This window comes from Artibeus jamaicensis, unplaced genomic scaffold (assembly GCF_021234435.1).
Source record: "Artibeus jamaicensis isolate MK-2021 breed Jamaican fruit bat unplaced genomic scaffold, CSHL_Jam_final scaffold_286, whole genome shotgun sequence".
In the NCBI taxonomy this organism is placed as follows: Eukaryota; Metazoa; Chordata; class Mammalia; order Chiroptera; family Phyllostomidae; genus Artibeus; species Artibeus jamaicensis.
Genome location: NW_026522034.1, coordinates 80,750 through 206,701, shown reverse-complemented (window position 1 = coordinate 206,701; position 125,952 = coordinate 80,750). Strand labels below are relative to the sequence as shown.

At 48.6% G+C, this 125,952-nt stretch overlaps 3 protein-coding genes across 3 annotated transcripts; 1 reads left to right on the top strand and 2 right to left on the bottom strand.

Annotated features, from left to right (window-relative positions):
- Positions 1-48,120: 48,120 nt before the first annotated feature.
- On the top strand, positions 48,121-58,169 carry LOC119042603 (mitochondrial-processing peptidase subunit beta-like). Its single transcript, XM_053656800.1, is given in 7 exon segments — positions 48,121-48,571; positions 55,659-55,965; positions 55,967-56,451; positions 56,454-56,513; positions 56,516-56,572; positions 56,575-57,033; positions 58,105-58,169. Coding segments are annotated over 7 exon segments (1,884 nt in total).
- A 6,880-nt stretch (positions 58,170-65,049) lies between these two features.
- On the bottom strand, positions 65,050-82,001 carry MGAT1 (alpha-1,3-mannosyl-glycoprotein 2-beta-N-acetylglucosaminyltransferase). Its single transcript, XM_037136345.2, has 3 exons — positions 81,898-82,001; positions 80,574-80,991; positions 65,050-66,605 (listed from the first exon to the last, which is right to left on the bottom strand). Exon 3 carries the CDS (start codon positions 66,487-66,489, stop codon positions 65,146-65,148), a length of 1,344 nt encoding a protein of 447 aa, XP_036992240.1. The 5' UTR covers positions 66,490-66,605; positions 80,574-80,991; positions 81,898-82,001; the 3' UTR covers positions 65,050-65,145.
- A 10,898-nt stretch (positions 82,002-92,899) lies between these two features.
- Positions 92,900-107,961, bottom strand: ZFP62 (ZFP62 zinc finger protein). The gene is made up of 2 exons (XM_037136344.2): positions 107,889-107,961; positions 92,900-96,754 (listed from the first exon to the last, which is right to left on the bottom strand). Coding segments are annotated over exons 1-2 (2,724 nt in total). The 5' UTR covers positions 107,890-107,961; the 3' UTR covers positions 92,900-94,031.
- Between the last annotated feature and the right edge of the window lie 17,991 nt (positions 107,962-125,952).

Genomic DNA, 125,952 nt, shown 5'->3' with positions numbered 1-125,952 from the left:
AAAATATTTTTAAAAAATTAAAGAAATTAAATAGTTACAAAAGAAAATACTCACTGACTGAAAAGGAAAATGAAGAACCAATAGAAGCTATATAGAAAATAAAAATACAAGGTAGCAGATGTAAATCCATCTATATAAATAATAACAGTATATTTAAATGGATTAAATAATCCCATCAAAATGTAGAGACTGTTGGATTGTGTAAAATCTGGATCTACTATATGATATCCATAGAAGACATATTTTAGATTAAAAAATACAAATAGATTGAAAGTAAAAAAATAGAAAAAATATAGCATGCAAACAGCAAGCAAAGTTGGAATGGCTATGCTAATATTAGACAAAATAGACTTTAAAACAAATGATGTTACCAGAGATAAAGAGGGACAATTTATAATGATATAAGGATCAATCCACCAGGAAGGTATAACAATTATAGACACATATGCACCTAACAACAGAACATTAAATACGTAAATAAAAACATACAGCAACAAAGGGAGAAATAGGCTGTTAACTGCAAAGTTGGAGACTTAATACCCTACTTTCAACAACAGATGATACAACTAGGTACAGGATCAGCAAGGAAGTAGAAGATGTAAACAATGCTATAAACCAACCACCCATAGAACCTACAGAACACTCCACCCAACAACAACAAAAACACACATTTTAACCAAGTGCACATGTAACATTCTCTAGAAGAGGCCATATATTGGATGGCAAAACAAACAAAACCTCTCTAACGTCAAGGATTGAAAGTATAGAAAGTATTTTCTCTGATCACAATAGAAATAAGTTAAAAATCAATCACAAAAATAAATTTGGAAAACTTACAAAAGTGAAATTAAACACATTCATAGATACCCAGTGGGTCAAAGAAGAAATCAAAGGAACATTAGAAAATACTTTGAGATGAATGAAGTGAAGGAACAACACACTAAAACTTATTGGGTCCAGAGACTTCTGGCCAAGATGGAGGTGTAGGTGGAAGCATTGTGCCTTCTTGCACAATCAAGTTTAAAGACAACAGAGTTTTAGTAATAAAAAATGCAGCCAAAACACAGAAAATTGAACTATACTGAAGTCTGACAACAACTAACCCTTTAGCCAGACTGGTAAGAGGGGTGGAGCCAGCAGCTGGCAGAGTGGGGTTGTGCAGGAAAACTCTGCCAGACCAACCCAGGCTCACGGGCAGCGGTTGGCAGATCTCAAGTGTGGGGTTGCGACGGGCAGACCCAGTGAAGGCATAAAGTGTCTGGCTGACCTCGGTCACACATTTGCGCACAGATAAACCGGGCAAAGGAATGAGCAGTGAGACAGACTGCGCAGGCCCCAGTGTCAGGAAGCAGCAGAGGGGACCGCCACTGCCCTTCTCTGACCCCGCCCCCACATACAGTGTCACAAACCAGGGACCTGGGTGGCCCCGCACTGGTGAACACCTAAGGCTCTGCTCCTCATACATAACAGGTGTGAACAGACCAAAACATGGCTCAAGAAGAACTCAAAGCTCCAGAGCCCATAACTCTAAGTGACCAAGAAAGAGCCAAACTTTCAGATGCACAGTTCAAAACACTGGTGATCAGGATGCTCACAGAACTGGTTGATTTTAGCCACAAATTAGAGAAACATATGAAAGCTAAACTAATTGAAATGAATGGTAATGCACAGGAAACCAACAGTAATGGAAAGGAAACTGGGACTCAAATCAAGGGAGTAGACCAGAAGGAAGGAAAAAATGACCAAACAGGAAACAATGAAGAAACAAGAATTCAAAAAAATGGGGAGAGGCTTAGGAACCTCCAGGACATCTTTAAATGCTCCAACATCCGAATTATAGGGGTACCAGAAGGGGAAGAGGAACAGCCACGAGTAGAAAACTTATTTGAACAAATAATAAAGGAGAACTTCCCCAATCTAGCAAAGGAAATAGACTTCCAGGAAATCCAGGAAGCTCAGAGAGTCCCAAAGAAGTTGGACCAAGAAGGAACACACCAAGGCACATCATCATTACATTAGCCAAGATTAAAATGAAGGAGAGAATCCTAGAAGCAGCAAGAGTTAAGGGAACAGTCACCTACAAAGGAGTCCCCATCAGACTGTCAGCTGATTTCTCAAAAGAGACCTTGCAGGCAAGAAGGGGCTGGAAAGAAGTATTCCAAGTCATGAAATCCAAAGACCTACGACCAAGATTGCTCTACCCAGCAAAGCTTTCATTTAGAATAGAAGGACAGATAAAGTGCTGTTCAGATAAGATCAAATTCAAAGAGTTCATCATCACCAAGCCCTTTTTATATGAAATGTTAAAGGGACTTATCTAAGAAAAGAAGATATAAAATAGTGAACAGTGAAAGGACAGCAAAGTCACAGTTATTAACAACCACACCTAAAACAAAAGCAAACCAACGGGACAGCTAGATCAGGAGCAGAACCATAGAAATGAAGATCTCATGGAGGGTTAGCAACAGGGGAGTGGGAGGAGAAGGGGGAAGAAGGTACAGAAAATAAGTAGCATAGACGGTAGGTAGAAAATAGATAGGGGGAGGGCAAGAATAGTATGGGAAATATAGAATCTAAAGAACTTGAGACACATGGACATAAACCAAAGGGAGGAAATGGTGGGGGAGGGTGTGCAGGGTGGAGGGGAATGAAGGGGGGAATAGAACAACTGTAATGGCATAATCAATATAATTAATTAAAAAATGTTTTCACCAACAGTGAAAAAAAACCTTATTGTATCCAGCTAAGGTCATGCTCAGAGGACTCCCCCAGGGTCCTACAATGTACATAAACTCATCCTGGGGAACCCATCCTGGGAATCAGCACCAGAAAGGCCCAATTTGCTTGTGGGTAGCAGGGGAAGTGACTGAAAGCTAGCTGAGAGAGGAACAAGCAGCATTGTTCCCTAGTAGACCCTCCCCAACATACAGCACCACGACGCAGCAATGTGGGTTGCCTTGCTCTGGTGAATATATAAGGCTCTGCCCCTTACAATGTAAAAGGCATTGAAAAAAAATATGACCCAAATAAAAGGACAGAACAAAACTCCAAAAATAGAACTAAGTGATCTATCAGATGCAGAGTTTGAAACACTGGTAATCAGGGTGCTCACAGAATTGGTTGAGTATGGTTGCAAAATAGAGAAAGAAGTGAAGACTATGGAAAGTGAAATAAAGAAAAATGTACAGGGAACCAACATTGAAGGGAAGAAAACCAGGACTCAAAGCCACAATTTGGATCAGAAGGAAGAAATAAACATTTAACCAGAACCAAATAAAGAAACAAGAATTTAAAAAAAAAATGAGGAGAGGCTTAGGAACCTCTGGGACAACTTTAAATGATCCAACATCTGAAACATAGGGGGGCCAGAAGGAGAAGAGGAAGAGCAAGAAATTGAAAACTTATTTGAAAAATAATGAAGGAGAACTTCCTTATTCTGGCAAAGGAAATAGACTTCCAGGAAGTCCAGGAACCCCAGAGAGTCTTGAAGAAATTGGACCCAAGGAGGAACACACCAAGATACATAATAATTACATTACCCAAGATTAAAGATAAGGAGAGAATCTTAAAAGGAGCAAGAGGAAAGGAGACAGTTACCTACAAAGAAATTCCCATAAGACTACCAGCTGACTTCTCAGAAGAAACTTTGCAGGAAAGAAGAATTCAAAGTCATGAAAGGCAAGGACCTCCAGCCAAGATTGCTCTATCCAGCAAAGCTATCACTTAGATGGAAAGGCAGATAACGTGCTTCCCACATAAGGTCAAGTTAAAGGAGTTCATCATCACGAAACTGTTATTATATGCAATGTTAAAGGGACTTATCTAAGAAAAAGAAGATGATCAAAAATATGAACAGTAAAATCACAACAAACACAACTATCAACAACTGAACCTAAAAAACAAAAACAAAAACAAACTAAGCAAACAACTAGAACAAGAACAGAATCAGAAATGGAGATCACATGGAGGGTTATCAGCAGAGAGGAGGACTGGGGACAATAAGGGAAAAGGTACAGGGAATAAGAAGCATAAATGGTAGGTACAAAATAGACAGAGAGAGGTTAAGAATAGTATGGGAAATGAAGAAGCCAAAGAAGTTAGATTATGACCCATGAACATGAACTAAGGTGGGGGAATGCTGGTGGGATGGGTGGTTGCAGGGCGGAGGGGAATAAATGAGAGAAAAATATGGGACAACTGTAATAGCATAACCAACAAAATATATTTAATAAGAACTATAAAGGAATGCTATGAACAACTGTATCCCATTAAATTAGATAACCGAGATGAAATGGATAAATTCCCAGAAAGACACAAACTACAAAAACTGATTCAAGTAGGAACAGATAATCTGAATAGACTTATAATAAGTAAAGATATAGAATTAGAAATAAGAAAACTACTCACGAAGAAAAAACCCAGGTCTAGATGGCTTCACTACTAAATTCACTTAAATATTTAAAGAAGAATTAATACTGATTGTTTACAAACTGTTCTGAAATAAAGGAGATGCGGAAGTATTCCTCAACTCATCCTAGGAGTTCATTTTTACCCTGATACCAAAACCAGACAAAATTATCCTAAGGAAAGAAACACTACACCCAATGTCTTTTATTAATATAGGTGCAGAAACCCTCCACAAAATACACATCTACCAACATATAAAAATAAGTATACATTATGAGCAAACTATAACCCTTGGTTTTATTTTGTTCATCACTTTATTTAGCTCATTAGATTCCACATATAAGTGAGACCATGTGGTACTTGCCTTTCTCTGACTGGCTTATTTTGTTTAACACAGTAATCTCCGGGTCTACCCTTACTGTTGCAATAACTAAGATTTCCTACTTTTTTACAGCCACATAATATTCCACTCATTGTGTATTGTGTAAATGTATCATAATTTTTTTTATCCACTCATCTACTTATGGATATTTGGGCTGTTTCCAGATCTTGGCTATTGTAAATAAAGCTGCTATGAACATTGAGGTTCATAGGTTCTTTTGAATTGGTGTTTTGGGTTTCTTAGGGTATATTCCCAACAATGGGATTGCTGGGTTATACAGAAGTTCCATTTTTCATTTTTTGAGGAAAATCCAAGCTGTTTTCCACAGTGGCTGCACCAGTCCGTGTTCTCACCAATACTGCATTGGGGTTCCATTATCTCCACATCCTCACCAGCACTTGTTTGTTGATTTATCAGTGATGGCCATTCTGATGGGTGTGAGGTGATACCTCATTGTACTTTTGATTTACATCTCTTTGATGATTTGTGATGTTGGGCATTTTTTTCATGCGTCTATGGGCCATGTGTATGCCTACTTTGGAGAAGTGTTTATTCCTGTTCTTTGCCCATTTTTTAACTTGATTGTCTTCTTGGTGTTGAGTTAAACATCTAAGTTCTTTACATATTTTGGAAATTAGCTTGCTTTCAGATGGCAAATATGTTCTCCCATACAATGGGTTCCCTTTTTGTTTTATTGATGGTTTCTTTTGCTGTGCTTTTTAGTTTGATGTTGTTCCATTGGTTTAATTTTTTCCTTTGTCTACCTTGTCCTAGGAGGTGGAGTGGCAAAAATATTGCTATGAGAAACATCTGAGATTTTACTGCCTATATTTTCTTCCAGAATTGTATGGTTTTGGAACCTACATTTTAGTCCGTCATCCATTTTGAGCTTATTCTTGTGTATGTGTAAGTTGGTAGTCTGGTTTCATTTTTCTGCAAGTACCAGTCCGGTTCTCCCAACACCATTTATTGAAAAGACTGTTTTTAGTCCATGTATGCTCTTGCCTCCTTTGTCAAATATTAATTGACCATAAAGGTGTGGGTTGATTTCTGGGCTCTGTGTTCTGTTCCATTGATCTATATGCCTGTCCTTGTGCCAGGCTGTTTTGATTACAATGACATTATAGTATAGTTTGATATCTGGTATATAATTCCTCCAACTTTGTTTTATCTCAAGAGTGCTGATATTATTCAGGGTGATTTTCGTTCCATATGAAATTTTGGAATATTTGTTCTATATCTGTGAAATATGTCATTGGTATTTTAATAGGAATTGCATTTAATCTACAGATTGCTTTAGGTAGAATGGACATTTTAGTGGTGTTAATTCTTCCAATCCATGAACATGGTATATGCCTCCACTTGTTGGTGTTTTCCTTTCTTTCTTTCTTCAGTGTCCTATAGATTTCCAAGTACAGATATTTTTCCTGTTTTTCTGGTTTCTTTTTCTGATCATTTAATAATGATGTATAAAACACATCACCAATTTCTGGATATTAATTTTGTATTATATTATTTTGCTGAGTTCATTTTTTAGATCTAGTAATTTTTTGTGGTATCTTTAGGGTTTTCTATGTACAATATTATATAATCTGTGAATAATGACAGTTTTACTTCCTCCTTTCCAATTTGGATGCCTTTTATTTCTTCTTCTTGTCTGATTGTTATGGTTAGGACTTCCAGTGTATGTCGAATAAAGCAGTAGAAACGGACATCCCTGTCTTTTTCCTGATCTTAAGGGGAACATTTCTTTTTCCCAACGAGTATGATGTTAGCTGTAGGTTTTTCATATGTGACCTTTATTATGTTGATATGATTCCTCTATGCCCAGATTTCTGAGAGTTTTCATCATAAATGGCACCACTGGATTTTACCAAATGCGTTGCTGCATCTATTGATACGATTGTGAGATTTTTATATTTTTATTTGTTTACCTAGTGTATCACATTCATTGATTTACAGATATTGTACGAACCTTGCATCCCTTGAATAAATCCCACTTAGTCATAAGGTATGATCTTTTTAATGTATTTCTGGATGTTTTTTGCTAATATTTTGCTGAGGATTTTAGCATCTAAGTTCATCAGGAATATTGGCCTATAATTTTCTTTCTTTGTAGTGTTATCTGGTTTTTGAATTAGGATAATGCTGGCCTCATAAAAAGAGATAGCAAGTCTTCCAGCCTCTTAAATTTTTTAGAGTATTTTGAGAAGAATAGGTGTTAGTTGTTCTCTGAATGTTTGGTAAAATTTGCCTGTGAAGCCATCTGATCCAGGACTGTTGTTTGCTGAGATTTTTAAAATTACTGCCTCAATTTCATTAGTTGTTATTGGTCTATCCAGGTTTTCTTATTCTCCTTTATTCAGTTTTTGAAGACTGTATGTTTCTAAAAATTTGTCCATTTCACCCAGGTTGTCCAATTTGTTGGCATATATTTGTTCAGAATATTTTCTTACAACCCTTGGTATTTCTGTGGTGTCAGTTGTTACTTCTCTTTCATTCCTGATTTCATTCATTTGAGTACTCTCTCTTTTTTTCTTGATGAATCTGGTTAAAGGATTATCAACCTTGTTTATGTTTCCAAAGTACTGGCTCTTGATCTCACTGGCTTTTTTTTTTTTTGGTCTCTATGTCATTTATTTCCACTCTGATCTTTATTACTTCCTTCCTTCTACTAACTCTGGGCCCTGTTTGTTGTTGGTTTTTCTAGTTCTTTTAGGTGAAGAGTTAGATCGTTTAATTGAGAATTTTCTTGCTTCTTGCGGCAGGACTGTAGTGGGTGGTCTTCCCCCTCAGGCCTGCTTCCTCTGTGTCCCATAGACTTCGGGTTGCTGTGTGTTCATTTTCATTTGTTTCCAGGCACTTTCTTATTTCTCCCTTGATCTCACTGTTAATCCATTCATTGTTTAATAAGTGTAATTTAGCTTCCCTGTGTCTGAATATTTTTCAGTTTTTTTATTGTGGTTCATTTCTAGTTTTAAACCATCGTCATCAGAGAAGATGCTTGATATAATTGCAGTCTCGAATTTATTAAGACTTGTTTTGTGTCCTAACATGTGGTCTCTCTTTGAGAATGTTTCATATGCACTTGAGAAGAATGTATATTCTGCTGCTTTGAGATGAAATGTTCTGTAAATATCAATTAAATCTGTATAATCTAGTGTACCGTTTGAGGTGGCTATTGCCTTGTTGATTTTTTTGTCTGTAATTCTATTCAGTGATGACAGTAGAGTGTTTAAGTCCTCTGCTATGACTATATTGCTATTGATCTCTTCCTTAAAGTTTTTACTATTTATTTATTTATTTATTTATAGACAGAGGGGAAAGGAGGGAGAAAGGCAGGTAGAGAAACTTCAGTGTGTGTTTGCCTCTTGTGTGCCCCCTATCGGCAACCTGACTTGCAATCCAGGCATGTGCCCTGACTGGGAATTGAACTGGTAACCCTCTGGTTCATAGGCTGGTGCTCAATCTACTAAGCCACACCAGCCAGGGCTCCACCAAGAGTTTTTAAACATATATTGAGGTGCTTCTATGTGGGGTGCATAGATATTTACCAGGGTTATATTCTCTTGTATCAATCCCTTTAGCATTATGTAGTAACCTTCTTTGTTTCACTATGGCCTTCATGTGAAGTCTATTTTGTCCAATGTAAGTATCGCTCCCTCAGCTTTTTTGCTGTTTATTTCCATTTGCCTGGAATATTTTTTTCATCTTTTCACTTTCTGCTTGTGTGAACCTTTAGCTCTTGGAGGCAGCTCATACACAGGTCATGTTTTCTTATCAATTCAGCTGCCCTATGTCTTTTGATTGGAGCATTTAACCTATTTACATTTAAGGTTATTATTGATATATTCTTATTTATTGCCATTTTTCTTTATATTATTGCTCTCTCTCTCTCTTTCTTCTTTTTAAAGCAGTCCCTTTAACATTTCTTGCAATGTTGGTTTGGTGCGGTAATGAACTCCTTTAATCTTTTTTTTGGGGGGGTAGGGGAAGCTTTTTATTTTGCCTTCAATTTTAAAAGACAGCCTTGTTGGATAGAGTAGTCTTGGTCTGAGGTCCTTGCTTTTCATTACTTTGAATACTTCATACCAATCTCTTCTGGCCTGAGGTGTGTCTGTTAAGAAATCAGCCGATGGCCTCACGGGAAATCCCTTGTCCATTACTGTCTGTCTCCTGCTTGTTGCCTTTAAGGTTCCCCCCTTTGGGTTCGTCTTGACTAGGACCCTCTGTGCTTTCTGAATTTGTGTGACTTTTTCTTCTACCAAGTTAGGGAAGTGTTTTGTCATTATTTCTTCAAACAGGTTGTCTATCCCTTCCTCATTTTCTTCTCTCTCTGGTACCTTTGTGATGTGCATGCGGTTATGCTTCACGTGGTCCCAAACTTCCCTTACACTGGCTTCATTCTCTTAAATTCTTTTTTCTTTTTGCTGCTTTGACTGGATGTACTTTTCTCCTCTGTATCCCAAATTGCTGATTTTATTGCCTGCTTTATCCAACCTACTTTTCATTCCTTCCAGTGTATTCTTGATGTCAGATATGGTTTTCTTCATTTCTGACTGGTTCTTATTTATAGCTTTATGTCCTTTTTTATGCTGTCGTAGTTCCCACTAACTTCCTTGTAGTTCTTACTAAGTTCCTTTAACATTCGTACAACTGTTAGTTTGAACTCTATATCTGATAAGTTGCTTGCCTCCATTTCATTCAGCTTTTTTTCTGGAGATTCATTCTTTCATTTGAGGCTTATTTTTTGTGTCCCCATTTTAGCTGCCTCTTTGTATTTGTTTCTGTGTATTAGATAGAACTGCTGTGACTTTAGTCTGCGTGGGTTAGCCTGTGGAACCTAGCGGTGCAGTCCAGTCACCTTGACCTCCTGAGCTGGATGCTCTAGGAATGTCCCTTGTGTGGTTACTGTGGGTCCTCATGCTGTAATTGGCTCTTGATTGCTGTTGGCCCATTCGTGCATAGGACCGACCCTTAGGCTGGCTGACTCTGAGGCTAAACCCCAACCGTGTCATGCAAGCCATTGTACAGGCATTGACCAAACCAAACCAAACAGAACAAAAGAAAACACATACAAACCACAATACCACCACCAACAACAAAAAGAATAAGAAAATAGAAAATGAGAAAAGAATAATAAAAGAAATATGAGAAGAAAAAAGAAGAGAATAAAAGAATATGAAAGAAATGAAGGAAAAACAGAAAGAATAGGAAAAGAAAACTGGGGGAAAAGAATAATAAAAGAAAAAATAGAAGACAAGGAAAGAGGAGAAATATAAAAGAAAACAGAGAAAAGTAGAAAAGAAAAGAAAAGAAAAGAAAAGAAAAGAAAAGAAAAGAAAAGAAAAGAAAAGAAAAGAAAAGAAAAGAAAAAGAACAAAGGGGAGCTTGCCTGAGCGGAGTTTAGTGCCGGCCCTGGTCTCCCTTTGGACATGCGCCTTGCGAGGCCTGTCGGGTCCTGCTCTGATGTTGTTTGAAGCTGGCCACTGGGTGTGTTGGCCCCGGCCCTTTGCGGGGGTTCAGTGGTGTAAGCCAATGTCACATGTTGTCCATGCCTGGCTATTGGCAACCTGTTTGATGCTACATACAACCCACGTTTTGTGGCTGCCTCTGCTGTGCCTGGCTGTCCATGGGAAGGCCAAAGCTGCATTCCAGGGCCTAAGGGCGGGTCAGCAAAAGTCCCCAGGCACTCCAGGATCTGCGGCTTCCTGCCCCACCTGCGGGCTGGCTGCTAGGCTTAGTCCCTGAAAAGGCTCAGCCTTGAAAGAGCCTCCGATGGAATCCGGGTGGGGGTGGGGGATGGGGGAGGATGGGTGGGGTTATTGGATCTCCTGTGACACAGAGATGACATTCAGACTTCAGGGAAGATGGTGGGTGAGTTCCCCTGCCTTAGATTTTACTGGAGTGAGTCAGTCCTGGACTTTTTTCTTGACCTTATCAGGGCTGGGCCCCTAGTAGTCAGGCAGGTGGGCCTCTGGAGCCCAGAGGCTGGGTGTGCTGGGAGCCAGGAGAGTGTTTCTACTGGATGTCCCGTGAGGGGGAGCACCAGTCAGGCTCACAGGAAAGGGGCCGGGGGAGAGAATGGCCCTGCCTGAAAGCCAAGTCTCTAGATTGCCGAGGCTTCTACGTTCAAAATGCAGGATCAGGTGAGCAGGATTACAGAGGGAGGTGTGAGTGGGATTCCAGAGGGAGTCACTGCTTTTCCCCAAGGCTAATGCCACTTGGAGGGTATTGCTTCTCCCGAGAGAAATGGCTGCTGCAGTACGGGAGGGTGACTCAGTACATGGATTCTGGTGGCTGATCCCCCTTCCCTCTCCCCAAAGTTATTCATCTCTGACTCTCTTCAGGCAACCCCAGTGCACACCACCCTCCCTCTGCCAAAGGCCAGGGTCCGTGACTGTGAGTAAGAATTTTGTGTATTGGTCCTTTAAAAGGGTGGCCTTGTCTCCAGAGGGCTCCACCATCCACAGCAGATGGAAACCCCACTGGCTAGGACAGCCGGTTGCTGTGTGGGCTCCTGTTTCCAGCTCTGGCACTGCAGGCCTGGAGCTTGGTCTGGGGTTCATGCTTCACACCTGTCAGGGGGCGCCTCCCACAGCTGAGATGGCCTCTGTAAGGTCTGTGTGGGCCTGCCACCCGCGGGAGCGACCCAGCCCCTTTCAAGTCTCTGCCCTCCCTCCTGGCCTCAAGATGGCCTCCTCCACCAGTCCTTGGTTAACAGTCTCTTCAGACTTTAGCTGGTAATTCAGGGTGAATTTTTCATGTTGCAGTTGTAATTTAATTTCCGGTGTGGTTTTGGGAGGAGTTGTGGGCAAGGTTCGTCTGCTCTGTTGCTCTCTCGATCTCTTCACCGGTTGATTGTTCTCACAAGGGTGCTCAGCCCATTCGCTTTGTGAAGAAATAGCTTCTTTGTCAACTGGAACTCAGTGAGCCACATGCTGGAAAATGAAGTTGGACGCTTTACACCACATAGAAAAGTTAACTCAAAATGTATCCAGATCTAAATGTAAGATCCAAAACTATAAAACTCTTAGAATAAAAACACAAGAGCAGCACTGGCTGGGTGGCTCCGTGGGTTGGAGTGTTGTCCTGTGCACCAAAGGGTTGCAGGTTTGGTCCCAGTCAGGGCGCCCGTGGGAGGCAACCCATCAACATTCGTCTCTCACATCAACGTTTCTCTATTTCTCTTCTTCTCTCTTGAAAATCAAAGAACAGATCCTCAGGTGAGGATTCAAAAAACCAAAAGAGTAAATCTTTGTAACCTTGGATTCGGCAGTGGATTCTTAGATATGACACCCAAAATACCAGCAACAGAAGAAAATCATGGACAAATTGGACTTCATCAAAATCGAGACATTTTGTGCATCAGAAGTTGCTGTCAAGAGAGTGGAAGGAGCACACGGAATGTGAGAAAATATTTGCAAATCATATATCTGATAAGGCACTAATACCTAGAGTGTCTTAAAAACTCAAACATAAAAAGACAAATAATGCAATTAAATATGAGTGAAAGATCTAAATAGACACTTCCCCAAAGAAAAGCTACAAATGGCTAATAAGAACATCAGTGTTGCCTGACTGGGTGGCTCAGTGGGTTGGAGCATTGTTCTGCTCACCAAAAGGTTTGGGTTCCATCCTAGGTCAGGGCCCATACCTAGGTAGCAGATTCAATCCCTGTTTGGGGTGCCTAGGGGAGGCAACCGATTGACATTCTTCTCTCACATCAGTGTTTACCTCTCTCTCTCCCTTCCTCTCTCTCTAAAATCAATAAACATATCATTGGGTCAGAGTTTTATAGAATCAGTGTCATCAGCCATCATGGTAAATGCAAATCAAAATCACAATCGTGCCCGCTAGGATGTCCATTATGAGAACAATAGGAAATAGCGAGAACTGGCGAGGAAATGGAAAAACTGGAATCAGCATGCGCTGCTGGCGGGAATGCTAGGTGGGGCAGCTTCTCTGGAAACCGCGTGACAGTCCCTCAAAAAGAAAAGCGATTCGCTTAGTCTGTGGTTAACCTTTCACTGTTTTACCCACCAATTCACTTCTCTCTCTCAAGATGGGAAAAAATGTGCATTCAAGTGTTCATGGCAACATTATTCGGAATAGTGCAAAGGTGGAAACAACCAAAATTGACACCAGCTGGCGGATGTATATAAGTAAAATATTCTGTATCCTTTCAATGGAATATTATTCTGCTGAGAAAGGAAATGACGCTCTGATCCATGCTACACATGACGCACTTTGAAACATGCTAAGTGAAAGAATTCAGTCACAAGACAAGTTTATTGTGTGACTCTGTGTACGTGAGACAGTCAGCAGAGGCTATGTACAGCAACAGAAAGTAAGTCAGCGGCTGCTCGGCGCTGGGGGCTGTGAGGGCCCAGGGCAGGAAGAGCTAAAGAGCGTGAGGTTTCTTTTCAAAGTGATGCAACGTTCTGGAATTGGCTGTGGCGTTGACTGAACAATTGTCTGAATCCAGAAGAACCATTAAATTGTACACTTTAAATAGGTGAATTGTGTGGCATATGAATCAGTGGCATAGCTTTGTACATGTTAAGTGGTTAAGAAATACATAAGAACTGCAATAAATATGGCATAAAGGTTGATTGATTGTGGGAAAGACTGCAGCTTCTGATTCATGGTTAAGTGGCAGAGTGAGGTGATATGAAACGGGATGGGACAGAAGATACCAAAAGTGGATGGGTGTGGCCCATCACACACAGCCCCGGACCACGAGGGAGCTGGCGGGTGTTGCGGGCTGTGTGTTGGTGCTTGTGGTACACGTCTCCGCAGCTAATCATCTGGAACTGGGTACAACTTTCTGTATGGACTGGTGTTTCTTGCAAATGAAATCATCATCAGCAAGTGCAAAATCCATGTTACGCTGAAATTTTCTCTAATATGTTAATCATGTTGGATAAAATCTAAATATTCAAAACAAGCATTATATAGCGTGCAACTGACCGTGTACTTATCCCTTATATTTACAATGTCTTCAGTAAACAGCATAGAGCTGACTTTTAAAAAACCAAACTGACCATCTTTGACTTAGTCCATTTACATGTAATATAATTAGGAAGATATTTGGGTGTCCAGCTACCCTATTGCTGTTTTCTCCTCTTTTTGTTGTTAATTTATTTCTTCTTTATTACTTTCCACGAGTCAGTCTTTTTTTTCTTCACAGATTTTATTTTGAGTGGTTTTAGTCTCACAGCAAAATTGAGCGGAAGATGCAGAGGCTTCTCATGGACCCCTGGCTGCCACCCGTGCACAGCTGCCTCCGTCCGTGGCATCGCCCCTCGGCAGACGCACGAGTGTTCTCGAAGTTGCACTGACGCGTCGTGGTCGCTCAGAAACCCTGGTTTACTCCAGGGTTCGCTCTCGGTGATGCAACTTCTATGAGTGCAGACAGATGTGCAGTGACATGTGCCCGTCGTCACAGTGTCATCCAGAGTGTCCACTGCCCCAAAAGTCCTCTGTGCCCCATTGCTTTATTCCTTCTTTCCTCCCTCGGACCCGTGGCAACCACGGGTGTTCCTACTGTCTCCTCAGTTTTGCCTTTTCCACGAGTTGGAAATCTCTGGGATTCTGCAGTGTTTCGTCTTTTCTTCTTGGCTTCTTTCCCTGAGTGATAGGCATTCAAGGTTCCTGCGTGTCTTTTCATAACTTGATGGCTCATTTCTTTTTAGTGCTGAAGCATCTTCCATTGTCTGGCTGGACCACGGTTTATTCACCCATCCCCGTAGTGAGAAACATCTTGGCTACTTCCAGTTTTTGGCAACTTCGAAGCGCGTTATAATGAAGAAAAGTTGTTATAGCCGCCTGTGTGTAGATGTTTGTGAAGACGCAAATTTTCAGCTCTTTGTCAGGTCCTGTGGTAAGTGTATGCTTACTCTACAAGAAACCCCTGTTTTCCAAAACAACCATATGGTTTTGCCTTCCCACCAGCAGCCAGTGAGACTACCTACTGCTCCTTTATTTGATGTCATCAGCATGACAGATCCTGGCCAATTAATTGGTGTGTAGTTGTAATTTATTGTTTCAATTTGCATTTTCCTGATAAAATATGATTAAGAGTATCTTTTCATATGTTTATTTACTATGTGCATATCTGTTTTTCTGTCAGTTGTCTGTTCAGGTCTTTTGCCCAGTTAGACATTGTTGCTTTCTTATCGTTGAGTTTTAAGTGTTCTTTGTGTGTTTTGGTCAACAGTCATTTATAATATGACTTTTGCAAATATGGCCTGTCAGTCTATGATTTGTCCTATTGATCTTTTGACATTGTTTTTCACAGAGCACAAGTTGTTATTTTGAATTAAGTCTAATTATTTATTTCATGGATTGTGTCTTTGGTGCTGTAGCTTAGAAGTCATTGCCATACTCAGGATCATCTAAGTTTTCTCCTATGTTACCTTATTTATAGTTTTGCATTTTATATTTAGATCTGTAATCCATCTGAGTTAAGTTTTGTGAGGGGTGTAAGGTGCGTGTCTGGGTTTGTTTTTATTTTTGCATGTGGAGGCCCAGTGATTCCAGCACCATTTGATGGAAAGGCTTCATTCCATCAAATTGTTCCATTGTGTGGCCTGAGCGCCTCTGTCAAAGATCAGTTGACTATATTTATGTGGATCTGTTTATGGGCTCTCTATACTGTTCCATTGATCATATTTATCTCCTATTTTGCCAGTACTACCCTGTCTTAATTACTGTTGCTTTACAGAAAGTATTTTTTTAAATCCTCACCTGAGGGTATGTTTATTGATTTTTCAGAGAGAGGAAGAGGGAGAGAGAGAGAGAAGAGAAACACTGATGTGAGAGAGAAACACTGATGTGAGAGAGAAACATCGATCAGTTGCCTCCTGTATGCACCCCAACCAGGGGTCAAACCCACAACCTACCTGTGTGCCTGACTGGGTATCAAACCTACAACTTTTTGGTGATGGGATAATGCTCCAACCAATTGAGCCACCCAACCAGGGCTAGAAAATCCTGAAGTCAGGTGTTGTCAGACCACTGACTTTGTTGTTCTCCTTCAATATTCAGTTGGGTGATTCTGGGTCTTTTGCCTTTCCACCTAAACTTTAGAATCAGTTTGACCATATCCACAAAATAACTTGCTGAAGACTTGATTTGGGTTGCATCGAATCTCTGGCTCAAGTTCAGTGTTTTTTATTATTACATTTTTCCTCTTCTATGAATGTGGTAGATTGTAAAATGGCAACTATCCCCCCCTGTTCACACACATTTATAACGTGACTGTGCAGATTATCCTATCAAGAATTGAAGTTGATTTCTTCTTCCCTTCATTATACGATGGCCTCATGTCTTCCTTCAGCCAAGAGAATTTTGTAAAAGTGACAGTGTGAAGACCTTGTCATTTGTGCTCTCAGAACCTGCTACCCCTGCAGGTACATGCCCAGAGCAGTCCACTGAAGGACAGGAAACAGAGGGATCAGCAAGTAGTGACCCTGTTTTGACTTTCAGATGAAATATTTTAAAGCACAGCATGGAGAAAATAGCCAGAAAACTAGACGGCTTTTGATTTGCAAGTGCCAGGAAGAGATTTTGGGTTGAACTTCTGAAAAGGCTAAGTGTGGAGGACTCAGACCACTGAGTTTATAAAATTTAGCCACACATTAGGGAAATAGCTATAGTGTAAGACCCATTTCCCCTGGAAACAACGTGTGTGTCACAGAAAGAACAGGGATCTGAGTAGAAGTGCAATGGAGCCAGGTCCTTAGGGGGACTTGGTATCTCCAGGATTGGGCCTTGGTTGAAGAAGAGGTTCTTAGTGCCTTGTTTGCTTGGGCGTTGCCCAGTAGTCACTTGGGCACTGCAGAGATGCTGGTGTCCACCCCTGTGCTGAGCTCCCAGGCCCATGGAGAATAGACAAGCAAGAGCCAAGGGAAATGCCAGAGTGACAAGCTCAAGGTAGTCTCTGAGGGCGGGCCCTGCACTGTGCACGTACCTGGAAGGATGAAGAGAGGTCTTGGAGCTGTTTCCAACAACATATGTGCAGCAAGTGTGGCCTGGATATAATGAGAATTTATAATGGTTAAAGTCACAGCTAATCAAGAAATATAACAATTATAAATATATATGAAGCCAACAATAAAACCCTCATGTAACAGAAGCAAAACTGGCCATGTCAAAGGGAGACAAACAATGCAACAATGATTGTTGGAACCTTCAGTGCTCCATTCCCAAGAATGGACAGGACAACTAGACAGAAAATCAGCAAGAATGTAGAAGATTTGAGTAAAACTACAATGTACACCTGACATCTATCAAACATTCTACCCAATAACAACAGAATGCACATTCTTCTCAAGTGTACAAGGAACAATCTCCACGATAGACACTATGTCATACCATAAAACAATTATCATGAGTTAAAAATATCAATTAAATGTATAGAATCAACAAAAAAGAAAATTTTGGAAATCTACAGTTGTGTGAAAGTTAAATAACAGTTTTAGATAACCAATAAGTAGGAGAAGATATTACAAAGAAAAGTAGAAATTAAGAAGTTGAGCTGCACTAAATAACTACACAACCAACTAAATTTATAGAATGCAGATAAAACATGTTTAGATGGAAATTTATAGCTTGAAACACGTACATTAGAAATGAAAATCTCAAATCTCTAACCTAAACTGTAATCCTAAGGGAAAAAGGAAACCAAATTCAATGTTAGCAGAAGGAAGAGAATGATAAGGATTACAGAGTGATTAAATTAAATAGGAAACAAAAAAAAGTTAGGAAACAAAAGTAGAGAAAAATTAATAAAACCAAAAGTTAGATATTTGAACCATTTTTTAAAAACTGACAAATATTTAGCTGAATTAACCAAGAAAATCAAGAACACACAAATTAATAAAATCAGAAATGAAAGGGGGGGATATCATTGCCAACTTTACAGAAATCAAAAGAATTTTAAGGGAGTACTATCAACAATTTTATGTCAACAAATTAGACTTCTAAGATGAAGTGGAAAATTTCTAGAAAGATACAAATTATCAAAACTGATTCCAAAAGAAATGAAAAATCTAAGTCTACCTTTAAGAAGTAAATATCAATAGTATTTTAAAATGTTGAGACTTCTGGTCAAAATGGAGGTGTAAGTAGACATACTGTGCCTCCTTGCAAAACCAAAAGAAGGACAACAACAACAAACTTAAAAATGAAAAACAACTAGAAATCACAGAAAATTAAACTGTATGGAAGTCTGACAACCAAGGAGTTAAAGAACAAGCATTCGTCCAAACCAGTAGGAGGGGTGGAGATGGGCAGCCGGAGTGGAGAGAACTCCCAGCAAGGTAGCAGCTGGAAGAGGACTGGGGCAGGCCAGGTGGCAGCTGGCAGAGCAGGCGGTCCCACATTTGCTTGTGGATAAACTGGGAGGAACAACTGGGGAGCGAGACAGACTGCACAACCCAGGGTTCCAGCACGGGGAAATAAAGCCTCAAAACCTCTAACTGAAAACACCTGTGAGGTTGCAGGGGCAGGAGAAATTCCCAGCCCCATAGGAGAGATCTTTGGAGAGACTGACAGGGTCCTAGAACATACTCAAACCCACCCACCAGAGAATCAGCACCAGAAGGGCCCAATTTGCTTGCGGGTAGTGGAGGTAGTGACTGAAAGCCCGCAGAGAGCTGAGCAAACAGCATTTTTCCCTCTTGGACCTCTCCCTCACTAACAGCACCACAACACAGCAACGTGGGTTGTCTCGCCCTGGTGAACACGTAAGGCTCCACCACTTACTATATAACAGGCACACTGAGACAAAAAAAAAAAAATGTGTGGCTCAAATGAAAGAACAGATCAAAGGTCCAGAAAAAATACAACTAAATGATGAAGAGACAGCCAACCTATCAGATGTACAGTTCAAAACACTGGTAATCAGGAAGCTCACAGAATTTGTTGAGTATTGATAGAGGAAAAAAATGAAGGCTATGCAAAGTGAAATAAAGGAAAATGTACAGGGAACCAAAAGTGACCGGAAAGAAACCTGGACTCAAATCAATGGTTTGTAGCAGAAGGAAGAAAGAATCATTCAACCAGAAGAGAATGAAGAAAAAATAATTTCAAAAAAATGAGGGGAGGCTGATGAACCTCCAGGACAACTTGAAATGTTCCAACGTCCAAATCATAGGGATGCCAGAAGGAGAAGAGGAAGACCAAGAAATTGAAAACTTATTTGAACAAATAATAAAGGAGAACTGCCCCAATCTGGTAAAGGAAATAGACTTCCAGGAAGTCCAGGAAGCTCAGAGAGTCCCAAAGAAGAAGGATCCAAGGAGGAACACAGAAAGGCACATCATAATTACATTACCCAAGGTTAAAGATAAGGAGAGAATCTTAAAAGCAGGAAAAGAAAAAGAGACAGTTACCTACAAAGGAGTTCCCATTAGACTATCAGTTGATTTCTCAAAAGAAACCTTACAGGCAAGAAGGGGCTGGAAAGAAGTATTTGAAGTCATGAAAGGCAAGGACCTACATCCAAGATGACTCTATCCAGCAAAATGTTCATTTAGAATGGAAAGGCAGATAAAGTGCTTCCCAGATAAGGTCAGCTTCAAGGAGTTCATCATTGTCAAGCCCTTATTATATGAAAGGTTAAAGGGACTTATCGAAGAAAAAGAAGATCAAAACTGTGAATAGTGAAGTGACAACAAACTCACAACTGTTAACGACCAAACCTAAAAATGAAAACAAAAACAAACTAAGCAAACAACCAGAACAGGGACAGAATCACAAAAATGGAGATCACATGGAGGGTTATCAGTGGGGAGGGGAAGGAGAGACAATGGTGGGGAAATTTCAGGGATTAAGAAGCATAATAGGTAGGTACAAAATAGATGGGGATGTTAAGAATAGTATAGGAAATAGAGAGGCTAAAGAACTTATTTGAATGACCCATGGACATGAGCTAAGGAGGGGAAATGCTGGAGGGAATGGGGACACTGGGTGGATGGGGGCAAAGGGGAGAAAAAAAGAATGGGACAACTGTAATAGCATAATCAATAAACTATGCTTTAAAAATGGACAAAAGGACCTAATTGACATTTCACCAGAGAAGAAATTGAAATGGCCAGTCACCTCATGAAAAGATGCTCAATGTCCTTAGTTATCAGGGAAATGCAAATTAAAACCACAGTGAAAGGCCACTTTTTACCCACCAACAGGGCTGCACACGGAGGCAGACAGTGAGCTGTGGCGGGACGGGGAGAAGTGGAGGTCCTCATCACTGCTCGCGGGGATGTAAAATGCAGCTACCACTTTGAGACAACAGTTTGTTATTTTTTTTGAAATGTTAAACGTAGATGTACTATATTTACCTTACAATCCCTTCCAAAAAATGTGTCCCTACAAAGACTCATACATGATTGTTCATGGCAGTATTGTTCACAATAGCAAAGTGTGGGCACAACTCCAATGTCCATCAACTGGTGAATGGTTAACACATGTGGCGTATCCTAATGATACAACAGTATTCAGCATAAAAGGTAATGAGAATCAAAGACTCCTGGCCGGAGTAGCTCAGCGGATTGAGCGGGGGTCCGTGAACCAAAGGGTTGCAGTTTGATTCGCGATCGGGGTACTGCCTGGGTTGCAGGCCAGGTCGCCCATACGTGGAACACAAGAGGCAACCACACAAGGATGTTTCTCTCCCTCTCTCCCTTTCTTCCCCTCTCTCTAAAAATAAAGAACTAAAATATTTTTTACAAAATTAAAGACCACATGAAGATGCAGGGAAAAGACAGCCATCTCCAAGCAAAGCAGAAAGACCTCAAGAAATCAGCCCTGCCAACATCTTGATCTCACACATCCGGCTTTCAGAATCATGAGAAAATAAATTTCTGTGGTTTAAGCCCCCAGTCAGTGGCCCTTTGTTATGGAAGCCCTTGCCAGACAGATTTTGACACTGGGAAGCGGGTCCCTGCTATAACAAAACCTAAGAGCGTGGAAGTGGCTTTGGAACTGAGTGACGGATAGAGGCTGGAAGAGTTTTGAGGTTCATGTTAGAAAAGCTTGGATTTCCTTGAAAAGACTAAACATGAACATCAAAGGTTATTCTTGTGAGAGCTCAGAAAGAAAAGGAAACTGTGGAGAAAGTTTCTATTGCAACACACGCACAGATACATTTAATCGTCATGAACAGAACGTCCGTAGAAAAAGGACGTTTAAAGGCGTGTCTGGGAAAGGTCTCAGAGAGCTGGGAGGGACATGTTATTTGGAACTGGAGGAAAGGCAGGCTTTGTTATAAAGCGACCAAGAACTTGACCAAACTGCGCTTCCATGTCTTGTGGAAAATAAAATTTATAAGTTGTTAACTTGGATAGTTAGCTGAGGATATCGCTAAGCAAACTGTTGAAGGCATGGTTCGGGATGTGGGTACAGGGAGACAATTAAAAAAAGAATTATTAAGTGATGAGGATGATCCCTCTCTGGATGGTATTCAGAAGCTGTTCAATCATCTGTCAGTCACTCATCACATAGGAGGACTTGCTCCGGGTGCACATTCTGTGTTTCCCAGGGGGGCGGGGGGGGGAGTGGGGGGCAGGGAGCTCAGCGCCCTCTCCGTGGCCACTCGGACTGGCCGCCCTGTTGCTTCTTTTCTGAAGGTTCAGTCTCCCTCTGTCATTTCTCTTCTGTTTGGACATTTTCCTTTAAGGGTAGGTCTGCTAGCAATATATCGTGTTAGTTTCTCTGCATTTGAAGATGTCATTATCCTTCATTCATTTCCAAAGCACAGTAGGTGGGATACGGGATACACAGTCTTCCCTTCCAGCAATTAAACAATGTTCTGCTGCTTCTGTTTCGGCCGCCATTGTGTTTGATGAGAAATCTTCTGTCATTCAAGTTGGCTTTCCTTTCTGTGCACTAACTTGCCTGTCCCTGACTATTTTAAAATATTTTTTCTTGTTTTCAGAAGTTTGATTACGCTGTGTCTTGATTTTTCGTTTTGTCTTGTTACTCTTCTGGGACCTGCTGAGCTTCTGGAATCTGTACATTTATGTCTTTTGCCCAATTTAGGATGCGTTCAACCATTATTTCTTCTGATCCCTGTCCAGAGCCACGCTCTGGCTTCTCCTCCTGGGACTGATGATGTAAATGCTGGAGCCTTCGTTATGGTCTCTTAGGTCCCCGAGGACTAAGCCAGTCCCCTTTGTCTTTTTTTTATTATTTTGGTCCAGTGCTCTCTGTTCAGGTTGCATAATTCCCTTGATTTGTTTTCAAGTTCATTTATCCCATTCTCTGTCATCTTTACTTATGATTGAGTTCATTTAGCAAGTTTTAAAATGCTAGTAACTCTATTTTTCAGCTGTATGACTTCCATCTGTTTCTTTTTTCCCATTTTCCTTTTTACAAATTATTTCATTGCTTAATCTTTTCATTTGTTTCAAGAAAATTTGTGAGTGATTACTGAAGCGTGGTCACAATGGCTGCTTTCGAAAGCTCGCCTGACAATTCCAGCGCCCTAGTCATCTCAGCATTGGTGTCTCTCCGTATGTTTCTCTGGTTGTTGGTATGAGAAATGATTTTCTGTTGTGCCCTCAAGGTTTTGGTTAATAGCTTAAGAGACAGTTGATCCTGGTTAAGTTTTATATTAAGCAGGCAGTTTTGCTGTGTAGGTTTAGCCTGTAAGTTCTGACCCATCTTCTATAAGCTCGAGTTGAGCTCTCTGAGCCTGGAGACGCCGTTCTGGTCTGCTCCCTCGGCTGGCACTCCCGGCTCCTGCTCCGTCCCTGCTGGTGCTGCCTGCGGGGCCGGAAAGTGTTCCCTAGGCTGGCTGGTGTCCCTGGACCACCTTCTGTCAAAGAGGGTCCAGTGCAAAGCCATTGCTTCTGCGTGTTCTTGTGTCACTGGCAAAGGCAAGAAGACCAAGGGCTTTTACTGTTTGGGGGTTGTTTATCTTTTTTTCTTTCTTTTTTTCTTCTTTGGATACGCCTACTGCTAGTTCCGGGTTCCAGGCTTCCCTGCCTCCAAGTCCTGAGTGTACAACGGGTTTTCTAAAAAACCACAGGGAATCCACCACATGCCACGCCTCCGGTCCTAGGGCCCCTAGTCAGCCTTCTTCCTTCTTCCCAGCCTCCAGAGTCCTTTACTTGTCTGTGTAATTACTGCCGGGGCATTGGAAAGAGAAGCAGGGAAGGGTCAGTCCGCCGCATCTTGTATGGGGCTAGTGTCTCTCACACGGCTTTTGAGGAGAGGAGTTGTCAACCTCCTCGCTCCACCACTCTGGAAGTCCCGTCCTAAAATCAGTTAAATTGTACATTTTCTAACAAAAGTTACATTCGTTCCGTACATACCCTCCTCCAAGAGTCCCAGCACAGCCCAAATACTCATTGACTATTCCCATCAAGTTTTCATTGTTATTTAGACATTTGTGTTTTTAGTAGGGGTAGAGGCGTTGATTATATTATGTAATTACACATTTCTGGGGTCACTCTTCATGAATTCCTAGTGTGTCCTCTGGGCCCACCTTTGTTCTTGCTGGAATTGTTTTCCGACAGTTCTTCTAGTAAGGTTCTGTGGAAGTGAGCTGTGTTAATGGTTCTGTATCTTTGATGACTCTTTGCAACTCTCGATGTTGAAGGATAATGTGTAAAGGTATAAAGTTTTGGGGTGAATACATAAATGCCCTTAGCACCTTGATGGTGGCGTGTGATCACCTGAAGACACGATGCATGTCGAATCTATTGGGCAGGTACACGCCTTCATGGATAAGTCCCCGAGTTCCGGCGTCACGGTCGGTCATTGAGACGTGGAGGCTCAGGTATCCCGGTCTGAGTCCCGGGTAAGTTACTGATCCTCTGTTTACTTAGAAATAAAGTGGGGATGGTCATAGGCCATGAGAGATACACAGCGCTCACCTAAGTCCTCAGTGCTTTGCATGTATGACCCTTTTCATTCCTCACTACGCCGTCATGAATATTTTTGTCTTTGACGGGTGATGGAGCCACGACCCAGAGCAATGGAATAACGTGGGGACGGCAGACCAGGACTCATCCCCATGAGCTGACCCCCAAGGCTGCGACTGTGCCCTGTTCTGGCAGTGTGATGTCACATGCCACGCAGTGTTGTTTGGTGCTGAAAAGTGTGATCCTCCCAAGTGCTAACTGTACTGTCTGCCTCATACTGAAGCATTTGTAAGTAGAGCACACTTATTGCAGCTTCCTCCCCTCTCTGCCTGGCACACGGTGGCCCACACAGCTCCTTAGAGGGCCCTCCGCTCCCCTGGGCCGTCATGAGACTAGTCAAGACGCTGGCTCACCCTGCTCCTCAACTCTTTCTTCCTCACGGTGCCACAGTGGGACCGGCACCCACACAGAGTCTGGGACCGTACACCTCCCTCCCCCCGGGACCCACCCTCTGCCTTACGCCACTGAGGCGTCAGTACTTGTGTCCAGAGCACCCTAGAACCCCCTCCCGTGGCACCACTGGCTTCGACCTCTGGTGCTCAAGTCAGACATGTGGGACCAGGTGCAGACAGATGCCGGTCAACTGCCCTTCACCCCCCTTCTGCCTCTGCTCCTCCCACCTGCTCCTGTCTTCCCATCACACTGTCCCACTTCCAGCCACTCATCTTTTCCACTTCAAGCTTTATCGAATCCAGTTTAATTTCCTGCTCTAGCATCGTGAGAACACAGGGCAGAGCTTCAGCAGCGCGGGAAAACGAGGGAGAACAGGAGGCCCGAGACCTGAGTCCGAGATGCGCATCCCGAAGAGGTGGAGGCCAGAAGTTCCACCCACAGAGGCTCAGTCTGTCCGGGCCTGAGGAGGCTGCGCTGCTCTCCAGTGGGGCAGGGGCAGGTCCGGGAAGGGGGACCCTGCGTCAGGTGGAGAGAAAGCCAGCTGAGCCTTAAGTCACCTCTCCGCAGCCTTCCCAGACCTGGAGAAAGACAGGGAGTCCTGTAGCCGCCTGCCTCGGGCTAGTCACTCCCCTGAGATCTCCACTGCGCCGCCTCTGGCTGGCGTCCCTAATGAACCCGGCCAGACCAGGTCAGGGGCTGCTTCTCTGAGCTAACCGCCTGCACGTTAAAAATCGGAGCCCAACTGTTTCATTAGGGGTGGGAGATCGGAGGAAGAAGGGGGAGCATCAGGCAAGAAAGTTAGGGGACAGCTGGGGCCAAAAGAAATCAAGGACGCAAGGAACCGAAGTTGGGTCTTCTGGCCCGTCCCCTACACCCCGAGCCCGGGCTCTGAGCCCGAGCAGGGGCTGGGGCTCGGGATCGCGTCCCTGCGCCGGCTCCCCAAGGGCCCAGGAGCACGGGGCGGCGCGAAAGCCGAGTGCCCCTTGGAGGCCCTTTCCCAGAAGGACTGCAGGAGGGAAGACGACCACCAGGGCAGAGAGGGGCGGGGTGGCGCGTCTGGACTCGTGACCCCATCGGCCCTGAGCCCGGTCAGGTCAGGTGGCCAGGTGTTCCAGGCACCACAAGAAAAACCACAGCGCAGGAGGGTGAAACTCCGTGTGTAGGAGCATTTCCACTGTCTGCGAAAGACATCCTTTGAAACTCGGTGTCAATCCGAAGGTCTGGAGAGGGAAGGAGGGGGCGCCTGGAAGCTGGCCGCGAGCACACAACCCCTAAAATCCCAGGAGTGGCCCATCCGGACTAGCTGGGTGCCCACTTGCAGCTTCCTGTCGAGTGTACTTCATAAATCGGCTTGCCATCTCCTTCCCCCTACCCGTGCTGTCTCTTGCCTGAATTCTTCTCTGGCCAGCAAGACAAGAGCCTAGGAGGGGGAGCCCCCTCACTCGGGTCTCCCCGGCAACAAAGGGGCGGAGGAGAGGGAGAGTCAAGGGCAGGAGGGAATGTGGGTCCGGGGCAGAGGTGGCGGTGCAGTTCCCACAGCCTCCAGGAGGGGCGCGCACTGGGTGTTCCTGAAGGTCAGGCTTAGCCCTGAAGGCAGAGAGGTGTGGGAAGCAGAGCAGTGGAAGCTCCTGGAGCGGCAGGTGGACCGAGGGGACTCTTGTCCAGTCCTGCATTGTCCAGAATGAAAGCACTTGCCTCGAGGGAGGCCCTGTGCTGGGTCTTGTGCTTGCATTTCCACTTTTCCCTGTGGAAGGCCAGATACCGCCAGTCATGTTGGTCGGTCCTGCGCCGTGGGGCAGAGGGGCCTAGGCCTGCTTCTAAGGTTTTGAAGGTGAAACTCTCTTGGTTATCTTCTAATGGGAATCTTTGCCGAGGGGTCCTGGTTTCTTTGCAGCTGAAGGCACCTGTAGTCTCTCCTCCAGCATCTCCAGCCCCACTGGACCTCGCTGAGCAAGACCAGCAGGCAGGGCCTGGCCAGCGTGCTGAGGCCCAAGGCTCTGCTGGGTCTGGGTGCAGGGAGGCGGTGAGGCCGGCGCTGTTCCTCCTGGGGGTCAAACGGGAGTCTGGTCAGCAGAGACCGTTGGGGACAGGTCAGAGGTGTGGCTCGCAGGGCACTTTGGGAAGAAGGACGGAGCTGCCTACCCAGGGCTCCCGGGCATGCGTGAGTCTCCTACTGCTGCTGGAACAGAGAGCCACCAGTTCAGTGGCTAAAACAACAACAACAACAGACATTTGTTCTCTCCGTGGTGAAGGTCAGACGTTTGGGGCCGGTTTTACTGAACTGCAGCCCATGTGTGGGCCAGGCTGGTGCCTTCCGGAGGCTCCAGGGGAGAACCCATTTCTCCGCCATCACCAGCTTCCCCTGGCACCTGGGTTCCTTCTCAGGCTCCATTCCTGCTTCCTGGCCACATCCCCTTAGTTCTGGAGGGTTCATCCTGCCTCCTGCTTACTAGGTCAGGCAGCCCACCCACATTATCCAGGGGGGTCTGTCCATCTCAAAATCCTTAACTGATCACATCTACAAAGTCCCCTGTTGCTTCTGAAGGTAACAGGTTCCCAGGTTCTGGGGTTTAAGGTAAGGACACATCTGCTGGCCCATCATTCAAGGCACTGGCGAGGACTCGCAGGCTCCTTCACCCCCGGACCCTGGAGACCACCTAGGAGCGCGTTGCTGGGAGGGGCGGGAGCTCCTGTGGAGGCCAGTGGCTGGACAAAGGAGCTCTGGAGGAAGAACCGTGGGTGAACCGCGCCGGGACCGCCTACCCTACGTTATCATTTATGCCGGGACATGGGAGACCCCGAACAGTGGCCGGGGCGCCTCTCTAAGCCGTGGTCCCCCAGCTTTCTCACTGGGATCTCTCTCTCTCTGTGAACCGCAGAAGCCCGTAGGGTCCGCCTTTGCCCCTGGGCGCTGGGCAGAGGTGCCTCACAGGGGCGCAGGGACCAACAGGCTGCCGTGGACAGACCCGGGGGCCAGCGCCGGGCTCACGAGCTCTCTTCTCCCTGGCGGAAGGGAGTTACCCGAGGCTCCAGCGCCCGAGCCTGCCCACCCGAGTTTTCCTACCGCCGGCCAGGGAGCGGGCAGGAAGCCCCTTCGCCGCGCTGCCCTCCTTTGCCATCCTCTCCCGTCCCACGAACTCTCCTCTTCTTCCTCTGCTCCCCTCCTAGACGTTCCCACCCGGACCATGTCGTGCCCTCCCTCCCCCGAGGCTCCGGCTTCTCTCCAAGGCCCCCACGCAGCCGCTCCACCAGGGGCCGAACCCGGGTGAAGCGGGTCCTAGTGGGCGGCCTGGTGGCGCCGCGGCTCAGGGTCTCCGGGTCACCGGGCGCAGCCACCCTCCACGCCCCACCGCCACGGGCGCCCCCCCAAGCTCTGCACGCGGCACCCAGGAATCGGGGCTCCCCCAGACCCCACCTCGGGTCTCGCGCGGGCCGGGTTCCCTGCATCCCGCGACCTGCCAGCTGGAAACGGCGCATCCCCTCCTGCACCTCCGACGCTTTCCCCGCGGCGCCGCCCGCACTGCCTGGGGGTCACCGAGGGCACAGCCTCCGCGTCACCCGTCTTCGTACCCACAGTGTCCGGAGAAGCCCGGTATGGGCACGAGGAAACGGGCGGGGAGCCGGAATCTCTGGGCTGCTGGCGGTGGTGCAGCCGCAAGGCCTGGAGCCCGGCTGCCTGGGCGTGAATGCCGGCTCCGCAGACGGCCGTTCCCGGGGCGTCCGGGGACCCCGTTATTGGGGGCATTCAAGAGGCCGGGGGTGGGGGCTGTGGGGACCCAGGCCTTGCCCAGAGGCAGTGCCGCCCGGGGGCTGGAGGGCGGGCGGGGTGGGCCAGGGATTTGGGGACCCGCCCTGGGGAGACGACGCTCCGGGCGAGGGGACCGGGGCTGCCCCCCCTAAGGCCCGCGGGAGCTCTCCGCAGTGGGCCGCGGGGCCCAGAACCGAAGCTCCCCCCAGATCTCCGCCGCCTCTGGCCTTCGCACTGGATTTAACCTCCCGGGGGCAAAACACTGCAACGCAAGGGCCTGGCTCAAGGATGGGCTTTAGTGTTTACTCCGCGGATTCCAAGCCCACTTGGAAACGTGTCTCCCTTGGAGACACGTTTATTGATATTAGAGCGAAAGAAACATCGATCAGTTGCCTCCTGTGTGCACTGGACCAGGGATTGAGCCAGCAACCTAGGTATGTGCTCTGACCGGGAGTCGAACTCATGACCTTTTTGGTGCATGGGCTGATGCTCCAGCCAATGGAGAGAACGGGCCAGGGCTTTTTATTATCCTTTTAATGTCAATGGGATCAACAGGGATGGCCCCTCTTTCATTTCTTTTTTTTTTATAATAAATTTTATTTAGTTACTTTTCAAGTACATTTTTTAATCTATTTCTCCCATCCCACCCCCCACCCTGTCTCCCCCCTCCCTCCAATTTCCCCTCCCCCAGTCCTCATCCCTGTGTCTTTCATACTTGTTCCTCAAAATCCCTCCCCCTTTTTCCCCTTAAATTCCCTTCCCTCTCCCCTCTGGTCGCTGCCCACTTGTTCTCTATTTCAGTGTCTTTGTTTTTTGGGTTTTTTTTTTTCTGCTTGCTTGTTTGTTTTATTCTTTAGCTTCCTGTCAAAGGTGAGATCATATGGTATTTTCATTTCTGGTATTAGTACTTACATCTCCTTTTCTCTTTCTTAGTTAGCCTGGCTAGAGTTTTACTAAGTTTATGAATCTTTCCAATGTATCAGTTTGGTTTTTGGTTTTGTCGATTTTCTCTTTATGTTTCCTGTTTTCAATTTTATTGGTTTCTGCTCTGATTTTCATTGTTTCTTTTTCTTCTGCTTAATCTAGCTTTTATTTACTCCTTTTCCTAGGTTCCTAAGGTGGAGGCTTAGATTATAAATTTTAGATTTTTTTCTTTTCTAATGTGTGCATTCGATACTGTAAGTTTCTCTCTAAGCACTGTTTTCACTTCACCCATGAATTTAACAAACGCGTTTTCATTTTCGTTTAGTTCAAAGTATTTGTGAATTTCTCTAGAGACTTTTCTGACTGGTGTGTGATTTAGGTGTGTGCTGTTTAATCTCTGAGTATTTTAGGGTTCTCTTGGCCCCCTCCCATGGCTTATTTCTAGTTTAATCCCACTGGTTGTCCGAGAGCACACTGTGTGCGACTTCTATTTCTCAGACGTTCCTGAGCTGGGTTTTACGGCCCAGAATGCGGTCAGTCTTGGTGAACGATCTGTGTGAGCTCGAGAGGATGTGTGTTCTGCTGCTGCCGGGCAAAGTGCTTCTCAAAGTCAGTCCGGTCCCGCTGACTGACGGCGCTTTCCGCTGAGCTGGGCCCTTACTGGTTCTCTGGATTCCAGCAGGCAGGTGTTGAAGTCGCCAGCTGTCACAGTGAATTCATTTCTTTCTTCTTGCAGTTCTATCCATTCATGCCTCCTGTCTTTTGAGACTCTCTTGTGAGACACGTATACATTAAAGACGTATGTTTTCTTGGTAAATTGACTCATTTACCATTACATAATGAACCTCCTGATTCCTGACAATTTTCCTTGCGCTGAAGTGGGCTTTGTCTGACATTAATATATCTATTTTGGCTTCCCTCGATTAGTGTTAGGCTTCTCTTTCTCCATCTTTACTTTTAACCTATCTGTGTCTTCATATTTAGAGTGCATTTCTTGTAGATACCACACAGTGGTCTTTTTTACTCACTCTGACAGTTTCTTTTAATTTCTGTATTTAGACCACTGACATTTATTTTTTTTAAATTTTTTTATTGATTATGCTGTTACAGTTGTTCTATTCCCCCTTCATTCCCCTCCACCCTGCCCCCCCATCCCCACCATTACCCCCCCTTTAGTTTATGACCATGTGTCTCAAGTCCTTTAGATTCTATATTTCCCATGCTATTCTTGCCCCCCCCCCATCTATTTTCTATCTACTGTCTATGCTACTTATTTTCTGTACCTTCTCCCCCCATCTCCTCCTCCCACTCCCCCTGTTGCTAACCCTCCTTGAGATCTTCATTTCTATGTTTCCACTCATGATCTAGCTGTCCTTTTAGTTTGCTTTCGTTTTAGGTGTGGTTGTTAATAACTGTGAGTTTGTTGTCCTTTCACTGTTCATGTTTCTTTAACTTCTTTTTCTTAGATAAGTCCCTTTAACATTTCATATAATAAGGGCTTGGTGATGATGAACTCCTTGAATTTGATCTTATCTGAGAAGCACCTTATCTGTCCTTCCATTCTAAATGAAAGTTTTGCTGGATAGAGCAATCTTGGTTGTAGGTCTTTGGATTTCATGACTTGGAATACCTCTTTCCAGCCCCTTCTTGCCTGTAAGGTCTCTTTTGAGAAATCAGCTGACAGTCTGATGGGGACTCCTTTGTAGGTGACTGTCCCCTTAGCTCTTGCTGCTTCTAGGATTCTCTCCTTCATTTTCATCTTGGCTAATGTAATGATGATGTGCCTTGGTGTGTTCCTCCTTCAGTCCAACTTCTTTGGGACTCTCTGAGCTTCCTGGATTTCCTGGAAGTCTATTTCCTTTGCCAGATTGGGGAAATTCTCCTTTATTATTTGTTCAAATAAGTTTTCCACTGGTGGCTGTGCCTTTCCCCCTTCTGGTACCCCTATAATTTGGATGTTGGAGCATTTAAAGATGTCCTGGAGGTTACTAAGACTCTCCTCATTTCTCTGAATTCTTGCTTCCTGAATCTTTTCTGTTTGGCCATTATTTGCTTTCTTCTGGTCCACTCCATTGATTTGAGTCCCAGTTTCCTTTTCATTGCTATTGGTGTCCTGTGCAATTCCATTCATTTCAATTAGTTTCGCCTTCATATATTTGTCTAATTTGTGGCTATAATCAACCAGTTCTGTGAGGATCCTGATGACCAGTGTTTTAAACTGTGCGTCTGAGAGTTTTGCTATTTCTTCATCGCTTAGATCTATGGGCTCTGGGGCTTTGAGATCTTCTTGAGCCATTTTTGGTCTGTTCTGGCCCTTTAAGTGTGAGAAGCGGTGCCTTGGACTCCCAGGTCGCTGGGTTGTGACGCTGTATGTGGGGGCGTGGTCAGAGCGGGGAAATGGCGACCCCCCTCTGCTGTTTCTCACAGCTGGGTGAGGATTAGCGTCTTAGGTGGTTCACCTGGGCCGGGCCACTCAGAGTCGCTGGGTTATGACACTGTATGTGGAGGTGGGGTCAGAGCAGGGAAATGGCGGCGCCCTCCACTGCCGCTTGCCGCCGGCCCCGGTCCAACCGCCCACTCCCTCGCCTGTCCACCCGCGCAGAAATGCGCGACCATAGTCAACACGCAGCACCGCTTCCCCGCTGTCTCCTTCGCCGTCGCTCTCCTGGTGGCTCGCTCGGTCGCTCACTAGGTCCAACCCTGTGCCTGGATTCCGCGCGTCTGGATTCTGCGCCTGAGTCCGTCTGAACGAGTCCTCCTGTGCAACCCCTCACCAGCCGCTGGTTTCGCCCCTTATCGGTCAGGCTGAAGAACTTGTTGTTAATGGACTTCCGAAAAGTTCAATTTTCCGTGTTCTTGCTGTGTTTACTGTTGCTAATATTTAGTTGTCTCTAAACTTGGTTGTGTGAGAAGGCATGGCACATCCACCTATGCCTCCATCTTGGCGGAAGTCTGACATTTATTTTTTAAAGATTTTATTTATTTATTTTTAGAGAGAGGGAAAAGGGAGGGAGAAAGAGAAAAACATCAGTGTGTGGTTGCCTCTCACGTGGTCCCCACTGGGAACCAGCCAGCAACCCAGGCATGTGCCCTGACTGGGAATTGAACTGACAACCCTTATGGTTTCCAGCCTGTACTCAATCCACTGAGCTACACCAGCCAGGGCTAGACCACTGACATTTAAATTACTTATTGATATAATTTGATTAATATCAACCATATTTGTTACTGTTTTCAATGTGTTGCCTTTGTTATTTATTTATTTTTAGAGAGAGGGGAAGGGAGGGAGAGAGGAGGGAAACATCAATGTGTGGGTCCCTCTTGCGCACCCCCTAATGGGGACCTGGCCCACAACCCAGGCGTGTGCCTTGACTGGGGATTGAACTGGTGACCCTTTGGTTCTTGGCACTTAGTCCACTGAGCCACACCAGCCAGGGATATTAATTGGTTCTTGCATGTTGCCTGACCAAGAATCAAACTTGCAACTTCGACGTGTGGGAGCAATACTCTAACCGAATGAACTACCCAGCCAGGGCTAGGCTTTGTTTTTAAATTTGAACCCAGTTAGCCATCAGGAGTTATTCTCGGTAAATACCTTCTTTCTCAGGGTCCACAGCTGAAAGCCAATGTGGCCAGTTTGGTTCACCTTTTTTTTTAGGGGGCGGGTTGCAATGGGTCTCAGCTGCCTGCTGTCAGGGTCAGGACTGTGGGGTGGGGGCAGGTGCCTGGGGAGGTAAGATACAGGCTGCTGGGTCCAGGCCTCTTTGTCAAAGCCCCCAGTGGCCGTCAGCTAACACCTGATTCACTAACTCAGGCATCTCTGGGTGGTGCCCAGGTGTGGAAAAATTCAAATAGTCCCTAAAGCAGAGAAAATAGTACAAGGTACCCTGATAAACCCATCTCCCAGATCTTACACTTATCCACTTACGGCCAATCTTGTTGCATCCAAACCCCAACTTCATCTGAGGAAACCCTCTGAGCAACATCATACCCTTGGAGCCAGGCCTACTGGTGAAGCGCCCGGCCTTCTACAGCCAGAGTCCAAAGCCCAGGCTGAGCCACCTTGAGCAAGAAACGTAATCTTACAGTGCCTGGTTTTTCCATCTGTGAAAAGAGGAGGATAAATGGGGCTGTCGTGAGGTCTAGACAAGGCCCAACTGCACACTCACTGAGCAGTCTAAGTCCCTGGTGAGCAGTAACTCTTGTTGTTCACAGTCGGCCTGAAGGTACTGGAGTTGCAAAGGGAACACTCGGCTCTCTGGCACATCAGGGAAGGCTGTGCTCCACGCCCAGTCCCAACTCCCTCCTGGAAGCTGTGGAGGGCTCTTTCCTTCTGTTGGGGGTCTTCTGACACCTTTGCCTTTCACCTCCCTACTGCACCTGCACTCCCACGGTGGGACTTGGAGATTTCCCACTGGAGTCTGGAAACTCAGATACAGTCCTGTGGTTCACATCCCGCCCCTCCCCAGACAAGCCTTCTCAGGCTGCTGCCCTCCTGGACAGACAGCTTGTTGGGTCGAGTGTCCCCACAGCCCACTCTCAGGCGTGTGCCATTTATCTGCTGTGGTCCTGCGGTGTCCACATGGCAGGTGGATTGCCTTTGGTAGTCCTTGACTTCCTGTGCCCTGAGATGCCCCATCCAGGGCATGGAGGCCAAGCTGACCCTCAGGAAACAGGCCGGTTCCCAGTGCCTTCACAGGAAATGATGCCCCAGCCCTCCTAGCACTCTGTCCTGGCAGCAGCAGCAGCCCTAGGTCACCAGCATGGTGGGCTCGCAGTCACTGCCACCTCGGTGACTTCTCCAGAGGACAAAATGGTTTATTAGCAAGTTAAAGAGAATTTCGCTGTACACCACAACACAGCTGGGGTCGGCGAGGGACGCCTTTTCCCCCTCCAAAGTGTTAATATAATTTCTAAAAAGGAGCTATATTTTTCAAGTTGCCTTGTACGTTTAGTGCCGACAAAAATAAACAGCTTCTCCTGGTCCCCAGTCTCAGCTTCTTTGTGCTACCGACCTGCACAGAACTCAACACAAGGTCTGGACCAGACCACCCACTGTCTCAAATCTTCCTTCCTTAAAACTCGGCAATGAAACCCTTTTCTAATTTTACTTTCTCTTTTTGGGAGGAGGAGCAAAGTTACTCAATCACTGGAAAATAATATATTGTGGTGAGATGGAGGCACAGGTCAAGGTGGCCCACCTCCCTCATCACCACGGCAGAGTCACAGCTAAAACCCAGAAGAGCCGTCACTCAGAAGCATTGGAAAATCCAGCTGCATGGAAGTCCGACAACTAAGGAATTTGAGAAACCACACTGGTCCAGACGAGTAGGGGGGACGGAGAGGCAAAGAAACGAGGTCGTGCATCCAGCTGGTCCCAAACCCACGTGTGTTGTACATGAAATGGAGGTTATGTCTGGGGAAGGAGGGGGTCCCACCCACACACCAGAGCAAACATCCCAGGATTCCAGTGCCAGGAAGACAGGCCCCCAAACTTCCAGCTGTAAAAGCCAGCGGGGGTTGGGTGGGTGGAAGGAACTGTGGGACTCTCGGGCCTCTCCTCCTAAGGGGGCATCGCACCTCACACGCACTCACTCAGACTCACTCCCCTTGGGTCCCGGCACCGGGGTAGCAGCTCGAAGGGCACCAGTGGCACACGGGGTGGGGGGAGCGAAGTGTCTGGCATCAGGGTGAGAGCTGGGGGACAGCTTCCTCCCAGACAGAACTGCAGACAGCGCCATCGTACCTTCTGCGAGCCCTCCCCTACACAGAGCCGCAGTGTGGCGGCTCCACACCTGAGTCTCCATCAACCTGCCTCACATGGTCAGCCCTCCCACCAGATTACCTCGGGGCTTGCCCCATCTGAATTACAGGCCCCCCCCAAGCAGCCCTCCCACCCTGGTTATGGTGGCTTTTCCGCATGCAGAGCTGGGCTAGGCCCAGGCTTCAGCCCTTCCTAGATCCGCTCAAACAAGCAACAGCTGGGCCCAGCCCCGTACGTCCCGCCGATCGGCCCCAGGCCCGGCACTAGCAGCAGCATCTGCAGATCACTTTACAGCTCAGCCAAGGGCCCCAGACAGAACACAGGTGGTGGCTGACCTTGGCCTGCACCACCCAGGAAAACCCGGAGCCTGCCCACCCAGTGAATAGTTACAGACCTGTTGGAGCACCACCCAACCACCTCCACAAACCTCAGAGGAAGGTGGTCGCTGGCAGGGGTCACAGCCGGTCCCACCAGCTGTCTGGAGTGAGTGAATCCCTCCCATGGACCTGGTCACAGCAATTGAGACTCATCTACAAGAGGAGGGTGTACTCAGCCCACACAAAGGGCGCACCTCAAGTACCCAGCCTGGGTGATAGGGGAGGCTGTGCCACTGGACCATACAGGACACCTACTACATTAGGTCATGCTTCCAAGACATGGAGTCAAAGGAGCTCTAACTAATACATAGAAACAAACATGGGGGCTACCAAAATGGGGAGACAAAGAAACATGGCCCAAATAAAAGGACAGATCAAAACTCCAGAGAAAGCTAAACAAAATGGAGATAAGCAATTTGTCAGATGCAGAATCCAAAACACTGGTTGTAAGGATGCTCAAGGAACGCAGTGGGGATCTCAGCAGCATAAAAAAGACCCATTCAGAAATGAAGGAGACACTAATTGAAATAAAGAACAATTCACGGGGAATCAAAAGCAGAGCAGATGAAGCCAAGAATCAGGTCAATGACTTGGAACATAAGGAGAAAAAGGACATACAAACAGTACAGCAAGAAGAAAAAAGAATCCAAAAAACAGGGATAGTGTGAGGAGCTTATGGGACAACTTCAGATGTTCCAACATGCACGTCACAGGGGTGCCAGAAGGAGAAGAGAAAGAGCAAGACATTGGAAACTCATTTGAAAAAATAATAAAAGAAAACTTTTCTAACCTTGTAAAGGGAATAGGCATACAAGTCCAGGAAGCACAGAGAATCCCAAACAAGTTGGACCCAAAGAGGAATACACCAAGACACATTATAGTTAAAACATCAAAGGTTAAAGATAAAGAGAGAATGTTAAAAGCAGCAAGAGAAAAGCAGATAATTGCCTACAGAGGAGTTCACATATGACACTGTCAGCTGATTTCTCAAAAGAAACTTTGCAGGCAAGGAATGACTGGCAAGAAGTATCCAAAGTGGTGAAAAAGCAGGAACCTACAACCTAGATGACTCTATCCAGCAAAGCTTTCCTTGAGAATCAAAAGGCAGATAAAGAGCTTCCCAGACAAGGTAAAGCCAAAGGAGTTCATCATCACCAAACCATTATTATATGACATGTTAAAGGGACTTATCTAAGAAAAAGAACATCGAAACTATGAACATTAAAGTGGCCATAAGTGCGTGACTACCAACAACTGAATCTAAAGCACAGATGAGGCAAACCAGCGGAACAGAAACAGAGTCACAGAGGGGGAGAAGCTGGAGGGTGGGCAGTGGGGAGGGGCGTGGGGGAGGGGGGAAGGGGCGCAGGTCTGCAGAAGTGCACACTGGGGGCTATAGAACAGGCAGGAGGATGTTACGAGCAAGCACAGAAAATGGAGAAGCCAAAGAACTTAAGTGCATGACCCATGGACAAGAACTAAGGTGGGGGCGGGGGCGGCGCGGTGTCCTGGACACAGGGGAAGGTGCTGGTTGGAGGGGGAAGAAGGGGGAAAATTGGGAAAACTGTGGTAGCATAACCAAAAGCAATTAAAAATATGGTAGAAACCATGTTAAACTACCCACGAACACAGCAGGAACAGTGTCTGAGCCCTGGTGACCCTCCCTCCCACCCGCCTGGTAGGACCCACTGCGCTGCTCTGCCGGCTGCTGCCCCGGCTCTTCATTCCCCGCAGGACGTTTTGAACCCGCTCCCAGGCTTTGTATCATCTGATTTGTACTCACACATCCTCAGTAGGTAAGTTTTTTTGGTTTTTTGTTTGAAGTAACTGTAATGCCACGATCGCATCCGACGTAATTAGTTGCTAACTCCTTAACATTTTCTGGTCTGTAGTCTGTATTCCCTGGCCCCCAGCTTTCTCAGAATGGTAATAGGGTGACGCTGACAGCTGCGGGAGAGGGGGCAGCGGTGCGGGGGCCCAGCTGGGGAGGGGGCGGGCGGAGGTGCGGGGCTTTGGCGCAGAGGAGGCGCCCAACCAGCGCTGCTGTTTCCAGAGCCCTGGCTTCCCAGGCGCGGAGCTTTCTGGAATCTTCTGTGCAGAATCAGTCTGTCTCCTTTGCTGCCAGGAGCACGCTACTGATGAAGACCCTGGGCCAGGAGGCTTCCCTGGGAGGGCTGGGGACCCTGTCTGGCTCCCCTGGGGTGCAGGACACAGGGCCTGGGCGGGGCCTGGGTGGACTGATTGGCGAAGCTCTGGCTCTAGCAGTCGTGCAGGGGGAAGAGGAAGCGTATGCGGGAGGCGGCGAACCCCGATTGGAAAGGGGGCTTGGGCCACTGTCAGGGGGCGGGGACTGCACGAACCTCTCTGAGCAGAGAGGGCCTGCGATTTCCCCTCCAGCTGATGCTTCCTTCCTCCCCTGTTCCCTTTCAGAGCAAAACTTCATGCCACAGTTGTCTGCGTGCGCCGCCCCCGGGTCCTGTGTTCGTCTTCAGGCTCCGCGACAGTCCGGCTTCTGCACCTTCCTGCCTGGCTCCCAGGACTGTCCTCGTCCAAGTCCCCAGGGCTTTCCCTGCTGCTGCCTCCAGTGCCGGTGGCTGGGGTCCCGCCGGCTCTCTCAGCAGCACCTGATGCCGCTGCCCAGCGTCCTCCTGAAGCGCGTTTTCTCTCGGTTTCCAGGACACCCACTCTCCTGGCTGCCCTCCCCTCTTAGGAGCTTCTTTTCCGGTTCCTGGCTCACTCTCTTCCAGAACTAAGGGTGGGACAGCAAGGCCTCAGCCCTAGAACCTCTTCTCGAACCTCTTCTCCCTCCACTCCCTCCCACGCTGCCCCCGCCCACTCTCAGGGCTTTGCAAGGCCTCAGGTTAGAACGCGTTTTGGATCTCCAGACACGCACACCCAGCAGCAGTGGTCTGTGGATGTGGCGCAGGTAACCAAACCTCCGTGGCCAGAACCAACCTTCTGATTCTGCCCCGGATTTGCTCTACACCCGGCACCCCCATCCCAGGAGACACCCAGTCCGCCCTCCCAGCCGCTCAGGACCAAGCGCACCCTCCAGCTTGGAGTCTCTGGCTCCCACATCGCAGGTCCCCTGAGGACGTCCAGAGTCCAGCCACGTTTCGCCACTGCCACTGTTTGCGCCTGGGCCCAGGCCACCACCGTCTCCCCTGCGGGTCACTGCAATCGCTGCAGTGTCCTTGTGCCTCATTCTTCAGGGTTCTGTCGTCAGGACAGCAGCCGCGTGGGTTGGATGGATACGACGAACCACACAGCAGCTCAGGCTGAGAGGACCAGCACTGTGTGTTTGCAAGGAAGTCTGTAAACAAAGAGCACTAAGCAGACACTCCAGGGGGTGGAATAGACTTACAGAAGGGTCCCCCAAAGGGGGACTCGGCTTTTAGCTTGGTCTGCGTCCGCACCTTCAGGATTCTTTCTGAGGCTATGATGTTATTTGTGTGACTAAAATAAGAAAACTTAATCAATACATTTCTTTAAAAGTGTCTTTTGGCTTTTGTACAGAAAACAGCACAGCCAGCCTGACTGCTCTGTTTCGGAAGGGCCTGCTCCCACGCACGGCCTTTGGCTGGGTCTGGGAACTTGGATTTGGGGAGGGTGCCCCCGCTCCCTGGTAAGAGTGGCTCACTGCCCCGAAGCCGTTTGTACGGATGCAGTGGTTTAGGCTGAAGTCTTGTCTTTCTGGGAGTCTGAAATTTTGGTGCACACTAGGCAATGGGCACCTTCCATTCTCCCCAGCCGCAACCCTGGCCACTGAGGTTCCAGTGAGCTTCCCCCCCATTGCTGGGGACGTTAAGCATGGCCCGTGTGACTCCTGGGAAAGGACTCTTCGGCAGCCTGAGCCTGGTGTCCCCAGGCTTCACCTCAGGTGCCCTTTCCGCTGCCAGCTTCACTCCACACCCTCTTGCTGTTGTAACAAATCGCAGCCAGGAGGCCTATCACCGCGTCCTAGGAGTCCCACTGAGCCGGGGAGCTGGGCTGGTCCGGGGACCTGACTCCACACTTTTCTGGAAGATTTATAACTTTATTCCTTTCTCTGACCCTTTCCCACAGCTATGCCTCAGTTTTACCTTCTGTAATATGACCTCATTGTTGCCAAATTAATGGCAGGTTTCATCTTCTCATTTGAAATGATCACAGCTCTGGACCCTCCCAGGCTTATTGTTCGCATAGGTTCTTGTTCTTGCTCTAATGTTTTCCTTGTCCTATTAGCCCGTTAACAGTGCGCACTGTTGGGCTTGGTGGAGAGATGACCCCGGGAGGTGTGGAGATGTCGAATTGCTACAATGTACCCCTGAAACTAACGCAAGCAACATAAGACTCTATACCAACTATCCTGACATTAAAAAAATAATAATAAATAATGTTACCTTGAAACTCTAAAAAAAGGTGTCCTTTTTTTGTAATCAAGGTTTTTCAAACACACAGAAAAGTAGGAAGGATAGTATGAACACATAACTTTAGAAGAAAAACTCTCAACACTTCTGGGATTCTTTCCATACCAAACAACTTTTTAATTCTCAGTCCACACTGACAGGGTGCCCTGTAATTGAACTAAATCCTTTCTCTTCCGGGAGGTAGTGTCGGTTCTCACAGGTTAAGGGCCCACAAGAATGTCCTGCTCATTTCAAGTGTCAACTGCAAGTTCACAGAAGTACAGGTAACATACATATACTTCTGACTGACAGGCTATAAATCTGACCTCCTCCTCAGGTTTGATAATTTGCTAGAATGGCTCACAGAATTTAGGGAAGCATTTACTTCCATTTAGGACTTATTATAAAAGGATACAAGTCAGGAACAACCCGATGGGGCAGAGGTGCCCAGGGTCAGGTGTGACCGGCAGGGGGACGGGGGTCTCCTCGCTCCCTGTGTCCTCTGCCAGCACCTTGTGTGGTTGTATCAGAGACCCAGGTGCGGCTGCTCACCATGAAATGCCGGTGCTCAGGAGGCAGGTGCTCCCGAGAAGGAAGGTGGTTTCCTCAAGTGCCAGCCACCTGAGAAGATGGGGACTCTCACCCCCAAACCCATTTCCACATCTCGGAGCAGGCAGAGTGTTTACAAGGAGGGAGAGGGGAAAGCAGGACAGAGATGGAAGGGACGGGGCTTGGAAATGCCTCTGCCTGCAGACCACCAGCACCGTCTACTCGATAAAGACCTTGAAACTGGGCAAGCGATGGTCCCGTGTGCGTCAGTCACCCCGGCTTGATGTCGAAGGTCAGCGAATTTCCCGGAGCTGAGACGACTGAAGGTGGGAGTCTGTATCTTTTGAAGTTAGTTCCTGGAATTCTTATACAAACACCAGCTACGTGTCAGCCAGAGTCGACACGTACAGAAACGATGTTAAAAGAATGGTGAGTGGGGTACAAGTCCCCACTGTTACTCATGCACCAAAGCAGAAGCTCATCAAATCCTGTTGTTCAAGAGCCTTTATAGAGATTAACCTCCAGCCCCACACTGCGCTGCTGCCGAGTGCCCTGGCTGAAGCCAGCTCATGAGCATAAACAGAGGTGGTCTCTAAAGGGACCCCGTGTGAAAAACAAAAGACCCTCCTGCTTCCCAGGCCACCCCCTGGGGTTTTAGGAGCTCTGCGTCTGAACCGAGACAAAGACCCAACACATTTCTTCTTTTACCACAGCTCTTGCCTCTGTCAATGTAAGAAATACCCACCCCTGTAGAGAACTGTTATGCGTTTGTTTGAGGCAAACTGATGACAGTTGCTGGGAAGGAAAATCTTCATGGATGGAGAAAATGCTCTGGAGAATGGCAGTTTTGCAGCTTATTTTATACATTAGAATGGAGGCAGGAGAAAGCAGGTGGGGAAATGTCTGGGGCTGGTTAAAATTAAACCGGGGAACACACCCTTCTTTGACACTGGGTACAGGTGGTTAATAATTGGCATTTGCAGTTGCTAGGACTCCGCAGCCCTGAGGGTCTGGAGGGAGACGGCTCTGACCTTTCTAAGGAATGTTATCTTAGATGCAGAAAGACAATAGGCGGGTTCACTGCAGGTGCAGACTGACCTTTGTCGAGGAAGCTGCAGGCCCATGACGTGACCACCGACCACGACCCGTTCTTGCTGGGAATTTTTACGTGCAGACTGTCCTCTGTGGCCACTTTGGTCTCTGAGTCTGTAAGACCGCCATGTGGGACGCCCCCCCCCCCCCCCCGCCGACCATCTCAGGGTTAGTGTGTGGCCCCTTTTCATCTAGACGCTGATTTAACAATTATTATTTTGCTTTATTTGTTTAATTTTCCTCGTTGCAGAGAACATCAGAATAATAAAAGCTATGCTGACATCACCTAACTTTTAAAATGTATCACCGCTGCTGATCAATACTGACCCCTTCTTTGTTCCCCTGTCTTTCCCTGGGATGTGCAAAAGCACACCGTGGGCATTGTGGTACCTCGCGGAGCATCTCCCAGACCCCTGTCAGGGTCCGCTATTCGCTGGGACAGCCCAGACGAGTGAAGTCTTACTCTCGGGGCTGCAGTGTCTGGCAGTGACAGGGCGCAGGTGCAAATCAGCCGAGGGCACGGGCTCAGGGACACCGGGCACAAGGTGGCCAGATGTCCTCTCCCAGTGAGTTTCTTTTTTTTTTTAAACAACTGGCATTTAACTTTTTTAAATAATCATTTTTTAAAGATTTTTATTTATTTATCTTTAGAAGGGAAGGGAAGGAGAGAGGGAGAGAAATACCAATGTATGGTTGTCTCTCATGCGCCCCCTGCTGGCAACTGGCCTGGAACCCAGGCACGCGCCCTGACTGGGAATTGAATCGCAATCCCTTGGTTTGCAGGCCTGCGCTCAATCCACTGAGCTACACCAGCCAGGGCTCCTAGTGGGTTTCTGTCCACCGTGCCTGTTTCTTTCCCTGCTGGGGGGTGGGGAGAGGGCATGCGGCACCACGCAGATGGCGATGCCAGCATGGAAGCCACTGAAGCCTTGAAGGCCAGAGCTTTGACCAGGGGGTCGGTCCTGCAGGGGGAGATGATAGCTGGTGGGCTGGATTTTGTTCTCTCCTTTGTGAAGAGTGATACAGCTTTAGGTTGGACAGGCTCTGAAGGTTTATCTTTTCAAGTCTTATTTTCACTCTTCATGAGGGTAGGTCGAGCATAATGTGGACTTGGGCCCAATTTAGTCTCCCTGCTAAGAAGGCCAGACCCTTCAGGTTTCTGTACTGAATGTCCATAGTTTTAAAAATTGTGGTAAAGTATACACGACATAAAATCTGCCGTTTTTACGGTTCACGGCGCACAGTCCAGCGGTGTTAGAGGCACGTCCGCGCCCTTGCGCAGCCCGCTGCACCCTCCTCTCCAGGGCTCTCTCGTCTCCCCGCTGAAAACCTGCCCCCCCTGAAACAGAACGCCCCCCCTGCACCCCCAGCCCCCGGGAACTGCTGTTCTACTTTCCGACTCCATGAACTTTACTCTTCTCGGTACCTCAGTATTTGTCTGTTCGTGTCTGGCTTACTTCACTTTGCATCACGTGTCCGTGTTTATTCCCTGGTGTAGCGTGTATCAGAATTTTATTTCTCTTTAAATTTAATAATCCATCGTACACGCCACCTTCTGTGTACCTGCTCGTCTGGGGGAGGACGTCCGGGTTGTTTCCACCCTCTGGCCACTGAGGTCCACGCTGCTGTAACCCTACGTGTGCAAGTGGCCGCGTTCCTGCTTTCACTTCTTCTGGGTGCACACCCCGAATTCGACTTGCTAGATTTTGGGGGGGACCACAGCACTGTTCTGCACAGTGAAGAGCCCGGATTTTTAAAGAGGTCTTTCCTGCCCCCGCGGTGGATCTGCAGCGCGAGCGCGGCTCAGCCTCCTTCCTCTGCGGCCACGGGCGACCTGGAGCAAAAATCCCTGGAGCCCTCTTTGTCTGCGTAGCTTTCTCCTCTTTAGTACCCTCTGCATAGACAAAAATTACATTTTGGAAAAAACAACTCGAAAAACTTTGATCAGAACTCCACCTCACTGAGGCGGTGCAGTCTTCCCCCACCACCCGCAGGGCGCAGTCCCAGCGTGAGACCCCCGTCGCCTTCGGAGAGGTCGCCCCCCCACCGCGCGGCCTGCGCCCTGGGGTGTCCGGAAAGCCTAATGCGGTCCGCAACGGCCCGGCTTTCACAGCAGGAGGGCCGCCCCGCGGCCACCGCCCGACCCCTTTCTAAACGCCTTTCTCCACCGCTGCAACTCGCTTTCCGTCACATAGTAAGCGCTTTATCCCACGGGGACTGCGAGCTCCGGTGGAAACTCGGCGACAGGCACTTCGGCGGACCCTCTTTGCGTAGCGACGCGTCCTCCTCGGGAGGCTGTGGCCCGTGAACAGGCGACCGGCAGCATTTACGGGACAAACAGTTGTGTCCACGACCTCGGTGGGGACGCGGCTGTGCGGGAGAGATGGCGGAGAAGACAACAGACATAATAAAAGTGCAGAAAACGGACCCTGGTTTATGGCTCCCAGGCCCTCACCCCGCAATTCAGGTCTAAGACTCCCGATGGGCACCGTGGCGCGTCCCCGCCGTCACTTCCCCAGGACGGACTGCGGATCCGCGGGCGCGGCGCGCGGTGCAGCGAGCGCGGGGCCCCGCCGACCCTCCGCGCTCCCCGAGGCCCCGCGCGGGGTCTGCCCACCAAGGCGCCCGCCGCAGCGCACGCTCCCCAGGGCCTGCTGCGGACGGAAGGACGTTGGAAAGCGTTTTGAACAGAAAGAGAACAGAACAGATGAAGGCACCGCGTAGAGTTTAAAAAGCACTTAGGCAGAAATATGTAGGCTTAAATGTCAACATTTCCTTGGAAACAAAGGTGAGAAAGGTGAGTAAAACATCCAAAATTAAGGATGAAATAGTGAGCACACTAGCCTAATAAAATACAAAGCAGAGTAGATGGGAGGAAAAAGGTCATTTTCTTTGGAAAGGTTATTAACATTGACAAGTAACTGTTTATTGAGAAAAAGTGGGAGAGAAGGGGAAACAGCTACTGTTGGAAATAAAAAGGGCAATCAAAACAAATACTAAGACATTAAAAAGGCAAAAATAACTTTCTGTCAAGATACTTGGAAATTTGGATGAAGTGCAAACATTCCAGGAAAATATAACTTATTAAATTTCTTTTAAAAAATCCAGTGTGCAAACTTCTTTTTTATTAAATCATTCTTTATTGTTATCCTATTACAGTTGTTCCCATTTGTCTCCCTTTGCCCACCTCCGCCCATCCCACCCCGACTCCCACAGTCAGTCCGCACCCCATTGTCCAGTCCATGGGTCATTCACACGTGTTCTTTGTCTAGTTCCTTCCCCTTCCTTCCACCCTTCCCCCACCTCCTCCCCTCCGGTTATGTAAAGAATACAATAACTGACATGAAGAATAATTTACAGCGAATTAACAGCAGAGTAGATGAAGCAGAGAATCACATCAGTGATTTGGCACATAAGAAAGAAAAAACATCCAAACAGCAAAAAGAAAAAAAGAATCTAAAACAGTGAGAATAGTATAAAGAGCCCCTGGGACAACTTCAAATGTATCAACGTTCATATCATGGGGGTGCTGAAAGGAGAATAGAGAAAGCAGGAAATTAAAAACCTGTTTGAAAAAAATAATGATGGAAAACGTCCCTAACTTGGTGAAGGGAATAGACATACAAGCCCGTGAAGCACAGAGAGTCCCAAAGAAGAGGAACCCAAAGAGGCCCAGTCTAAGACACGTCATGTTTAAAACGCCAGAGGTTAGTCCTCGCCAAATGGCCCAGTTGGTTGTGGCATCTTCCTGTGCACCACAAGGTTGTGAGTTCAATCCGCAGTCAGGGCACATAATAGGTTGCAGGTTTGATCCTCAGTCAAGGTGCGTATGGAAGGCAACCAATCAATGTTTTTCTTTCACATCAATATTTCTCTCTCTCTATCTCTCCTTCCATCCTTTCTCTCTCTCCCTCCCCTCCCTGTCTTCTCCTCAGTCTCTCTCTAAAATCAATAAAAATATCTTCAGGTGAGGATTCAAAAAAAAAATGCCAGAGGTTAAAGACAAAGAGAGCATCTTAAAAACAGGATGAGACAGACAGTTAGTTTCACACAAGGGAGCTCCCGTAAGACTGTCAGCTGATTTCTCAACAGAAACTTTCCAGGCCAGAAAGGAGTGGCAAGAAGTAATCAAAGTGACCAAAAGCAAGGACCCATAACCAAGACTACTTTACCCAGGCAAGTTATCACTTAGAATTAATGTAAGACAAAGGGCTTCTTAGAACAGAAAATGCTAGAGTTCATCTCCATCAAGCCAGTATTACAAGAAATGTTAAAGAGTGTTTTTTAAGAAGAAGAAGAAAAAAGATAAAAATATGAATAATGAAATGGCAGTAAATACAATGATCGACAATTACTTTAAATGCCAACTGTTTAAATGTTCCAGTCAAATGACATGTGGTGGCTGAGTGGGTAACCAAACCAAGCCTTCCATCTGCTGTCTACAGGAGATAGAGACACACACAGGAGGAAAGCAAAGCGATGGAAAAAGATATTTCACGGAACTGGACATGCAGAGATATGTGGGTGTAGCCATAATTCTACCAGACAAAGTGTAGTTTAAAATAAAGGCTATAACCAGAGACCAGGAAGCACCCAGCAATGCCATGTCCGGGTATTTATCCGAAGAAACCCAAAACACTAGACTGACAGACACGTGCATCCACAGGCTCACTGCCGCATTGCTTACCACAGCCAGCTCATGGGAGCACCTTCAGTGTCCGTCCATAGATGAGCGGGTAAAGAAGCGGGGCATCTGTATACAAAGGAATACGACTCAGCCACAAAACAAGGAAATCTGCAACGGCGTGGAGGGACCTAGAGGACGTCGCAGAATGGAAATGAATCAGATGGAGAGCAACAGATGCCATGTGATCTGACTTGTCCGTGGAACCTGAAAACAAAATAAATGACAAGCAGAATAGAAACAGACTCCTGGATATGGAGAACATTTTGACCATTGCCAGACGGGAGGTGGTTTGGGAGGTGGATGAAAGGTGAAGGGGTATAGAAGTACAAACCGGTCGTTACAGAATAGTCCCGGGAATGCAAATATAGCATAGGGAACATAGTCAATAGTATGGTAATAAATACGTGTCTCTGTGTTGTCCGATGAGTATGAGATATATTGGGATGATCAATTTGTAAGGCATATAATGTCTCACCACTGGGTTGGTTGTACACCTGAAACTAATATAATAATGTGCACCGACTGTAATTGAAAATAAAAATTATTTTTTAAAAAGGATTCTAATGTAGAAGGAGACAATATCATCTACATAAACTACAGTGTCCATGAACTTAAAAGATCTCTTAAATGCATAAATATTCTGCCCTGACCAGTGTGGCTCAGTGGGTTGGGCATCACCCTCAAGGCAAAGGGTCGTGGGTTCGATTTCCGGTCAGATGCCTGAGGGGCTGAGGGTTGGGTCCCCAGTCAGAGTGCCTATGAGAGGCAACCGATGATGTTTCTCATGCATCGATGTTTCCCTCTCTCCCCCTCCCTCCCTTCCCCCTCTCTAAAAATAAATAAAATCTTTCAAAAATAAATGCATACGTATTCTTAGCAATGACACAAGAATGTTCCCTCTGGGTCTTCCTAAAAGGGCCTTGAAGCCCTCACAGCAAACACAGCCTTGAGTTTACAATACTGTTTCTTGCACTGTATGCTGCTGGTCTGTGGCCGAAGCACAGCCCTGCTGGGTAAGAGCAGCTCAGCCAGGAGCAAGCGACGCTGGCGTGGATTCCAGCTCAGAGGGGAGGCAACAGGTGCGCAGGCGCAGAAGTGAGAAATGGTCTCCAGGTAACCCTCCACTAATTTGCTCTCTCACCGAAGGTGTACAGGTTGCCTGCACACTTAAAATCACACAGTTAGAAGGTATCTAGAGTCCTTCTGCTGCCAAATGAGGTCAGATTTGGAGTCGTATAGCCACCTCGAGGGGGACATATTCTCACACTTTCTTCAAGAAGCTGGGAAGCTCACGGACCACGACAGCACATGACAAACAGGAGAAGGGTGACGACAGGCCAGAGCCACGAGGACAAAGCGGTCCAGTTCTGTCAGGGCTCCCATGACGGCAGGATCTGACGTGATCAGCCGAAGTGACAAAAGCCTGAGAACGTTTTTACTCAAATATGACCAAAGTCTTCCCTGGGTCATGAAAAAGTATCAGAGGGGCGCCACGGGATGTTTAATCCTGAGCAATATAATTCCCTTTTGGAAATTCCAGGAGTGGCTAGTTGCACACAGTAGGTCTAGAAAACAATATGCTGAACCCTGGGCCGAGGGGGCAGGGCGGAGTCCGGGCCCCAAACTCCAGCAACGGTTCCTGGCACGTGGCAGTCCCTCCTTTGAGGCGTGTCGGGTGTGCTTGTTAGGTAATATTATTCGCCCTAGTTAAATATCGAGCAACTTCCACCCAAATGCTGTCGGCAATGGCGTCAAACTAGTCACCCTTTCACCCATACTTCAATGCCAAGGCCAACTGTCTCTCCGGGTTCCTTGGGAACTGCCTCATGGCCCTAAGCCACATCCCAACGGTAACTCGCACGTTTCTGTAGGACCTCGGAGGTCCCTGCCTGCTCTCCGGCAGCTGCCCTGCCCTTCCCGGAGCAGAGGGGCCGGCTTCTTCTAACAAGTGGCTCCAGGGAGAGGGGGTCTCAGAGGAGGGAGAAGAGATTTCCTGGGCAGAGCAAGCTGTGGTCACCGCGGAGACGCTACACCCCTCCCCGCAAAAGAAGAGTCCACGGCTGCCTTTGATGATTTCGGGGTCCCCACACCCCGACAGCGAAGCCATTTCTACATCCGGTACCCAGCCACCTGCTTTAATGTGAGGTTATGTTGTAACGTGGGGACCCTGCCCCTGATAAATAAGGAAGAGGCGGAGAAGCGCTTGGGAGGCACGAGAGCGGCAGCCACTGAACCAGTGTACGCCACGCACACCGACAACCAGGACGGTGACGCAGCTACTTCCAGCGCACAGGGGTTCGGGGACAGCCTGCAAAGGGGGGGCGCGTGGGACCGCCGGGCTGTTCTCCCCTCTTTCCAGCCGCGGAGGACTGGAGTCCCCGGGCCCCATCCCCCAGGACCTCGCGGTCTGGGAACATCCCCGGCGCCCCTCCCCCAAAACCCCAGAGCCTGCCTGGAATGCAAGAGGGGAGATGGGGCGCTCGGGCCAGTGGGTCCTGGGAGCTGCACTGCTGGCGATGAGCCCCCGCCCGTCCCTCGCGTGGAACCTGCCGAAGCCGCGGGAGGCCGCCCTGGGCCTTCTGGGCTCCCGCGCTCTGCGGCAGGGCCCCTCAGGGGCCGTTCCTGCTGTCACCGCCACTCCGCCCGCTTCGGTCCCACAGGGCCTCCGACCACTGCACGAAAGTGCGGGATGGGCCTTTGCAGACTGGCAGGCCTGTCCTGGAAGCCGCATGTCCGGGCAACGACCGTTCCTCGCCCCCCATCGTCACGGGAAGCCGCAGTGGCGTGGGCGACTGGAGCCAGGCGGTGCCCGACCTGCCAGGGACAGGGACGCGCCAGGGGGCAGCCGCGGGGGGGAGGAGGGCGGCGCGCCCGGAGAAGGGCTCCTGGACTCAGACTCGGACGGGCTCCCCAAGCCAGACGGTGACTGGAAACCAGCTGAGCCACGCGTGTTTCCCAAAGGACGGCGCCTTGGGTGGGAGGAGGGTCCCTGGGCCACCTCGACCTGAGCGGGCAGAAGGCAGCAGCGTGGTTTTTTTTCCTCTGGGAGTCTCAGACAGACAGGCTTTGAGGCAGAAACCTGCCGTGATTTCAAACTGTATTTCCTTTAAAATACAAGACTCCCTTTCCTTCCCACTGGGCTCTGTCTCCAGAGTTTCCGCCTATTGGCGACCAGTGGTGGGTCCCTGTTGGTTGCTTGGTTACAATCTCCCCCTGTAGCCAGACGGCAGGGAAAACCTCTGACCCTCCCGCCCCTTAATTATATTCGTACCTCAGGAATGCAATCAAACCATCCCTGCACCTTCTCTTACAATGCGTTTTCCATTGTTTTCATCTTTTCCTAAATATTTCCCTCTTTCCTCACGTACTTGCAAAAGAGATGTTCCCACATGTTTTTCCTTCTTTTCTTAATGGCTGAATGAAAAATATTCCATTATGTATTTTATATATAATACTATATATATGGCATTTTCTTTATCCATCTACTGCTGGACACTGAGGTTGTCTCCGTGTCTAAGAGATTATAAATTATGCTGCCGTGAACACGGGGGTTCAAATGTCTCTTCGACGCAGTGATTCTGTTTCCTCTGCATATACTCCCCAAGGTGGGACTGCTGGGTTATGCGAACCTTGAAGGTGTTATTTGGAGCGGAGTAAGTCACAGAAAGACAAATATCGTATGCTCTCACTCGTGTCTGGAGTCTCAATGTAGCCGAACAGCCAGGGGGGCCTACTGCTCGTCGCCCCTGGGCAGCACCCCCAGAGGCAGAGTCCAGTGGAAAGAAAAATGAATTTTTTTATTTAGCATATGCACAGCAGGTTTCTTGGTGGGCCCCTGCCCCTGCCAGAGGGGCACGTAGGTGGCGGGCGGGCAGCTGCTGTGGAGGCTTTTCCACAGCCCTGCTCACAGCGGAGGGGTGCAGGGCTTGCCGCCCAGCGGTGCCACCTCCTGGGACCTGCTGGTCCAAGCCTCCTCCCCACCCTTCTGACCAGCCTAGAGCCCCCAGAGCTCCTGGTCAGGCCCGGAGCACTTGGGGAGGGGTGCAGGGCTTGCTCCCCAGCTGAACCGGAGCCATACAAAATCATAGGAAAAAAGTGACCAGATCAATGGCTGCCACAGGTGGGCAGTGGGGGAATTGGATGAAGGTGGTCAAAAGGTACACATGTCCGCCTGTGAGGTAGAGAAGTCCTGAGAAGGGAAGGCACAACATGCAACCAGAGTTGACACTGCGGGCGGTGTGTTTGGAAGTTGCTAAGATCCTAAAAGTTCTCATCACGAGGAAAAAAGATTTCTTTCTTCTCTTTGTATCTATATGAGGTGATGGATGTTAACTAAACGTATTGCGGTAATTACTTTGCAGTGTACCTGAGTCATTATGTCGTACACCTTACACTTACATCGTGTGGTGTGTCAATTTTATCTCAAAGTCCAAGGACAAAGAGAACTGCCCTCCAGTGCACCCAGTTCTCAAGGGAAAGTAGAAGCAAAAACACAGGCCTGGGGTGTGAGAAAGGAAGCACCACATCCCTCACATCAGCCCCAGACAGAACTAGAAAGATGAGTGGTCTTTCTAGAACCTTCAAAAATTCTGTTTGTTGTGAGGACTCCGGCTCTCCTGGCTCAGACTGTAGCTAACGGTGAGACACACCTTGGCATTGAGATGCAGGAGTGTGGTTGAGGGAGGGGGTCGGCCACCTCCTTGCACGTATAAAAAAGGGTGGAGATTCAACAAACAGGAATGTGACTAGTGCTGAACATCACCTAGGGACCCTTCCTGCTGCTCAGTCTCCTTGTTAGATAGGACACGGGTCTCAAGGTCTGGGCAGTAGTTACTAAATGCTGTTCTTGCTAAATGTTAAAATGTAGCGCAGTATCTGGCAGATGCAGCTGTAAACAGGATGAGCTCGACAGGAACCCAACCAGATAAGGCAGTCAACTGCAAAGAAGAAATCAACATGTAATGAACCAAATAGAAGGACAGGGCGTTGAATGCGAGTTCCGTGTTTCCTGTGTTTCCTTCACTTGCTCGGAGTAAATCAAACCACCTAACGACAATTACGCCTCATTCTTTAACAGAACACCCCAAATGGTCACGCCCACCCAGCACATGCATGTGTACGCACACACTTGTCCTTGCCCCAACACACACACACACACACACACACACACACACACTCCCTCACCACCACTCCCTTCTGAGAAGGTAGGGGTCTTACTCTTTTGCCACTGGTTCTGAGACGGTTGTGTCTGACCCTTCCATTCCAAAGTTAAAAGAAACTCCTCCACCTGAACAGTCTCCTAAGCAAGCACCGAACCCAGTGAGGAATTTCCTGTGGAATTTTGATTGTAAGTGATACCAGTCAAACCAGTAAGTTTTTTGGAAGAAAAATAAGTGATAAAGTTCAAGAATGCTTTTGATTTTCAGTAACAGCCTTTCTTGGCATTCACTGAACTATCTCTAAGTTTTTGTCTCTTCTCTTTATTAAATAATGCACCCTTTAATTTTTTTCCTTGAAAGCCTATCCTAAACAATCTTTTCCGAGTCCCCCTCTCTTTCCAGCAGACGAGCCTCCATTCTAAGTCTTGCGTGCACAATTGCGACCCCACTTGGAGGCTTGGGAAACACGGCAAGGCTTCAAACGGCAGCCCTGGGCTCTGGCAGATGAAGGGGACAGGTGCCCCTGGGGTCACATTCTGCCCCAGGCAGGGAAGTCACCTCTGACTTCCTCTTGCAGACGGGCAACTGAGCGAAACCCCGAGTCACTCGGTGACTCCAGCAGGGCTGTGGGAGCCCAGATCTCGATGACCAGTCGGCCACTGCCACGAATGAGCAGGTCCGGGGACACCTGAGGGTGTAGGCTCTTGTGGAGCAGTCACGCGAGTCCCGTAAGACATGACCCGCAAAAACGAAGGCAACCCTGGCTGCTGTGGCTCGGCTGGTTGGAGCGTGATCCCGTAAACCGAAAGGTCGCAGGCTTGATTCCTGGTCAGCGCGCTTGCCTGGGTTGCAGGTACAGTCCCCAGTCTGGGCGCATATGAAGGGCAGCTCATGGATGTCTCTCTCTCACATCGATGTTTCTCCCTCTCTTTCTTCCTCTCTCTCTGGAATGAAAAGGAAAAAGTGACAGCCGGGTGCGTTCAGCTGTACGATGGCCCCTGATGTCTGCTTGACTGTGGGGTCTCCTCCTCCTAGCGCAACTGAAGGGCTACTTTCTTTGCACACTGAGGGAAAGAATAACACAACAACTGCAAAGTAATTTTATTATATGCCGTCCTGAGTTCAAATAATGCCCTTCTCTCTTTTAAGTCAATGTGCATGCTTGCATTGTTCGGACCTCAGCACACGAGGATTTCACCCGCCAGACATTCAGGAGAACAACCACGTGCTCCGTGAAGGTCATTGGTGAGGTCCCCGAGGAGCATGCTGAAGGCCTCCCCTGAACCTGGGCCTCCCGGATTCGAGTCTTCTATGGTCCCACGTAAACTTTTAAATCGTTTTACAGCCTCAGATGCTCACTGGTTAACAGGACAGCCTACGTTTCTCCTGCCCACTCAACTGCGGACGGATATTTGGCTATTATGAATAATGCTGTCATGAAACGCATGTGTATGAGGTCTGTGTGAACATGCTGCCATTCGTAATTTTCAAAGAAAAGCAAATAAAAATATTTCATGAAAATAAAGATGTTAACCACATGCTTCAAAAACCTGGAAACCATAGGCATTTTCTACAGATAATGTCACTCTTCTGCAGAGCTAAAGGAGGAAGGAGAAAACTGACATCGTGTGCAGAGACCGCACCGGCAGCCTCCGCGAGGACGTCTGGCCAATGGAGCAGTGCATTTTTACTGGTTTGTCTCAACCTGTGAACATCAGTAGAATACACGCCAGTCTTGCATTTCATCTTAAGTCCAAAAGATCTGGCCGCACTGGGTCCAGATCCCTCGCGTGTCTCCGGGACTGCAGCTCGCCGCCAGCCGGGCGCCATCTACGGTGCTGGCCTCTCCCTCACCTTTGCAAAGTCTTTCTCACACTCAGTCAGATTAAGTCCCCCCCCCCCAAGTTTCAGTGAATTTGTCTTTTTAATTCACTGGAGTCACAATGAAAATTTAAAATCCTTCTTCTACCCAGTGGCCCTTCAAAGAGTGAGGTCACAATCTCTCTTTTTTAAAACTCAACTTTATTGGGGGGGTCACTTACATATAATGCTCACATTTTTATCATATGGTTCTATGAATGTATGGTTCATAGAACTATGAAAGTTCTATGAACTTTTTTCCCTGAAAAAACCATGGAAAGCTTCCTGTCTTAACCCCTGGTTGGAAGGTGAAACAAGGAACTTCCTTGCAACAGGTGACTGAGCTGGGACACGCAGGGCGCAGCGCGAGAAGCTGTGAGTTCAGGCTGTGGCGCTTCCTGGGCTGGGAGCGGGGGCAGTGAGGGCCACCCGTCAGCACAGGGCTGCGAGGCTCCAATTATTTATAAAACATGGGCCCTCGGTAATTTATGTGTGGATCAGCTTGTTTGTTTATAATGTAACGAACCCTCCGATACACAAACTCGATCTTTCTCATAATTTCCATTTCCCTATTGTGCCCTGCCCGCCCCATCCTCTGCCTTCTCCTGTCCCCACGGCTCCCCAGTGGCAGTGGCTGCCACTCGGCATCTGTGCTTCCCTTCTTCCTCGTCACAGATAAGTAGGGTAGGTAAGGAGAGATGTGTGCTTAACTCACACGCTTAGTGCAGCTTGTATTTAGTCTTTACGACAATGGTATTATTCTTTGCACAGGTTTCTGGATCTTGAGTTTTCTACTCCTCATTGCTACCAGGACTCGGCAAGGCTGCCACCTGCAGAAGGGGGGGGGGGTTCCACCCCCCTTCATTGCTCTGAAACATCCCATGGTGAGGACACACCACATCGCATGTTCTGGCTCCCACCAGTGGGCACAGAGCACGTGACCAGTTTTTGCTGGATGAACTGTGTCTAGGCACGTCTCCTGGGGCTCACACACAGGAGCTCCCCTAGAGCCTGGGAGTTCAAGTGCGTGAACTCTTGGGAACAGTGTCACACTGCTCACCAAGTGGGTACCCCAGCTCACACTTCCTTGCCCCCCAACCATGGGTCCACTTCTATGGTGTTTGGTAACCCAAACATCTTAATTTTACCAATGAATTGCCTATAAAAATGACCTTATTGTGGCTTTGGTTTTCATTTCCTGATGCATCAGGAAATTGGGGATCACTCCATACATGAACAGGCTAAAAGATTCTCCTCCTTTCAGAGTCGCACGTCATGTCTTTTGCAATTTTTCTATTGGGGTGTCTGACTATTTCTTCTGGATCCATGCAAGTTCTTCATCTTTTTGGCTAAATTCTTTGTCAACTATAAACCACAGTGACCGTTTCCCAGCTGTGACTTGTCTGTCTACTTTCATAAAAGGTGTATTTAGTTGACCAAGGTCAATGTTGGGAAGGTCGGGGGTAGCCATCATGTTTTAAGGAGGAGGGCACATTAAAGGGGAGACCATTCCGTACCCCAAAGACAGAAATGTATGTAAACCATCCATTTAGGTTTTATTTCTGAAGTTGTAGTTTTCATTTCCAGAATTTTCATTTGTGCTTTTCAACCCAGTCCCACTGAACTGTGAACTCCATGAGGATGGGGCTGGGGACCTCACTGGTGGACCCTCAGTGTCCATCCACTCAGGAGCAAACAGCCTGAAGATGCTCCGTGAAAATCACAATTAGGGAGTTGGCACCAGTCCCAAGGTAGATGTGACCGCTCCCTCAGAGTCGAACATGGAGTCCCACGGGTGTGTCACTGGGCCACGCATGTACTGTTGGGTAGACCAGGAGGAAAGGAGAGTGTGGTGGAAACAAGAACTGGGGGCCGGGGCCTGTCTGGGTGCAGCTTATTCATCCCCACAGGTTCGGAGCCCAGAGAACTCCGGGGCACCTGAGGTGGAGCAGCTGCCTGGGACCCAGCGACACCTGGCTCTGGCACTGGGCAGCGGTACAGGTCACGTGTGCGGGAGGCTCCCACCTGCTGGTACAGGGAGGCGAGTGAGGTCCCGGTTGGCCCACCTGGCAATCACTGAGACATGCTTCTCCTTCTTCTAGCTGTCACACCATGGTCCTAGCTGTCAGTCGTGGTCCTAGCTGTCACGTCATCATTCTAGCTGTCATGCTGTGGTTCTCTGGTTGTGCCAGAAAAGCAGAGGGTTTGAGACTATTTCACATTCTACAGAATGAGGCTCTGGAGCTCCTTGAGAGGGAGGCGGGATGAGGCCGTGAGACCAGACTGTTGGCAAAAACGCCGGGAGCGACGGGTCCTGTATCTCCGCTGCGCATCGTCCCAGTCCAAAGTGATGCAATGTTTTACGTCTTCACTTGCCCCACTCCCTTTTCCCTCCACTCCCCACGCTCTTACAACAAAGGCAAACTATTTCCCTGGAGTCTTCCCTGATTGAAGGGCATGACAGTAAACTTGAAATCTTTAAATTGCTCATTCATTTACTGCTTGTACGGAGAGTGTGACTTCCTGCAGAGAGTGGGGGGATTCTTCTATACATTTTATAGAGTTTTGTTACACGAACACAAATACTTAACACACCAATTTGCAATGAGGCATAAACTGGTAGAATGAAAAAAGAACGAAATGAAGCGAGTTTACACCAGAAGTTCTAGAAGGTGTAAAGTGTACACAAGACAAAGACGTTAGTGCAGAAAATAGGGTAAGAAAGATGAACCAAAGGAAGGAAAAGAATCCAGAAAAAATCAGGTTCGTGCATTCAGTTGGGGAGGAGATGTGCTGGCGCCCCCGTGTGGCCGTGCGCAGGGTGCAGCTGCCAGTGGGGACTGCGGGTGGGTGGGGCACCCCTCACTTTGGGCCCCATTTAAAGGGAGCAGTACAGCAAGGGCAGCTAGGGCAGACAGCTGTTTCAGGTGAGGCCTCGCCGGAGACTTTGATAAATTCCCAGGTGCGGGCCAGATAACGCTGTTCTGTGGTTTCAGAAACTCAGATTTCTGCCCAGCAGAGGCCTCAGTGGCGGCTGCGGCTCTGGGGTTTCACCAAGGTGTTCCTGGTTGGAAGCGCTGCTGGGTGGTCATTATATGTTGGAGGGAACAGACTGAGAAGTGCACAGGCTGCTACACAGGTTGTTCTGAATGTTCCTGAAACACCGGTAACAGGTATGGAGAATGGACTCCGAGTGGCCTCTGAAGATTCCGGGCTCTCGCGCACTGCGGGCTCCGAGTGGATGCCGGGATGGGGTGCCGCTCCCTTTGTGGAGCATATGGCTTTCCAGGGCACCATAAAGACCCCAGCGAGATCTGGAACTTGAGGCCGAAGCCTCGGGTGCTCCTCTCAATGCCTACACCGCCGGAGAGCAGGCTGGATATGATGCTGCGGCGTTTTCTAGTGATTTTCCAAAAGCCGCAGAAATTCTTGCAGATATAATACAAAGCAGCACGTTGGGAGAAGCAGAGACTGAGTGCGAGCGTGGAGCCATCCTCAGAGAGATGCAGGGAGGTGAAACCAGTTTCCAAGAAGTTGTTTTTGATTATCTTCATGACACAGCTTATCGAAACCCTGCACTGGGTCGGACAACTTCTAGACTCACCGGCAGTATCAAGCCCACAAATTGCAAGGACTCGGTGGATCGTGTAACTGCAGACTCTAAGGGCCCAGGGCGACACTCTGCGGCTCCGCGAGCTTCCCACGGTGAGCTGCCTGAGTCAGTGGCGTTCCATTCTGGTGACTCTGGGTCCACACACAGAGGAGAAGTGCTCGCTCTGCCTCCCTTACAGGAAGTGAGACTGGCGGGAGAGGTGACAGGATGGCTCCGGCACAGCTTGCCACCGCTGTGAGGCTGTCGGTTGGGCTCGTCCCGGTCGGCCTGGGGTCGAAAGCACACTGGTTGCCCCGGAGCAGGAGTGAATCTGCCAGGCAGGCCCGCCCAGCCCCCTGTCGCACAACTCTGTCACCACTTCCAGCCCTTCCACACTTCCTGCAGAGACACAGGATGGCGGGGGGGGCTCTGCGCGGCTTGTGAACCGGCCACTGTTGCAGACGTGCGACATGTTGTTCCCAAAGAATGGATATGACTCTGCACAAATGTCACCGAAAGGGAAGCTGCACGAGCCAAAAACCTTCTGAAAACAAACATGTTGTTCCCACTCGGTGGCTCCGCTCCAACTTGTGATGACATCGGTGGGCACCTGTCGCGCGGGAATAGAAGAGTTCCCATCCCCGAGCTTGACGCCAGAGCCGGTGCTGTGCGCGCTGAGACAGTTGGGGAAGCGCGGACCGAACGCGCAGAGGAGAGGAGTCCCGTCGGTGCCGCCGCCGCGGAGCTGCTAGCAGCTCTCAACGGCATTCGCAGTAACATGTGCTGGCCTCACGGTTAAAAAGCTAATGCAAGTATTATATTATATGCAACATTATATATACTATAAGGTAAACATATTTATATAGGTAATCTGAATATATATACACATACATTCATCCATACGTAAAGAGTCTGAGGAATCAATTCAACCTATGCCCACAGAGACTGCAGAACTGGAACCCGCCTTCCTGACTACTCGCCCAGCAGACACTAGAGGGCAGCCCTGCCCAATGAGAACTAAGTTCAGAGGCGCCGCTTGCTCCGCAGGCCAAGCATGAATCAAGACAGTTCCTGTAGGCAGCTGGGTTTTGGATGAACTTTCTTTCCCTTTTATTTTCTACGTTTTACAAGATTATGCAATGAAAATATACTGCATGGCCAGGAAAACCGTTACTTAAAAATAGGGCATTTATTCTTCAATTTTCTGCCAAATGGTACAGAAAATTACATATATTTGCCATATGGCAAAATATTCGTTGTTGTATCGTCTCAGCGGAAGGAGTAAGAAGTCCTCTTGGTACTAATCTTTCAACTTCTCAATGGGCTTGACATTTTTCTCCATCAAAACCTGGGGAATACTTTGAGTACGAAACTGAAAGAGTTCTGGGAGTAAAAACAAGATATTCACATCCCTTAGTTCAAGGGCTACGTCCACCAAGGGGTAACAATATTCTCAGCCCCGGGGTCCGATGACTTCAACGTTTAAAAATTCTTATTCTCAAATGCTTGTTTAATCATTCCCTTCTGTTACAGAATACTTCAAGGACAAAAACATGTGGTCATTTAACAAATTACCCTCGAACTTAGCAGCTCAAAGCAGGCATTTTTGTTTTCTCCCTATTCACGGGTCAGACGTTCAGGAGGAGATCAGAGGGGCAGCAGTCGCTTGGGGCTGTGACCCGCTGGGGCTCCGGGCCTGGACAGCAGGGTGGCTCGGTCAGAGGGCTGTTACCGGCCGGCAAGGCGGTCCCGTCCCAGGGCCGTCAGACCCCCTCCCGCGGCGGCCTGGCGCCGCAGCAGGAGCCGGGCCTCTTTCGTGGCCCGACCACCCCCTGCCCACGCAGGAGGCAGAGGCCTCCGGCCCCTCTACGCGCTGCTCACCCCCGGCCGCAACTCCGGCAAGGCCTGATTCTCATTCACCCGCCCCTTCGGGATCCCGAAAGGCCTTCTGCCTTTTACTGAAAAGTACGGCAAAAATTGCCTCCAAGGAGAAGCTTCGGCAGGTTTTGCCATATTGTTCAAACGCAGGGGCGGCAGACCCTTCTTAGTGGTCAGTTGGTGCTGAACGCGTGGCCGCCACTCCGAGTCCCAGTCTGTCCTCAAGCAGGGCTGTGCCACCGCGTCTTGGGGAGGGAGGGGGCGGGGGTGGGGCAGATGGCCTGCTCAGGTTCTTCCTTTCCTTCTAAAAATAAAGAGCCCCCCCCCCCCCGCCCTTCTCTTTGCTTCCTTCTGGACTGTGGCCTGGGCACCATCTCCACCTGGGAGCCCTGTTGGAAGATGACAAAATAGAAGACGGGGTCCCTGGTGGGCAGGGATCGGCTGTGGCAGCCCTCCCAACAGCCCCCACCTGAACTTTTGAGCAAATGCGAAGTAAACCGTCTTAGTTAGGCTGCAGCCACATCAGGTCTCTGTGTTCCAGCTGCCAGGCGGACACACTAGGAAACGAGGGTCCTCTGCTTGTCTGGTAGGTGTCCTGCGTGTCAACGAGGTCACTGGCACAGACGCCACATGGGCAGGAATCCCCAGTGTGGGGCGTGCAAACAGTTGCATTGCGGTAAGCGCGGCTGCAGAGCAGCAGGGCCGAGCTGGGAGACACAACTTCCAGGCTTCGTAGAAAGGGGGCTGCCTGAGCCCACGGGGAGCCGACCTCTAGACAGGAGTTTCCTCCCCTGAGCCCCGATTGGTCCATCTTCAGGCAGATGCGGACTCTAAATCCTCACTGTGTAATTGGTTCAAAAAGTACCTGATTGGTTACAGTGGAGCCGCTCTGATTGGTCCGTGAATACACTTATGGGGCTACTGCTATGCAGGGCCAGTTGGGAAAGCCCCAGTCCTCTTGGTTGAATAGGATTCCAGGAACTCGAATGTAAGGGTTGGCTCCGGGAAGGGACACGGTAAAGGCTTCTCCCCAAAGTGGGGCCGATGTGGGAGGCCCTTGTATAGAAATGGCTGCTGGGCTCTGTTTTTATGTTTGAGCCCCATTAGTCCCCAGGAGCCCTTCTCAACAGGGCCATTCATTCTTGGGGTCAAACGATGAATCTCCTGGGAATGCACGTGAAGAACCTAGCGTCGTGGCTTAGGCAACGGTCGCCAACGCAAATCCCTTCCCTCTCCCTTTGACAGAAAGAGCAAAGGGAACAATAGCACTGGATGGAAATTGACCAGAGGGTGCAGGGCCCCTTGACTTGTCCTGGAGGGTCCCCCACGAACACGAAACCGGAAGGCAGAGGGTCTGGGAAAGGTGTAGGGCATATCCCCCCCAAAATAGTTAAGAAGGAAAAATAATCTGCTCCCTTGTCAACCAGCATTTCTGGGGCCTCTAAGGATTTCGGTTGTCGCGTGTGACCTTGGTTGGGAATGCCCAGTTCTGAGGAATTGTCATTTGATTCCATTGAACAATTACTTTTCCCAGCCTTTCTGCAAATCACTGTGTCTGCGGGGGACCGCGCTGTGGCCAGGGGGCTGCAGTGAGGCTGCTGGTGGGCTTTCAGAGAGGAGCTGCGGCAGCCAGCTCCTTGCCCTTTCTCGTGCCTTAACTCTAGGCAAGGTGGCCGGGGCGCCCTTGGCCACGGAGTGCCGTCTGCGATGGAAGCTTCATCTGCAGAGGGTGAGACAGGGAGAAAGGAGGCCCCGGGGCCGGAACCAGCGGGCCCGCAGCACACCACCCAGCTGTCCTACGTAGGTACTGTGACTTGGGGTTTCCGCTGTGTGCAGCTGAATCTCATCCGACCCACTGTGAGAGCCAAATTTCCATCAAGCCAAAGGAGGCAGAGGGGGAGGGGTAATAGCCTTTAGACTTCCCAGGCCCCTTGGTTTCAACATCCAGGCGAGAGGAGCAGACGGTGGGATCAACACTGAACCTCCGGAACCGAGGGCGCCGGGACAGACTTCTTTAGACTTGGGCCGTTGCTTTCCCAGGTTAGTTCATCTTCACAACCACTCCGGGGGGAGCTATTATTGTCCGCACCTCACAGGAAGGGCCTCTCTGGCAGGACAAATGGCTGCAGGTCCAGCTCAGGCCCACCACACAGCAGGGCCTCAGCCACCGTCCTGGTATCTATGACCCAGGATGGGAGCTGTGTCCCTCCCTGCCAGGAGCCCTACCTCTGCTGCAGGTAAGAACTCGGTGACTTGCCCAGGTTAGGGGGATGGTGGGTGGAGAAAAGATTTTTCAGGCTCAGCCCACTGACCTCTATGGAAATCCTGTCGGGAAGCCTGACATCCCTTGTGTTAGTTGAAGATATTTAAGATAGAAGGTAGCCCTGACCAGTGTGGCTCCGTTGGTCGGGAGCCACCTTGCAAGGTGAAAGGTCGCTGTTTCAATTCCCAGTGTGCGTGTGTGCCTGGGTTGCGGGCCCTGTCCCCAGCTGGGGGTGTGCAAGAGGCAGTCAATCAATGTTTCTCTCTCACAATGACGTTTCTCTCCCCCTCTTGCCCTCTCTCTAAAAATAAATAAATAAATAAATAAATAAATAAATAAATAAATAAATAAATAATCTTTTTCCAAAAGAAGATAAATGTTTAAAATCGTGAGAAAGATGAATATTTGACAGGATTATAAAACAATTTACCATAGGGTACCTATACATGCTTAACTTATATAAAGCCAAATAGATTTTGTCACTTTGCGGGTTTTACCGTAAAGAAATGTTTCACCTGCTTATTCACTGTGTGTGTAAGAAAGAAAGCTTGTGGGTGCAAACAGGGGTGAGGGGAAGTGTGCTGTTACCTGCTTCCTGATTTTCTAAAATGAACAGGTATTGCTCTTGTAAAAGAAAAAATGTAAACGATGTCTTTCATTCGTCAAAAAATAAATAAACGGAGCCACTTGAAGATTGAGTGGCAGCCGCTGTGCGGGACGTAGGTCCCAACCCTTTGAAGGGTGCGAACAGGGCAGAATCGCCTTTGCGCCCTGGGAAACCCTCTGCAGAACCAACCCGAAGGCGGTTACTGTTCCGATAACTGACTGGGCTGCAAACCGAAAACACTGTGTAGAATCGTCACCCATTACCTACACCAGGAGAAATGCCCTCCTTCCGTGGCTCTGATTGTTCCCCTTTCCCAGTCTCACAGACACCCACTGCCTTTGTCTCCTAATCCCGACATTATTTGGGTCTCTGCCTGAATCGTGATTCCCAAATAGCTCTTCATTTTGTTACTGCAAAGGGGGCCGGGCCCCAGGCATGTCTGTCCCGGGTTGGCTTGTGGTGTGTGGGTCCTTGACCTTGTGAAGGGAAGATCAGGAGTCCATTGTGCATTTTATAACAGGAGTCCAGGTGACTATGAGGGCATGTTTATGAGAGCTGGGGACAGTGACACAAGGGAGGGCCTCAGAAGGAAGGCGCAACAGGGAAGAGCTTAGGCGGGGCTGCCTGGTTCTCCAGAAACGTTATAGGGAAGAAGTGAGCCTGGCGGGCACCCCAAGATCCAAAAATTATAAAGTCTTTTTCTTGATCTTTGAGATTTTTAAGAGCTTTGGAGTTTTGCAGAATAATTCCTGAAATAGCTCAAAGAAAATTGCTCTTTATAAAAGGGAGAAGTTAAACTAATTAGGCTTACTTGGTATGTTAAATTCTATGGGAAGCATTGTCAAATAAATTATGTTAAACCTTTGACTATATTTATATAGCTATGTTATAAATATAAATGCAAAAATGTTTACATTCCGTGTCTCTGAAAATTATAAACACTCTCAGGTCTTTGAAATGTAAATACTCAAAACATTGTCCACAGAAACTAAAAGGGGAAAAGCAGCCTTTTAAAAGCACAAACTGCTGCGTAAGCTCCCTTACCAAAATTAAATACGGCTTTTACAAAACCACTGGAAAATAGTAAGAATAAAGCAAAATGACTGCATATGAAAAGCAAATGTGTTTTCAGAGGAGGAAGTTATGAGACATGGAACTGAAGGATTCTGGGGAGCCTGGCCTGGGATCCCGCCCCAGTCACACAACAAATGAGACCCCATCAGACCCCTTTGCCCTGGTAAAGGGGGAGGGCAAAGGCTGAGAGCCTCCTGCAGGCTCTTGGGGAGGGTGGAGGGAGGGTGGAGCCGGGAGCAAGGGGAGAATGGCAGGAAGTAGTGAAGGACTGTGGTTCTGGGAAGAGGCAGCAGTGCCAAGGCCAAGGTGACGGAGTGGTGGGCTGGCCCTGGCTGCTGCTGAGACCTTCCACCTACGGGGACTTGCAGCCGGCACAGGCCGTGCCAGTCAGTCACAGGGGTTTCTGTCAGGGCCCACCCGGCCCGGGAGCTGGAGGGGCTGGTGAGCTATGGAATTGCCTTTAAACCTTCCGATTCGAGGTTAACAGAATTCTGTAGCGTTTAATGCCACGGTACTTTTCTCTTTGGTGTTTCTGCTTGCCTCATTTGCAAAGGACAATCCTGGGCTTTAAGGGGCACCAGCCCTGCACACGGGAAGCAAACCTGAAGAAGCTCTGAAATGTGCACGTGGCCTCTCTGGGGACCCACATCCAAGGGAAGGGAAACAGGACACAGGGACCCCTGAGGAGACCGGCTGTGTCTCTGAGAGCCATTCCCCTCTGCAGCCTATCTGGGAGGGCTGCCCCTGCAGCCCTGAAGGCCACCTGCTGCTTGGCCTGGAAGTCCTGCCCCACCCACCACCCGGGGGCCTGAGGGAGGGGAGGCCAGAGTCTGAGGGAGGCTGCCCTGGATGAAGGGGTCGAGGGGTAAAGGGTGGAAAGAGCAGTCCAGTATTAGGTGGTGGTTAACAGCATGGGTTCCATTCCATCCCCGGCTCTGCCCCAACCAAGCGTGACCTTGGGCAGCCTCTATTCTCGCTTGTAAAAGGACCTACTGCCCACAACTGCTATAAGGACTGAATAAGTTTACACTAATGGTGGAGCATTGGGAGCAGTGCACTTAGAGAGCGGTTGTTTCATCAGTGCAGAGCGGCTGAGAACGTGGAGACACTCGCGAGGCCCCTTTCCCTGTCTACAAATCACAGGTCATGTCCACAGCCCTGCCCCAAAGTTGGGTTGAACAGTCCACCCAAGGAGCAGGTGGGAAGACCAAAAATCTGAAAGGTGGAATTGAACATCCGACTTTGGTTCCCTGGGCACACCTAGAACTCCTGAGCCCAGGAGAGGGGCCTGAGCAGCTCCTTTGGGGACTGGTGACCCTGCCCCAAAAAGACCGACCCATCTGGTGTGAGCTGCAGGGTGGCTTCAGTCGACAAGCCACCCAGCCTGGCGTTTTCAAACCCGCTGATGAAATCGAGTGGGCAGGTCCACATGCAGCACTCCAATGCCATGGGTGACTAGTTTCAGAAACGTTTGCCAGCACGTGTTCTAAGCGGTGAGTGAACGACATCCGCATCGCGTTGCGGTGCGGGCATACCCAGGGATCCGCTCTGCAGCTCGGAGCGCAGGGCGGGGTGCTGCACCATGCCCCGAAGTGCCCCGAAGTGCCGCCTGCGCCAGCAGAGGGCACCCTGCACACAGCACCTACTCCTTCAGCAACTGCCCTCCCCCCACTGCCCACTCCAGTTCTCTGGGTGCACATGGCCTTAGCGGGTGTCGCCTTGGACCCTGCCCACCTTCTAGCCCGCACTTCGTTTCACACCAGACCCCTCCTCGGCTCTCCCGGGCCTGGCCCCATCCCCCACCCTCCTCTTCGGGTAACTGCTTCCCTTCCTTCTACCTACCACTTCCTCCTGCCCCCAGCCCTTCCGGCCGTTTTCGCTCTCCCCTCTTTTCTATTTCCACCTTTCACCTCCTTCCCCCTCCTTGTCTTTTCCAAAACACTTGCTACATACACACACAGTGTTTTTCAGACAATTCGGCCTTTTATTTTTGAAAATAGTTCTGCAGCTTCAACTTTCTTCCACAAACTGAGGTCAGGCAAGACACAAAAACACAGACAGTGCTCCGAAACCCTCCACCTGCATCCCACAGCGACTGGACCCAGGTGTCAAGGGGGGGGGGCAGGGGCGGGGAGGGAGGCTGGGACATCCTGCCTCACTCCAGAGGCCTCTGGGAGCTGAATCCTCTGGCAGGAGCCTATGCAGCAGACCCCAGGGAGAAGGGACAAGGGGCCGGTCTCTCTTCCTCCAGGCCAGCCCAGAACCTGCCTAGAGCGACAGGAAAGGGATCAGCTTTTAGAAAGGCCAGGGCCCGGGATCAGGGCAGAGTCTGTGTCTTTGCGGCTGGACAAGGGAGGGCACCCCAGCACACCAAGGCTCCCCCCCACTGCTAGGGGCAAGCTGAGGCGCCATCTTGCTTTTCCCCTTCAACTTCTCCTCCAAGAACCCCGAACGGGGGACAGAAGAGCCATGAGAACGCCAAAGACCCGGAGAGAGGAAGAGGGAACACAGGCAGGAGGCAGAGGCCCCGACAACCCAGCAGCTCCATCCAGACCCTGATGATAAAACCCCTTTGGTTAGTCTGATTTTGGCCACAAGTATGTCCCCTTCTCACAAAACCCAGCTCCCCCTCCAATGGGGGGGGGGGCAGGTCAGGTACAAGAGGGGCTCATACCCTGGCTGTAAGAGCCAGCACCGGGAAGAGAGGCCTCATCGACAGCACTGAGGCTGCCAATCTCTGCAGAGGCCCGGGAGGATGACACCTGGTGCACAGACGCCAGGGGCCCCAGTGAGCCCAAGTCCCTCCCAATGACAGTGACTTCCTGCGCAGTGCCCCCCAAACACTGCGGAAGTTTCCCTGATTTGACCATTTTGAGACTAGAATAATCCTCACCTTGTCATCTGTGCACTCGAATGCCACTCAAGAAATTTAAAAAAATAATAATAAAAAGATAAATGGACCCAAGAGAGAAACAGAGAGGACGATGCAGACCCCTGGTGGGATCTGTGGTCCTCTCAGCACGGGAGGCGGCAACGACAGGGCGGGGAGGGACAGGCAGGCAGCTAATTCCAGCTGGGATCGTAGCCGCCCCAGGCCTCCGGGGGCGCCAGGTGGACACGGCGGCCCCGGAACAGAAAGCTGACGATGCCCCTGTAGCCTGCCCTCGGGACCCCCGACTTGAGGTCGTCCATGACTCCCAGGGCCTTGGCGAACGCTTTGAAGCTGTCCCTGCCAGTGTACTGCACCCGCACCTCCCCCAGCTCGTTCTGCTCATTGGTCCTCACTTTCTCCACCTGCAGGAGGGGGGCACCATAGACCCGGGCCAGGAAGTCCCTGTCGTAGGCCTCCTGCCGCAGGTAGGACAGGTCCAGCTGGGTGAAGGGCACAAAGTGCTGGTTCAGCTTGATGAACTTGAGATGCTGGTCAAAGAACTGCCCGTGGCTCACACCCTTCCGGCCAAAGGTCATGGTTCTGGAGATCTCGGGTCGCACACAGGCCCGGCCCTGCCGCTGCTCCGGCCGCCGCATCCAGTCGTCCCAGAAAGCCTTGGGCCACTTGGGCTCCAGCTCGGCCCACAGCTCGGCCAGCAGCAGCCAGCCCAGGCCAGGGAAGAAGTCAGTGCGGTAGAGCAGCTCCGGCTTGCTTGCGTCCACCATCTGCTCTTTGCCGTTGTCATTCCAAGCCGACACGCACCAGAGGGAGGGGTCGGCCTTCAGCAGCGGGTAAGTGGCCTGGAAGTACTCGAAGAAGTCCGGGGCCACCTCCAAGTCATCCTCCACCACCACCACCGCAGGGAACTTGAACTTGTGGAAGACCTGGCCCAGAGCCCAGCGGTAGTGGCGAGCGATCTTGTAGTAGCCCTGGAACTTGCGGTGGTCGGGTGGCACTGGGATGGTGCTCAGGTCCGGCTGTCGGATGTGCGTGAGGGCACTGCCGTAGGAGGCGATCACCTGAGCCGTCTCCTCGTGCCCGCAGTCCTGGCTGACAATGATGGGGAAGTGCTCGGCCGAGGGCCGATAGTGCAACAGCTTGTCCAAGCAGCGCCGGACAGTGCTGCGGTCACAGGCGATGACCAGGATGGGGATCACGGCTGGCGGTGAGGTCGCATGCGCGCGGGGCGGCACCGGGGGTACCGCAGTGGGCGCCCTCCACCGCTGGCCGCGCCGCACATGGTAGTCCCAGATCTGCTGCAGCAGCCCCCGCTGCCGCTCCAGCTCTGTCTCGGCGTCCTGGGCCAGGCGGATCACCTCACGAGTGAGCCCCGCGGGGTCGTCATCCAGCGCGCCTTCAGAGGGCAGCTTGCTGGGCACAGGGCGGGTCCAGAAGAAGAGCAGCAGCAGGGCGTTCCAGGCCACAAAGAGGACGGCGCCCCACAGAGCGAGCCCTGCGGACTGCTTCTTCAGCATCCTGGCCCCCGAGGGGGAGGTGCCAGGGGGGCTCCAAGCTGCCCTGCTGGCCGGGCTCACTCTGCGCAGTTCTAGGGGTGTCCTCTGGGCTTTGGGATCAGGAAGCAGCCATGCATCTAGGAGAGAAGAAAGACAACCTTCATCAGGAAGGCGTGGGGATGCAGTGGGGGTGCAGCAGTGGGGGGGGGAAGCAGGAAGAAGCTGCCCTCCCCCAATCTGGGCGGTCATCTGAGTGGGAGGGGGACGGGCAATCAATGCACCTCCCATCCCGAAGTGAGTTCGGGAGTCCTCAGAAAACCAGTATGTACTTAAAGGGGAAGGCCAGTGACGCCGCTGAAAGAGAGGGAGCAAAGGAACTCCACCTCCCCTTTACCCCTGACCGACTTCACTTCCCCTTTTCTAGCCAAAGCTGGGGGTGGGGGTGGGCCCAGATGAGACCCTCCGTCTCCCACCATCAAATCAAACTGCTCAAAGGTTACTGAATTAAAAACTCAAATATCACACTTCAGGCCCGAAGCCAGCACCTTACCCGGTGAGGAAGCACCAGAGGTGTTCCCACAGCGCCCTCTGTGCGAATGGGGCAAAGCCGAGAGCCCGCCGTCTACACGGAGCAGTCAGCCGGTGCAACCAGGACGCAGAGGGTGCCTGAAGGGAGGAGCGGGACAGGGGCAGACTGTCCCTGCTCGCTGACTCGGGGAGAATAAATCCACGTGGGAATTCTGAGAGAGCGAATGGTCAAACACAACACAATCAATCCGCTGACTGAGGTGGCAGGACCTAAGAATTAACCTGCAAAGATCAACAGCCCTCAAAACCACAAATGGCGCATTAGAAAAACTAGATGAGAAAACCCTATTCCGATCATCAGGAAAACGGTAAACTGTTTAGGCATAAACCTAACAAGAAATATTCAAAGCCCCTGTGAACAAAACTGTAATTCCTAAAAGACGTGAAAGACTTAAAAACCCCTTGTTCTTCTGTTAGGACATCTCAGCTCAACAAAACCTCTCTGTGAAAACACCTTTTCACGAAGCTGGACAAACTGACACCGAGGGGCACGTGAACAAACATGCCTGCACGAAGATGCACGAAAGTAATCAAAACAAGTGGAGGAACTAGCACGATCACACGTTAAAACATTACGCGTTACAAAGCCTCCGCAGTTAAAACTGCGTGGCGCCGGCGCAGAAATAAACAAGCGCAGAAATAAACAGGCCGTTCACTGGACTAGAATTTGAAACTCCAGAAATAGACCCGGCTACGCGGAAGTATCTCATATATGGTAAAGGTAATGTCTAGAAATCCTGGGGCGAGATGTTGCCTTAGCAATAGTGTTAAAACAGCTGTCTGTTTGGAAAAAATAAATAAAATTCTATCTGTATGCAAGAGTAGCTTCTAAGTGGCTCAGGGATCAAAATATAAAAAACTAAAACCATACAAGTGCTGGAAGAAACCAAGGGTCAAACCCTCTCTAACCCAGGGATAGGGGAGGACTTTCAAAACACACTCAAGATCAGGATCCAGTGACATAAAATACTTCTCCGTTTCTCTGGGGTGTACATCTAGAAGTGGATTTGCTAAAAACACATAAGCCAAGTAAAAAGTCAAGTGACAAGCTGGGAGAGAGTATTTGGAACATAAATCACAAATAAAGAGTTAATACCCTATAGACAAAGAACTTTTTAAAAGGGGGCAAAAAAGGGACAAAAGGCCAAAAGTCCTTTTCTAAAAAACAAGGGAAAGACTAAAATGGCCCTTAGACATATGAAAAGATGTTCCACTTCACTCATGAGAACAATGTAAATTAAAACCATTACCCAGCAGACTGATAAAAATGCAAAAACTGGTCCTTCCATTCTCTTCACAGCAGCCATCGAAGAAAGGTTCTTAATTTTTTAAAATATTTATTTATTTTTAGAGAGAGGGGAAGGGAAGGAGAAAGAGTGGGAGAGAAACATCAGTGTGTGGTTGCCTGTCATGTGTCCCCTACTGGGGACCTGGCCTGTAACCCAGGCATGTGCCCTGACTGGGAATTGAACCAGCAACCCTTTGCTTCACAGGCCCGTGCTCAATCCACTGAGCTAAAGGTTCTTAATTTTGAGGACATTCAATTACCATGGGTTTTTTTCTTTTATGAATTATGCACTGAATCTAAAAAACCTTTGCCTAAGCCAAAATCAGAAAGATTTTTGTTTTCTTTTTTTTAAATCTTCACTCGAGGATATGTTTATTGATTTGAGAGAGAGAAATATCAACGTGAGAGAGAAACAGCTACTGATCGCCTCTTGTACATATCTGAATCAGGTACTGAATCGGCAACCCAGGTACGCGCCCTGACCAGGGATCAGCCCAAACCTGTTTTGGGGGTACAAGACGACGCTCCGACTGAGCCACCCGGCCAGAGCCCTGTTTGCTTTTCTAATGTTCTAGTTTTAGGTTTAACATCAGAAGTTTATCATTCATTTTGAGTTAATTTTTGTATTTGGTGTGAGGTATGGAACAAATGTCCTTTCATAGTTTGTCAAAACGCCAAATAGACAGCACAGGACCCAGCAAATCCGCTCCTAGATAAACACTCCAGAGAAATGAAAACACGTGCCCATACAAAAACCTACACGGAAAGTTTACAGCAGCTTTACCCACAATTGCCAAAATCTGGAAACGACCCCAAGGTCCACTGACGGGGAATACGAACAACCAGCTGAGACCTGCCCACAGAAGCGAGTAATGCCCGGCAGTGAGAAGAACCTGCTGGTGCGTGTACACAGGACACCTGGACGCATCTCAAGTCAGCAGGACGTGAAAGGCCAAGAGAAAGCACACGCAGTGCGATTCCACTCACACACATCTCAGGAAAACACAAAGTAGCCCACAGTGACAGAAAGCATGTCAGCCTGGGGTGGGCTGGCGAGGAGGACAGCCGGGCGACCCGACAGAGGGGCCTGAGAAACTTCGGGGGGCTGTTTTCATGGGCAAATCCCTATGTCCAGACTCACCACATGGTACTTTTTAAATACAAAACATCTTACTTCTCGGCCTTTTGGTTAAGGTCAAGTGTAAGTACGTCCCATTTACTGTTTGTCAGTTATACCTCAACGAAACTGTTTTCTGTGAAGACATTACTGGGTCCAGTGACAAACCACAATGCGGGCTCGGCAGACACGGAGTTTGTTCTTGCATTATCTGTGAATTACTGCATCATTTTCCAACAAGGCACCACAAACCTCCTTTGGCCTGCCCCGTGCAGATAGTTGAGTGTCACTGGTGCCCAGCCGCCGGCCACTTGCGGCGTGTATGGGAACACACGACCCTGCGCTGACGTGGGCTGAGGCAGTCAGGGTGGGGGCCGTGAGAGATGGTCCAGAACCCAAACGGCTCGGGTCAAAACCCTGGTGTGTGTGCACATGAAGAGAGTGCACAAGGAGCCAACCGTTAACGAGAAAGGAATCTCTAGTAAAGGACAGGCGTGTCCTTACACCGTTTTGATTCTTGCTTTTTTTCTTTGATTGCTGGAAGACCTGCTGGCTGCCAGGCTCTGGGAAGGGGCTGGGCCACTCGGCCAACAAGGCATAGCAAGGGCCCGCCACTCCCTCCAACTCCCGGACAACTGTCATTCCTGACTGTGCGATCCTCTCTCTGGACTTCCTGCCTCTGGTCTCGCCCCCCCTGTTTGCCCAAGACCTTCAGGTACATGCCCCCTATGCCAGCTGCACTGCCTCACAGCCCAGTCTCCAATCCCCACCGTGGCCTTGGTCCCAGATGCAGTGTCTGCACTCCTGGGCTCACAAGCTGGCAGACACGCTCTGTCCCCTCCTGTGGAGACCCGGCACCTGCGGACACCACCACCTGGCTTTCCTCCCAGATGCAGTCCACCATCTACAGCCTACAGCTCTTCTCAGAACCTGGAGTCCGTTCCCGTTTTCCGGTGTCACTGACTTGCCACTTTATCAGTGATCACACACTATCCAGGGCTCCCTGGAAGGAAGACCTGTGGGTTCCAGGATCTTCCACCCCTCCTGCAGGATGCAGTCCCTGTTAGGACGCTCAGCAAGCCATCTCCCGAGGGCCTCTCTGGGGCTGGCATTTCCGCAAGTCTCGGAACACAGGAGAGGCCACACCACAGGAGAGGCCAAGGCCACGGTGGGGATTGGAGACTGGGCTGTGAGGCAGTGCAGCTGGCATAGGGGGCATGTACCTGAAGGTCTTGGGCAAACAGGGGGGGCGAGACCAGAGGCAGGAAGTCCAGAGAGAGGATCGCACAGCCGGGCCTCCGCCCTGCCCTCGCACTCAGGCCCTTGTTCTCCAGCCCTGACCCTTTGTGACCCTTTTCAGTAAAGTCCCTAACAGAACTTGTTCCTCTTGCCATAAAGGAATGTGACACACCCACCCCCAGGCCCCGTAGCTTCTCCACTCAGCCCCTCCCCCGTCCCAAGGCTGTATTCCCCAGAGCCAGTCCCCGCCCAGTCTTTGCAGTCCCCGATACGCACACGCAGGAGTGCATGCTCTCTGGTGGCTGGCTGTGCCCAAGAGAGGCAAGAAGCAAGCCCAGAGGCCAGGGTGGGGCGGGTGGAGCCCACGTGCCCCTCCGGAGTGGGACAGGGAGGAAGGAGGGCAAGCCAGACAGCCTGGGGCACTGCTTGGCACTGCCTTACGTTTCTTTACATCTCTGGGACTCAGCTTTCTCAGGTCATCAAATACCTCACGGGGTTGCTGTGAGGACTGGGTGAGGTGACCCGAGTCAGACATTCAGAAAGAACAGTGCCAGGCATGTGACAACAGAAACACCAGCCAGTCACTCATTTGTCCCCTTTCTGTTGGCTGTCCCTGCTCCACTCCACAGGATTCCTTCCAGGCCCCAAATACACATGCCTGCCTTAGGGCCCTTGCACAGCCGCATGCCTGCTGCACTGACGCCCGTCTCAGGCCTGGGCGAGGTCCACCTGTCCTTCGAACTAGCGGCACCCGCACCTCTTGCTCAACCCAACATCTGTTGAACCTCCTCTAGGCTGCCAGCTCCTTGAGGACGGGGACCAGAGGCCCCAGCAGGTCCAGCTGCTGTGCTGGGAGGTTGGCCTGTGACCTAAAACCTGGCTTTGGTGCAGACGCCACACCCCCACAGCCCCTCAATGGCACACCCCACGTCCAAAAAGAGCTGAAAAACAGAAATTTTCGACACTCAGTTGGCAGTAAAATGTGCCTTAAATTCATGTGGTGAAATCTGATCTTATCTAATGTGAGGCTATTTATAGTGTTTATTTATCCCACTTAGTGTGACTATTCATACATTTTGCTACAGGAATAAATATGTTGGATTATAGTGTGCTGCTCCAGACCGTACACCGTATCATAAATGCAACAAATTACCTTTTTTTAAAACAAAAAAATTCTAAATTTTGAAACACATCCAGCTCCAAGGATTTCAGAATTATGAAAATGGTAGACAGTTATTCAAAGCCATCATCCCATTATCCAGCCTGAATTCTCTGTCCTTATTATAAAATATTATTTTAAGCCTGAATCATGGATGGGGCCACTGCCTGCAGAACAAAACTCAAACTCAGGGCACACAACCCGCCTCCACAACAAACCAACTCCCACGTCCCTTTCCAAACTCGCCTCCAGCCCCTGCCCCACAGGCCCCGAAGGCTGGCCTCACAGGCCGCTTATGTCGCCCTCAGCACCCCGGTCCCTGCTACGTCTGTGCCCGGGCTACCCTGCCCCTGCAAGCACTCACACGCCCCTCAGAGCCCGTCCAGGTGAGTCTTTCTGGGACACCCCTGGCAGAGCCGGGCGTCCCGCAGCTGCAGGCCCACCACGCTCTCCCCGCTGCCCGCCTCCCCCCACCCACACTGCAACAGAACCTGGGGCCGGGCCTTAGGCTCTCACCTTGCTCCTTAGGGAAAAGGCTCCATGACCTCCAAGCCTATCACATGGCTGGAAGAGGACTGACTGCATTATGAACTAAACCAGGGTGCGCCAAGACCAAACCAGCAGCATGGCAGTGAAGGACGACAGTTTCCAAGGTGACCACCACAAGTCGCCCTCCAGAGGTGGGGAAGGTGGGCTCTACGTTCCCTCTTTGACTTGTGAAACCAGTTCATGGAAGGCAATGCGGTTCCCACCTGGTGCTCCTGTGATGCTCACTCTTGGACCCAAATGCAGAGAAAGCCCCATCCACAGGGGTGGGACCCCCGCCCCCCGGTTGACCACCCTACCATGGTCCCAGCTGACACGCAGCTCCGACCCTGACACATGGAGGAAGGCTTCCGGGAGGCCCCAGCTCAGCCACATCGGACTGCCCTGCACAAAGGCCAGGCGTGTGCGCCATGCAGTGGTCAAGAATGAAGTGATTCGGTGGTTTGAAGCCAGAGTGTTGGGGGATTTGTTATAAGGCAGTAAGTACCAGATACAAAGAGTGAACAGAATGTATGCAGCCTTGACGAGCAGGGCAAGAGGTCTCTCTGCTCGGGCCCCAGGCCCCGGAGAGCCTGCATCTGCTCACCCCTCCTCACTAGCCACCCAACGCTGGTAACGGAAACACTGGCTCACAGCGGTGGCAACCCCACGTCCCCCCTCCGTGCCCACGGGCCAGGGGCTGGGACAGTGGGACACAGAGGGGATGGCCTGCCTCTGCTCCACAACATCTGAAACCTTGGCTGGAACACTTGGAAGCTGGGGGATAGGCTCCCTGCAGTGCTTATACTCCCACAGGTGGGAGTGCTGGATGGAACCCTCCACGTGGCCTCTCTCCACGTGGCACAGGACAGGCTGGGGGCCAATGGTGAGGGCCGGAGAAAGGCAGCACGCCAGCATCCTTTCCACGGCCCAGCCTTGGCTCGCGTCTGCCTCCCACACAGGTCCAGGGAGAGAACCACAAACCCCACTGCCGGGTGGAAGGACAACGTCCAGTTGTAACAGCACATGGAATGGGATATTTACGAGTGTGGCATGCTGGGAAAATACAGTCTGCCACGCCTTCCTTTTCTAAACTAGATCAACAGTCCATAGCCCTGCCCCGAGCTGCTCATGTTCTATTAATGACATCCATCTGCAAGGCGCAGACTCAAAGCTGGCTTTGACTTGCTTGAGATTTTGCAACTCCTCAAGGGAAGTGAAACAGCTGGTCCCCACCACCAAACACAAAGACACCTGCACCACTGCGGGTGCCTTTTTTAGTATATAAAACCCGCAGCGAAAACCCAGGAGGCACTGGGCAGGTGCACCCATCCATGGGTCTCTTGTTTCTTCATCTGGGGCGGCTGCCTAGGAGCTGGGGCCCCTAACACTCCAACTCCACAGTGTTCTCCAGCCAGTCCTGTTTGCCGGTAGAAGTGTTCCTTAAATAGCAAGAGAACTCCAGATAGTCAACTTCCCAACTTGAGCAATAATGGAGAAGGCACATGTAGCTTTTAAAAAGTGTGGGAGTTGAAGGAATATTGACAGACTTTCCCTTCCATCCTGCCGAGCTTGGCACATTAAAAACCACTGCTTGCAGTGTTCAGAAAGTGTGCAACGTGGCACAGGTGATGGAGACCCAACTGAGCGACTGTCTTGTTCTTTGCTAGACCTCCACCAGTCTCCCGTACCATGTGCCAGGCTCCATGGTTTCGGTAGGATGGAAGAACTGAGAGGGAGTCCCAGAGGGCACACTAAATAATTCAGGGGCTAGAGAATGAGACCTAGGACGGAAGGGGTGCAGGCTGTTCACCTTGGAGAAGAAAAGGCAAGGTGGGAGCACAGTGCTGGCTCAGCAAAAGCGTGAAGCCTGGGATCCGGGCACCCCTGCACCTGCCAACCAGGTGACCCAGGGCAAGTCACCTGACCCCCTGGAGACCTGGTTCCCTCATCTGAACAGGGAGAGGGTTGGCCTGGATCCTCATCAGGCCCCTGGTCTCTGATGACAAAGAGGATAACAGTTTCCCCAAGCAGGAAAAGAGTTTAACCTGTCACATAAGCCACTGAGGTGAGACACATTACGATGCTTTCTAACTTCGAGAAGAAGGCCCTGGCTGGTGCGGCTCAGTGGATGGAGCACCAGCCCCAGAACCGAAGGGTGGCGGCTTCCATTCCCAGTCAGGGCACAGGCCCGGGTTTCCAGCTAGGTCCCCAGCTGCGGGTGTGCCAGAGGCAACCACACATTGAGTTTCACCCCCCCCCTCAAAAAAAAAAAACGAAAATAAAAACCCTTTTAACTGTGAGCAGAAGGACACAGGAGCAGGGATGCAGGAGAATCCGACAGCCTCTAGGACGGGCCAGGCAGCTCTGTCCACCACGGGAGGCAGGGCCCACGGGCATCTGGGAGAAAGGGCCGCATGTTCTGCAAGTACGGGACTACAAAGGCCAGAAGAGAGAATTGGACAACCTATCAGCCAGCGATGTTCTAAAGCTGAGATTTTCACCCGGTACACAGTCCGGTGCTCTGCAAGAATCTGTAAAACATGCAATATCTGACTGCTTGGTCAGGGGCACTGACCTCTTTTCCCTTCCACTGTCCAATAAAATAATGACAACAGCCAACACAACAAGGGCTATTCACTGGGAATGAATTGAAATTACACCTATTTTTTTTGTCAGACTGGCAAAATATATATTGTTTGAGGTGCTGCAGAATTTTAGTAGTTAGTTTATGTGTGCCATGAGATGAAATAGTTTTGAAAATCGCTGTTCTAGAACACAGACTAATTAAATACAGCACAGGGGGAAAGGGTGAGCCACGGTCGGGGCCTCCGGGCTTTGCCAGCCCGCCACGGCCCCCCTGCTCCAGGGTTGACGAGATGAGCACCCTGCGGGTCTCAGGGACCCCTACTCCACACACGTTAGCAAGCATGGAAAAAGTTGGCCTGCCACTCTACATGTTTTCACATTAAGTTAATTATGCTTCACGGCTGCGGAGAAACAACCCCTGTAACTTGTGGCAAGGACGCTGGGGTGGGTTTGGAGAAAGGCCACCTCCCATTCCGGCCGCCAACCCTTGCAGCGACCCCCCTCCGGCCCGCGCCCATGACGCCCGCGTCGGAGTTTCCCAGCTGCGCCCTCCCTCCCCGCCACAGCTGGAGGCCCGGGGCTCCCGGCGCGGGACGCGGGCGCCACTTCCCAGCCCCGGAGAGGGCAGCGGCGGGAGCCGGGTGTCTCGGGCCAGGCCCCTCCGAAAGGGGCTCGCGGGCACGGGGCTGACCGGGGACATGAGGGGCGCAGAGAGGGGCAGCGCCCTCACCACTCCCGCCGGGCCTCTTACTCGGACCTCGTCCCCCGAGCCCCCGAGATGCCGAACGCCGGCTTCCCCGGGCCCTTACTCACCGGGACTCCCCAACTTCCCGGCTCTGAACTTGGCCCGCCTCCGGGCGCGGGGAGCAAACCTGGTGCGCCGGGTGGGTCCCTGGAGCTCACGCGGCCGCCGGCGCCTTCCGCCTAGCCGGCCCTCCCCGAGGCGCGCCTGGGCCGGGCGGACAACGTGGCCCTTCCCCGGGGAGGCGGGGCGGGGCGGGCCGCCCCCCCCCCCCCCCCCCCCGCTCCTTCCCGGGCCCGCCCTCTCGCCCCGACCGCCAGTTTCCCCCGGCCCCCAACTTCGGGAGGTGCTGTGGAGGAAGCCTTTTCCGGCTCCCAGCAGCAGCTGCTGGGGTCGATATCCGACCCCAGCCCTGAAGCCCGCCAGCTCGGACCTCCCCCGCCCCGGAGCCTAGAGCCTCGCGGAGTCGGGGAGGAGAGCCCCGCCGGGACGCCGGGCGGCCCTGGGTACTGCGCTCGCCAAACTCCAGACCAAGGGTCTGGGGCCAGTTCTCCCGATCCCCCTACCCCCAAATACTAGCTTCCGGCGGGGAGGAGTCAGGCACAACAGAGGGGCCCTGGTGCAGGGATGTCAGAACAGGAACCAGGGCGCCAAAAAGGAAGCCAGCGGGGGAAACACCTGCTGCCAAAAGCGGGAGAGGGCCAGCTGTGGTCTCTTTCATTTTGGGGGTGGGGGTGGGGGTGGGGGTGGGGAATGAGAGCTGCCAGTCCTTCGTGAAAGCCGAGACAGACATGGCCCCAGGGCAGAACCACCAGACCCGAGGAGGAAAGGACTGGATCACAGGCTTTCGCGGTAGCCCGTGACAGGAGGTGGGGGGCAGACTCCAGAAAAGCCTGGACGTGCGCATCTGCCGCTGAGAGGGGGCGGGGCGCTAGGCACCGGCTACTCTGTAGATGACGCTCCTGGGAAGGGCTGAGTCCAAGGCCGGACCTAACGTGTGATGAGAACACACTCCGCAGGCGCCAGGCCCTCCCCCACCCGCCTCCTTCCCCCGCGGGGCAGGACTGCAGGCCCAAACTTTGCCGCGCGTGGTTATTCACTGCCTGGCCAGCATGTCTCCACACGAGACCGGAAGTGTGCAGGGTTCTAGAGAAACACAAAGCCCTAGAGGCTGCCGAAGTGCGAAAACAAAACTACGCCGAGGCCTCCACACGCCAGACCCCTCCCTCAGCCCCTCTCCGTTAACCCTCCTAGCGGCTCTGCCTAGTGGGCACCACCATCCTGTTCTGCAGACGACGGATTTGAGGCTCAGGGTAAGTGCCAACTGCCGAACGTCTCAGGACCTACTGGGGCATCTGGTGGGTTTTAGATCCAGGCACCCCTGCCTCCAAAGCTGGGGTCCTCACGCACCCTTGGGTGTCTGTGTCCAGCCTGGCAGGCGCAGAGTGGGGCGCCAGGGAATCTTGGTAGAAGACATCCGAGCTCAGCCCAGACAGAGCAGAGAGGAGTTGACACATCGAGTGAGGCTGCACTTTGTGTGTGTGTGAGTGTGCGTGTGTGTGAGGTCTCCAGCTTAGCTGTGTGGACTGTGGTAGGAGACCTGAGCCCAGGCTCAGGGGCCAGCCAGTGGCCAGTGTCTGCACCTCTGCCCTCTCCAAGCTTTTCCTCACGTAGGGGACATGGGAGGACTATGTGCTCCCACTCCATGCCAAGGCAAGAGGGAAAACAATGACGTGTCTTAAAAGTTTGGAGACAGTGGTTTACAGACCCAAGGTATCAGGAGCAAAAGCCACTCTCCAGGACAAGGGACACAGTGGGGTGCTGAAAGGCGGGAGACCAACCGCCCATGAGACATCAGACCCCCCGCCTCCACCAATAACAGCCCCCCAAGGGCAGTTCAGTGGAACCAGATGGAGGGCTGTCTGTGCCCACTCGCCCCTCATTGCCACTGTCCTATTCAAATCCCAGGGCTCCCAGGAAGACCTACGTTCAAATTTACCAACTGCAGGAGGACTGTCCCAAGGAGAAAGGGCTTATAGAGAATTGGGATAAGCTAAATTCTTGGATGGAAGCAAGAAAATATTTGGCGCCAAGCTGTCCTGGGAAAAGTGGCCCTGAGCTCCAGACGGGAAGTTTCATGGCGAGGGGGGGTGGTGGATTATGGGGGCAGAAGGGGAGAAGACAACCAGGAGGGGATGAACTCAGACTGAACTACGTGCAGGTGCAGGTGTAAGAAACAGGGTGACTCGGGCCCAGGATAAGAGAGAACATGGGAGCAGCACCGCACGCCACCTGCCTCCACCCTTTCCACAAAGTGACCAGAGAGCTGCCTTAGGTGGCCCTCCCTGAGCCAGGCCCATGATAACCTGAACTGTTTTACAGTTTGGAAAGGATTTGATTCGTGCTCTGAACTTAAGACAGATCTCAGCTTGAAACCATAAGAAGTAAAAGGGATGTTTTAAATCACTGGGATGATTTAAAACATCAGTTTTGTTTCTACCTTCCCCGATTTCCTCCTCCCAGCACCCCCTGCCCCACGGGGACCCAGAGACTCAACTCATGGAGACCCGAGAGAGGGGACAAGATTAGCATGATCACCACTGAGGAGTGTGTGTGAAGTGGGACTTTTCATTATACCCTTTGGACAAAAGAAGGGCATAAGTAAGTTCAGTAAAAACATGGTTCCTGGCTGAGTGGCCTGTGCATCCTCACCCGGGGAGAAGGTGCCTGTGCAGGGAGGCCGATGGCCGTCTTGAGAGGAGTGTCTCAAGGAAGGGTGAGGCAGAGGGCAGCACCAGTGCTTTTTGTGGAAATGACAGGGGCCAAGTGGCCCTCCCTGGGGGTTTGCAGCAGGGTCCCCCCTCCCTCACCCTTGGCAGGCCTGGCACAGCGTCCGGCGGGCAACCAAGGGGGAACGCAGGAAACCCTTCCTGCTTGGGGCTTCTGTAGCTCCCCTGACACGCCCACCTGAGGAAATAACCCCTCCCTCTCCTCCATGCAGCAGCATGGGGACAGGCACAGATGCAACACTACGGCCTGGACACTGTGCACACTGAAAGCACTACACACATACAGTGCGGCTCCGTGGTGCCTCGCCCACTTTGAGGTGCCCTGGCCTCCCAGGCAGGACAGGGGCCATGTTGGCACCCTGGGCCCAAACCTGCCCGAGGGACTGCTTGTGGTGCCTCAGCACAGACTGACACCAGGAGCTGGCTGGGCAAAGCTGGAAGAGGAGGCATGGCATCCCTGAGATCTGGACCTTCTAGGGCAGAAGCCTGGCCTCCAAGGGGCTCCCCCACATCAGACCCTGGAAGGAACAGCCCAGGCCTGCCTGCCCAACCCTCAGACCAGCGGGGGAGTCAGGGACTCTGATGGCAAGGAAAGAAGGAAGGGGGAAAGGAGACTAAATCATAAATACAGGACTTTCAGCTTGCAAATGACCTCAGTTATTGTTGCCATCCCTTCACTGAACGTGAGGCCCAAATGTTTACACAGCTATGGGAGGCGGAGATGCCAGAGGCAGAGCTTCCTGCCCCTCACCCAGGCCACCAGTCCCCACTGCCTGTCAACGCTCCCAACACCTTCTCCTTCCTGTCGCTGAGAACTGCAGGCATCTCGGCCTGGGCAAACTGGAGTTCCAGGAAGTAACAGGTGGAGGTGAGAAGGTGACTCTGAACAGGTCCCCTTTAGGCAGGGGGGGTGGGGCACGGGGGGGGGGGTGAGCCTGGAAACTACAAAGGGCTAAGAGATGGCCGTCGGAAAAACTGTCATCTTAAAGAACAAGGGAAAAGGCTGGGACATAGCACAGGAAGGAAAGGCCCGGTGCTCAGTCCAAGACACGGAGCGCCTTCTCCTAACTGGACACTTGGCCCTAGAGGCCTAGGGACTCGAACTTCCCTCCCGCTCCCGAAGAGGCACGCCGGTCACAGTAAGCCCTGAGGGCCAGAATCCCTCAAAGTTCTTGGACCTGTATACCCTTCCTCAATGTGATGACCCAAGGCTTGTTTAATAACGAGATGAGACGGGTTGCGGGTAGGCATTTAATTCAGGCCATCGAAGGCTCTGCCAGCAGCTGATTCAACAAAAGACAGAGCTCTCCTCTGCGGAAGGATTACACAAGCATATCAAGAGATGTCAATGCCACTGTGTTAGATGCACACGGCCCTGGACAATTTTCGAAACCTATCACTTCCTTTGCTCCTCATAACAACGTGTGAGGGGCCTGGAAAGCCAGTTACTCCCACGGTGCAGGAAAAGAGAACCCTGCGGAGACAAACACAGCCAGGGGTCTGTGCGCGAGGAAAGGGAGAGCTGTGGCTGAGTCCTACCGATGCCTGATCCTGCTCCGTCCCTCTGCTCTTTCCATGCGGTTTCATGGCCTAAACTCACTTTTAGGAGAAGGAGGACAGAAAACTTAGGATACCTAGATCACTTCCTACCCATCTGCTCAAGGCAGTTCCACTTAGTTCCTAAAACAGAAGTCTGCCTCTGCCTGGGTGGTCCATGCCAGAGTCTCAGTTGCCACCCCCCCCCCAATCCTGTTATCTCAGTGCTCGAAAGGCCCTCCCAGGCAATCTAATCCGACCTCCCTTCAGAGGGCTGAGTTCTTTTCCTGTGGCCCTTGGCCTGACCTTGTAATTGCCAATGCTTACAACCTTACAACAGACCCCTTCCTGGGTGAGGAGCTGCTGGGGCCAAGTCCGCACTCAGAGAGAGTGAAGGAGAGGCCACGTTTCCTTGTGCACCCAGCAGGGTAAGGGTTCTCACCCAGGTACTTACTGCACCCGACTCACCCCACTCAACACTTCCTGCACAGGTGCAGCCAGACACCAAGTGGGAAATGAGACAGGAACCTTACCTTTCTTTTCTTCTCTCAGCTGCTTCCCTGGAGAGCATCAGATCCCCATCCAGCACTCCATTTCCGAAACTGAGAATCCCAAACCAGGGACAAAGTGCAGCTTCTCTCCTCGTGCGAGTCCAAAGTCCATGGCTCAGTGTACTTTGAGAGGGAGGAGTCTGGGGGGGAAGGGGTATGTCCAGGCCCCTCCCCCCCCACTGCCGGCTTCCGTGTCCCTCCCAGGGGTCTGTTATGTCCCTTCATCCAGCTGGCTTATTAAGCCCAGAGTCTGGTGATGGGCAGATCCCAAGCACTGTCCCACCTCTTGCTCAGGGAGGGGAAGTCATCCACTCTGAGGACCAACCCTTCTGTCTTCTGGGGCTCAGAAGAAGCAGGCCTTAGCACCGGCATGGCCCTGGAGGCTGAGTTCTGTGTTAACCTGCAGAATATGTTAACATTATGACACTTTCTAATCTATTATATTCCCAAATGTATTCCTAAGACTCCCTACCTAAACTATATCCCTTTAGAATGATCTACCATGCGAACTCTTTCCTTATACACTCCACAAGATACACCAATACCTACTTCACTCACACATCACCCCACAAAACAGTCACCTCATCCATATGCATACACACGGCTCAGGATAAAGGACTGCACTTACTCTCACAGCAGAACAGAAACCAAAGGCACCAACGGTGTGTGGAGGCTGTCTTCTAAGAAACGGGAAAAGAACATCCCCATCCTGTCCTGTCTCTTGTTAAGTGCCACACACTAACTGCCCTACATCTCCCAAGCTTCTTAAAGTGTCCAGTGTTCTAATCTGCTAGCTCTCCCGGACTGAACCAAATCTACCCCAGACCTAGATGTTGGCACCTTCTGCATGCATTCTTTGCTCTCTTCTCTTAACCCTTACCTCCCCCCCAACCCACCCCCAGCTTCCAAAACCATGGCAGGGATGTAATTCCTAATCACTGTCAAACTCCTCCCCGGGGCCACTCCCAAGAGCGCTCTCCTGGAATGTCTGAGGCCCCAGTCCAGCCTGCAGTAACCCCACTGTGTTCCACTTCCCCAGTCCAAGATCTCAACCTGTCGCCCCTCCCTTCTAAGTTTATTCGTAAACACACACACACTCTCTCTTTCTACGCGCGCCCCCCCAGTTCCTCCCTATAGGGGCGTGGCGTCCACATTACACCCCCCCCCCCGCCAAAAATTTAACTCCTCCCACCTCTTCTCGGAATCTCCTCGCTCTCGGTTCACCGGGGAGTGACAGCGACCCTCCCTAGTCTCTTACCCCCCCACCGCCCAGACGACCCTCGCCCTATCTGCGAAGGGTCGTTACCTGGATCCCGCCCGCCCCGGCTCGGCAGGGTGCCGCGGCCAGCCCAGGGTCGTAGTCAGGGCCCCACTCCGGGTCTCCACCGCCGGCCCAGGCCCCACCCCCCCGACCCCCGGCGGCCCGGCCCTCCCCTCGAGCTCCAGCCCACCCCCATCCACCGCAGCCACTTCCGCCCGTCCCCCGGAAGTGAGCCCGTGGGACTGCCACCTCCCCTCATCCCGCCTTATTCTTCTACCCCACAAGCCCAGCCCATCACCACCGCCCGCATGGGAGCGTGGGACGTGGGCCTGGCGGGCTTTGATGTTCTACAGTCTGTGTCCACCGGCCTTGAGACGGGGTGCGGGAGGGCCGGGTCTGGGGGAGAAATGAGCTGGGGAGACAGCTCAGGCCGCGCAAGAAGGGGCGGGGTAGCGTGTGGATGAGAGCGGGAGCGCGCAGGACGTCCAACCGCGCGTGCGTCACGACGCTTCGGCCCGTCGCGTGCGTAAGATGATCTGGCCCCGCGGGACCGCAGCGGGGTGGGGGCGGGGTCTGGGCGGGGCAGTTTAAGTCCATTTCCCACGGACCTGAGGTCGCCTAGCAACGCGGGTTTGACCCGGCTGCGGGAGAAGACCCTGGTCGCCTGCTTCTCCCTCAGGGCGGCCTCCCGGCGGAAAGCAATTCAGAAAGTATTAAGATCTGTGTTTACCGTTCGTGTGTTGAGACCTCTGTAGCAGAGCCAGAGGAAGGTCGTTTTCTTTTGTTCCTCGCGTACTTTCTCGCTGCACCGCTCGCTGTGGCAGGATCTTCCTCGCGTGTGAAAGAGAAAGCGAAGTGTGAGAGTGCTCAGAGCAAGTGCCCCTCTCCCCCGCCGCTGGGGAGAGTGGTTACCATCCCCGCAGCCGCAGGCAGGGTTGCCCGCAGATCCCTGCCCGGAAAACCCCAGAGGCAGGACGCGAGGCTCCTGTCGGGGCTGGCCAGTAGTGCCGCTATCCATGCCACCTGACACTGTCTGCTCTGAAGAAACCTTTGCTCTCCTTGCGAAGTTGGAGTTACAAGTTCTGAAATCGTCCTGGTTGTTTTTTTCTAAATATATGGGGCTGACTGGCCTTTGACTTCAAGCTGAATGCAAAGCGAGTTTCTGCTAGTTTTTGGAGTTCATATGTCATCTATTAAATGGCATGTTCTAGAATCACAGATTATGAGTGGATTTGCAGGTTCTGTTTGGGGTTTTGTTTTTTACCCCTTTTTGAAACCTGGAACCTAGACCTCACTCTCCTCGCATATTTTTTGTGATGTGATTAATTTTAAGAAATACATATTTGGTCTCACCCACCCTTCCCGTTTCTGGCACAAGGCTCCTAAAACCCTTGGAATTTCCTAAGTGATAAGAGCACAGGAGCATCTTATGTTCCAATACTCGGTCTCACTGCCGTTCCTGATACAGTGCTCCTTACACCCTTGCAGCTTCTGTGTGACAGAAGCATCTTCTTGTGATTAGGCTATGGGGTGGGCTCCTGGATGGCTTCTGGGTCAGGGCTGTCACCGGAAAGACCGGGCCATCCTCACAAGTGGCACTGGGGTGGCCAAAAAGTCCTTTTAGTTTCTTCTGTAAAATAAAAATCACATTTTTCATCTTCCCCAATAGCCTCATTGATTTGGGTGCTTGGAATATGTTGGCCATCTCCCTCCTGGCAGAACGTTGATTGTTCTCTGTTAATGTCTCGATTTGATCACTGTCAACTTCAACTGGTCTACCCAACCGTAGAGCATCATCCAGCGAGGAGTCGGCAGCACAGGACTTCGCAAACCACTTTGACATGTTCAATCAGGCATAGCACCTTCTCCATACACTGAACAAATCTTTTTTGTGTGTGTTGTTTCAGTTGTTTTTACCTTTCTTGAAATAATGAGTGTTATATGCCAAAAATGTTGCCACACAAATATTCACCTTTGGTGAGTTTTGGTCAGTTCACTGGTTTTGGTGAGTTTTTTTAAAGGCACATTGATATGACAGCTACCACAATACAATCTAACAAAATTGTTTCAAATGAATTTGAAGACAACAAAGTGCTACTAGAGCCATCTTACGGGAAAAACCAAACAAGCTTTTTGACCAACCCAATATTTTTCAGCTCCCCCCAACCCTTTCTCCTCTCTCTATTCTCTTGAGAAAGGAGAAGGACAGAAAATGGGGTCAATGATCAAACTTCCATTAAAATCCCAATTGCATGAGCTTTGGAGATCTACCAAGTTTGCGTGAACATGTCAACGTACTGGAGGGTGATGCAACCCAGCTCACCAGGAAGGATGTCACAGTGCTCAGGACTCTCCCAGACCTCGACCTGTGTCTGTTCACTGGGTTGTTCATCAGGTCGTTCATCATGATACACTGGAAGTGTAACTGTTCTGTGAGCTGTTCTAGTAAATCATCAGATTCAATGGGGTGGGGGGTCATGGGAACCTTTGATTTGTATTCAGATTGTACAGAAGTTATGAATAACCTGGAGAACTACTACTTGGGATTGGCAGCTAAAGTTGGGGGGTGGGTGGAGTCTCATGGAACTGAGCTCTTACCCTGAGGGATTTGACGGTAGATGTTTCCAAGTAGATGGGGTCAGAATTGAGTTAAATTGAAAGACAGTGAGCTGGTGTTAGAGTGAAGTATTCTGTATGAGTGGTAAAGGAGACACGCGGGTGGAGAGACGAGGCTTTTGCAGTACTTACCGGGTGGGACAGCAGTGGGTTTGTGGTTGTGAGTACCTGAGTTTATTCTCATTTTATTTACTATGGTATTATTTTCCACATGAACAACTGTAAACCTACCGTTGCCCGCCCGGTGTACTGGCCTCACTTGCTCTTGACCTCAAGCTGGGTCCTAAAGGAGCTGCTACTAATTTCCGGGGTTCATGTGTCATCCATTTAATGACTTGTGGGATCTTGCCAGGAGTGTGGACATGTTTGCAGCCTCTCCCTCCCTTCCCTCGTCCCCTGAAAACTGGGGCCCAGGCTCCAGCGTGTTCTGGCCCGTCTTCTGTGCCTGTGGTTTCCCCCGATCACCAGCAGTGACTGACTTGCATATTTTCAGTGCTAGGAATGCAACAGTTGCTGGGTCAGGAGTCTTGAAATGACTTTTTTATTTGGAAGATGTCATCGTTAGAAACTGTTGAACAAACTCAGAGGGACCTGGAGGCTTTGACCAGAAATAAAGGACAGATTTATTCAAGGGTCTTAGAGCTTTCACACTAGGAACCCAGGCAAAAACCCAGACGTGTTCTGAAGAAAGAAAAGTTGAGAGCTTTTACACTAAAAAGTGCATTCTTGAGAATACGCAGCTCTGCATTCTCAGCCCTAGGACTGGCCCAGGGTGGCTGTCAGTCAGGTGTCAGGTGGTCTGGGTGGTGAGTGCCAGACGTCTAGCAGCTGGCAGGAGGATGTCAGGCGGCCTGCACATGCGAGTCTCTCAGGGTCATCGGAGGGCTCTCTGGAGCTCTGGTGTGTGGCCAGATGTGTGCCCAGGCAGTGACACAAGACTGGAAAGTTCAAGAAGTTTAAGTTCCCAGGCTACTTACCTAGAACAAGAATAGAGTCTTTCCTCATGCTCCAGTCTTCACAGTGTAATGGGGGAACTACCTCCTCGGCCCATGGGGAGGGGTGGAGAAGTGGAGAAGATGTGTGTGTCTCCCTGGCAACCCAGAGGACGCGTGCAGGACAAAGCAGAAGGGATGCGCAAGGCTGATGCCAAAACCTAGGAAGGTGATTAGATGGAAGGGACATACCCTCCCATCTGCTACCACCCAGCAGGGAGTTATGGGAGAGTATTTATTTAAAAAGCAGAGTGTGCACAAATACCGTTTTTGCTCCCCCATGCCCTGGCTGTAGATGCACCTCTGGGGGCAGAGGCTACTGAGCTGGGGGTTGGCCAGAGGGGTTCCTGGCTCTCCTGCCATAGCACCCCAGGACCTGCCTGTGGAGGAGTGCAGGAGGTTTCAATTAGGAGCCGTGGGGAGGCTCGGCAGCAAACCCGGCACCCCATCCCCATGTGGGAAGCCTTGGAGGCTGTAGGCTGGGCCCGGGGCCTGGGAGGTGGGGAGGGTGGGGTGGCCACGTGACAAACCCCATGCTTCTTCCTTGTGCTTCAGTGGCCACCCGCCAGCCCTGCGCCTGTTCCTCTGGGGTGGGGGTTGGGACATCAAGAAATCTGCTGTGTGTATTTTTAAGTAAATAAAACATTCCATCTTCCTTCCCACCGGACTCTGTCTCCAGAGTTATTGCTTATGGGCGGCAGGTGATGGGACCCCACTAGTTGTTCAGTTACAATAATGTCAGTAATTTTAGGAGCTTGGTTAAAGTGACCCCATTTTGTGTATTCCCTACCCACCCTCTTTCCTCGAAACATTCTGCAAGCAAAATTTATATTGCTGCTACATCCAGATGTAACATGTCCAAGATAAATTCCTGATCCTTCCCCAACTCCGAACCTAGGGCACCCTAATTAGTAGCAACCCCACTTCCCTCACTCAGGCCAAAACCCAAGAGCCATCCTCGCACCCCTCATTCTCACAACCTCTGCCCATTCTGTCTGGAGCTCCAGTTGGCTCTACCTTCAAAACTGTGCCTCAGACCCTACACCTCAGCATCCCCTCAGCCACTGCTGTCCCTCACCTGGACAAGCAACTCTCTGCCCCCCACCTCCATAGTCCCATTTCCACACAGCAGCTGGAGGAATTCTGGCATTTCTGTGCTCAAACCCCCCCATGACTGCCCACTGCACTTGGGATAAAAGCCGAAGACCGAGCAGTAGTCTGCGGAACCCCGCACTCATTATTGAATGCCTGGCCAGCTTGCCTCTGACTCGCTCCCTCCTTGCTAATTCTGCCTCGGCCTCCCTGCCCCTGGAACCCACTTGGAAGCCTCTGCACTGGCTGTTCCCCCTGGTTATGAGACTCCAGCTGTTTGCGTAACTCCCTCCCTCGCCTCTTTTCAAATCTTTCTTCACATGTCACCTCCTGAATGAGGCCTTCCCTGATTAAGAGCTGAACCCTGCCCTCATCACTGTGCTGCCAGCCTCCTTTACCCTGCTCCACTCTTCCATAGTGCCCGTCAGCTGCCGACATACCTGCCATGTTTATGACTTGCCGTCTATCCCTGCTGGAATGTAGGCTCCACGAGGGAATCGCATCGGGTGGTTGGATTCCTCACTGACTTCCAGGTTCCTAGAATGGGGCCATCCATGTGGTTGCTCCATCGTAGGTGCACAGCACACGTGTGGACTAAATGAGTGAGCATGAACAACTCCTTTCATGAGAGTGTGCTCCCAGCGAGGCCTCCCTCACGTGCAGATGCACGGACATAGTTGTAAGCGAAGTGCCCATACTCTGCGTTGTGATTCTGTATCATCCAACCACGGAGACCACGGTGTTCCTGAGTGTTTTCAGTTATAACCATTGTTTTGCTTTTAAAAAAATATTTTATTTATTTATCTTTAGAGGGGAAGGGAAGGAGAGAAATATCAATGTATGGTTGCCTCTCGTGTGTCCCCTGCTGGGAACTGGCCTGCAACCCAGGCATGTGCCCTGACTGGGATTTGAACCGCAATCGTGTGGTTCGCAGGCCCGTGCTCAAGCCACTGAGCTACACCAGCCAGGGCCATTTTTTTGCTTTTTAAATGTACTTAGATTTTTGCATGCTTGTTATAACAAGTCCAGCAATACTGAGTTGTGTAAAGAAAAAGTTATCTTCCCCCGTCCTCTGATCCTACCCTGGTGAAGGGAACCGTTTTAAAATTTAGTGGATATCCTTCCAAATATTTTCTACACATATGTAACAGGTACAAATTTCACAGGTCAAAGACAGGTATGCCTGAATTATAACTGTTTTCTGTAACTCAAGTCAGTTTCCACTTTAGGCCTCATTCCCTCTGATGGAAAAAAGTAAACCTAGTTAATTCAAGGTAAATGCTAATATTTTATGACTTGTTCTTCCTTTTTTTTCTTTAATCCTCACTTGGGGATATATTTACTGATTCGAGAGAGAGGAAGAGAGGGAGAAAAGGAAACATCTATGGTTGCCTCCTGCATGTGCTTCAGCCGGGACCAAACCTGCAACCCAGGCATGTGCCCCAACTGGGAATTGAACCTGCAACCTTTGGTGAACAGGACAGTGCTCCAACCAACTGAGCCAGGGCTGATTTGCTTCTTTATTGGTGATCTGGTACAGTTTAATTCCTATGAACTCAGGGTTTTTTAGTGTCCTCTCCTTTCACTTTCATGTAATTGCCATTTTATAAAACTTATTATCAAAGAAATAAACATTCATTATAGAAAAGTTTAAGCCATAAGTAAAAGAAATGAAAAACAAAAACCATCTGTAAATCCAGCAGCCAGAAGTCAGCCTTCAGGATTTATTTCATTCATATATATGCATTTTTGGGGTCATATCATAAGCAGCTTTTATTGCTTAATATGTTGCCAGCACCTTCCCATGTCAGAGAAAGTACTTGTTCTGCATTTTTGATGATGGCTTCATGGCCCATTATGCAAGTGCACCATCATTGCAACTCTGCACATTTGCACAATTACTTGTAGCTGCATCTCTCTGCAGAGCTCTAATTCTTTCCTCATGGTGAGGTTCCAGAACTGGTGTGCAAAGGTGTGCTCACTGCCGAAGGCCTTTGAATCACACTGTCGCTGCCCTGAAGAGAGCGGGCACTGCTTTAACATCAGAGGCAGGAGGGTCCTTTTCTCCACACCTTGCCAGCGCCATCTGATCTGCTCTTTGCCTTCTTTGTTAATCTCATAGAAGGGTGGTTTTGCATTGCTGTCACAAGTCGTACTTCATGGCTGACTAGTAAAGGCAAACGTTTTTAGGCATCAGCTGTGTATGTGAATTGCCTGCTCCTCTCTTTTGCCCATTTAGACTCAGGTCTGTCTCCATTCACAAGAATTCTTTGTAGAATGTAAAATGTTGTTACTTCTGCTGCAGATGTTTTCCCAGTTTGTTACTTGCCTTTTATTTGTGTCCATGTGCTCCTTTGCCATTGCAAGACTGCAAGCAACTGGACCAGGAGCCTGGTCTTCTGCACATGCCCTGCCTTCGAAGGGGTTTGTGTTTCAGTGACTGCACCTGGAAGACCAGCTGGCAGTCTCCCAGGCATTCAGATCTCGGTGGCCGAGGGGCTGTGGACACCAGGCAGGTCACTCCCGTGGAAGCCTCCCGTTGCTGACAGAAGCAGCCGGGAAACAGCACCCACCTTTGTCTGTCTCCCCAGTCTCATTTAAGGGCCAAACCTAATTGCAAGGGGGTTGGATTTCCAAGCCCTCCAACTAGGTGCACGCACGAGCCCGCCGTCGCTGCGGTTCAGTGCCAGCTCCACCACACAGCTGTGTGCTCATTTCCCCACCATCGCCCGGCCCTCCCCCCTGCGGTTCTCTTGTGGAGACTGGAAGGGTTGCTAGCAATGGTGCCTGGCACAAAGTGACTACCAGGTGGCATTATAATATAAAAGTCAAGCGATCTAGTTGGTAATTTATTTGGAGCAAATAAGGAAACTTTAGGGATGATGTGATTAAACTCCTGTGTGATTCTGTAGATGATGAACAGTATCCTTATATGATCTTTATAAGGCACTTTGAATGCATTTTATTATCCAGTCTCTTCAGGTCATTTTTACACGGCTTTTTACGTACTTAAATCTTGTCCTCCAGTACGACTCATGAGTGTGGGAGCCCTGGGGGGAATTGCACAGAAGTCACTCAGGGACAGTTGGGAAGGTTGTCTTGACTGTGATTGTAGAATGACTGCTAACTTCTGTGGGTGTGACAGTGGCACTGTGGTCATGTAGCAGGTTCATGCCGAAGCGTTTGGGGACCACAGAGTCACATGGACAACGTGTGTGTGTGTGTGTGCTGTCAGTGCATGTCTGGGGGGTGGAGAGAGAGGAGAGAAAGCAAATGTAAAACGCGGTGGCTGTATTCTTGCAACCTTTTTAAGTTTTAAAATTTTCCCAATAAAAAGTAAGGAGTTAAATACAAAAACAAACAAAAAAACCTAGGTAAAATTGAGAATATACTGTATTTTAACTTGGTTTTATTTTTCTCAGCCAATTTCAAGTAAGTAGCCAATATGTTACCGGGGATGAATTCGTCCACTTCCAAATGGGTTGTCACACTCAAAACTTCTTTCAAAAGAACGTGCCTTTTGCGTGTCTTCAGCAACTTCCCAGGGGGAGAAACTTTGCCATCACCTTTGCACAGCCAAATCCTTGCTGGCAGAGTGACCAAGCAGCACTTAAAAGCTGCCGTTGGTGCACGGGGCGCGTGCCCAGACCCCAGCACCGTGGGAAACGGCCCTTCGAGGCGCTTCTTCCTGGGTCTGGCACAGGCCTGAGCTGTCTTTTCCAGGCCTCGTGCCAGACCTGGTGTGGGGTCCAGGTTGGAATGGCATCATTCTCCACTGCTCTGGTGGCAAGTAGGTAGTGATTTAGTGTTTAATGCGGTAAAAGGCGCTGCTATTTCAGGCTGTTATAGCACCTCTTGACTCACCATGAAAACTCCTCCCACTCCTTTTATTAATGTGACATCTTGACAGTGTTCCATGATCACCGTTCCCTCCATCCCTGACCTACCCTCCCTTCCCGATACCTCCAGACAGTGGTGCCCGGGTCTGTTGTCCCCATGCTGGGTGGCCCTGGGCCACCACCTCCAGAGCGTCTGCCCACAGCAGCGTGTCGGGAAAGTGGGCCCCCTTCTGTCATGTGCGGGTTGACTATGGTGCTGAGCAGTGCCAGGGAGTCCTGAAGGGTCCCCAAGGGTCAGGGTGTTGGCTCTACCAGTGCTAGCTCTTTAGGAAGAGAACTCCCCAGTCAGCCTGAGCGCGTGGCCATTCGGGTCCCTCTGCACTAAAGCTGATGACCAGCGCCCCCACATCCCAGTGGGTCAGCAGAGGCCACTCCCCTCCAGGCTGCGGCCCAGTGGAGGGCTGCTCCACCTTCTCTCTCTCTCCCCCTGTGGCCGAAGTGGTGCCTAATGGTGCAGCATCGGCAGACAGCCTAAGGCACGAGGTGCTTTGGTATCTGATGCCAGGATCGCAGTTTCAACTGCCCTGCTTCTTTGAACTGCATTGTCTCCCCATTCCCAGTGCTCTCACTGGAGCAGATACACTGCCTATTTTAAAATTTTTGTTTTGCTGGGAAATAGACCCAAATAACTTAGCCTATCTTTACCGGAAGTATTGTCCCACTTTCCCAACCTTTTCAATGTTGTTCTCTTTTCCAGCCTTTGAGGATTTCCAGGCCATATTTTTAGATTTATACCCTTTATTTTATCCTGGTGCTTGCCCATGACAATGTGTCATGCACAGTCACCATTACAAAACGCAGACTTAAGCAGCACTTAACCCTCCTCCAAAACAGGTGGCTTTGCGCTTTGATGCAGATCCCCCGTCTTCCTCCTTACCTACTATTCTCCATTTCAGTTATATTTTTAGTCTTGAATTAGACACTGTTTTTAAAAAAGAATTTATCTACATGTTGGCAATTTTCCTTCCTGCAGATTAGAAACTTTCTCTGAAAAGAGGTGAGGGATGGTGGTCCCTAAACAAGCTCAAGCCCCCAGCTGGGCCTGGCAGATGCAGCCGCATTGCCTCACTGGCTCTGCCCCACAGTCTGCCTGGAAGGGCTGGAGACCCCAAGACCTCTTCTCGTCTGGGATTATCCTGAGCTGCTGCCTGTGTTTTTAGGTGGTTTCAAGGTCAAGGCCACGAGGCCTGGGTCCTGTTTCTTGTGGACTGGAGCCACTGGAGGTCTCAGTGGTGGTGTGTCACAGTGCTCAGTGAGCACTTGGGGTACCCATCTAGTGGTGCCGCTCCTGAGCCACTGGGACTCTGACAGCCCTAGCCACAAAGGTAATCCAGGTGTCTAAAACATACCTGGTTTTACCTTCAGTAAATGAAGATGACTCAATTACCTGATGACTCCTAGAAAATGATACTCCATACTCCCTCCTTCCTGCCCACTGGGTACCAACCCTGCCAGACCGGCTACCCTTGAGGATGTGTGAGCTGTTTCCATGCTGTCTTTCACCAGGCCAACCCATCACCCCTACATGTCCCTACTGAAAAAGTCCAGCCGGCCTGCCCAGCATCACTGTTGCCTCCCTCCTTCGGACTGCCAGTGCTGCTCACTTGCCTCTGAAGGCTGCATTTAGTTCAGCAGCCACCGGGGTGGCTCTGCTTGTGGCTTTTCTCCCTCGCAGGTCCTTTACCTACTCATGTTGCCTAGTGCCTAGGAGACAGTGGACTGTGTCTAGCATGTCCTCAGCAAGTATTTCCTGAATAAATGCACTCAAGTCTGTGCAGAAGATCATTGGTTAGGGCTGCGCGTAGCCAGGACACAGAGCAAGTGTGGCCATGATGTTCCAATGTGGAGCTGAGTGGCAGAAATGCTTTACTTTCCCCTTCCTCGTCCCATCCTGACTCCCTCCATCAAAATCTACTACTGGTGAGGGTTTGGAGACAAAGTGAACTGTACTCCTAGAGAGAGGCATGTACACTTTGTGGCTAAATACGTGAAGTCCTGGAGAGCAAGGCAACTATTTAGCTAGAGGCCATTCTCTTATAAAGACTGGATGGATATTAGAGCCAGAGAAGCCTGAAGAACTCAGCCTCTACAGACCGGCCCACCCGGCGTGGTCTTGGCCAGTTACTAAATTCTCAGAAGACTCTCCTTTTACCCTTCATACAAAGTCAACGTTCTGTTCAATTCTGTTCAACAGAATGGGTGGTGAGTGCCACTCACAGCCTGCCCATTCCCAGGAGCTGTGACCCTGCCCCAGCATGTGAGGCTCGATCCAGGCTGCACTGCTCCTGGTGGGGGCACTGCCTATCTGCCGGTGAAACCCGCGATGCCGGCCCTGGGGGTGAGCCCCTGCTGCCCACCTGGGCTTGCATGCGGCAGTCTACCTCATGAAGATGCAACACAGACGGCTTTCCCTGCACACTGCTCCTTCTAAAGTCAGGCACAGCCTGCTTACTTTTGAGGAATTTCTTTATTGGGGATCCACCTTACCTTGCCACAACTATCTGGCTCTTCACAGCCAAGATGGAGGGAGCCCTGAACGATATATTCATGACATCTTACAACAGACAATACACACAGGTAGTACATGAAATCTTTACAATAACACAGTCCGAAACAATCTACCATTTAACAGGATTAAGCAGGAATTTCCTCCTATCCCCCAATTATTGGTAGTTACTTAGCTTTTTGCCTCCTGCAAGAAAATGCCCTCTTTTTCAGCATTCCTATTCATAGGAATCCCTGAATCAATTTTTTGTGCAAATTCATATTGAAGACATGTTCCCTTAGTTACTGAGTGTGCTCTATTTTCCTCCATGGTAGAACCTTTTATTTGCAGTGTTAACATGTGAGGTTTTCACTCAGCACACATTTGTCACTCACTGAGGGGGGTTCATCTGAAATTTTTAAAGTTTCCCCCACTCAACTAGTGTATCACACTACAACAGTATAGTCCGATCAACCTGCGTTTTTCCAGAGTGACTCTCATATCTCCTGTTAGATTAAGTCTACACTTTTTAAATTTCCCTGCAAAATTCAAATTTTGTTTCAGAACTTGTCATCACCTTGCCCCAAACCACTGAATTATGTAATAAAGCTTTTACAAGAGTACTACTAATAAATATATTTATATTCCCTGAAGCCTATCTCTCCCTGAATTTGGCTGCTGGAGGCCCTTCTTGGGTTATTTCCACTGACCGTATAATTGGGACTCAAAAGATACACCTGAATGTCCCACATTTAGATTCACAAAATTTAACCAAATATGAACTTTCTAATGGTGACTGTGTGACTTCTAGTTGAAATCCTTTCCTCACCCATGTGTTTCATGTCCAGATATGTCTGCTTATTTTGAAAGTTTTGACATCGTTTCATTTTGATAGGTTTTATCCCCAGTATAAACTGTTTTGTATTCCATAAGGGCTCAACTACCTTGACACTGGAGGCTTCCTTGAAGCACAGGTTACTCATGGTTTCATTTGTACTATGTAAATTATAGCCATGAACAAGGACCTCAGATACTCTTACATTCATAAGGTTTCTCTTTCACTGGAGTTCTCTGAGACTTGGTAAGCTCCGCCTCCTACAGAGACAAGCTCATCCTGGCCCCATCCAGAACATTCCCGCCCTCGTAAGTTCTCCTCTGTGCTGTGCCACTGTAACTCCCCACATTTGGCACACTTAGAGATTCCTCTCCTGTATGGATTCTTTTGTGCTTGGCAAGATCTGACCTGGTATTAAATGTCTTCCCACACTCATTACACCGGTATGGCTTTTTTCCAGTGTGGATCCTTTTGTGCTGGTCAAGGACTGATCTATAATTGAAGGACTTCCCACACTCACAATTATAGGGCTGCTGACCACGGTGGATGCTTTTGTGGTTGATAAGACTCGAGTGTGAGATGTACGCCTTCCCGCACTCGTCACACCCATAGGGTTTCTCGCCTGTGTGGATTCTCTTGTGCACTGTGAGGCCTGAGCTGTTCCGGAACGCCTTCCCACACCTGTCACATACGTAGGGCTTCTCCCCTGTGTGGATCCTCTTGTGTTGAGAAAGGAGTGAGCTGTAACTGAAAGATTTCCCACACTCTACGCATTTAAAAGGCTTCTCCCCAAGATGGACTCTTTTATGGCTTACAAGAGTTCTGCTTGAGAAAAAAGCTTTTCCACATTCATCACATGTGTAGGGTGTCTTGCCAGGGTGGGTACTTTTATGGTTAATAAGGCTTGAGTGTGAGATGTAGGCTTTTCCGCACACATCACATTCGTAGGGTTTCTCCCCCGTATGAATTCTTTTATGCACTTTAAGGCTGGAGTTGTTTCTGAAAACCTTCTCACACCTGTCACACTCATAGGGCTTCTCTCTAGTGTGAACCCTTTTGTGTTGAGAAAGGAGTGACGTGTAGTTAAAAGATTTCTCACACACATCGCACTTGTAGGGCTTCTCCCCAAGGTGAATTTTTTTGTGGTTTATAAGGGTTCGGTATGTGATAAAGGCTTTTTCACACTCCTCGCACTTATAGGGCTTTTCCCCAGGGTGCACACTCTTATGGTTTATAAGGCTTGAGAGTGAGATGTAGGCTTTCCCACACTCCTCACATTTGTAAGGTCTCTCCCCGGTGTGGATTCGCTTGTGTACTTTAAGGCCTGAATTATTTCTGAAGGCTTTTCCACACTCATCACACCCAAAAGGCTTCTCCCTCGTATGAATCCTCTTATGTTGTTCGAGGGCAGAGCTGTAATTGAAGGACTTCTCACAGTAGCTACATTTATAGGGCTTCTCCCCAAGATGGACTCCTTTGTGGTTTTTAAGGCTAGAACGTGAGATATAGGCTTTCCCGCACACATCGCATTTGTACGGCCTTTCCCCCGTGTGGAGCCTCCTGTGGACTTTGAGACCCGAATTGTTTCTGAAGGTTTTCCCACACACATCACACACATAAGGTCTCTCTCCAGTGTGAATGGTCTTATGCTGAAGAAGAAGTGAGTTATAGCTGAAGGACTTCCCACACTCCTTACATTCATGAGCTTTCTTCCCAGGGTGAATGCTTTTATGGACTGCCAGGCCTGAGCTATAGCTGAATGCTTTGCCACAGACATCACATTTGTAAGGTTTCTCTCCTGTGTGAATCCTTTTATGTACGATAAGGCCTGAGCTATTCCTGAAGGCCTTCCCACATTCATCACATTCATAAGGTTTCTCTCCAGTGTGGATGACTTTATGCTGAATGAGGAGAGAGCTATAGTTAAACGATTTCTCACACTCATCACATTTGTAAGGTTTATCTCCAAAGTGGATGCTTTTATGGTTTAGGAGTGTTCTGCAAGTAATGAAGGCCTTCCCACACTCGTCACATTCATAGGGCTTCTCCCCTGTGTGGATCCGCTTGTGAACCCTGAGGCCGGAGCTGTTACTGAAGGTTTTCCCACAGATGTCACATTCGTAGGGCTTCTCCCCTGTGTGGATCCTTTTGTGGACTCTGAGGCCAGAGCTGTTCCTAAAGGCCTTCCCACACTCGCCACATTCATAGGGCTTCTCCCCAGTGTGGATCCTCTTGTGCTGGTCTAAAACGGAGCTGTAATTGAAGGATTTCCCACACTCATCACATTTGCAGTTCTTCTCCCCAGAATGAGTGCTCTTATGGTTTATAAGGCTGGAGTAGGACATGTAGGCCTTCCCACACTCCTCACACTTGTACGGCTTCTCCCCAGTGTGGATGCGCTTGTGAACGCGGAGGCTGGAGCTGCTCCGAAAAGCCCCTCCGCAGTCGCTGCACTCGTAGCGTTTTTCCCCACTGTGCATTATTTTATGTTGAACAAGGCGGGAGTTATATTTGAAGGACTTCCCACATTCATCACATTTATGGGATTTCCTAATAGCACTGGTGTTCTGGTTCAGATGGGCATGAGAGTTTCCATTCATACTCTCCGCACATGTGCCTTGCTCACTGCTTTTCTGTTTGATGGGGATGGTTTGGTGTGTAATGTGCTTTGGGCCCAGATGTAAGCTTTTCTCAGATGCCTCGTCTTCTTCTTCCTGTTCTGTCTTTATATTTGCTGTGATTTGGGGTTTTCCAATTGTTTCCCTGATGCCACTTTTGTCCTCCTTCATTCTTTTCCCATCAGGCTTTTCCAACTGCTTCTCTATCCTGCTACCCCAACCACAGGTTCCCTCAAACTCAGACTCCTGCACACAACTCTTGTGAAGGCCTTCCACTTTTAGCCACAGAGGTTCCGCATTCCCAGCATTTTCACACTTTTCAGTTGATTCCTCATCCTCAGTGCCCCTTGTCTTGAAATGTGACACTAAACCAAGAAAATAAAAAGATACTTATTCACATTGTTTAGAAGAAACTATAACAATTACATGCAAATTCACTCAAGTGTTGACTGCATGCTGTATGATAGGTACCGTTTCTATCACACAGCATGAGATACAATGGTGGACATGCCAAAACTTCTGCTACCCTGGGGCTAATGTTAAAGTGTGACAGCCGTGAATTTTCAACAAAACAGAGATCCTTTCTATTTGTGTATAACAGCTTAGTATGAGGGTAAGTTGAAATGATGCACAGAAACAACGGCAACACTGATCAGTTTTTTAAAAATGACACCAAGTAATGGAAAAACAGAGGGCAGGAGAAACCTCTGAAGCAGAGGAGACAGATTAGAAAGACAAAAGTTAAGAAGACATAATCTGCAGAAGAGAGGCAAAGCTGAAGATGAGAAATCAGTACCTGGGAGGAAGTGTTGGGAGGGTCAGAAAATCAGAATAGTCATGTCAGGAATTATAAAGAAAACAAGCCTGTTGGTTTGGCCTCTTGGACCTTCCCTCCAAGGAAAACTCTGACCCTGGAAAGTGGCTAGCTGGGTAGTCAGGGGGGAACTCTTAATGTAAGAGAGGACACTTCAGCCTGCTGGGCAAAAGGCTTTCTTTCAATCTTACTTCAGGAACAGGCTAACTGCAGTCAGAGAATATCAAATATCAAAAGCAAAAACACAAACCATTAGACAAAGGAAATAATTCTGCCTAAGTGGAAATCCCTAGCTGTGTGGTCTTGAGGAAGTTATTTAACCTTTTAGACACACAGTTTCCTCATCTGTACAATGAGTCAACAGGACCGGTGTGAATATTATATGAGAGAAGATGTGTAAAGTGTTGAGAATGTCACTATAGCAGAAGTACTTGGTGAATGCTATATGCTATCATTGTTTTGTTATTTATTCACGGTCAGGTTATTAGATCATGGTTGAAACTGAGGCCTAAAGTGCAGGACTCTGGAAAGGTGAACTCCTTTCCAAAGGGGTTTAGGAGCCTGGCAGGGTCCCTTTGTCCCTGTGAAGGTTCTCTGTATGGCTGGCACTCCATCAGTATCCACCTATGGACAAACTGACTCCTAAGAACAAAAGAAAGAATTCTAAGTCCCTTGTCCCCAACCATGGACAATTAGATATTTGTGATTAGACTTAAAATATGGATCTCTCCTCTTAACCAGGGTACCAGACTCTCTTGGGGCAGTACTCTGGACCTCTGTCAGTCCTACTTAGAAACTCTGTATGTAAATGTGAGGAGGAATCAGAGGCAAAAAAGGAAAAGTAAGATATATATTCTGGAGTGTTCATGTATAAAGGACGACATGATCCAACTTACGCTTATGGAGATGTAATGACGGACTCAATTAAAATGTACAGAAAAGGAGAAGCGGGAACTCAGAGTACCATGAGGACAGTAAAATGAAGCACCATGCAACAGACATTAAACCAAAAGGTGACTCTACTGTGTGAAAGCTTCACAAAATGACAAGTGAATAGGTAAGAGATCTTCAGAGGTCACTGACAAATGGTGGCTCCGCCTAGTTCTTTGCTCTGTTTCTTTACTACTTTGGGCAGAACAGCCCATGTCACTGGGTGAGCAGTGACATTCCAGAACCACCAGCAGCAACACATGTTCTATCTCTGCTTTGAATCCTGCCTCTACATACAGCAGGGACTCTGCTCCATCCAGTCCCTTTGGCCTTTATGTTTCTGCATATGGAAAACCAAATCCCCTAAAATAAATACACAAAAACTGTTAGAGAGAAAAACAGAAAAGGGAAAGCCATGAGGGGAGACTAGCCATGCTAGATATTAAAGTATACCACAGCCCTGGCCCAGTGGCTCAGTTGGTTGGAGCATCACTCTGTATATCAAACGGCTGCAGGTTCAATCTCCAGTCAGGGCAGGTTCAAACCCCTGTTGGGGCACATATGGAGGCAACCAATCACTGTTTCTCACATGAATGTTTTTTTCTGCCTCTCTCTTTGAAATCAATAAACATAGCCTTGGTGAGGATTTCCTTTAGAAAATTAAAAAAAGGTTTAAAGTATGCCACAAAGCCTTACAAAATAATGTGGCACTGGTTCAGCTGAAAGACAAACGGAACAGGATACAAAGTCCAGAAATAGTCCTAATTACTACAGAAATCAAATATATGATAAAGATAATATATCAAATTATTGGGGCAAAGATGATCTTTTTATTAGTGTTAGAGCAGCTATAAACCATCTGGGAAAAGATAGAACTATATCCATTCTCTACACCACACTCAGGAACAGCCTCCACGAGGAGCCTCTGCCTCTGCGGAGCCTCGCCCCGAGTCACCGGGGCGAATGCCCCTGAAAAAGTAAAAGGTTGGTATTTCTGACTATATAAATTGCCATGTCAAAAATACCATAAGCAAAATCAGAAAATGAATGACAAAGTGGAAGAAAACATTTACATTGTATATAAAGCCTAACATCCTTAAGATATAAAGAATCTTCGGAAACTGAAGAAAAATAGACTAAAAATCCTACAGAAAAATGGGCAAAAGATACAATTTATCAAAGGAAATATTAAAATGTTCCTTAAACACGTCTTCAATTTCACTCATAAGAAGAGACTCACTCTAGATCTTATTCACTCAAATAAAATCTAGACTAAAGCACCAGGTCTCGCCGGTCAGACTGGCAAATATTCAAGCACTTGACAGCCTACCGGGCTGGTGAGGCCATGGGGGAAATGGGCACGCTCGAGTTGCCGGGAATACAGCCTGGCATAGCCTCTGTGAGGGGAACTTGCGATACCAGACACGAGTATGTGTGCATGCACACTTTGACCCAGGAATTCCATCTCGGAATTTATACTGAAGATATAGTTCCAAAAATACGAAAGTATATATGCAGAGTTATTCTCTGTAGCATTACATGTAACTGCAAAATCTGGAAAACTACCCACAAGGCTATGCACAGAAGAATGGGCAAGTAAGCTATGGCATGTATGCACAGTGGAGTACTACAAACGACTGCGGAACATCTTTATAAAATTGATCGACAGCGAGCAATTTCAAGGATACACTGTAAAGTGAAAAAGCATATATGCTACATTTTATGCACAAAAATAAGAAAACAAGCACATATCTGCTTATTTGACAGTAATGAGAGAAACCAGAAAACACTGAAGGACATTACTTATAAGGGGTGCGGGAATGGGCAGCTGTGTACAGCCTCTGTGCAGTTTTTACTTGTTGAAGCATGGTAATGTTCTCTAGATTCGAAGAATAAAGGTACATCAGTGAGAATGGGAAGGGGGAAGCCAGCAGACCAGAAGGCAAATGAAAGGAACTCGTCTGTGCTTCTTGTGAGTACCACGGCCACAGGAAGAGAACAAAAAACCAGGAATGAACCCACATAACTCACACATAGCACATGAGGAGATGCTGTGCACTCTCAGTTTAAGGGAAGGCTGGAGGGGCAGTGAGGAAGAGCTACAAAGAGAAGAACTCCTTTTAGCAGCTTTGTTTTCTGTGATGGTATGGGCCACGTAATTTTGGAACAATTTTAGATGTATTATGGGACTGAGCAAATGTGTTTAGTTTTGAGCCAGGGCTCTCCTGGAGGAAGAAGAGACATGAAAATACGGAATATGGGAAGGCAAGAAAGAACTCTGTGGGGTGAAATGGAGGTATTGGTGTCAATGCAGGATTTCTAACTTATATGTGTGCGTGCACACATATAAATGTATGTATGTTCACATATATGTATATTTGTGTGCATATGTATATTCCCTAGCTCTGTCTGCCAAAAAGCAAACACACCTCAGTGGTAATGAGCCCATCTAGCACCCTGTTCTCAGCCTCTATTACCACTGCTACTAAAAGGAATCCGATGGATTCCAGGCTGGGGACAGAATACACAAAATGAGCTGCAAGCAAGGAGGTGCTCAGAAACAACAGGGACACATCACAAGACCACAAGATCCAGCTTGAGTATCCAATTCAGGGTCCATAATAATTAGGTACAGATTATGAACGCACCTGCCCACATTTCACTGAGTGTTCAGTTTTTAACCAAAAACAGCATGACCCCTGTGCCCCACCCTCCCTATTCACCTGATCTTACCCGGAGTGACCTCCTTTTTGTTTCCATGAATGAAAAAAGCCCTCAAAGGAAAATGTTTTGCTGATGGGGAAGAGGTGAAACAAAAAACAGCAGAAGCACTTAAAGGCATCAAAATCTACAAATTCAAAAACTGTTTTGAGTAGTGGGAAAAAAGCCTCGATAGGTGTACTGCATCCAATGGAGAGCACTGTGAAAGAAGATGACTGACGTTTAAACATGTGAGAATATGCAGTTTTTTATAAATAAATTCTGGTTTTCTTTGGGTCCCCCCTTCTATTACTCATTGCTCTTACCCCACAACTCCACCTGCTAACCACGGGTCAACTGGACTTTCTATGTTCAGTCCAGCTGACATTGAAAGTCCAGTTGACCCTCCATAAGAAAATGAATGATGTAACTTTGGGAACTTGTTCCCTAGCAACCCATCTCTTTGACTGTCATCCCCCTGCAACATGCATCTTCAAAAATCCTGTTCCGTTCCCCTACTTGGAGTACGTCTTGGGTTGATACTGAAGGCTGTGCTCCCCGATTTGTAGATCCTATCAGAATAAACTCCCTTTCAATTTCTCCGGTAAAAACAATTAAATACATTAATAAATTATAAACGTTGAAAACAGGATTTCATAAATCCATGCAGATACAAACAGGGGAGAAAGGGAGGCCTCTTGCTTTCAGCAAAATACCAGGGCCAGATAGTAAATGTGGAAGGAGTAGTAAGTTAGAAAAAACAAAATCAGCATTTGGCAAAGGATAAACAGTAAGAGAATTATTAATGGATCCTAAATCTAGGGGAAATTTTAACAAGCAGTATAGACATTCCCCCAAAGAATGCAAGGGAAAAAATAGTAATTACATAGTGGAGAAGGTCAAGTGTTGTAAATCAGTACAGTACTGCCAGTGAGGGCAGAGGAACAGCGTGTGCTTCCAGGAGTGACGCTCTCAGAAGGACACATCGTCACCTACGAGAATGCACTAGATGAACTGAATCACAAGGAAACATCTGGCAGATCGAACATGAAGAATGTTCCACAAAAAGGTACCTGTATTCTTCAAAAGTATCATTTTCATAAAAGATGGAGAAAGCTAGAAATGTTCCAGATTAAAGAAGGCTATAGAAACTTGACTAAATTCAATACATGACCTGGAGTAAATCTGTACCGGAATGAAAAACTGGTAAGAAAATAATTGTGTCAAGTGATCAAACTGGAACATGGTTGGTTAGACAAAAGTAATGTCAACTGTAAATATGGAAGGTGACAGCTGCACTGGAGTTACTTACTTGAGTAACCCTATCCTCCTGAAATATATACTGAGGGGACAAAGGGCCGTGACATAAGGTTTAGGTGAAAGTATGTATGTATGAGGAAAAAGAAAACGAAAGTTAACTACACTGATGAGTGAGTTAAGGGTGTCTCCTCATGATTCTTATTCTTGAAGTTTTTCTTTTTACTTGAAAATATCTGCAAATAAAAGTTTTAAGAAATGTCCAGAAGTAGATTTAAGTTCTATCTTTCCCACCAGGCACTGCTTCCGCCCTCTTGCCTCCTGTCCACAGTGTGTCTTAAAAAGGTGATCTTCACACACCTGTCTCGCCTCTCGCTTACTTGGTCTGACTTCCTCTGCCCAGACCTTGCTCCGTTCACCAACTACTGGCCTGCTGTCCCTTGGATGTTCCCAGCCCCGTTCCGTTCTAGAACCTTTCCTTTCCTGATTCTATGCTCTTCTGCAGCAGCTCCTTCTGTAGGAGCCTACAGATAGGTCTATGACTCCTACAAACCATCTCAGAGAGCCTCCTCTCCAGCCCAGACCCCTCTCTTCAATTACAGACCCCGTAAACACCTCTGTCCTCCCCCTATTTGCCTAAGTCAAAAGTAGACTCTTCTCTTTCTCTCTGAAAGAGCCCCTAAGACCAGTTGCCTTTACTGCCTACACAGTTTTCAAGCCCCCACTCCATTCCCACTGCCAAGCCCGTAGTTTAGGTCCTAAATTCCCTTCTGAACTTCTGCTGTAGTCTTCCTACCTCCACTCTTACCCTGATCCAACTCTTCCTCCAACAGCTGTCGAGGTTCTGGGAAATGCACACCTGGTCATACCCCATCGCCAAATCTTTCCAGGCTACTTAGTGTGGCACTTGAATCCTTTTGCATATGGCCGCCTGGAGTGACTTGGGACACCAAACACTAAATAATCCCTCCTACCACTGTGCATTGGTCCTCGGCCCTGACGGACTCTTTCCCTTGGCTCTCTCTGACAGGTTAATTCTTATCCCCTTCACGTCCTCTGGGACTCCCCCATCTGACTGGCTACTGGCTGGCCTGCTGTGCATAATCACAAATGTCTCACTGCTTACCCCTCACATGGGCAGAGTCCAGCAATTCCCTTGTTTCTACCCTACCTGACCTCCTGTTTGGGTGGGGTCAGTGTTCTATAACCCAATGCAGAGCACCCAATTCTCTTAATGGCTGAAATCAAAACAGATCAATATAAAGGTCCATCTTCACTGAAAAAAGATGGTTAGCAATGAGATTCATAGTATTCAATACAGAGACTAAGAAAAGCCAAAACACAGGCACGAAAGCACCAAGGCATAGAAAACTAGCACAAGGTAAATGCTGCCACTACGCCTTGAACGTTTGTGCCTCCCCGAATTCCTATGTTGAAATCCTAGCCCCCAAAGATGAAGGCCATAGGAAGGCTTTGGAAGGTAGGTACATAAGACATGAGGGCGGAGCCCTCATGAATGTCATTAGTGCTCTTAGAAGAGACCCCACAGAGATCCCCCTTGGTGCCTTGACCTTGAGAAATAAATTTCTGTTGTTTATAAGCCACTAAATCTGTGGTATTTTATTACAGTGGCTTGAATGGACTAAGCTACTAACATGCAAAGGCGATGAAGAGGATGTAATAAGATAGTATTACTCTTATAAACAATAGTGAAGATATATTCCTGTATGTTATCTCTGAGGTTGAGTGCTGCCCAAGGAACTTCGATTATGACCCTCATCCTGCTTTGGCCCCAGGTACTGGACTAGTCCTGGGGATGCAGAGATGGTAAGACAAGGCCCTGCCATCAAGGAGCTCACACATGAGGTGAGCCTGGCAGGAAAATAATTAACATGTGATAAAAATGGGGGATGTGTACACAGGGCACAGATCACACAGGGAGGAGGAGGAGGCAGAAGGGATGGAACTGTTTTTGAAGGATTAGGAAGAGCTTCAGGAAAGGAGCAGGTTCAGCAAAGGGAAGAACTACAGTAACTGGAGAGGCGTTCACCACCCTCGGACATCTGGTGCACAGGGCACAGGCACATCTGGACAGGCGGACACAAACGAGGGCTACCCATCGTACCGAAGAGTCCTGACTCGGTCCTGAGGAGTTTTAGGCGGAGTAACAAGCTCAGATATGCATTTTGCGTGATCACTTACTCCATTAAATCAGGGGTTGGTAAACTTTTCCGTAAAGAACCAAATAGAAAATATTGTAGATTTTGTGGGTCACATTCTATTCATTCACTCATTCATTTATTTATCTTTTGCCTAATCCTCAGCAGAGAATATATTTTTAATTGATTTTAGAGACAGATTAAGGAAGAAGGAAGAGAGAAATATCAATGTGAGAAATATTGATCAACTGCCTCCTGTATGTGCCCTAACCAGGGATCGAACCCACAATCTAGGTATGTGCCCTGATCAGGAATTGAACCCTTGTCCTTTTGATCTACGGGAGGAGTCTCCAATCAACTGAGTCACCCGGCCAGGGCTGTGACTCATTTTAAATTTTTATTACTTTTAATATTTATATTTTTAAAGATTTTAAAAATTTTATTATTTTTTTAGAGGGGAAGAGAAGGAGAGAAATATCAATGTGTGGTCGCCTCTACCACACCTCCTACTGGGGACCTGGCCCACAACCCAGGCATGTGCCCTGACCGGGAATCTAACTGGTGACCTTTTGATTCGCAGATCAGCACTCAATCCACTGAGCTGAACCAGTCAGGGCTGCCACTTATTTTTTTAATCTGCTTTTTAATATCCCTTAAAAAATGTAAAAACCATTCTTAGCTTTCAGGCCACACAAAAACAGGCCACAGGCTCAGCAGTTTGTCAAGCAGTTAGATTATATCAAGGAATCAGAGTTAATTTAGCAGAGTGCAATAACGGCATTTTAGCTGCCACAGTGTCCTTTCTTTCTTTTCAAATAAAAAGAGAATGGTGAAACAGATGTAGCAATGCTGACAACTGTTAAATCTAAGCTATGGGTGTATGCAGTTCATTGCACTACTCTACTTTCCTGTACGTTCAAACTTTCTCATGATAAAAAGTCAAAACAAAAGAGGTCACTCACGGCAGCTGTGGAGTGTGGGGGCAGAGAACTGAGCTCTGGGGTCTGGGAGACTGTAGTCCCATGAAGATAGCTGACAGAGTGGGCTGGGCCATGCATCCCCCATGGCACACGAAAGAGTCACCCCAAAAGTATGAGTCCTGAATACAAAGGGCCAGAAAAGCTTTACTTTCTTCAGGATTCTACAGGCTGGAGTGGAAACTCCTCCAACCAGTTCTTGTCAGGGAGCATGACCCAACAGCCTAGTCACGCCAGTCAAGTACCAGCCACAGAGAGCGGCCTATTCTTTACAAACCATACATGACCCACAAATTCTGGGCAGCTCTGCACGTGCTCATGCCCTACCACCAGCGCTCAGAGGAGCTCATGCAGACAGTACGAGCCTGCCCTAACTCCTGCCGCTGAGCGGCAGGAGGCACTTCTCAAGAGCCTTGACAACTCACTTGAGAGCAACTGTAGCTACCTCTGGTATAAACTGCTGCCTGTTAACAACTCCCTGAAGCAAGCAAATGTGCAAACCTGCACGTGCCACAGTGCCAACCACAGTCCACAGCTCACACCTGGACTCTGTACCTTAAGTTCTTGGATGTTGTACGTGACTGGGAGATGATCAAGCCATCTCTTCTCTCTTCAGAGAGAAAAGAGGGAATGCAAGCACAAAATGCTTGCCAATTCAGAAGAAAGGTTACTTAGGAAGCGGGGGAATGGGATAAATGAGCAGTGACATGGAGACCAGGAGGGAGAAACATGGTTTGTGCTTTAGTTATTACTGCATCTACAGTTCATAAACATCAGGATGGTAGACAGAGCATGAGATGATTCTATGGCTTGAAAGTGGAAGTAAGGATTCACGGGGATTTCTCTTCAAAGTAAAACATGAAACAGAACATTCTCATTCCTGGTAGTGAAGGGGAAATGTCTAGTTAGCCTTGGGAATAAGGTAAGCAAAGGAAATTCCAAAAGGGAGGCTGAGAGGTTTTCTGAAGCTAAAGGAGCAAAGACTTGCGTGAGAAGAGTCGTCATTAGAGTTAAGTGGGCTACTGGAAGGCTAAACGTCACAAACACAAGTCTCAGAAGAGAGAAACTGCTTGGTTTTGTTTTTAAAATACTACATGAGTTATAATAATGATTTGGTATATTTAGCAATCTAACAATAACTGGCTTCACTGATGTAAAACAAAATTTTGACTTTTCACTCACTTCTTTAAAAACCCTTGCTCAGATAAGCACTGGTATGTCACCGAAAGCGCCCTAATACGAGGTGACAGAAATTGGGAAGAACCGAAACGTCCCTGACCAGATCCAAGTCAGGGGTGTCAGACTCATTTTCACGGGGGCCACATCAGCCTCACAGTCACCTTCAAAGGACCGAATGTAACTTTAGGGTTAGGACTGCATAACTGTACCTCCTCCCTAACAGTTCAGCAAGAACTCAGAGGCGCGGGGTAGACACCAGGTGCCAGGCTGGATAAAATCAGGTGGAGGGTAGATTTGGCCGTGTGGGCCTTGTTTGCGGCCTGTGTTCTAAAAAATCATGGAACATCCGAAACCTCCAAAGATGGCTCATCCAATACCACGATGCAGTAAAAAAATAAAAAAGCTCTCTGTTCTAATGATCTGAGACAGACCAGGTGAAAGCTGCGAGGTGCAGAACACGAAGAGCGACCTCCCACCAGTGTTCGGAAAAGGGGAACTACGTTCACATCTGCGGCATCTGCATAAGGAAACTCAGGAGGATCCACGCAAGCTGACTTGGATGACCTACCGAGGTCGGGCCTGGGAAGATAGTGTACAGGGGGGTACCTTTTCGCTGACAACTTCTTTATATTTTAAATAGCTGAACCACATGACTGTATTGTAGATTTAAACATTAAAAAACAACAATAACGCTTTTGCTGTCAAAAAGAAAACACGCCTAGTGGCTTAGTCCAAACGTCTTCGGGCCGCACACGCGGCCCAGTCATCTCTCACATCCCAGCACCGGCGTTCCCCTAGGCTGCCGCCGTGTCTGGAGCCTCCTCGGCCTTCTCCCAAGTTCACTCCCGGTCTGCGGAGCCCGCGGCAGGCCGCCTCCGCCGGGCGCACCCTCGTCTGCGCTTAGGCGAGCTGCCCCAGGCAACGGCGCGGGAAGCGCCTCCCCGGGGCTCGATCCGCACCTGGGCCGGCAGTCTCCACTTCAGCCCTCCCGCAAAGTGGGAAAAAAAGAGGGTTGGGGGGGAGGGAGGACGAATCCGGTCACCCCTAGGGGTCTCTCTCATGCTCGTAGTCACACTCGAGCCCAGACCAAAGTTAACTGCAACGCGGGCACCACAGGGGCGGGAGGGCGGTGTGTCTAAGAGCTAATTTTCTCAACTCCCTCCCGCCCCAGGCAGCCTGGAAGAGTTGAGAAATACGAGGGCGGGGCACTTCTCCGCGCTCGGGGCAGCCCCAAAGGGATCCCGGCTGCCCGGTCGGCCTCACTCGGCGCCAGCGCGCAGTCCAAGGGTTCCGGCGGCGGCCCCGCACCCTTCCGCAAGCCCGCGATCCCGCCTCCCCGGTCCTCGCCAGAGGCGTAGGAGGGGGCGCACTTCCTCCCAGATCCCGCCCGCGACCCAGGGGGCAGCCGGGACCGGCCGGGAAGGGGAAGGCGTGTCAGGAGCGGGCCGGGGGCGGGGGCGCGGGCGGCCGCGTACTCACGTACTGGCTGAGGCGGCGCCGCGGGAGGCCAACTGCCAGCGGGACAAAAGCTCAGCGGGCCCGGCCGGAAAAGCCGTTGTGGGCTGCGGGGCACTTCCGGGTCCTCTCTAGGAGTCTGGAGGACTGACTCGGTGGTATTATCTCCCTTCGGGCACGCGGGCCGCGGGGTGCTGGGACGGCTGATGCTGCAGTTGCTGTGTATTAAGTGCCGGCCTGGGTGCGCGTGCGCAAGTCCGGTGGAGGAGCTGTAGGCGAGCCTTCTCTGTCTTGTGGACTTGATGTTCCGCGTTGGGGGCGACAGCAAGGCAAATAAGTGCCTAGGTAGAATAAACACCTAACGACCTGTGCACCTAAATGCAGAGCTCGCTACAGCCTGAGGGGGCGGGGACACCGCCCCTTCCCCTCGCTGCTACAGGGAGGTGGTGGAGCTGAGCTGAGCGCGGGCACTGGGGGCCCTTCGGCCTTCCATCGCTGGGCAGCGGGGTGGGCCGTGCGGTCGCCGTCTCTGACCCTGCGACGGCGTCCTCCTTGCAGTTATCCCCGGTGTTGGCTCCGGAACTCTCGGCCTAAAATGACTTCGAAAGGCTAACTTTTATAGTTAACATCTAAATATCTTTTGGCATATTGTTAATATTGACACTTAAACAACAAAACTACTTATTCTTTCGAATGCATCTGTCATCCACTTTTTAAAAATTCAGGTAAATTGATATATAATTGTTTCAGGTGTAAAGCATGGTTCAGTATTTGTTAAATACAAATATATATTGTGAAATGATCACCACAGTAGGTCTAGTTAACATCCATCACTACACATATACACTATTCTTGTGATGAGAACTTTTAAGATTTATTCTCTCAGCAACTTTCAAATATGCAATACTATATCGACTATAGTTGGCACGCTGCACATTCCATCCAGGACTCCTGGGGACCACGAACTACCAATCTGTTCTCTGTATCTAAGTTTTATTTGTTCTAAGACTCCTTCCTCCCTCCCCCCCCTTTTTTTAAGATTCCTCCTGTAAGTGAGATCATAGGGTATTTACTTTTTTCTGATTTATTTCACTTAGCATAATACCTTAAAGGTCTATCCATGTCACAAATGGCAGAATTTCATTCATATATATATATATATATATGTATATATATGTATGTAATATTCTCTTTGTCCATTCATCCATGATAGATACTTAAGTTGTTTTCCTGTCATGGCAATCCATATATAATGCTCACCATTCACTTTTACCAGTCATAAATTTTACACCTTTTTGTGTTTTTTCCTTAAACCTATAGTTTTCATGTTGTGTCCCTCACAGGATTTTTATCCTAATCTAGTATTTTATTCTGCATGCATCACTGAGTTTTATCTTAATGTAAAATAGTTTGTACTTTAAGTTTTATTGTTCACCTAGCATACATCTCTGTAAAGAAATTACAGTTTTTTCTCACTCTCATATGTTAATTATTTTCTAGATCATTGGCAAAATTATATAAACATTTCCAAATTTTACTGTCAGCGGTTACACAATATATGAAATGTTTTGGAAGCACAGCTTTTTTTTTTAATTTTAAGATTTTGTGATAAGGGGTGGGAAGGAGAAAGAGAGGGAGAGAAACAGGGATGGGTCTCCTCTCTCGCCCCCACCGAGGACCCAGCCCTGCAACCCAGGCATGTGCCCTGACTGGAAATCAACCCTGCGGCCGGTTTGCTGGACGATGCCCAACCCACAGAGCCACCACCGTCAGGGTGGAAGCACAACTTTTAATATCATGGATTTTTTAATAGTTCAAGTGATGCAATGACTTGGATGAATTTTACTTTTTGCTGGAGCGAGCCAGTCAGTGTTCAGCCTCAATTCTATGTGGATTTTCCATTTTTTATAGATGCAGGTGCTGGGTAAACAGAAGGAATAGGAGTCTTTCCTTGTAGCAGTGGTTCCTTGACCACATTTGGCTTGGTACCAGAAATCTGTGCACCTCTGGAAAGTCTGGGCCAGTAGCTGCTGAGTACTTGAAAATTAGCTAGTATGGCTAAGCACCTGAATTTTTAATTATGTTTAACTTAAAATAGCCATATGTGGCAATGACTGCATTACTGGGCAGCACAGCCCAGGCCACTTCCACTGGTCCCCACGGCCTTCGAAAGAACTCCCACTCCAGGAGTGGGACCAATGCTGTGTAGGGTCAGTGGACAGCCCTGGAGGGAGAGACCGGGCTTTCCCTTCTCCCCAGCAAGATGGACAAATATTTGTGTGCAGGGGCGACTTTTCCCACAAGTCCCCTTGTGCGCCATGGATGAAAGTAAACATGACATGACATGATCTGCTTGGAGAGGAGAGGTGGCCAGTCCCTCAAAAGGGAAGGGCCGTGAGCAGTGGCCAGTTTCCCAGGGGAAAAAGGCATTGAACCCCTTCCTCCAAGGGCTTTTATTTGGTTGTAATACACAGGAATACAGGGTGGCAAGGCCCGGAGCTGCACCCCTCCCCATCACATATTCAGGCTTAAGGGGATGAGAGCCAAAAAGTGCTCTTCCCAGAGGACATGGGGACTCAGTCTATCTCACATAGCCAGGAGGCATAAGTGCATTGCTCACTCTTTGTTGCAGCACCCCCACCAGTCCTTCCATGATGGCCTCCCAAGTGCTCGTGTCTGGCTTAGGTTGCCCCCCGCTGTGAGGAGGCTTACGGTCAGGTCATTGACTTCCGACCAAGCTTTGGGGGTGGGGAGAGGAAACTAAGGCAGCGCTTGCTACTGGAGACAAGCCTTGTCTCCAGTGGCTCACATTCACTCACAGCCTTAGCCATGGGGTGGGGAGGGTGGGGAGGGTGGGGAGGGTGGGGAGGTTGGGGGGGGTGATTAGGGTTACAATTCCTGAAACCAGGCAGAGCGGTCCACAGCATTTGTGTCCAACTTAGGAGGCTTTGCTCCTCCATGAAAGGTAGTGTATGAATAGGGAAGGAATCAGTGGGAAGCCCAAGTACAATAAACAATATGCATTCAGGCGACTTTTATTTTAGACGATATTTTTTTCCCTCCATGATCCTCTCTATACTGCAGGCAGTTTTTGTTTGCTTGTGGATCTACACTCTCACACACACAGGTGCGCATGTGCACACCTTTTCCGCCTGTGTATCCTACACATCAGAGCTGCCCAGACCCGAGCTGTCTGGGAGCACAGCCCCTGGTCACATGAGGCTACCGAGCACATGAAGTGTGGCTCATCTGAACAGAGATGTGCTGTAAATGTAAAAGCCACGTCAGATTTCTGAAACTTAGTGGGGACAGAGTATAAAATATTAAAAATTACGTTGATTTTTATGTTGATTGTGTTGATAATTTGGCTGTTTTGGGTTAGTAAAATACATTGTTGGGATGAATTACATCTGTTTCTTCTTATTTTCAGTGTAGCTACTAGAAAATCAGAAATTACATCAATGGTGGGAATCACATTCTTCATCTCTGCTCTGGGCGGCCAGTGGGCGGCTGGATGTCCTCTGGGTGCTCTTGCCTTGAGGCTCCACCTGCCCCTTTGGGGTGGTTCACCTGCAGTTTGATGAGCTATGCTCAGAGGGGCTTAATGACAACTCTACTTCCAGTTGTTGAATTTGGTCACAAATTTAAAAAATAAATATTCCCCTTCCACTATGGCATAATATCAGCTCATTATGTAAACTTTGGAAAAGAAAGAAATACATAAAAAAATCATCGCTTGTATCCTGTTACCTTGGGACAATCACTGTTACCATCTTAACAAACTTCCTTCCTTTTCTCGTGCCAATTTGGAGACTTATTCAGATGGTTGTAATTATACTTTACCTGCAATTTTTATATGGTGGGTTTTTTTTTAACGAATAATAATCATTACAAAAAAATCATTTTTTACAAATGATCCATGATCATTTTTAATTTTATTATAATTGGTGATATGCTATTGAACTACAGTCTTCTTAACTCTTCTGTTTTTAATCATTGAAGTTCTTTCTAATTGTATCTTCTTCTTATTATTATTAAAAATCAACCTTGGCTGGTGTGGCTCAGTGGATTGAGCACCAGACTGTGAACCAAAAGCTCACAGTCAGTTCAATTCCCAGTCAGGGCACATGCCTGGGTTGTGGGCCAGGTCCCCAGTTGGGGGCGTCTGAGGTGCAACCACACATTGATGCTTCTCTCCCTCTCTCCTTCTCTTCCCCTCTGTCTAATAAGTAAAATCTTTATTAAAAAAATCAGTGCTGCCCTGACCAGGTGGTGGAGTTGGTTGGAGTGTCTGCATGTGTGCCCAAAGAGTGTGGTTCTGATTCCTGGGCGGGCACACATTTGGGCTGCAGGGTTGATCCCCCATCGGGGCGCATGTGGGAGGCAACTGGTAACGTTTGTCTCTCACGTTGATGTGTCTCTCCCCTTCACTCTCTCTAACGTCCAAAAACACATCCTCAAGTGAGGATGAAAAAAATCAGTGCTATAGTATATAACAGGGTGCAGAAGCTCTTGAAAAATTTTCCTTGGAATAGTTGACAAGAAGGGTAAAGAAACATCGGGAGCGATCAGAGCAGAGATCTAGACATTACCCATTCCTCCCATCGTTTTCTGTAGCAGCTGGGAAAGGAAAAAGAAAGCAGGATATAAACACTGGAGAGCAGGGGTATCGTTATCCTACCTGCAGATGGAAAAGATTTTACTTCTGGGAATGGACTAAACAATAAGAGAATTCTGTACGGGGTGTAGTCTCAAAATTAACATACAGAATCAATAGTTTTATGTGTACACCACAATTAGAATACTAGAAAGAAATATTATGTTTCCAATAGAAGCAAATGAACAAAAAGACCAAATACGCGGGAACTAAGGAGACATGGGGAAGACCTCTGTGGAGAAAACTCACGGTTCTCCTGGGGTCACAGAAGACACTTAAATTCGTGGAAAGATTCTTGGATGCATCGCTCGCCTGCATGAAAAGACTTGGCATTGGAACAGTGTCATTTCTCTCTGTGCCTGTGAGGAGCCTGATGAAGACCGACTAGAACTTGGTGACATCACAGTTAGTCTGGAGGGTCTCTGGGAGATGCTGGGTGCATGGATGTCTCCTCCACAGGAAGGAGTCTAGGCTTATCAGAAAGCTCACAGTTCTAACCAGCTTCCCATTCCCTTCATTTCCTCTTCCCTTGGGTAAACAAACACCTCTCTGCTGGGGCACATGAGGCCCTGTGCTAGGGGCTGGCCCAGCCTGAGCACACTAGGTTACGACCCCTGCCTTTTCCTAAATAAATCCTTTGTGCCTACAAAACACACCTAGATGATACTAATTTTCAGATGACAATCCCGGTGAAAATTAGCGACAGAATCTTATTTTTTTAGTGTTAATATTTTTTATTTTTAAATATATTTTATTGATTATGCCATTACAATTGTTCTATTTCCCCCCTTCATTCCCCTCCACCCTTCACACCCCCTCCCCCACCATTGCCCCACTTTAGTTTATGACCACGTCTCAAGTTCTTTAGATTCTATATTTCCCATACTATTCTTGCCCTTCCCCCTATCTATTTTCTACCTACCATCTATGCTACTCATTTTCTGTACCTTCTCCCCCCTTCTCCTTCTCCCACTCCCCTGTTGCTAACCCTCCATATGACCTTCATTTCTATGGTTCTGCTCCTAATCTAGCTGTCCTCTTAGTTTGCTTTTGTTTTAGGTGTGGTTCTTAATAACCGTGAGTTTCCTGTCCTTTCACTGTTCCTCTTTTTTATCTTCTTTTTCTTAGGTAAGTCCCTTTAACATTTCATATAATAAGGGCTTGGTGATGATGAACTCCTTGAATTTGATCTTATCTGAGAAGCACTTTATCTGCCCTTCTATTCTGAATGAAAGCTTTGCTGGATAGAGCAATCTTGGTTGTAGGTCTTTGGATTTCATGACTTGGAATACTTCTTTCCAGCTCCTTCTTGACTGTAAGGTCTCTTTTGAGAAATCAGCTGACAGTCTGATGGGAACTCCTTTGTAGGTGATGTCCCCTTATCTCTTGCTGCTTCTAGAATTCTCTCCTTCATTTTAATATTGGCTAATGTAATGATGATGTGCCTTAGTATGTTCCTTCTTGGGTCCAACTTCTTTGGGACTCTCTGAGCTTCCTGGTGGTTTTCTGGAAGGCATTTTTTTTTTTCCCAGATTGGGGAAGTTCTCCTTTATTATTTGTCCAAATAAGTTTTCCACTCATAGCTGTTCCTCCTCCCCTTCTGGTACCCCTATAATTTGGATGTTGGAACGTTTAAAGATGTCCTGAAGGTTCCTAAGCTTCTCCTCATCTTTTTGAACTCTTGTTTCTTCATCCTTTTCTGTTTGGTCATTTTTTTCTTCCTTCTGGTCCACTACTTTGATTTGAGTCCCAGTTTCCTTTCCATTACTATTGATTTCCTGTGCATTTCCCTTCATTTCAATTAGTTTAGCCTTCATATGTTCCTCTAATTTGTGACTAAAATCAACCAGTTTTGTGATCACCAGTGTTTTGAACTGTGCATCTGAAAGTTTGGCTATTTCTTTATCATTTAGATTTATAGGCTCTGGGGCTCTGAGTTGTTCTTGAGCCATGTTTTGATCTGTTCACGTCTGTTAGGTATGAGGAGCGGAGCCTTAGATGTTCACCAGGGCGGAGCCACCCAGGTCACTGGTTTGTGACACTGTATGTGGGGGCAGGTCAGAGAGGGACAATGGCGGTTCCTTCTGCTGCTTCTGGAAAGCCACTGGGGCCTGCACGGTCTGTCTCACTGCTTGTTCCCTCACCGGTTCATCTGTGCGCAAATGTGTGGCCGTGGTCAGCCTTCAATGGGTCTGCCCGCTACTTCACACCTAGGATCTGCCCACAGCTGCTGGAGCACCTGGGTCACATGCCCAGGTTGGTCTGGTGGATTTTTCCTGCCCCACCCCGCTCTGCTGCTGGCTCTGCCCCTCTTACCAATTTGGCTGAAGGGTTCGTTGTTGTCTGACTTCCATATAGTTCAATTTTCTGTGGTTTGGCTGCGTTTTTGTTGCTAAAACTTTGTTGTTTTTAAACTTGGTTGTGCGAGAAGGCACAATGTTTCTACCTATGCCTTCATCTTGGCAGAAGTCCGTGAAAGAATCTTCTCTAGCTACACACAATCGATTGTGAAGTTCATGTGGAAAAGTGGACAGGTTCTTATTTGTTTGTCTGTAGCTAGAAAACGTCTGGGGGGAAAATGCAGGTGATGAGGGACACTATTCAGCATATTTATAATTAAGCTAACTGATGTAGTTCTGAGACAAAGTCTAAAAATGGGCCTGTCTAGTTGTGCATATTTAGTGTCTGATGAGGTGGCATTTCAGGGCAGCGAGGGACATGGTGTGGGGATGAGTGAGGAGCATCAGGGAAATGTGAGCTTGCAGGCCAAGCTCAGTGCTTCCGCCAGGATGGATGGAGTCCCTCTGCGTTGCAGACTTGCTTGTGGAATGTGCCACGCTGGTCATCACTGCTGCTGCTGCTACCTCCCCAACCCTGGTCCATTCAAATGCGCAAAAACAAAAATACCATTGTGTGGTAAAACCACCATAAGGAAAGTAGAAATCCAAATGACTCACTGGGAAAAAATATTTGCATCTAGTATCACAAAGGGTAGTGTAGGAAAGACCAACAACCAAGAAGATAAATGGGTTCACAGAAAAGTACACATGTGACTCATAATTTTAAAATGCAAACCCAAACTGCACAAAGATACCATTTTTCTCTTATCAGCATGGCAAAAGTCCACAAGTTCGATACCAGGCAGTGGTGAAAACAGAACAGCCCTCTGGTCCTGGTGGAGGTCGCGCAGCCTCACCTCGCCTCCATGGATGAGCTCTGCGCAGCCAGCTCACCATGCAGGCATCAGTGGTGCGGCGATGCTGCTCTGGAAATTCACCGCACTGGTGTAGCCTTGCACCCATGAAATGGAAATGGATTCACTGCAGTATTTTTTTTTAAGTAAACATTAGAGAAGAGTCCAAAGTCCAAAGTAGGGAAGGGGTTCAATGTTTGTTGCATGTCCATGTGAATTGGTTTGCTTGGGCCGCCCCAGCAAGTACGCAAACTGGGAGGCTGGAGTAACAAACACACTTGTTGTCTCAATCCTGGAGGCAGCAGCAGGCTCAGTTCCTTCGAGGCCTTTGAGAGAGAATGTGTTCCCTGCCTCTTGCCTGGCATCTGCCGGTGCCTGGCAGTCTCTGGCATCGCTTGGCTAGCAGATGCTTCATCCTCACCTCTGTCTTCATCTTTACACAGTGTTCTCTCTGTCTGCCTGTCTGTCCGAATTTCCCCTCATAAGGACACCGGCCACACTGAATTAGGAGGCCCAACCTGCTCCAAGTATGAACTCATCTTGACTGATTGTGTCTGTAATGACCCTATCTCTAAATCAGGTACTTGGGGTTCAGACTTCAATAGGTGAACTTTTGGGGAGGGCACAGTTCAACCCATAACACCATGCAATGAACCAATATTCAGCCATAAAAAAGAGAAACCCTGACGGGCCCACCATTGGTAGGGAGGCAGCTTGGTTCAACCAATATGGAAAAGAGTGTGGAGGGAGGTTCCTCAATAAATTAAAAATGGAACTGCCTTATGGCCCAGTAATTCCACTTCTGGAAATACAAGGTCTGTCCAGAAGATATCCAGCCATGTAATATGAAAAATAGAAGGTGCAAGATACAAGAAACATTGTACATGGGACAATGATGCCTCAGTCCCCTTCAAAGCAGGCACCTTGGGACCTCACACAGTCCTCCCAATTGCCATCACCTGCCCTGTTGTATTTTCCTGAATCCCAATGAGAGTCTGAAATCTCTTTCCTTTCAAAGATGATTTTAGTTTTAGGGAAAAGCAGGAAGTTGCAGGGTCTCAAATCTGGGCTGTAAGGGGTCTGAGCCACCTGGGTGATTTGATGTTTCACCAAAAAACTGGTGATGAAGCTGCCAATCACCAGTTGCCCACAGCTGTGGCCCTGTGAATCATCCTGTTAGTTTCTGTGGAGGAATGTTCAAGCTTAATGCAAACTTTGATGCAGATTCATCGCTCTACTCACTCAGTTATTTTGAATGCAACAGCCACACAGTGCACATGCTCACTCAGCAGTGTCTACTGCCCCCACTGACTAGTACAGTGAAGTTATCATTGTTCACACATGCGCATTCCAGTCCACTCTCCTTGGCTGCCAGGTTACATCAATGATGTTGTGCAAACTGTTCTTGTTATATTAATAATGACTGGATTTCTTCCAGACAGAATTTGTGGTATACCAAAGAAGCCTAAAACACTAATTCACAAAAATATATGCCTCCCAATGTTCATCGCAGTACTATTTACAATAGCCAAGATTTGCAAATATCCCAAGTGCCCATCAGTAGATGAGTGGATAAAACATTGTAGTATATTTACACAATGGACTACTACTCAGCCATAAAAAATAGAAGGAAATGTTACTTTTTGCAACAGCATGGATAGACCTAGAGGATATTATGCTAAGTGAAATATGCCCAGTTAGAGAAAGACAAGTACCATATTCACTCATTTTATATGTGGAATCTAATGAACAACAACAACAACAAAAAACCCCAAAATAGAAACAGACTCACAGGTACAGAGAAGAGACTGACAGCTGTCAGCCGGGAGGGGAACTGGGGGCTGGCTGATGAGATGAAGGGACGAAGTGGTCTGAGTTGGTAGTTGCGGAGCAGCCACAGACATGTGGACTGTGGCCTGGAGAACAGCGACATGTCGCGATAACAGGGAGTGGAGCCCGGTGGGTTCTTGGGGCAGCGGGGAGACTAGAGTGAGTGGTTTTCTGGCCACTTTGCTGTGCCTCTGAAACTGGCACGGAATGTTATTGAATGTAAACTGTGATTGGAAAATGAAATAAGTAAATGCCTATATTAATTAATAAAAAGAGTAAAGTCTTGATGAAATGGTATGGGAGAATTGCTAAGATGCAAAGGAATCAGTGTTCCGAGTTACAATACACCCTACTTTCTGTAAGAAAGGGTTGTTCATAAAAGTGCCCCTGAATGTTCGCGCCAGAGACTCTCCCACTGGCTGTCTATAGGGGCCCCTGGGATCCTGGGGCCCAGGGGCGGGAAGGGGCATTCTCAGTGCATGTCCTTTTTGTACTCCTGGCATTTTGAACCGTGAGAACATAGGATTTGTTCAAAAATGAGACTTAGACATAATAAAACTTAAATTGAATCAGACAGCTAAAGCACTCCTCAGAAAGATTATATAACCTCTGAAGCCCTGGCTGTACATAAAGAGCCCTTGACAAACTCTCCTCGACAGGGCTGGGTTTTAGCAAGTTGGATTTTCCTCTAAATTTGCAGGCACGAGAAAAAAACACATCATATCTGGTTGTTCTCCAGGGACTGCGTGGCCCTGTCCTTTGAGCAGGTATCTTCTTGACGTCCTTTGTGGACATCTTCTGTTCATCGTAGGAACACGCATTAAAGAAATTCGCCTTTGAATTTGCCATAGAAGTGTTTCCTCCCTGTCGTCCTTTAACGTTAACGGTTTCCTTTCACAGATGGAAAAGTGTGTATACAATTTATGTGCAGTAGGTGGCACCGCTGAGCTGCAAGGGAGCCGGGCACAAACCTGGAGAAACCTGTTACCAGTGGCTTTTAATAACTCTACAACCCCTGGAAAAAGATCCACTGGTCTTATTTTGGGGCCCTGTGCAAGAGGGGATGCGCTTTTTTTCTAGAAGTCCTGGCTGAAACTTGTGTCTACAATGGTAATCCACAATACTGAGCACTGTGCTGGTGCTGATTGCTTGCCAGGGTTGAGCTACTTTAATACATATTGATGTATTGAATCTTTGCAACAAGTGTATGATGAAGACACTTATATACGTCCCAGTTCTACAGGTGGGGAAACAGTGAGGGCAGGCAAATCGCCCAAGAACATAGAGCTGAACAATTATGAAGCTGGGGTCTTTGACATCTTTGACATGCTCTGTCCTGAAAACGTCTGTGGCAGCTGCTGGCCTGTGTCCAGCAGCCTGGGTCTCCTACTGGACGTGCCATTCCCCCTGCTGTCTGCTCACAGACCGCAGGGCATCAAGACCGAGTTGGGGCAGGAAGTAACAGAGGAACGGAACCTTGTTCCATAACATCTGGATAAGATCTGCTTTGTTAGTGCTTGATTTAATTCAGAATGTATTTATTACTACAGAGAAGTGAAAAAGGTTAGTGAGACACGGTCCCTCCCTCCAGTAATATAAAGCACCATCTATCATTAAGTTTTACATGAGTTTATATAAAAGTATTTCAAATGGGAAGTAAATTTTGGTGGAAACAATGTTAGTATGGATGAGTGGATTAAAATAATTCTCTCAGCCCTGGCTGCTGTAGCTCAGTGGATTGAGCGTGGGCCTGCAAACCAAACAACTGAGGTTCGATTCCCAGTCAGGGCACATGCCTGGGTTGCAGGCAGGTTCCCTGAAGGCCACTTCCCAGCAGGGGACACACGAGAGGCAACCATACACTGATATTTCTCTCCCTCTCTCCTTCCCTTCCCCTCTAAAGATAAATAAATAAAATCTTTTAAAAAATTCTCTCGTTTAAAAACATCCGTTGCAGGCTCGGGGTGGGGGGCAGGGGAAGTTCACAACAAAGGTGTTAAGAAAGAGAAGATAAGCCAGGAAGGGAATTGAACATTTGACTAAGTCTCTTCAACAGACAACCTTTAAGGGGTGTCACACCCCTGTTGCCAGCGTCTGGAACACCCTGGAACACCCAGGGGCACTGGCCACGGAGGATGGATAGGACCAGGGACAGGACCTGTCGTAGCCCATCTTGCTGCCGGCGAGGGCGGTGGGCCCCCGTGGTCTGAGCAAAGAAGTTGCCGTCACCTGGCCCAGCCATGCTCACAGCTCCGCTCACTTGCTCACAGGTGAGACTGGTGGACATAGGTGGACTCATCACCTAGGTGGCAGTTCGAGCGTCTTCCAGAAGGATATTCCTCCTTTGCTTCTTGTTTAGAATGTGGGCATGATAGACTGTTAAAGATTAAAAAAAATTTTCTTTTAGATTTTATTTATTTATCTTTAGAGAAGGGAAGGAGAGAGGGAGAGAATATGGTTGCCTCTCATGCTTCCCCTGCTGGGAACTGGCTTGCAACCCAGGCATGTGCCCTGACTGGGAATCGAACCTTGGTTGTTTGGTTTGCAGGCCCGCACTCAGTCCACTGAGCTACACCAGCCAGGGCCGACTGCTGCAGATTTAAAAGATAAGAAACAACAGCTGGGCTTACTAGATTGGAACTCCTTTTGGGTATGGGTAGAAAAACCATGTAGATGGAAGCAAGCGGCACTCAACAAGGTGCAAATAGCTGTCGCCAGGAAACAAGTGGTGGGGCCGCCTCTGCTGGTGCGCAGCCAGCCTTATTGTAGGCTCTGACAGAATTAGGTAGTTCTCAGGACACGTCTTGGAGACTCGCTAAGGGAAATTTTTTTTCCTAATCATTCACTTAAAAAGCAGCTAAGAGTTGCCTATGCATATTTTAAGTCAAGGGCAAGTATTAAGCTACTATTAACTACCTTCGATTTAAAACAGTTTTGCGCTACCTGGAAAACTGAGAAAGTAGAGGCAAATGGCATAGGAAATATGAAAAGGTGTCAAAAGAGCAGAATATGATAAAGGAACATAGAAAGCAAAGATTAAATGTATGAACACAGGGTAAAGGGAAGGATCGACAGGACGGCACTGTGGAGTTGACAAGACTGCGTGAGGTACAGATTGCTTCCCCAACCAGCGTGGCCACGGTTCAAATTTGTGCAGACGTGACAGAATAACGTGCAGGGAGCAGAGTGCCAGCTGTCCAGTGGGACATGTACCACAGTCATGTCCCGGACCTCGGTACATGTTCTGTCCAGTTCTGTGACCCTGGACGAGTTTTGTGCAACAAGGAGAAGGGTATGTATTCCATTGTGTGGTTATATCTGGTTTAATACCAGATTGGCATCCCTCTTCTTAGGTTTTTTAACCTTTTGCTATTTCCCCTGCCATTTAAAATTAAAACTCTAAGATCCTCTATACATTTGCAAAATATAGTAGTAGTCTGTACTATATTTTATTATGTAAATTCTTGGGTAGAAAGAGGTGGGGGGAGAGAGTGTTCCTGTTTTGAAACGCTCCACAGAAACAATTGGATGATAAGATCCATCTCTCTCAGCACAGGTGCACCGAACTGGGTTCTGCTTTCTGTCTGGACAGACTGTATGTCTGTTCGTTTTCTGGTACAGGTAGTGCTGAGGGTGAGAAAGCAGACAGATATGGAGGGTGACCTGTTACCTCAAAGTTGCCGACAGAGGATTAGACCTGGGTTTAAAGAGAACAGAAAAAGTGAGAGGAACTTTACAGAAAGCTATGTTTTTACCTGGAGCCCTATGGACATACCTATGCAAGTGTGCGTTCCTGGAACTTAGTGCGTCACAGGGAGCAGCTGAGGTCAGCTGAGCAGATAAAACAGAAGAAAGAGCTTCATCTGCTTTTAAGCCTGGGATCAGAAGTCAGCTGTCTCAATCCATGCAAGTCAGCTGCGTGGTTCAAACACCAAAACACCCCGGAGTCTAATTAGATCCTATGTTGTTTTGTCAAAAGAGCCAAACCTGTAAGTGATGATTGGCAGTGTCCAAGGGTTTGTGCCTCATCTGTTAAGGGACACGAAATATTTATTATATTTCACATCAATGGTGTTTGGTTTTCCACCCGTTTTTGGCAGAGTTGGTTGTTGTTCTTGTTTGTTTGAAAGGACCACCTCTGGGGTTTTTTAAAACAGCTGGATCATCGTTTCCAGATAATGAAGAAATGGTAAACATGGGCCTTCAGTTCTACTCACAGACGCAGCTTGGTCTCCCTGGGGGCTCTGACGCCACCCGCTGTGAGGGTCAAAGTCCCCTCTGCTGCTCGAGTAGTTGGTTGAGCTCTTGCTTACGTTGGGACATTTTGGAATTTCTATTATTGTTGACTGTGCTAGTCAGCCAAAATTATCACTGAGGGAAAGCAGGCTTTCTAAGCAAATAATTATACGTTTCAATAGTTTGCAACACCGTAACAAGAAAGTTTAGTAACATCTATTGAAAATGTTTACGTCTACTGCCTACGAGTGGTTGTCACCACACACCAGAGAATTCACTGTTTGGATATAAAGCACATTACCTCACAGTCTTGTTAATGTTTGTGCAAAGGTTTTGATAAATTTCAAAACACAAATTTAAAAAGTATGTGGCAGAACCGCTCTGTGTCAGACACTCAACTAAGTGCTAGAGATACAATTGTCAAGCTATTATCAGAGTTTGGAACACAGGGCGGTAGGTCGGCATTAATAATTAGGATGTGCAGTTTTCTAATTGTTTCTAAATGCTGAAACGTAAGATAAAGGGCACGATAATAGAGGTTTGTTTCAGACTGGCGGTGTAGACAAGGAATGTAAAGAATGAGGAGTGATGTGAGATAGAAGTGAGAACAGTTCTGTGTTATGTTGGGGAAGCACAGTTTAAAAAGGCCCACATACAGGGAACCCGTTGAAATGTGGGGCGTGTGAAGCCAAACGAAGCACAGGCGAGACTGGAGCAAATAGACCCGAGGAAGCAAACTGGGGCGGTCGTGCCGCGACCCTCCAGTCGGTGTTTAGAACTTTGGGATTTGTCAGACTCTCATGAGAAACTGTCGGATGGCTTTAAACAAAGCGTTGACATGGAAGGAGGGGTCAAGGACCGGCTGGCGGGCCACAGGCGTGGAGGACTGTTCACATGTGTTCAGTAAAAGTCTTGAGCGTTTCCAGAAATACCGCGGAAATTTCCTACGCTACAAGAAGTGCTTAAAATGATAAAAATTAGGACTCAGGGATTACGGTGCCCTGTGCCCTTTGGGCACCTTGCCTCTAATAATTATTTGCTGCTGCGGAATGATACCGCTAAGGGACCAACCCACAGCCTTTCCTCTGGCGTGTGCAAGCACCTGCCCTTCAGGAAAATGGGCGAGGGCATAAGGAGTCGTGGCTATGCTCTGGGTATCAAGGGGCAAAAAGGTTTTAACCTATTCCACTTTGAGCTGCTCCAAATATGGATTGTCCTAAAGACAGCATATTCTTCTACTTGTACTTTTAAATATATTTTGTTGATTATGCTTGTCCCATTTTTTTCTCCCCTCTATTCCCCTCTGCCCCGTATCCCCCACCCCAACCATCACTGCCCCACCTTAGTTCATGTCCGTGGGTCGTACATAGAAGTTCTTTGGCTTCTACATTTCCTATACTATTCTTACCCTCCCCCTGTCTGTTTTCTACCTACCATTTATGCTACTTATTTCCTGTACCTTTTCCTCTTTCTCCCCCCTCCCTTTCTCCACTGATAACCCTCCATGTGATCTCCATTTCTGTGAATCTGTTCTACTTGTTTGCTTAGTTTGTTTTTGTTTTTAGATTCAGTTGTTGATAGCTGTGAATTTGCTGTCATTACACTGTTCATATTTTTGATCATCTTTTTCTTAAGTAAGTCCTTTTAACATTTCATATAATAAGTGCTTGGTGATGACGAACTCCTTTAACTTTACCTTGTCCAGGAAGCACTTTATCTGCCCTTCCATTCTAAATGATAGCTTTGCTGGATAGAGCAATCTTGGATGTAGGTCCTTGTCTTTCATGACTTGGAATACTTCTTTCCAGCTTCTCTTGCATGCAAGGTTTCTTTTGAGAAATCAGCTGACAGTCTTATGGGAACTCCTCTGTAGGTAACTGTCTCCTTTTCTCTTGCTGCTTTGAAGATTCTCTCCTCATCTTTAATCTTGGGTAATGTAATTATGATGTGCCTTGGTGTCTTCCACCTTGGGTCCAACTTTTTTGGGACTCTCTGAACTTCTTGGACTTCCTGAAAGTCTATTTCCTTTGCCAGATTGGGGAAGTTTTCCTTCATTATTTTTTCAAACAAATTTTCCATTTCTTGCTCTTTCTCTTCTCCTTCTGGCACCCCTGTGATTCAGATGTTGGGATGTTTAAGGTTGACCCAGAGGTTCCTAAGCCTCTCCTCATTTTTTTGAATTCTTGTGTCTTCATTCTGTTCTGGTTGAATGTTTATTTCTTCCTTCTGGTTCAAATAATTGATTTGAGTCCCAGTTTCCTTTCCTTCATTGTTGGTTCCCTGCGCATTTTCCTTTATTTCACTTTTCAGAGCCTTCACTTCTTCCTGTATTTTGCAACCATACTCAACCAATTCTGTGAGCATCCTGATTACCAGTGTTTTGAACTGTGCATCTGATAGGTTGGCTATCTATTCATCCCTTAGTTCTATTTTTGGAGCTTTGATCTGTTCTTTCATTTGGGATATATATACATATTTTTTTTTTGTCTAGGCATGTCTGTTACATAGTAAGGGGTAGAACCTTAGGTATTCTCCACCCTGGCTGCCTATCTCCACGCCTCCTACCATCTGGATGAATGTTTCTCCTTTAACTCCTTGTTTGTCGGACTTCCATACAGTTCAATTTTTTGTTTTTAAATTTGTTGTTGCCCTTCTTTTGGTTGTGTGAGGAGGCAAAGTGTATCCACTTATGCCTCCATCTTGTCTGGAAGTCCAGGGATTTTCTTTCTTTCTTTCTTTCTTTTTTAAACTGCGGCTAATGTTATCCCTGGAAATGCTGCAGGACACAGCCTCGCAGTTGGCAAGTTAGAGGCTGGGTGGGACTTGGAGAGACTCCCTGCCCTTCAACACTCTCGCACTTGCAGTGGGTGCTTTCGTCTGGGTGCCACATGCTAACAGCTGCTGCCTCTAGGGTCCCCTAAGCTCCCTGTGAAATGGGTGCTGTCCCAGGCACCCACCACTGGGACTTGTTGTCATACAGTCTTTCCTAAGGAGTCGGTAGCTGTGTCCAAGAGGCTGACTCATGGGAAGACATCGTTTCTCCCTGAGGGGATCGGCTCCCCCCACAGGGATGGTGGGCCTGTTTCTGAGAGCGGCTGACGCCAGTGGCTGCACATCCCGAACCAGCCCGAGACCTCCCCTTTGGGTGTGGGTTTGTTGCCTGATTAATTTTCAAATAGGCTTTTAAAAAAGATTTTATTTATTTATTTTTAGAGAGAGGGGAAGGGAAAGAGAAAAAGAGGGAATGAAACAGCAATGTGTGGTTGCCTCTCACGTCCCCTACTGGGGACCTGCCCTGCAAACCAGGCATGTGCCCGGACTGGGAATTGAACCAGAGATCCTTCAGTTCTCAACCCCACGCTCAATCCACTGAGCCATACCAGCCAGAACTGAAATAGACTTCTGAACACCAGGGTCTCTGAAACTACCAGGTCTCTAGAACTGTAAGTATGAAAGGAACTTGCCTGTAGCTTTAACAAGCTGGCAACTCTCCCAATTAGAACTTGTCTTCAAGTGTGAAAGAAATATCTTTCTGGGGATAACAAAATCTATATATGTGAAGGTATAATTGAGGAATTCATATTATTTTATAGTATTTCACTCTATAATTAAAACAGAGTTCATATTATTTGTATATGCGACATTGTTTCCATTCTTTTGGTATTTGAGGCATTGGTAGTCTTTTAAAATTATGTTAAATTTTAATTGTGATAAAATATACCTAAGATTTATCATTTTAACCACTTTTAAGTGTACCATTCAGTGGCAAAATAAGTTTATATTGATAAGCAACCATCATCCCCATCTATCTCTAGAACTTCTTATGCTTTCAAACTAAAACCATCTAACAAACTCTTCCTCCCCCCGCGGCCTCTAGGAGGCGCTCTTCTTCTGTCAGTTGCAGCAGCGTCTAAATGTGGCCCAGGATGGCTATGAATGCAAGCCAACACAAAATTGTAAATTTGCTTAAAACCTTTTCTTTGCTCATCAGTTTTCGTTAGCATTTGTGTATTTACCTGTGGCCCAAGACAACTCTTCTCCCCGTGTGGCTCGGAGATGCCAAAGGGTTGGACACCCCTGGATTAGGCTGCTCTGTGCCCCTCATACAAGTGGAACCACATGGTACGTGTCCCTCTGCATCTGGGTCATTTCCCTTCAGCACAGTGTCCTCAAGTT

Excerpts from the sequence above, each read along its gene's own strand:
- MGAT1 (XM_037136345.2), bottom strand. The coding sequence starts at position 66,489 with ATGCTGAAGAAGCAGTCCGCAGGGCTCGCTCTGTGGGGCGCCGTCCTC.